We start from the raw sequence: 137,179 nt of genomic DNA on the forward strand, positions 1-137,179 counted from the left end.
CCCTCAGGCTTCCCTTCTGGAATATCCTGTTGATAAGGGCCCAGCATAGCTGCCCAGTCCTCCCAGGTCTCGGTAGCTGCCAACACCACCTTCTGAGGTAGAATGGTCTCAGGGGTTGAGGACTGGACTGTCTCAGGCTCAAAACACCTAGATAGAGCGTCTGCCTTGACGTTCTTGCTACCTGGTGTATACGTTATAATGAATCTGAACCTTGAAAAGAATAAAGACCAACGGGCCTGCCGAGGGCTAAGCCTCTTGGCCCCTTCGATGTACTCCAAGTTCTTATGATCTATATAAACTGTAATTGTATGTTCTGCCCCTTCCAGCCAATGGCGCCATTCTTCAAAGGCTAACTTGAAGGCCAAAAGCTCACGATTACCAATATCGTAGTGCCTATCGGCAGGAGAGAACCTACGTGAAAAGAAGGCACATGGATGCAGTTTGCCTTGAAGACCAGAGCGCAGAGACAGCACAGCACCAACCCCTATTTCAGACGCATCGACTTCCACAATAAAGGGGAAGGTGACGTCCACATGTCTCAGGATGGGAGCGGAACAAAACAACCTTTTCAATGTGGCAAAGGCTGATTGGGCCTCCTCCGACCAGTAATATGTGTCAGCCCCTTTTTTTGTAAGACTGGTGAGGGGTGACACTACAGAAGAGAAGCCCTTGATTATCTTTCTGTAGTAGTTGGCAAAGCCAAGAAACCTTTGGAGTGCCTTCAATGCCACAGGTTGAGGCCACTCCAAAACAGCATAGACTTTCTCGGGATCCATCGAGAGTCCAGAAGTGGAAATGATGTATCCCATGAATGGTACTTCTGTGACCTTGAAGAGGCACTTCTCCAACTTCGCATAAAGTGAATTCTGTCTTAATTTCCGTAGAACAAATTTAACATGCTTACGATGCTCTGTCAAGTTAGGTGAGAAAATTAGTATATCATCAAGATAAACAAGTACGAATTTTCCCAAGACCTCCCGGAAAACCTCATTAATTAGCTCCTGGAAGACGGCAGGAGCGTTGCACAACCCGAAGGGCATAACCAGATAATGCCCGTCGGGCGTGTTGAACGCCGTCTTCCATTCGTCACCGTCTCTAATGTGTACCAGGTTGTATGCCCCTCGCAGGTCTAATTTGGAGAAGATACTGGCATTTGTCACTTGTGCGAACAAATCGTCTATCAAAGGCAACGGGTACCGATTTTTCACAGTGATCTTATTTAAACCTCTGTAGTCAATACAGGGCCTAAGCCCTCCGTCCTTCTTCTGTACAAAAAAGAACCCAGCCCCAGCTGGCGACCGGGAAGGACGGATGAAGCCCTTGGCCAAGTTTTCCTTAATGTATTCTTGCATTGCCAGTTTCTCAGGCCCAGACAGATTATAAAGATGGCCTCTAGGGGGCATACAACCAGCTCTTAAGTCTTTGCGTTGCCAGACCTTCTGCTTCCTCTGACTATTCTTCTGTTTGTCAATTCTGTGCCTCTGCCCATCTGATTCACGTTGCCGACCCTGCCTGTCCCTGACGTTGAATCAGTCTTCCGCTTCTGTACTGTATCTGTCCGCTCGTTGCCAACTCTGCCTGTCTGACCTCGCCACCCGCACCAGTGGGCTCTGCCACTGGTGAGGGAATCCAGTTTCTTTCACCAACGTCTCAGGTGAAGGATACTGCTACATAGTTTATGATACCTGCTCCTCAGGTATCCATAGGCTGCAGTACTATCTGTGTCACTCGCTCCTAGGCTGCAGTACTATCTGTGTCACTTGCTCCTAGGCTGCAGTACTGTCTGTGTCACTTAGGCTGCAGCACCAACTGTACCAACTACGCCTAGGCTGCAATACAGTCTGTTCCACCTGCTCCACAGGGGATCATTAGTTCAGTATTACCGTGGTTACTCCTCCTTGTACTGTGCACCAAACATTACCCGGCTGCAGTACAGTCTGTATCACTTGCTCTGCAGGTGATCAGTTGTTCAGCACTATTGTATTCCTTCTCTATTGTTGTTGTACATATTACACCCCTTGGCTGCAGCACGGTCTGTCTCACCCGCCCATTAGGTGAGCACCGGCTGCAGTACAGTCTGGGTCACCCACTCCTCGGGTGAACTCTCTCCTCCGTATTACTGTTACACCAAACACGATCTTCCATTGGTTGTCCAGTGTCGGGCTATACTAGTATTATTGGTGATTATGCAGATCACCATATAATCAGGTATAGCATCTGTATTATTGGTGATACTGCAGATCACCAATAATCAGAAAATTATGTGTGCTGACACCAATCGTTACACATTTCTTATATTTTACCGTTTCAGTTGCTAGTTACCGTTCTGTTACTGATGTTATTTTTGACCCATGTTTCCCGGTTTCACCCACTTCTTGTCATTGAGTCGTAGTGGCCTGACCTCTCTTATAAACATAATAGCCCACAATTTCTAGACCATGGTTAAACTTCTTACCTTAACCACGAAGGGCCTCAATATACCCCAGAATAGACTCTCCCTTTTTGAGGGATCTCAAAAAATTGGATATAGATATTGCTATGCTACAGGAAACCCACATATGTAAAAAAGATCCAGTACGATTGAACAACAGACACTATTCTGGGGTATATTTAGCTTCTGGGTTGACCAAACGAGCTGGAGTTGCCATTATTCATAAATCTAACCTTCCCTTACAAATTACCAAATCCATACAAGATAAAAACGGCCACAACATAATACTAATTGGCTCATTAGCGGGTAAACCAATAACTCTTGCAAATGTCTATGTCCTAGTGTTGGGCGAACACCTGGATGTTCGGGTTCGGGCCGAACAGGCCGAACATGGGCCAGATGTTCGGCATGTTCGGCCCGAACGCCGAACTCAATGGAAGTCAATGGGACCCCTGAACATGCCCATTTTGGGGGCCCTATGGGGTCGCAGGCATAAGGGGGGAGCATGCCCCGATCGCGGGGGGGGGGGGGTCGGAAATTCCCCCCACCCCCTCCGCTAGCGCTCCCCCCTCTGCCCGCTTCCCCATAAAAAAGTTTAAGGCAAGTTAAATAGTACCTGGTGGCTGGCACTGGCAGTGGAGTGAGGAGGAATTTCCGACCCCCCCGCGATCGGGGCATGCTCCCCCCTTATGCCTGCGACCCCATAGGGGGGCCGTATTGAGGCATGTTCGGGTGAACAGGGCCCTGTTCGGCCGAACAGGGGCCCTGTTCGGCCCTGTTCGGCGGGCATTGAATAGTTCGGGCGACCCCGAACTAAAAAGGCCGAACACCATCAGGTGTTCGGCCGAACTCGAACATCACCCGAACAGTGGCGAACACTGTTCGCCCAACACTACAGTATGTCCCTAACAAACAGCAAATTTCCTTTCTGACCGCTTTCCTATCTAAACTTCATAAGGAAACAATAGGATCCCCCATACTGGCTGGAGACTTCAACCTAGCTTTCTCCTCAATTAAAGATAGAAGCATCTGTCCCTCCACCCAGTCGACCGCAACACATGACCGTAACTCATGAAAATTTAGAGCATTAATGAGAAAACACAACCTCCTGGATTTATGGAGAATTTGTAACCCAACCTCAATAGAATACACCTTTTTCTCCCCTCCTCACGCATCTCACTCCCGCATTGATTACTTCTTTGCTAACCCTTCCTTGCTACCCCTACTAGAAAACTCGGACATATCCCCCATGGCATGGTCTGATCATCAATGTGTCACCTTAGATCTTAACTGGCTTCACAGACCCCACAAACCATACAACTGGAGATTAAATGAATCATTACTACATAACAAACCTCTAGTTTCCAAACACATAGAGGAACTCCAATCATTTTTTACTACCAATATACACTCTATCTCCTCATACGGTATGGTTTGGGAGGCCCATAAAGCCTTTATACGAGGTCTCTTTAAAGCTGAAGTAACCATACGAAAACGTGCATCCTCACAAAAACTCCTCTCTCTACAAAGCTTACTCACCAAGGCCCAACAAACCTACAAATCTAATCCCTCACAAGCCCACTTTTCTGACATACAACATCTCAAACAAGAAATTCAGTCCCTTCAGATGGTCCAACTGAAGAAGAGTCTGAGGTGGTCCAAACAACTCTTTTTTGAAAGAGGCAACAAGCCCCACACCCTCTTAGCCCATAAATTAAACCCTAAATCCTCCCAACAATCAATCTACTACCTATCTCTACCTTTTACGACCCACAGAAAATTGCCCACATTTTTACAGAATATTATGCACAACTATATGACTTACCTAACCAATCCAGCAACCCCCTCTTCCCTGCTTGCAATAGACGCCTTCCTGGCACCACTTAACCTACCTAAACTCACAGAGGATCAACCCAAAATACTCAATTCCCCTTTCACAAGCACTGAAATCACTGAAGTCCTCAAATCACTCCCTTCTTCCAGGAGCCTAGGACCAGATGGTCTCCCTTACTCATATTATAAAAAATTTGAATCCGTTCTAACACCCTATCTAGTTACCCTGGCCAATAAAATTATGAAAGGCGAACCCCCCCCCCCCACACACACACACACTCATCTATGCTTAATTCTCTCCTAACTATGATCCCCAAAGAGGGGAAAGACCCACAACTCCCCCAAAGCTATCAACCTATATCTCTCTTAACCTTCTTAGCGGTAACCCCCAGCTGAGCTCGGGGTAAGCCACCACAGAGGATATCTCAGCCCCTGGTGGGGCGATTCGCCCCATTTAAAGTGCTGTACGAGCAGCTAGCACTTTGCTAGCCGTGCGTACAACTTGATCGCCGCCGCACGCAGCGGTGGAAGAGCTCCCGCCAGAGCCATGCGCTGCCCTGACCAATGACTTCCAGGCAGCGCTAAGGGCTGGATCGGAGACGCCTGACGTCAGGACGTCGGCTGACGTCCATAACGTCATTCCGATAGTCGCCATGGCAACAGGAAAAGCCAAAAATGGGAACGCGTTATATACGCTTTCCCCTGTTTGCTATTGATGCCGGCGACAATCGCACTAGAGGGACACATGCGCCCTCTAGTGTTGTTTCATGTAGCTACCACTGTGGTAGCTTACATGAAACAAACAAAAAAAACTGTATTTATGCCTATTTGGCAGAATTAATTAACCGCCAGGAGGGTTAAACTCAGACTTAAAAATTATTACTAAGACAATAGCCAACCGTCTTAATCCTATACTAACCACATTAATCAACAACGACCAAGTAGGCTTTATCCTCGGCCGTCAAGCTGGCGATAACACCAGGAAAGCAATTCATCTAATTTCCCTTATGAATAGATCTGGAGGACCTTCTCTGCTTCTGAGTCTAGACGCAGAGAAGGCCTTCGACAGACTATCATGGCCCTTCCTATTTAGAGTTCTAGAACACCAAGGTTTTGATGGTTCCTTTATCCAACTCTTACGCTTCCTCTATTCCTCACCAACCTCTACAATTAAACTCCCCTATGCTTCTCCTAGCCCCTTCCACGTTCACAACGGCACCCGCCAAGGTTGCCCCCTTTCTCCCCTCCTCTTTGCTATCAGTATAGAGCCCCTCGCTTCAGCTATTAGATTAAACCCAAACATACATGGAGTCCGACAAAAGGACCATGATTATAAAATTTCATTATTTGCAGACGACATATTACTTACCATCACACAACCTTTAACCTCCTTACCAAACCTGCATAAGACCATCTCCAATTATGAATCTCTTTCTAACTTTAAACTAAACCAGGACAAAACCGAAGCCCTGCCAATCAAAATTCCCCCTGAATTACTACTCACTCTAAAATCTCAAAATACTTAGGGATCTTCCTCACTCCCACATATTTCACCATCTACAAACAAAATTTTCCCTCCCTAATCCACACCATACTCCAAGACCTGCATAAATGAACGGCATACAAAATTTCTTGGTTAGGAAGAATATACGCATTAAAGATGAATATTTTACCTCGTCTATTATATCTCTTTGAGACCCTCCCAGTTCAGGTCCCCTTAACCCAACTCTCCCCTCTGCAATACGAGTTCCTCAAATTCATTTTGAATCACAAGATACCTAGAGTCCTTAAATCAATACTCCATTCCCCGAGGGAATTAGGCGGATTGAGCCTTCCACACCTAAAATACTACTACCTGGCCTCACACTTAAGACAACGAACAGAGTGGACGAGCTTCAGGGTTTTCTCCAAATTGGCTCTATTAGAGGCTACTGATGTACTGCCTCTATCTCTAGCTTCTTTTATATGGGCAACACCTCCCCCTAAAATACCTCATATTAATCTCCTCCCCACAATTACCTTTACACTACACATATGGAAAACCTCTGTCCACATGGCACACCTACGATCTGATCCCTCACCACTCTATCCAATACTAGGCAATCCCTCTTTTCCTCCCGGAACCTCAAAGAACTTCATGGACAGGTGGTTCTCATTAGGTTACTTCAACCTACATAATTGGACAGACCCACTTACTAAAAAATGACTATCCAGGTCAACCTTGGAGGAAAAGATAACTTTTACCCCTCAAACACTTTTAGAATTTAACCAGATTAGCCACTTCTTACATAAATATACTCATAACTCTACTTCCATCTCGACATATACCCCTTTTGAAAGACTATGCGATCACAGAGGACGTCAGAAAGGCCTAATTTCACAGATCTACTGGATTTTACATAATAAATCAGGCTCCCTGGTCCTCTCACACCCATACATGTCAAAATGGGAACGCTCTCTCTCCTCAGCCATCTCCATTCAGGATTGGGAAGATATCTGGGAGAATGCTAAACACTCCTCAATGTGCACCCACATAAAAGAAAATATCTATAAAATTTTATTCTGATGGTACCTGACCCCTGAGATGTTGTCAAAAATATACCCAGGCACCTCTGATCTGTGCTGGAGGGGTTGCGGAGAGAAAGGTACCTTAGAACACATTTTCTGGTCCTGCCCTCTGATAATCCCATTATGGCAACATGTACAATCTCTAATCCTAAATGTAACTGGTACTCAAGTTCCCCTAGACCGCCTCTTAATGCTACTAGGCAAGCCCATACCAGACCTAAACAGACACACTATGCGCCTTATTACTCACATACTCACTGCTACCAGATTATCTATTGCAACATCGTAGAAAAATATTGCTCCACCGAGCATCCTAGATGTTAAGATCAAAATTTCATGGACTAAATCTATGGAACGAATGACCGCATCACTAAGAGACACAGAGGATAAATTTCACAAAGTATGGGACCCATGGACTCAAACTATCCCAGACTATAGACCCCCCTGACTCTACTACCCCAGTGCCCTAGGGCATACTGACTGTTCACACTCCCCCAAGCCTCCCAATACTCCACCTATATCCCAGGACATCCCACTATACACCCTATCCTGAATAAGCCCTTCGTCTCTCTCCCTTACTGCCCCAACCTAAATAAATTGTAAGAAGTCTGTAACCACTGCGACTCATGACAAACCCCAGTGCCTTTATCTCTACCCTCTTTTCTTTCTTTCTTTTTCCACTCCTCTTCTATCCAGCTATACTTCTCATCTCTCCCTATCCTTTTGCCCTCCACACTTCATTCTTCACCACTACTTAAACTTTTTATAATCCAACCTTCAAGCATCTTATAATATGTTTCTTATGGACAATCAAAACTTCTCTCATCTAGTTAACTATCAGAGTCTGGGACTGCAGACTGAAGATCCTGTTAAATCTTAACAAGGTGACACAGTCCCCTCTACCATTAGCTCTCCTTATCACACTTCCCAAAGAAACTCTAGACTTCTTTAACATTTTATAATCTTGTACTATGTTTTTGTTTTATTATCTTTAATAAAAATCAGTGTTGAAAAAAAAGAAAATATATGTGGGTGTAGTTTACTATTTGGTCACATGATGGCCACAGTCAAAAAAGTCCTGTAAGCGTACGATGACGCTTCCAGGGAACTTTTTTTTTGCCGAAATACTGCGGTCTCTGATGAGAGACCATCGTTTTTTCTGCAGGGGACTTAGGCTTCAATTCATCAAGCATTACCGCATTCGGTAATGCTGAAAACAGCTGACTTAACGAAGCACTTTAGAAAATGTTAATTCATCAAAGCTGTTACCGAATGAGAAGCTGAAATGACACAGCAATGAGATAAATTACCGACATGTGCTCAACAAATGTTAATTCATCAAGGTTCCCACATTCGCTAACACATTCGGTGTTTATCTCAAGCTCTCCCCTGTCGTTACAGGCTTCGAAAGCCTTCTGTGTGAATGTTTTCATGATTAGCAGGAGCAGGCAGCCAATAGAAACAGCCCCTGTTCTCCTGCAAGTGCCGCTGATAGGTCACACAGGCTTCTCCACACAAGCTTTCAGACCCCCCAAGCAGTGAGCAGAGAGAACGGGTCAAAATATATCCCCAGATTCCCTTCGGTGGTGTAACCCTTTCAGGCCCTGTTTGATAATGCAAAGATGCTGGTGGTGAAATCACCAAGCATGGCATTTGTAATGTCTCCAGGAAGTTCATCTACGTTGTGGCAAATAAATAAAATGTTAAGAAAGACTGATCGACAGATTCAGAGCAGCAGAGGCAGTATAAATAACAGTAACTATAACACCTTTACATGTAAAGGGATGTCTGGATGCCTTCTATTGTTATCAGCTTGTAACAACACACGGACATTCCAAGCTGCTCTGCACCACTCTGCTGTTATCGAACAGCCTTTGATGAATTGAAGCCTAGTAGTTCGGTAACTTAACGAACCTCTACCACACATGGGAAAATATTGATGAATTAGCACAGTGAAGTGTAAAATACTGAATGCGGTATTTTAAGGACTGGGGTTTTGTTATCGAACACCCTTTGATGAATTGAAGCCTTAGACCGATGAATGGGAAGTATATTCCCATTCACTGGTCGGGGGGCTAACGGCGGGCGGCGGGCGATCGCGTGCACCGCACACTGCAAGGTGCACATCCTATCTGGACGAACATATTCATCCAGATAGGCTTAAGTGGTCAAATGTTACAATAACTGGGACAAATAGGCAAATAAAATGTGTGGCTTTTATCCACAGTTTTACGTTTTATTTTAAAACTATAATGGCCGAAAACTGAAAAATAATGATTTTTTTTTTCAATTTTTTTCTTATTATTCCCATTAAAATGCATTTAGATCAAAATAATTCTTAGCGTAATGTACCACCCATAGAAAGCCCAATTAGTGGCAAAAAAAAGATGTATATCGGTTTGTTGTGATAAGTAGTGATAAAGTTATTGGGGAATGAATGGGAGAAGTGCTGAAATATGAAAATTCCTCTCGTCCGTAAGGGAAAAACAAACCATGGGCTGGAGTGGTTAAAGGAAACCAGATATTAGAAAAAACTAAAAGATTTATACATACCCGGGCTTCCTCCATCCCCATGTGCTTGGATCACTCCCACACTGCCATCCTCAGTCTTCTCCTTCTTTAGTACCAGGTCCCGTAACTTCAGCCAGTCATGGCCAGTCTGCACAAGAGAAGTGCTCCCTCTACATATCTGACCACGACTGTTATGGGACCCGGTACCGAAGAGGGAGAAGACTGAGGACGGTGGCATGGGAGCTATCCGTGCAATGGGGCTGGAGGAAGCCCCAGGTATATATAAAACTTTTAGTTTATCTCATCTCTGGTACACTTTAAACAATCATTTTGCCCCCCCTCCCCCCCCCCCCCCAAAAAAAAGAGTACATCAATTACAGGTAATTAGTACTATTGTTTATACAATCTTAACCAACCATCCATGTTGTAAAGTAGGAATAGGAACCTTTCCTCTAAATACTAAAACAAAAAAAAATAATTGTGGTAGTCATGTTGTCTAAACATTCCTTCAAAAGTAGGGTTAAATGCAAATCTCTGCCCCAGAGTCATGTGAAATTGGCAGCTAAAATGGTATTGTACCATACAGTTGATAGAGAGAACCCTTTCCCATTTCTATTTTAATAAGGTGTGAGATCATATAACCACTTCACAATTCATTTGCAAGTTTCTATAAGCTTCTGCTGAGTTTTATCCAGGTGGCTGGAAGTATTGTGTACTGTACAACCTTGCAGTCCACTTATTGGAAATGAAGGAATGGATCAGTTGGCCACAGACATGTCTGAATGGATCCTATGCTTAATAGATCGAAACTAGATCATTAATTTAATTTAACTGTAGCAGTCCTTGTCCCAAATCAAATGAACTGTACAAAAATGGTGTAGATGTCCCTAGGGTTGAGTCGAAATTTCGCGTTACTATAATTACGCATGCGAAATTTGCTATTACGGCGCGAAATTATGGTAGCGTAATTGCCATTAAAATCGTAATTGATAATACCGTAAGCGTAATTTTCAACGTGTAATTTCGCGTTTCGTTCATAACGTAATTTCACGTACAACTATACCGTAATTTCACGTTAAACCATAGCGTAATTTCGCATTTCTTCATAATTTCGCGAATTTCGTAATTACTTGTTAGCTATAAAAAGAAATACATTTTAATTTTGAAAAAAGTAATTTCGTTTATAATAGTAATTACTAGACACAGGAAAGTGTCTGGGTATTGGAGATTGTCCAATCATATTACAGGCTTCTTTTGAGATACATCCTAAACAACCAATTGTAGTTGTTAGAATCAGCGGTAGTCAGACGAACGCTAACAAATTTTCGCATATGAACGCTTTTTCGCGTTAAATAATGTAAAAACTAAGCATGCGCAGTTCAAGGGTGTATTGAAAAGAATGTTTCTACGCATAGAGCAAGCTTTTTCGCAATAATTACACTGTGATCAATGAGAGTAATATGAACTATCGCGAAATTACGTTACGTAACTACGCTTACAAACGTTTGCATGCAAGGCAAACGTAATTTCGCGATACCCACCGTAACGCGAAAACTACGCGAAAATTAACGCTTACAGTAATATGAACTATAGCGAAATTACGATATGTAACTACGCTTACAAACGGTTGCATGCAAGGCAAACGTAATTTCACGATACCCACTGTAATGCGAAAGCTACGCGAAAATTACGCTTACGCAGAATTTCGCGAAATCCTTCTTCATTACGATTATGTACTTACGGCGATAATCATACTTACACTAATAACGCGAAATTTCGCGAAATCGTAATTAAGTCATTACGCTCACCACTAGATGTCCTACATAAATCAGTACTTTAAGTTATCTTAGGCTTTGGAAGTTCTTGACAGCTCTTTTTGATAGCTGTCAGCTTTCTTACAGTCTTGGTGTAAGCTTACATAAAGTCAACATTGTTTCACAGAATGAGAATTGCAAAGCACAATCGCTGTACAATTGCTGCAAAATTGCAACACAAAATTATGTTTTGTAGTCACAAGTGTAAATGGGCACACTAGGCATTGCAGAAAACCTTGAGGTTTTTTTAGGTGTTTTTTGTGGGTTAGCATTTTTTTCAGAATTTTCCCTTTTTCAATGGAGTAAAATAAAGGGTCATATTTATTTTATAAAAAAATGCATCAAATACACATTTAAAAATTCAGTAAAATGCATATCCCCTGCGTCTCGATTGAAATACATTATGTGCGTTTTAGAGAAATATGCAGCAAATTGTGCGTTTTGAAAAACGTATATTGTAAAACACAGACATATGCACTTTCTGTGTGGCCCAAAGACTTTCTTTATGGGCAAAAATGTATGCGTTTTCTGCAAAGCTTGCGACTCTGCCTAGTAGTGTGCTCCTAGCCAAACTGTTGTTCTCAATCATCAGAAGGTGTGGAGTGTTGATTTCCACTAGCTCAATTCTTACAGTATTGGTTCTACCACTAGAGGGTACTGTGCCACTTTAAAATTTGAACATATTGTATTATGTACTGCAATTTAGGTTAATAAATTGTGAAACTGAATGCAAGTTGGGTTATACTTTGAAAGGTGGAGTGGAAAGAGGAGATGGCATTAACACGGCTACTGTTCTGCTGTATTTTGTTCCTTCGAAATTTAGGTAATGTATGTAATGCATAACTTTTATTTTTTTTCTAAATGTTGTTTATGTTGTTAATATTACGTTACAGAAATGTTGATTTGATGGTTTTAAATGGAGACAGGAAGCAAGTCATCTCTCAGGCTAGGATCACAGTGGTCATTTGCATAACACATGTATTATAATGTGTTATAAAGACTGTATACTGCAATGGGTGCATCAGTTACAATGCAGTACTGTGAAAAGCCCCATAGAATTGTATGGGCAGTGAGTTGACATGCAGAATTATTATATTATGGGCAAGCAGGGGTTAGTGTAATGTGCAGCATAGCTGGTGGGGCAGCAGGAGGTAGTGTAGTATGCAGTGTACCTTAGCTGGTGGGCTAGCAGGGGTAAGTACACTTGCACAGTTTAACAGGTGGGGGCAGCAGTGTTCAGTTTAGTATAGCTGGGCAGTGTTGCTTAGACAGAGTAGCTTAAAGGAATCATCAGGCTAAAAATAAAAAAAAATCAGTATTACTCACCTAGGGCTTTCTCCAGCCCCTTGCAGTTGCAGCCGACTGTCCCACGCCAACTGCTCATCAGGATTCCGGATATCCTGGTAACCCCGGATATCCAAACTTTTTAGGCCTATCCGACCGGATCCGGATTCCGGATAGCTGGGCCAAAATCCGGATAGCTATCTGCAGATAGTTGGGCGCATACCGCGGATATCTGCGGATATTCCGAAATACTGTAACTAAGGTGATGACGTCCTGGCTCCCAGCAGAAGCCCTAGCAACCAATAACAGAGGGGAGCCCTGGCCGGCACCACCTGACCTCATTGAGCCAGTCAGAGGCCTCCCAGCCTAAGCCCTGGCACCCAATCACAGAAAGGAACAATGGCCAGCCCCCCTGTATAATAAGAAGGGTTGCCATGATGAGACAGATCCTGGCTTGCTGAATACACACTGAGAGACATGCTTCAGTGCTGGTGCCCTATAAAGGGCTGTACACAGTTATAAACCTAAAGCTGTTCATTGATTAACCCCTTCACTACTATCACTACTCTATAGTTAAATCGTTAATTAGCTTAATTGATGTCTCATAGTGTGACAGTTAGAGTGGGTGCTGCAGTGCTGCTGAGCGAAGGGCTGTACACACAGTGATAAGCTGTTCAGTGATTAACCCCTTCACTATCACTACACTATAGTTAAATCGTTCATTAGCTTGATTGATGTCAAAGTGTGACATTTAGAGTGTGTGCTGCAGTGCTGTTGCAGCTGCTATATGTGTGTGTGTGTGTGTTGTGCACACACCAGGCCAGCTGCTGCCTGCCACATGCAAACACGTGTAAAGTGCAAACACGTGCAAAGTGCCATGTGCAAACATGTGCAAAGTGCAAAGTGCCACGTGCAAAGTGCCACGTGCAAGTACGTGCAAAGTGCCACGTGCAGACATGTGCCAAGTGCAAAGTGCCACATGCAAACACGTGCAAAGTGTCACGTGCAAACACATGCAAAGTGCCATGTGCAAAGTGCCAAGTGCAAAGTGCCACGTGCAAAGTGACACATGCAAACACGTGCAAAGTGCCCTGTGCAAAGTGCATACACGTGCAAAGTGCAAACACATGCAAAGTGCCACGTGCCACTTTGTATGTGGCACTTTGCACTTTGCACGTGTTTGCATGTGGCACTTTGCACGTGTTTGCACGTGGCAGTTTGCACTTTGCACACCACGTGCAAAGTGCAAAGTGCCACGTGCAAACACGTGCAAAGTGCAAAGTGCCACATTGCACTTGGCACTTTGCATGTGGCACTTTGCACGTGTTTGCACGTCGCACGTGGCACTTTGCACTTTGCACGTGTATGCACATGGCACTTTGCACTTTGCACGTGTTTGCCCGTGGCACTTTGCACTTTGCACGTGTATGCACATGGCACTTTGCACGAGTTTGCATGTGGCACTTTGCAACGGCACTTTGCACGTGTTTACACGTGGCACTTTGCACGTGGCACTTTGCACTTTGCTCGTGTTTGCACTTTGCACGTGGCATTTTGCACTTTGCACGTGGCACTTTGCACTTTGCATGTGTTTGCATGTGGGATTTTGCACTTTGCACGTGTTTGCACGTGGCACTTTGCACTTTGCACGTGTTTGCACTTTCGACGTGTTTGCACTTTGCAGTTGGCACTTAGCACGTGGCACTTTGCACGTTTTTGCACTTTGTACGTGTTTGCACTTTGCACTTAGCACGTGGCACTTTGCACTTTGCACGTGGCACTTTGCACATGGAACTTTGCACTTTGCATTTTGGACTTTGGACACAATGTGGGCTGCACGACCGCTGTCTGGAACCTAGTCCGGATGTTAATTGACAGCCATTTTTTTGGGGGGGGCGGGGATTTTAAGTCCCCAGATCATCAATTAGGGTTCCCCTTTGCAAAATAATGATGATACATGCCTCATTGGCCCTAAAAACCCTTTTTAAAGCAATGTAAAGGGCACTTCCGTTTTTTCTATCCAGATATCCAAATCTGGCCCGGATACCCCGGATACTGGGGTCCGACCCGGATACGGATTGGAAAATTTTTGATCCAGATATCCGACCCGGATCAGATAGAGGGGTATCCGGATCCGAATTAGTTCCAGATAGTGAAAAATGGTATCCGAGCAGCACTGCGCTCCGCTCTCCGCAACCGTCCTGGGCTCCCTGCACAGTACAGAGGACGACCTCGAGCTCATCCTTACTGCACCTTCGCGAAGAGTCGCTGTCAATCATGGCCACGTTGTCCGCAGTGCACTACGCATTCATAGTAGTCCTGCGGCGCACTAAGCCAACGCAGTAGTTCTGCGCCTGTGCAGTGCGCCATGGACAACGTGGCCATGATTGACAGCGGCACTTCTTGCAGGCGCAGTACTCCACTGTGCAGGGAGCCCAGGAGAGAGCGGAGAGTTCGGCGTGGGACAATCGGCTGCAAGGGGCTGGAGAAACCTCCAGGTGAGTAACGCTGATTTTTTATTTTTAGCCTGATGATTCCTTTAAAGACAGCGTGGGGGGGGGGGGGGGAAAGGTCTACATGCCCATGCACTATAGATGCATCAAGTTTAGTATTTTTTCCCCCTGATTTTTGACCTCTACACCTTGGTGTGTCTTATAGTCCGAAGTGTATTATAGTCTAAAAAATATGATACTTTTACTTGTTGCTAAGTTAAAAGACATTGGTTATCAATGTATGAATATTGATGAAAGCACACTTGACAGCAGACTCTGCCATGGGGAATACATGCTGACTACAGTGGCACAGAGGAGTTACATAATGAACTGTGCAGCCATTGGGAACATTCAGGGGAGAAAGTACAGGACCTTTAACTCAGAAAGAACAAACTTTTTGGTTAGTCATTTTCCAACTTGATTTGACAAACAGATTACACATCTGGTAAATAAATGTCCTTAGTGCTAAAATTAAAAGTAATACCACTTTTATTGCTTGCAATCTATAGCAAAAATCACAGACCTTAAACTAATAATGATATTAGCACCAGTCCCCTTTAAAACCACAAATCACCTCCATGAATACAAACACATGCAACCACACATGCAATCTCACTGCAGTGAGTTGAAAGGGCAAAACATTGTTAGAATGTATGGGATCCCAGAAAAAGTTAAAGTAAACTTCACTGTGAAAAATATTGCTGTGAAAAAAATTGAATCTCCTGATTAGAAGGAATCATGAGACCATCAAATATATGCAAATCTGTAATTTGCAAATGCAATGCACAATAGATGTATTCTAATGTTCAATTCCTTGAAAATAAATGTGATGCCAATAATTGGATGCACTGGAGCGTAGATATTGGTACACTGGTATAATCACAGAGGCATTTACATTACCCTCTGCTGTCTGGTGAAAGTGTCTGCAGCCACCACCACCTCAATCCACCGCTAGTGTGCCCAGTGACAAAGCGGGGATAAGCTGTAAGCCACAAGCGGTGTGGGATGCTGGAATAGCAGGTTGGATCCTTAAGGCTTCTTTACCACTAAGACGTTGCATTAGGTGACACGTTAAGGTCGCATAACATGCCCCTAACGCAACGCCTGGTGGTGTTGGAGCAGGAGGCTACCAAGAGCCGCGGTAAAAGCAGCTCTTGGTGCGCCTGCTCTGTCGGATGCGCTGCGGAGACCATGTGAGTGGAGCTCTCCGCATCACATGGTCCCGCCAGCCAATCAGCGGCCGCTCCTGGAAGTAAAAACTGCAAGTGCAGTGAATATAAAGTAGCCATGTGCCTGGCTAAGTAGCGGCCTCTCCCGCCTCCTCTCCGCCCACAAAATGAAAAAAAAAAAAACATACTGAGCATGTGCAAACAGTCTAACGCGGCTTAAGCCGCTAGAACGCACAGTATGCTGAACTTCAAACATATGTGCAGCGTTACTGTGTAACGCAACGTGGGCACTGTGAACAGCCCATTGATTTTTCATTGCTGTGCGGTGGAGTAATGTCCCACGTGCGCCTGTAACCTCCCACTGTGAAAGCAGCCTAACAGCCTCTTCCACCCCCACAGCTGTCAGACAGGAGTTCTGTGCTGCAAGCTGGTTTAGGATATCCTGCAGTGATTACACATGCAATTATTTGGCCACTGGCTGCTGACAGTGAAATATGAAATGCATGCATATTACCTAGTAACTAAGGAAGATAAGCAGCCATTTCTAAATTTGGGAGAAGGACATTGTAGGCAAGGATGCTCATCCGGATTCCGGATATCAGGGTAACCCGGATATCCGACCATTTTTACGCTATCCGGCCGGATTCCAGATAGTTAGGCCCAAATCTGGATAGCTGTCTGCGGATAGTTTGACGCATGACCCGGATATCCGCGGATATCCACGGATATCCGGATCCGAAATACTGTAACTAAGGTGATGACGTCCTGGAGCCCATCAGAGGGCTCCCAGCAGAAGCCATAGCAACCAATCACAGAGGGGAACCCTGGCCAGCCCCACCTGACCTCATTGAGCCAATCAGAGGCCTCCCAGCCTAAGCTCTGGCACCCAATCACAGAAAGGAACACTGGCCAGCACCCCTTGAATAATAAGGAGGGCTGCCATGACGAGACAGATCGTTCTGGCTTGCTGAATGCTTCCTGAGACACATGCTCCAGTGCTGGTGGCCTGCAAAGGGCTGTACACACTACACAGTTATAAACCTAAAACTGTTCATTGATTAACCCCTTCACTACTCTATAGTAATCGTTAATTAGCTTGATTGATGTCTCATAGTGTGACAGTTAGAGTGTGTGCTACACAGCTGCAGTGCTGCTGGGCCAAGGGCTGTACACAGTGATAAGCTCAGTGATTAACCCCTTCACTATCACTACACTATTGTTAAATAATTAATGTGTTAGTGTGCACTAGTGTCTTCTCCTCTGCTGTCTGACTGTCACTCGGTACTTGCCACATGTCTTGTGGCACTTGGCACAAGTCACGTGGCACTTGGCAAGTGCCACGTGACACTTGACAAGTGCCACGTGACACATGCCAAGTGCCAAGTGACACTTGGCAAGTGCCACGTACCACGTGACATGTGCCACGTGCCAAGTGCCACGTGATACGTGCCAAGTGCCACGTGACACTTGGCAAGTGCCATGTGACAAGTGGCAAGTGCCACGTGACACTTGGCATGTGGCAAGTGCCATGTGACACTTGGCAACTGCCAAATGCCATGTGACACTTGGCAAGTGCCACGTGCCAGTCCGGCATGCTCCTGGCACACGTTACACCTGCTGCTGCTGCATTGCCCTGCTCCTGCAGCCTGTGCAGCTCCCACTGCCAGGCCAGTGTGCCACAGGCCACTGATACCACCTATATTTAACCCAAAACACAATTGCTGCATAATTTTTTGGAGGTGTCTTGGCTGAAAACTGTCATGTCCCAGTTGTGCGGTTGGACCTTGGACACAATGTGGGCTGCACGACCGCTGTCTGGAACCTAGGCCTAATGTTAATTGACAGTCATTTTATTTGGGGGGGGGGGGGGGGATTTGAAGTCCCCACATCATGCAAAATAATGATGATATATGCCTCATTTACCCTAAAAACCCTTTTTAAAGCTCTTTAAAGGGCACTTACGGTTTTTCTATCCAGATATCCGAATAGGTCGGATATCCGCGGATAATGCATCCAGATATCCGCGTTCACGTGGATATCTAAAAGGCGAGATTCGGATATCCGAACCGGATCTGGATATCTGGGTATCCGGATCTGGATCAATTTGGATTTTAAAAAGCACTATCCGAGCATCCCTGATTGTAGGTCTACTCTAGGACAGGGCTTTTCAATCCTGTCCTCAAGTACCACCAACAGTGCATGTTTTGTGGAAATCCACAGAGGCGGTTAATCAGCTCTGCTGAGACACTAATTACCTCACCTGTGCATGTTTGTGGTTTTCTGCAAAACATGCACTGTTGGTGGTACTTGAGGACAGGCTTGAAAAGCCCTGCTCTAGGAGACACTCTTATACAACTTTTATGGAACCCATGTACATACATAATCATACACCTTTTCCTGCAGGTTGTGTAGCGTCTCAAGTATTAAACACAGCAAATGGATTATTGGGAGGATCTGTTACTTTTTATGAGTCCATTTCAAGTCAAGACAATCCAATAATATCATGGAGTTTTAATAGCGTTGCAGCAGTGGCACAATGGAAAGATGGAAATACTGAATGTTTTGATCAATATAAAGGAAGATGCACAATGTTTATGAATGGAACTCTGAGACTGGACAGCCTAACAGGCGCTGATGTTGGACCTTATAGTATGACTGTACAGCGTCCTCCAGCATTTATTCCTATAATAACTTCGAACTATGTGCTCAGTGTCCACCGTAAGTAACACCTTTATATTCTATAATGCAGGGGAATGAGCAGCACAAACCAAATAGTATGCAATTTTTTGCTATGTATGCATATAGCAATGGAGATGCCCAATCTCTGCATGAAAAAAACATATATCGTAAATACAAAGGGCTGCAGCACTCAACAGGAAAAAACAGCAGGGAGGCTCTTGGTCATGCTTTACAGCATTAGTACAAGTGATTAAGCTCAGTGACTGTGCCAAAGTGCCTCCAATATGGTGAGTCCTACTCTAACCAGGCTAGTTGTTTGTTCATCTTTTTAATGGGACCAATGCCAAAAGCCCAAAAGTCAACTAAATAGGAGTGAAAAGGAAATTAAAAACACCTCACCTTCCCACTAGCTACTGACTAATAGTTACTGACTAAACTCTCTGAATATATATAATCTGCTTACTTATATGAGTTCAGTCAGTAGCTACACTAGCGTCGTGACGGGGGTGCGGGGGGTGCAACCCACACCAGGTGTGGTGACCCCAACCACCCTAGAGGGGGTGCGCTGTAATGGGGGGGGCGCAGCCGTGGGGAGGGCAGCCCGACCTCTCCCTCCCTTCCTCTCCCAGGGCTGCCCTCCGTGCTGTTTAGCTAACAGGAAGCAGCGTGTATATCAGCGTATGCAGAAAGAGAGGAGAAGACCAGCGGCGACTGAGCAGCGATTGGAACCAGGTAGGTGAGTAGTTTAGTACAGGCTTCCCTGCGCATTGCTCTCTGCAGTCTGGAGGGGGGAGCACGGAGGGCAGCCCTGGAAGAGGAAGGGAGGGAGAGGTCGGGCTGCCCTCCCCACGGCTGCGGCTCTCCCCTCCATTAGGGGGGGGGGACACCTACCTAATACTGGGGGGCAGCTACCTATCTAACCAATACTGGGGGGCAGCTACCTATCTAACCTACACTGGGGGAACCTACCTAATCTAACCTATACTGGGGGGCAGCTACCTATCTAACCTATACTGGGGGAACCTACCTAATCTAATCTATACTGGGGGGCACCTACCTATCTAACCTTTGCTGGGGGGCACCTACCTAATTTAACCTATACTGGGGCACCTACCTAATTTAACCTATACTGGGGGGCAGGGCCGGCCTTAGGTTTCACAGCGCCCTGAGCGTAACCAGATTTTGGTGCCCCCCTCCCCCATCCTCTTCTCGCGTACACACACCACACACACACTACACACTACACACCACACACACACCACACACACCGCACACCACACACCACACACACACACACACACACACACACACACACACACACACACACACACACACACACACACACACACACACACACACACACACACACACTTTTACAAGTTTCCAAAAATGCTTACCAAAACCACTCAACTCACAAATTGCTGGCAAGGGGATAAAAGCTTTAAAAAAATGCCCAATGCAAACGCACCTGGAACGCAATGTGAACGAGGCCTAACTGCATGTTTTTTAAAGGAAAGCCAAGGCTTTCTAACTACAAGCATTTATACTTACCTGGGTCTTTTCTCCTGCCCTCTGTAGGCTGCGAGCTCCCTCAAATCCTCCTGGTCCTTTCCGCTTCTTCCCTGTCCAGCCTGGTAGTTTGGGATTACTGCGCATGCACAGCGAAGCGGAACTAAGCCTAATTGCAGCTTTAATCAGGCCAGATGGGAGGAACGGACGAGCCCAGGAGGACAACAAGGAAGCCCCAGGTAAGTATAAATGCTTGTACTTAGAAAGTTTTCGTTAAAGGGAAACTTAAGTGAAAGAAAAAAAAAAGGATTTCAACCTACCTGGGGCTTCTTTCAGCCCCCTGGACACATACTGTGCCCACGACATCCTGCTAACCCCCTCTGGCCAGCAGCAGTAACCCCCGCAAAGCTGGTCTGTCGCCGCCAGTCGGTGGCTACTGCGCATGTGTGGCCCTAAGCTGTATGCACCCTGGTCGCACTACCGCCGGCAGAAGCACTCTGTGCAGTATGTGAAAATTGCTACTGTGCATGCGCAGAACGCTTCTGATAGTGGGAGTGCGACCAGGGTGCACGCGGTCGCACATGCGCAGTACCTTGCAACTGGCCAACTTCGTAGGGATTGACGGTGCTTGCCACAGGGGATCAGGAGGATGTCGTGGCCACAGTAAGAGTCTAGTGGGCTGGAAGGAACCCCAGGTAAGTTAAAATCTTTAATCTATTTTTCTTAAGCTATTCGGCAGTAAAATGAAAAAAAAAGTTTTACTCACCTGGGGCTTCATCCAGCTCCTAGAACAGTGTAAGGTCCCACGCTGCCGTTCCGCTGTCAGCCAGGCTCTGGTCTCCCCTCCAGTAAATGATGCCCTGCGGCCAGGATTGAGATTGAGATTGCGGGCGCAATGTTTGTCTCTCATCATCGATTGCGCAAAATAGTCGCCAGTCACGGGGGGGGGGGGGGGGTGAAAATCACTGCAAATCACTACACAAACAGACCCTTCCCACCAATAAGCCCACACTGAAAACACATACATACTCTTCTCTCCCTCCCCTCCCCCCTCCAAAAAAAACCCCTCACCTCCCCCCCAAAAAACCCACTTCACTAACATACACACTTACTCTTCCTCCCCTCACTACAGCCAAATCACCTACACATGCAGACCCTTCCCTCCCCAATAAACCTACTCCAGTAACACACACTGACCCATCCTCCCCCCCACCCCCTATAAAGGTCACATCATCAATTCCCCAGTGCTAGACATTTATAAAGAAATTAAAAGGAAAAAAAATCACCTCAGACCTCTGTTGTATGTGCAACACACTCTGGCAGTCTGGCTGGAGCCGTAGCACATTGTTGAGGAGCCTGATCCAGTCTGCCGAACCGAGGGAGAAGGTGGCAGCAGCATAAGCTGCTCTTTTCATGCCTACACTCCATGGTCTCCCCGATTGCCGTGCTGGCTCTGTTCTCTTCTCCCCACCTCTTCCCTGCTCACATGGCAGGGCAGGCACTGTCAGGGGCTGCGGTATGACTATGAAGAAAGAGGCTGAGCGAGGACTGGGGAAGCAGGCAGCGGTATGAACGTGCCGCCGCCGAGTCAAACATGAGCTTCCTCCAATGACTTTGCACGCTGCATGCATCTGACGTGCAATGCGCGCTGCGTGCAGGAGGAGAAAGTGATCGATTGCGCTGAGAGGGGCCGGGTGGGGGTTTAAGTGAGGGTGCGCTCCCTGGTTTGCTGTACATACAGGGGAGCTGTATGTACGTACAGCCGCCGGCCGCTGCAGCAGTGAGCACAAATGAACAAAATGCGGCCAGGGCGGAGGGAGCGCAGCGCCCCCCTGGAAGCTGGCGGACCGGCGCCCTGAGCGATCGCTCCGGTCGCTCAGGTCAAAGGCCGGCCATGCTGGGGGGCACCTACCTAATCTAAACTATACTGGGCAGCAGCTACCTATCTAACCTATCCTGGGGGCAGCTACCTATCTAACCTATACTGGGGGCACCTACCTAATCTAATCTATACTGGGGGGCAGCTACCTATCTAACCTTTGCTGGGGGGCACCTACCTAATCTAACCTATACTGGGTGGCAGCTACCTAACCTATCTAACCTACACTGGAGGCACCTACCAATCTAACCTATACTGGGGGCAGCTACCTGTAATCTATACTGGGGCACCTACCTATCTAACCTGTATTGGGGGCACCTACCTACCTACCTAGCTAGCCTATACTGGTGGTGGCAATTATACTGGCTACCTATATTGGAGGCACCTACCTAACTAACCTATACTGGGGGCACCTACCTATCTAACCTATGCTTCGGGAAACTATTCTGGCTACCTATATTAGCCCACTGCCTTACTATTACAGTTACCCCCACCCATGTGATGTCATGTCCACACCCTAGCTACACCACTGAGTAGCTACTGTATTTTTCAGACTATAAGATGCTCCTGACCATAAGACATTCCTAAGTTTTGAGGACAAAAACGGGAAAAAAATAAGCTAAAGCTGGTACATCCATGGTGCAGGGGCTTTCTCTCCCACCATTCATTGTGTCCCCCTTGTACCTCTTGTGTCCCCATGTCCTCCTTTGTTTCCCATTTTTCTGCCATGTTCCCCTCAATGTGTAATCTGTCCCCCTTGCGTCGGCCTCTGTACCCCATATGTCCGCCTCTGTCCCCCTTGTGACCAGTGTGACCACCTCTATGCCTCTTGTCTCCACCTCTATCCCTCCTGTGTCCTACTCTGTCCCTCTTGTGTCTGCCTCTGTACCCCATGCTTCCTCCTCTGCCGCTGTACCCCATGCTTCCTCCTCTTTCACCATGTAACTGCCTCTGTCCCCCTTGTGTCATCTTCTGTCCCTCATACATCCTCCTCTACCCTTCTTGTGTCCTCCTCTGTCCCCCTTTTGTTTGCCTCTGTCTCCTATGCATCCTCCTCTGTCTCCCATGCATCTTCCTCTGTTCTCCATGTGTCCGCCTCTGCTTACCATGTGTCCTTTTCTGTCCCCATGGGTCCTCCTCTATCCCTCTTGTACCCTCCTCTGTCTCCCTTGTGTCCTCCTCTATCTCTCCTGTATCCTCCTCTGTCCCTCTTTTTCTGCTGTTATGGTTTGGAGTTATTACATACTTTAGGAGCACTGGCCCTTTGATAGCCATTGCCATTCAGTTGCATGCTGGGGGTTCTTTTTATCTATAATATATTCCTCCTCTTCCCTTTATTTCCCTGCTTAGCTGCTTATCAGAAACACCCTCTGATCACTTGTGTTTACAAGCAAGGCTGAGGTGACTCAGCGATTGGTGGAGTAAATAAAAAAAAATGACAGTGCAGTTTCTAGTATATACCTCAGTGGGAGTTTCTGAAGACTCTGGGAGGAGGGCAGCTAATGAATACACAGTGAGCAAGAGAAGGGAGGGGGAAAACCAAGAGTCAGGCCTGGTGCACACCAAAACCCGCTAGCAGATCCGCAAAATGCTAGCAGATTTTTATTTTTTATTTTTCTGTAGCATTTCACCTAGCATTTTGCTGATTTGGGAAACGTTTTTGGTGTAGTAGATTTCATATATTGTTACAGTAAAGCTGTTACTGAACAGCTTCTGTAACAAAAACGCCTGCAAAACCGCTCTGAACTGCCGTTTTTCAGAGCGGTTTGCGTTTTTCCTATACTTAACATTGGAGGCAGAAACGCCTCCGCAATCCAAAAAATGCCTCACCCCGGGAGTATGCGTTTCAGCAAAATGCCTCCCGCTCTGGTGTGAACCACCCCATTGAGATACATTGACCAAGCGTATCCGCAGCCGCAAGCGGCTGCAAAAACGTCAAAAAACCCGCTCGGTGTGCCCCAGCCCTCAGGGAGGATATGATGTCTTTGTTAGCTTAGATGGCCACTGCCTAGAATAGGATTTTCTGCTTTTCCTTTATAAAATTCACAGAAATCATTACGTGGATAGCACAATACATCTGTTATGTAAGTAGAAGTAGTATTTATCTACTTATATACGTGTTTTTTATTTCTAGGTTAGCATGGGTGTCGCTTGTTCTTTAATGGGGAGATGGGTTGTGCAGTTGTCGCTACCTAATGCTAAGAGTTTCTCAGGGAAATAAATTCCAATCGGGTGAAGAAGTAAAGACCATAAAACCTCTTTTTGCTGGGGAAGCTGAGGCCAGTTGGTCTTGGGATGTGTGCTGATTTAAATGCAAAGCTACAGATTTACAGTATGAGCAATAATTTAAAGTCTTTATAATCTAACTAATATTATAAATGCAAAAGTTTGGATGTTTGGGTGTTTGTTACTCAATCACGCAACAATGGCTGAACGGATTTGAATGAAATTTGGCACACACATAGTACATTACCTGGAATAACATATAGGATACATTTTATCACCATAACCAAAAAGTGGGAGGAGACAAATACAAATTTCGCTGGGGAAAATGTAAACTGCAGCTATTCTTACATTGTTAATGGCAGGGTCCTCAAACTTTACACAGTTGGTCACTGGGATTAATATAGATAGAAAAGTGGGTGGAGCCTAAAAAAGCCAATAAAAATTCACCTATTGATTTTCAAGGGAATTATTTAATTGCTGCCATTCTGACACTGTAAAACCTGCTACAGTTGGCCATTGGGTGACTGGGGTTCAAATTCAGAAAAAGGGGGTGGAGCCACAAACAGCCAATCAGATTTGTTTCATTTCAATGCAATGTATTGATGCCAAAGACTGCAAAGCTCACAAACTTGATCATTGAGTAATTGAGTAATTGAGTGTTAGGAATAGAAAAAGTGGGTGCAGCCAACATCAGCTAAATACATACCCGGGCAACTCCGGGTCATCAGTGGGCAAAGACAAATACAAATTTAACTTAGAAAATGTAAACTGCAGCCATTCTTACACTGTTTATGGCAGGGTTCTCAAACTTTGCATAGTTGGTCCCTGGGATTAATATTCAGAAAAGTGGGTGGAGCCTGCAAAAGCCAAAATATTTAATTGCTGCCATTCTTCCACTGTTAATGGCACAAGCCTTAAACCTGTTACAATTGGTCATTGGGTGACTGGGGTTCAAATTCAGAAAAGGGGGTGGAGCCACAGCTAATCAGATTTGTTTCATTTCAGTACAAATTATTGATGCAAAAAAACGCAAAGCTCACAAACTAGGTCATTGAGTAATTGAGTAATTGTGTGTTAGGGTTAGAAAAAGTGGGCAGCGCCAACACCTACCAAGCCAAATACATACTCAGGCAACACCAGGTCATCAGCTAGTTAAGATATATTTTGAATTTACATATAATGTATTTTCATATCTGCAATATTGTTCTCTATACTGTGTTTCCAATGTTATTTATCTGATACAGTCAGTAATATGTAGTTGTTTAACATCCCATTATTCCGTTTCAGCTCCTCTCAGTGCCCCTGTCCTCAGTAGTAATTCCACTAACAATAATAAACTTGTCAGTGGTACCTATGTATCTCTCCACTGTGATGGGGGTGGCCAGTCTATAACTCGTTACATCTTTTACCAAGGCGGGAAGGATATTTGTTCTGAGCCTCATGTGACCTGCAGGGAATCCAGCCTCTACTTCCTGCCAATCACAGCGAGTGACAGTGGGAACTACACCTGTGTCATCCAGAACCCTGTCACCTCCAACACCAGCAACGGCCTGCAGCTGACTGTATCAGGTGAGTCTCAATAATGCTTCTTCCACCAGTTGTTGAGTGTTAAAAATTCTCGGGTAAATAATTCTAATGAGTAAGGAGAAAAATAAAGATTTCTTCACTTTCTTCACTATTTCTTGCAGATGAAAGGGCTTGATTCACAAAGCAGTGCTACGTGTTAACACACTTGTGAAAAGCCCTGTATCACACCTAAACTCAGTTTCGGCGTGATACAAATCACCCCTCGTGCAAAGTCCCGCGCGCAAAGTGCGGGTGCGCGCGTAACCTCGCATCACGGTGCGGCGTTTTTGCGCATTGCGCGTGCAAAACTTTGCATGCGGGACTTTGCGCGCGGGGTGATTTTAGAAAATGGTGCCAGCCTACTCAGCAGCCTATTCAGCACCCTGCTTATCGCGCCCAAAGGTGCTAAGTAGGTTAGCACGGCTTTGTGAATCAAGCTTCAAGTCTTTTATTTCTTTTTATGTCTTTTAAGGTACCTTTAGCAGCTCTCTGTCCACTCTTCTCTGGCTACCAGGAAGCCAAACCTGGTACAAGAAAGGGTTTCACTTCCACAAGCCTCATGGAGGCTTGCCCATTTATTCGACCAAAATGATTGAATGCAGTAAAATTTGAAAATAATCTTTTTTTCGATCAAGAAAAAACTAATGATTATTCAGTTTTTTCAATAAAAACCTCATCGGACATGTTCGAAAAATGTTGGTGATTTGTAAAATTACAGTAATGTTTTGTAGGTTGTATAAGAAAACACTTAGATAAACCAACTTTTTCTTCATATTTGATCTTTTTTTTCCTCAGATTTTCAGAAAAATCGAGCGTTTTGTATATGGTATCTTGAAAAGAATTTTGCAATAATATTCAATTAAATGCAATAATTTGATTGACTTTTTCTGATAAAAAAAAAGAACAACTTGTACTGTGTATGGGCACCATAAGGCAAAGCTTTTCGTTACTTTTGTTGTTATTCATCTTGTCAATTTCATTAGTTTTTCACTGCAATTTTACCATTACTAGCGCAGGGCGAGCACCGGTCGTTGACCCATTAGCACCACATGCGTCACCACGGTAACGTACAAGGTGCGTATGGATTAATGGCAGTTGTTCCCCTACACTACTAACGATAAAATTGCCATGCACTCCCCCGTGTGTCAGAAACTTTACCATCATTTAGTGCATTACAATCAAAGACACATATAAAACATTTGCATACTTAGAAAATGAAAGAGTTAGTATTCAGAGTACATAGCCATAGTACAAGGAAGGCAAAAGCAGGAAGAGACAACTGATATTCTTTTGTAATTAGCATACATACATATCTGAAGGAAAGGAAACAGTTTTTCTGTTGTCATTTCACTATGTGTTTTCTGTGGCAGTCACACATTTCTCTTTGGTTTGGCAGCTCCAGTCTCTGATGTGAGGCTAACCAGTAATGCATCCGGATATCTCTGGCCAGGAATAAATTCATCATCTCTGACTTGCTCAGCTCGTGGCACAGATGTCAGCTACGCCTGGAGCCTGAAGGGGGCGCCACTACCCCAGGACCCCCGGTACCAGCTCACACAGGGTAACTCAATGCTTACAATCAGCCCTGTCTCTGCTAATGATGATGGACCTTTCACTTGTACAGCTTCAAACTGGATAAACAATGCAACAAGCAATAATCTAACCTTCAATCTGGCAGGTGAGCAAAATAAGAACCTTACTCAATTATTTATTTAGACTGGAGATTGTTGTTTTTAAAAAATTGCAGTTGTTTTTGTATAAAAATGGAGGTGTCATTGCTGGGAGTAATTAGAGCAGGTAATCAGACTGTACTGCAGCCAGTGGATCTCTAAGAGGTAGAGACCACTGACTGCGCTGCAAGATGGCCTCCTGAGGAGCAGGTGACCATAAACCTGTGCTTGCAGCTAATGAACACCTGAAGAGCAAGTGTCACGGACAGTACAGTAAAGCTGATCACCTAAGGGTTAGGTGACAGCCAGAAAGGTCAGACAAGCAAGGTCAGTAGCATTCAGACAGATAAGGTACAGAGAGGGAAGACTGATTCGGTATCCGGGTACAGGCAGTGTCGGCAACAGGATATCAGATAGGCAGAGGTACCGAATCAGTAAGCAGGAGAATAGTCAGGAAAGCCAGAGATCATAACAGGTAACAGTAATGTATCAATCCTAATATAGGTGTGAAGTCCTTGATTTCAACACCCAGGAACTAGTCTAACACATAAACAGTAGCAATGTAGCAATCTCCTAGTCTTAGGTGTGAAGTCCTTGGTTTCAACACCTGGGAACTAGACTAATGAATGGTACACAAGTCTCACAATACAATAGTGCAATAAGCTATCAACGGAATCTGACTAAGTGTGAATTCCCAGCTCCGGCTGGTTCTAACACACTGTAAGATCTGACTAGGGTCTGAGTGCTCACACGTAAGCATTCGCAACAGCAGACAACTTGCAACTGACATGCAAGTCCTATATATACCCAGAGCGCTCCACAGCGCCGCCCCAGTCACTCAGCCAATCCGGAGCATAGCTGGAGTCAGCTGATCGGCTTGATCAGCTGACTCCCCTTCTACTACTATAAAGGTCCTGTCGCATGGCGCGCGCGTAGCTCTCAAGCTGTGTGCACTAGAAGGACCAGGCGAACCAGCAGCATGTTGCTGTGCGGCAGAAGCCGCCTGCTGAAACGCGGAGATAGCCGCCATGCCGCTTGCCCATGTGGCGGCATCTCCGCTATTCCTTACACACGGCCTTTATTCTTTATAAAAACATTCCTTGAAAATGCTGGCCAGCCTTCCTGCTTACTTTCGCGACAGTTCCTCTTTCATGTAGTTTTCCACTATATATATATATATATATATATATATATATATATATATATATATATATATATATATATATATATATACATACACACACACACACACACACACACACATACACACACACACGTACACACACACACGCACACGCACACACACACACACACACGCTCACACACACACACACACACACACACACACACACACACACACACACACACACACACACACACACACACACACACACACACACACACACACACGCGCGCGCACACACACACACACACACACACACACACACACATACTCACACACACACACACACACACATACACACATACACACATACACACACACACACATATATATGAGGCAGACTGACTACTCAGGCACTCGGGCATGGACTGAAGGCCTGTTGTCAGTAGGGGGCCCACCCCAGGGAGGCAGCGCAGTAAAGGGGAAGCAGGGTACAGCGGCAGGGAAGGGGGGGCGTCTCCCCCCCCCCTTCTCTCACCTTGGGGCTCCCCCTTCCTCGCTCTGCCCTCCAGAATTCAGCGATGTGGCAGCGAGAGGCAAGGTAACGCTTCCAATCCAGGTGCGAGTGAGCTCCGTGCGGCGCTGCTGTTGTCTGGTCTGTGCACCTATAGGCCTAGCTACCTATCCTGGGGACACCTATACATGTGGATACTTATACTGGGGACACCTATAGACTTGGCTACCTATTCTGGAGACGCCTATAGACCTGGTTACTTCCACTGGGGATACCTATAGAGCTGGTTACCTATACTGAGGGCACCTACTTTTGGGGAACTGTTGCCAGATTGTATTTTTGGGGACCTGCTGCTGCCAGATTAAATGTATTTTGGGGAACCACTGCCAGATTATGTGTATATTGGGGAACCGCTGCTTCTAGATTGTGTATTTTGGGGGAACCACTGCTGCCAGATTAAATGTATTTTGGGTGATCCGCTGCCGCTGTATGCATATTTTTCCAAATTGTGTGTATGTTGGGGGAATAGCTACTGCCATATTATCTGTATTTTGGAGGAATCTCTGACAAATTACGTTTATTTTTGGTGAAATGCTGTCAGATTACATGTATTTTGGGGGGAAACACTATGGCGTTATGGCCACTGCTAAGGTCATGTATATTTGGCTCCACCCACACCCACATCATGTTGCATGACCACACCCATTTTTCAGCGTGCCGCACATAGCCCGCTGAACATAGCGCCGCACAGGGTTTCTTTCATTCCACATATCCTTTGTCAATTGTCAGTAAATTTTTATATCTTTGTCAGTGAATAACGTGAATGGTTGGCAAAACTGGTATGGGCCCACATAATCTCCTATTGCCGGGGTGCCCCATGAGCTGTCAGTCCACCCCTGTATATACATACATACATACAGTATGTATGAATGTACTGTATGTGTGTGTGTATATATGTATATATATAAAATTGCGCGTGTGTGTGTGTGTGTGTGTGTGTGTGTGTGTGTGCGTGCGTGCGTGCGTGCGTGCGTGCGTGCGTGCGTGTGTGTGTGTGTATGTGCCGCGATCACTCGAAAATGGCTTGACCGATTTGAACAAAACTTGGTATACAGATCCATTACTACCTGGGATGATAAGTTCTGGGGGTCTCGCAGCCCCCCTGCACACGTGGGCGGAGCTACAAACAGCAAATCAGATTTCAACCATTCAGGTCAATGGAAAAAATGTAAAAGGCTGCCATTCTCACAATAATCAAGCCACAGTCCCCACACTTGGCACAGGTGGTCACTTGGTGACCGAGGTTACGAATCCAGGAAAAGTGGGCGGAGCATAAAACAGCCAATCAAATTTCAGTCATTCATTTTAACCACTTGAGGACCGCCCCCAGCCGATGGGCGGCGGCAAAGTCCGGGCCCAAACGACCGCAATACGCCCATCGGCAGGGGCGGCTGCGGGAGTGGCTATGCGGCGATCGCGTCATTCGTGACGCGATCAGCCGCCGGGGACTCGCTCCGCCCACCGCTCGTAGTAACCCGCCGGCCGTTCGGAAGTGCCGGCGGGTTACTAGCACCCGGATCGCCGCTGCACGTATGTATAATAGGCTTTGTAATGTATACAAAGCCTATTATACTGGCTGCCTCCTGCCCTGGTGGTCCCAGTGTCCGAGGGACCACCAGGGCAAGCTGCAGCCACCCTAGTCTGCACCCAAGCACACTGATTTCCCCCCCCCCTGCCCCCTGATCGCCCACAGCACCCCTCAGACCCCCCCCTACCCACCCCCCAGACCACTGTTTGCACCCAGTCACCCCCTAATCACCCATCAATCACTCCCTGTCACTATCTGTCAACGCTATTTTTTTTTATCCCCCCCCCTGCCCACTGCCCCCTCCTGATCACCCCCCCCACCCCTCAGATTCTCCCCAGACCCCCCCCCCCAGACCCCCCCCCCCCGTGTACTGTATGCATCTATCCCCCCTGCTCACCTGTCAATCACCTGTCAATCACCTGCCAATCACCCGTCAATCACCCGTCAATCACCCCCTGTCACTGCTACCCATCAATCAGCCCCTAACCTGCCCCTTGCGGGCAATCTGATCACCCACCCACACCAATAGATCGCCCGCAGATCCGACATCAGATCACCTCCCAAGTGCAGTGTTTACATCTCTTCTCTCCTCTAAACACCCACTAATTATCCATCAATCACCCATCAATCACCCCCTATCACCACCTGTCACTGTTACCCATCAGATTAGACCCTAATCTACCCCTTGCAGGCACCCAATCACCCGCCCACACGCTCAGATTGCCCTCAGACCCCCCCTTATCAATTCGCCAGTGCAATATTTACATCTGTTATTCCCTGTAATAACCCACTGATCACCTGTCAATCACCTATCAATCACCCCCTGTCACTGCCACCCATCAATCACCCCCTGTCACTGCCACCAATCAATCAGCCCCTAACCTGCCCCTTGCGGGCAATATGATCACCCACCCACACCAATAGATCGCCCGCAGATCCGACATCAGATCACCTCCCAAGTGCAGTGTATACATCTCTTCTCTCCTCTAAACACCCACTAATTACCCATCAATCACCCCCTATCACCACCTGTCACTGTTACCCATCAGATTAGACCCTAATCTGCCCCTTGCGGGCACCCAATCACCCGCCCACACGCTCAGATTGCCCTCAGACCCCCCCTTATCAATTCGCCAGTGCAATATTTACATCTGTTATTCCCTGTAATAACCCACTGATCACCTGTCAATCACCTATCAATCACCCCCTGTCACTGCCACCCATCAATCACCCCCTGTCACTGCCACCAATCAATCAGCCCCTAACCTGCCCCTTGCGGGCAATCTGATCACCCACCCACACCAATAGATCGCCCGCAGATCCGACATCAGATCACCTCCCAAGTGCAGTGTATACATCTCTTCTCTCCTCTAAACACCCACTAATTACCCATCAATCACCCACTATCACCACCTGTCACTGTTACCCATCAGATTAGACCCTAATCTGCCCCTTGCGGGCACCCAATCACCCGCCCACACGCTCAGATTGCCCTCAGACCCCCCTTTATCAATTCGCCAGTGCAATATTTACATCTGTTATTCCCTGTAATAACCCACTGATCACCTGTCAATCACCTATCAATCACCCCCTGTCACTGCCACCCATCAATCACCCCCTGTCACTGCCACCCATCAATCAGCCCCTAACCTGCCCCTTGCGGGCAATCTGATCACCCACCCACACCAATAGATCGCCCGCAGATCCGAAATCAGATCACCTCCCAAGTGCAGTGTTTACATCTCTTCTCTCCTCTAAACACCCACTAATTACCCATCAATCACCCCCTATCACCACCTGTCACTGTTACACATCAGATTAGACCCTAATCTGCCCCTTGCGGGCACCCAATCACCCGCCCACACGCTCAGATTGCCCTCAGACCCCCCTTATCAGTTCGCCAGTGCAATATTTACATCTGTTATTCCCTGTAATAACCCACTGATCACCTGTCAATCACCTATCAATCACCCCCTGTCACTGCCACCCATCAATCACCCCCTGTCACTGCCACCGATCAATCAGCCCCTAACCTGCCCCTTGCGGGCAATCTGATCACCCACCCACATCAATAGATCGCCCGCAGATCCGACATCAGATTACCTCCCAAGTGCAGTGTTTACATCTCTTCTCTCCTCTAAACACCCACTAATTACCCATCAATCACCCCCTATCACCACCTGTCACGGTTACCCATCAGATTAGACCCTAATCTGCCCCTTGCGGGCACCCAATCACCCGCCCACACCTCAGAACGTCCTCAAACCCCAGCCCTGATCACCTTGCTAGTGCATTGCTTGCATCTATTTCCCCCATCTAATCACACCTTGAGACACCCATCAATCACCTCCTGTCACCCCCTAGCACACCTACCCATCAGATCAGGCCCTAATTTGCCCTGTGTGGGCTCCTGATCACTCGGCCAAACCCTCAGATCCCCCTCAGACCCCCTTCCGATCACCTCCCCAGTGCATTGATTGCATCTATTTTCCCCTCTAACCGCCCCCTGAGACACCCATCAATCACCTCCTGTCACCCCCCTAGCACTCCTATCCATCAGATCAGGCCCAAAACATCCTGTCTTCTAAGAGGCCACCCTGCTTATGACCGGTTCCACAAAATTTGCCCCCTCATAGACCACCTGTCATCAAAATTTGCAGATGCTTATACCCCTGAACAGTCATTTTGAGAAATTTGGTTTCCAGACTACTCACAGTTTTGGGCCCGTAAAATGCCAGGGCAGTATAGGAACCCCACAAGTGACCCCATTTTAGAAAGAAGACACCCCAAGGTATTCTGTTAGGTGTATGATGAGTTCATAGAAGATTTTATGTTTTGTCAAAAGTTAGCGGAAATTGGATTTTTATTGTTTTTCTCACAAAGTGTCATTTTTCACTAACTCGTGACAAAACATAAAATCTTCTATGAACTCACCATACCCCTAACGGAATACCTTGGGGTGTCTTCTTTCTAAAATGGGGTCACTTGTGGGGTTCCTATACTGCCCTGGCATTTTAGGGGCCCTAAACCGTGAGGAGTAGTCTAGAAAACAAATGCCTCAAAATGACCTGTGAATAGGACGTTGGGCCCCTTAGCGCACCTAGGCTGCAAAAAAGTGTCACACATGTGGTATCGCCATACTCAGCAGAAGTAGTATAATGTGTTTTGTGGTGTATTTTTACACATACCCATGCGGGGTGGGAGAAATCTCTCTGTAAATGGACAATTATGTGTAAAAAAAATCAATAATGTTTCATTTACAGAGATATTTCTCCCACCCAGCATGGTTATATGTAAAAATACACCACAAAACACATTATACTACTTCTTCTGAGTACGGCGATACCACATGTGTGACACTTTTTTGCAGCCTAAGGCCCGGTTCACACTTGCGGTTTTGCAAAAACCGCACCGGATGTCCGGACCGCACCGGAGCCGGATCGGACCTGAACCGTACGGTTCCTGTCCGGATCCGGTCCGGTTGCATACGGTTTCCGTGCGGTATGAACACGGTTGCGGTCCGGATCCGGATTCTTAAAGAGATAACAACCTGTATAAAAACAAAAAAAAATGTTGGGGTCTGGGAGGTCAGCAGAAGGGGGACCTGTGGAATCAGGCCCTCCGCTGTTTAGCACTCACCTCCACCTCCAACATGCTGCCAACATCTCCAGCTCGTGCTGCTCCACTCCAAAATGGTTGCCCATGTGTCCCCGATACAATATCGCCGCAACAATCCTCATAGGAAGTGGGGTAGAACATCCGGATTTTTTGCCAGTGTGTTGTGCGCTCTCCGGTTCTCATTGGTTTCCATTGGCCGGATGGTGCAGTCCGGCTCCGCCCCGGATACGGCTGCCGGAGGAGCCGGACCAAAAAATAGCGCATGTGGCTCCGGTCCGGACGAAACGGACACATGTGAACCCTGGCATAGACTTACATTGCTATGCCGTGCGTCCGTTTCGTCCGGTCAGCATGCGGTGCGGCTCCGGCACGGCTATTCCGGATAGCCACCGCTAATGTGAACCGGGCCTAACTGTGCTAAGGGGCCCAAAGTCCAATGAGTACCTTTAGGATTTCACAGGTCATTTTGAGACATTTGGGTTTAAGACTACTCCTCACGGTTTAGGGCCCCTAAAATGCCAGGGCAGTATAGGAACCCCACAAGTGACCCCATTTTAGAAAGAAGACACCCCAAGGTATTCTGTTAGGTGTATGATGAGTTCATAGAAGATTTTATTTTTTCACATGTGGTATCGCCATACTCAGCAGAAGTAGTATAATGTGTTTTGTGGTGTATTTTTACACATACCCATGCGGGGTGGGAGAAATCTCTCTGTAAATGGACAATTGTGTGTAAAAAAAATCAAACAATTGTCATTTACAGAGATATTTCTCCCACCCAGCATGGATATGTGTAAAAATACACCCCAAAACACATTATACTACTTCTCCTGAGTACAACGGTACCACATGTGTGGCACTTTTTTGCACCCTAAGTGCGCTAAGAGGCCCAAAGTCCAATGAGTACCTTTAGGATTTCACAGGTCATTTTGCGACATTTGGTTTCAAGACTACTCCTCACGGTTTAGGGCCCCTAAAATGCCAGGGCAGTATAGGAACCCCACAAATGACCCCATTTTAGAAAGAAGACACCCCAAGGTATTCCGTTAAGAGTATGGTGAGTTCATAGAAGATTTTATTTTTTGTCACAAGTTAGCGGAAAATGACACTTTGTGAAAAAAAAACAATTAAAATCAATTTCCGCTAACTTGTGACAAAAAAAAAAAATCTTCTATGAACTCACCATCCTCCTAACGGAATACCTTGGGGTGTATTCTTTCTAAAATGGGGTAATTTGTGGGGTTCCTATACTGTCCTGGCATTTTAGGGGCCCTAAACCGTGAGGAGTAGTCTTGAAACGAAATTTCTCAAAATGACCTGTGAAATCCTAAAGGTACTCATTGAACTTTGGGCCCCTTAGCGCAGTTAGGGTGCAAAAAAGTGCCACACATGTGGTATCGCCGTACTCAGGAGAAGTAGTATAATGTGTTTTGGGGTGTATTTTTCCACATACCCATGCTGAGTGGGAGAAATATCTCTATAAATAGACAATTGTGTGTAAAAAAAATAAAACAATTGTCATTTACGGAGATATTTCTCCCACCCAGCATGGGTATGTGTAAAAATACACCCCAAAACACATTATACTACTTCTCCCGAGTACGGCAATACCACATGTGTGGCACTTTTTTGCAGCCTAACTGAGCTAAGGGGCCAAAAGTCCAATGAGCATCTTTAGGCTTTACAGGGGTGCTTACAATTAGGCACCCCCCAAAATGCCAGGACAGTGAACACACCCCACAAATGACCTCATTTTGGAAAGTAGACACTTCAAGGTATTCAGAGAGGAGCATAGTGAGTCCGTGGCAGATTTCATTTTTTTTTGTCGCAAGTTAGAAGAAATGGAAACTTTTTTTTTTCCTTTTTTTTGTCAGAAAGTGTCATTTTCCGCTAACTTGTGACAAAAAAATAAAATCTTCTATGAACTCACCATGCCTCTCACTGAATACTTTGGGATGTCTTCTTTCCAAAATGGGGTCATTTGGGGGGTATTTGTACTATCCTGGAATTTTAGCCCCTCATGAAACCTGACAGGTGCGCAGAAAAGTCAGAGATGCTTGAAAATGGGAAAATTCACTTTTGGCACCATAGTTTATAAACGCTATAACTTTTACCCAATCCAATAAATATACACTGAATGTTTTTTTTTTATCAAAGACATGTAGCAGAATAACTTTCGCGCTCAAATGTATAGGAAATTTTACTTTATTTGAAAAATGTCAGCACAGCAAGTTAAAAAAGTCATTTTTTTGCCAAAATTCATGTCTTTTTTGATGAATATAATAAAAACTAAAACTCGCAGCAGCAATCAAATAGCAGCAAAAGAAAGCTGTATTAGTGACAAGAAAAGGAGGTAAAATTCCTTTAGGTTGTAGGTTGTTTGACCGAGCAATAAACCGTGAAAGCTGCAGTGGTCTGAATGGAGAAAAAGGCTCTGGTCCTTAACCTGCCTGGCGTTCTATTAAGATCGCCAGGCAGGCTGCGGGAGGGTTTTTTTTTAATAAAAAAAAAACTATTTCATGCAGCCAACTGAAAGTTGGCTGCATGAAAGCCCACTAGAGGGCGCTCCGGAGGCGATCTTCCGATCGCCTCCGGCGCCCAGAATAAACAAGGAAGGCCGCAATGAGCGGCCTTCCTTGTTTTGCTTATATCGTCGCCATAGCGACGAGCGGAGTGACGTCATCGACGTCAGCCGACGTCGTGACGTCAGCCGCCTCCGATCCAGCCCTTAGCGCTGGCCGGAACTTTTTGTTCCGGCTGCGCAGGGCTCAGGCGGCTAGGGGGGCCCTCTTTCGCCGCTGCTCGCGGCGAATCGCCGCAGAGCGGCGGCGATCAGGCAGCACACGCGGCTGGCAAAGTGCCGGCTGCGTGTGCTGCTTTTTATTTCAGCCAAATCGGCCCAGCAGGGCCTGAGCGGCAGCCTCCGGCGGTACTGGACGAGCTGTGCTCGTCCAGACCGCCCAGCAGGTTAAGGGGCGAAAAGACTGTGGTCCTCAAGTAGTTAAATGCGAAAATGTAAACTGCCGCCATTCTTAGACTGTTAATGGCAGAGGCTCTCAAACTTGCCACAGTTGGTCACTGGGTGAATGTGATTAAGATTCAAGAAAGTGGGTGAAGCCTACAACAGCCAATCAAAATTCACCTATTGATTTTCAAGGGGAATATTTAAACTGCTGCCATTCTTACACTGTTAATGGCAGAGGCTTCAAACTTGCTACAGTTGGTCATTGGGTGACTGGGGTCCAAATTCACTAAAGGGGCGGTCCACCTACAGCCAATTTCCTTGGTTGCTAAACTGCTTCCAGTCACACATTTTTGATGCCAGGAACCTGAAAGCTCACAAAAAGGTTACAAAAAATGGGTGAAGCTCAAAACAAATTTCACTGGAAAATATAAACTGCAGCCATTCTTACACTGTTAATGGCAGGGCTCTCAAACTTTTGGTCACAGTTGGTCACTGGGTGAATGAGATTTAGATTTTGGAAGGTGGGTGGAGCCTACAACAGCCAATAAAAAATCACCTTTTGATTTTCAAAGGGAATATTTAAGTTGCTACCATTCTTATACTGATAATAGCAGATGCCTCAAACCTGATACAATCAGTCATTGGGTGATTAGGGTTCAAATTCAAAAAGGGGGCGGAGCCACAAACAGCCATATTTGTTTATTTTTCAATGGGAATATACAAATTATCAATATCAAGGACCCCAAAGCTGATAAACTTGATAACTGTGTGACTGTATGTCAAGGTTAGAAAAAGTGGGCGGTGCCAACAACTAAATTTTTAACATGGCAGGGTTCCCAAACTGTACACAATTAGCCACTGGTTGACTCGAATGAATATTCAGAAATGTGGGTGGAGCCTACAACAGCCAATCAAAATGTACCTATTGATTTTCAAGGGGAATATTCACATTGCCACCATTCTTACACTGTTAATGACAGAGGCCTCAAACCTGATACAGTCAGTCATTGGGTGACTGAGGTCCAAATTCACTAAAGGGGTGGAGCCACAAACAGCCAATCAGATTTGTTAGATTGATTTCAGCCGTTCTGTTATTGGCAGGGTTCTCAAACGTGACACAGTTGGCCACTGGGTGACTGGGACTAATATTCAGGAAAGTGGGTGGAGCCTACAGCAGCCAATCAAAATTCACCTTTTGATTTTCAAGGGGAATATTTACATTGCTGCCATTCATACACTCTTAATGGCAGAGGCCTCAAATCTGGTACAGCTAACTAGTCACTGGGAGACTGGGGTTTAAATTCTGAAGGGAGCGGGTCAAAAACAGCCAATCAGATTTGTTTAATTTCAATGGTAAAATGCTATTTATTTATGCCAAGGACCCCAAAGCTCATAAACTTGGTCATTGAGTGACTGTATGTTAAAGCGGAATATAACCCTGCATTTCAACTTTGCTCTAAAGCATTATTTACAGTATATTATATGCAACCAGCATTTTTTTTTTACTAGACCAGCATTGGAAGGGTTACACAAGGCTTTAAAGTCCCTAGAGATTTCTGCAGACGAATCCGAACTTGAGTTAGATACTTTTTGTTTACAAATATGTGTTTATTGTGACTCATCTCTCTCACTGAGAAGGAGCTTGGAGGACAGCCAAAGAGATGTATCTATTGATAAACAGTTACACACTAACTAAATAGAATGTAACTATCTGAATGTCTGCACAGAACTTAAAACCTCTGTGTTTAACCCTTCCAATGCTGGTCTAGTAAAAAAAAAAATGCTTTTTGCATATAATATGCTGTAAATAATGTTTTAGAGCAAAGTTGAAATGCAGGGTTATATTCCGCTTTAAGGTTAGAAATAGTGGGCGGAGCCAAAAACAACTAACTTTTTACATTGGAAAATATAAACTGCAGCTTTTCTTACACTGTTAATGGCAGGGTTCTCAAACTTCTCACAGTTGGTCACTGGGTGACTGGGATTAATATTCGGTAAAGTAGGTGGAGCCTACAAGAGCCAATCAAAATTCACCTATTGATTTTCAAGGGGAATATTGAAACTGCAGCCATTCTTACACTGTTAATGGCAGAGGCCTCAAACCTGCTACAGTCGTCGTTAAGTGTCTGGGGTTCAAATTCAGTAAAGGGGCGGAGCCAAACACAGCCAATCAGATTTCTTTGCTGGATAAACTGCTTCCATTAGCACAATTTTGATGCCAGGAACCCAAAAGCTCACAAACTTGATCATTGAGTGACTGTGTGTCAAGGTTACATAAACTGGGTGGAGTCAAAAACTGATTTTTCTGGGAAATTGTAAACAGCAGCCTTTCTTTACTGTTAATGGCAGGGTTCTCAAACTTAGCATAGCTGGTTACTGGGTGATTGGGATTAATATTCAGAAAAGTGGGTGGAGCCTAAAAATGGCAATCAAAAATCACATATCGCTTTTCAAGGAGAATATTAAAATTGCTACCATTCTTGCACTGTTAATGGCACAAGCCTCAAACCTGGTACAGTTGGTCATTGGGTCACTGGGGTTCAAATTCGGAAAAGGGGACAGAGCCACAAACAGTCAATCAGATTTGTTTCATTTCATTGGAAAGTACAAATTATTTATGCCAAGGACCCCAAAGCTTACAAAATTGGTCATTGAGTGACCGTGTTCAGGTTACAAAAAGTGGGCAAAACCAAAAACAAATTTCACTGGGAAAATATAAACTGCAGCCATTCTTACACTGTTAATGGCAGGGTTCTCAAACTTTTCCCAGATGGTCACTGGGTGACTGAAAGTAATATTCAGGGAAATGGGTGGAGCCTATAATAGCCAATTAAAATTCACCTGTTGATTTTCAAGGGGAATATTTAAATTGCTGCCACTTTTACACTGTTAATAGCAGATGCTTCAAATCTGCTACAGTTGATCATTGGGTGACTGGGGTTCAAATGCTGGAGAGGGGTGAAGCCACAAACAGCCAATCTGATTTGTTTCATTTTATGGGGATATACGAATTATGGACCCCAAAGCTCACAAACTTAGGGTTAGAAAGCGGGCGGAGCCAACTCCAGTGAAATACATACACTGGCAATGCTAGGTCATCAGTGGGTGGAGACAAATACAAATTTCCCTGGGAAAATGTAAACTACAGCCATTCTTACACTGTTATTGGCAGGGTTCTCAAACTTTGCACAGTTGGTCCCTGGGTGACTGAGATTAATATTCAGAAAAGTGGGTGGAGCCTACAAGAGTTAATCAAACTTCACCTATTGCTTTTCAAGGGGAATATTTAATTGCTACCATTCTTGTACTGTGAATAGCACAGGCCTCAAACCTGGTACAGTTGGTCATTGGGTGACTGGGGTTTAAATTCAGAAAAGGGTGTGGAGCCACAAACAGCCAATCAGATTTTTTAATTTCAATGCAAATTATTGATACCAAAGACCGCAAAGCTCACAAACTTGGTCATTGAGTAATTGTGTGTTAGGGCTAGTGTTGGGCGAACATCTAGATATTCGGGTTCGGGCCGAACAGGCCGAACATGGCCGCGATGTTCGGCTGTTCGAGCCGAACTCCGAACATAATGGAAGTCAATGGGGACCCGAACTTTTGTGCTTTGTAAAGCCTCCTTACATGCTACATACCCCAAATTTACAGGGTATGTGCACCTTGGGAGTGGGTACAAGAGGGAAATTTTTTTTTGCAAAAAGAGCTTATAGTTTTTGAGAAAATTGATTGTAAAGTTTCAAAGGAAAAACTGTCTTTTAAATGTGGAAAATGTCATGTTTCTTTGCACAGGTAACATGCTTTTTTTCGCCATGCAGTCATAAATGTAATACAGAGAAGAGGTTCCACGAAAAGGGACCGGTAACGCTAACCCAGCACCAGCAACAGCACACGTGATGGAACAGGAGGAGGCGCCGGAGGAGAAGGCCACGCTTTGAGACACAACAACCCAGGCCTTGCATGAGGACAAGAAGCGTGCGGATAGCATGCTTTGTACCGCCATGCAGTCATAAATGTAATAAAGATAAGTGGTTCAATAAACAGGGACCACGCGGCAACGCTAACCCAGCAGCAGCAGACGTGATGGAACAGGAGGAGGCGCAGGAGGAGAAGGCCACGCTTTGTGAGACACAACAACCCAGGCCTTGCATGAGGACAAAAAGCGTGCGGATAGCATGCTTTGTACCGCCATGCATGCAGTCATAAATGTAATAAAGATAAGAGGTTCAATAAACAGGGACCGGGCGGCAACGCTAACCCAGCAGCAGCAGACGTGATGGAACAGGAGGAGGCGCAGGAGGAGAAGGCCACGCTTTGAGACACAACAACCCAGGCCTTGCATGAGGACAAGAAGCGTGCGGATAGCATGCTTTTTACTGCCATGCAGTCATAAATGTAATAAAGATAAGAGGTTCAATAAACAGGGACCGGGCGGCAACGCTAACCCAGCAGCAGCAGACGTGATGGAACAGGAGGAGGCGCAGGAGGAGAAGGCCACGCTTTGTGAGACACAACAACCCAGGCCTTGCATGAGGACAAAAAGCGTGCGGATAGCATGCTTTGTACCGCCATGCATGCAGTCATAAATGTAATAAAGATAAGAGGTTCAATAAACAGGGACCGGGCAACGCTAACCCAGCAGCAGCAGCAACAGCACATGTGATGGAACAGGAGGAGGTGCAGGAGGAGAAGGCCACGCTTTGTGAGACACAACAACCCAGGCCTTGCATGAGGACAAAAAGCGTGCAGATAGCATGCTTTGTACCGCCATGCATGCAGTCATAAATGTAATAAAGATAAGAGGTTCAATAAACAGGGACCGGCAACGCTAACCCAGCAGCAGCAGCAGCAGCATACGTGATGGAACAGGAGGAGGCGCAGGAGGAGAAGGCCACGCTTTGTGAGACACAACAACCCAGGCCTTGCATGAGGACAAAAAGCGTGCGGATAGCATGCTTTGTACCGCCATGCATGCAGTCATAAATGTAATAAAGATAAGAGGTTCAATAAACAGGGACCGGGCGGCAACGCTAACCCAGCAGCAGCAGACGTGATGGAACAGGAGGAGGCGCAGGAGGAGAAGGCCACGCTTTGAGACACAACAACCCAGGCCTTGCATGAGGACAAGAAGCGTGCGGATAGCATGCTTTTTACTGCCATGCAGTCATAAATGTAATAAAGATGAGAGGTTCCATAAACAGGGACTGGCAACGCTAACCCAGCAGCAGCAGCAGCAGCACACGTGATGGAACAGGAGGAGGCGCAGGAGGAGAAGGCCACGCTTTGTGAGACACAACAACCCAGGCCTTGCATGAGGACAAAAAGCGTGCGGATAGCATGCTTTGTACCGCCATGCATGCAGTCATAAATGTAATAAAGATAAGAGGTTCAATAAACAGGGACCGGCAACGCTAACCCAGCAGCAGCAGCACACGTGATGGGACAGGAGGAGGCGCAGGAGGAGAAGGCCACGCTTTGTGAGACACAACAACCCAGGCCTTGCATGAGGACAAAAAGCGTGCGGATAGCATGCTTTGTACCGCCATGCATGCAGTCATAAATGTAATAAAGATAAGAGGTTCAATAAACGGGGACCGGCAACGCTAACCCAGCAGCAGCAGCAGCAGCAGCACACGTGATGGAACAGGAGGAGGCGCAGGAGGAGAAGGCCACGCTTTGTGAGACACAACAACCCAGGCCTTACATGAGGACAAAAAGCGTGCGGATAGCATGCTTTGTACCGCCATGCATGCAGTCATAAATGTAATAAAGATAAGAGGTTCAATAAACAGGGACCGGCAACGCTAACCCAGCAGCAGCAGCACACGTGATGGAACAGGAGGAGGCGCAGGAGGAGAAGGCCACGCTTTGTGAGACACAACAACCCAGGCCTTGCATGAGGACAAAAAGCGTTCGGATAGCATGCTTTTTACCGCCATGCATGCAGTCATAAATGTAATAAAGATAAGAGGTTCAATAAACAGGGACCGGCAACGCTAACCCAGCAGCAGCAGCACACGTGATGGAACAGGAGGAGGCGCAGGAGGAGAAGGCCACGCTTTGTGAGACACAACAACCCAGGCCTTGCATGAGGACAAAAAGCGTGCGGATATAGCAGCAATGCTTTTTGCCGCCATGCAGTCATAAATGTAATACAGATGAGAGGTTCAATAAACAGGGACCGGAAACGCTAAACCATCCCAGATGTTCATTGGTCATGTTACTTGGTTGGGGTCCTGGAGTGTTGCGTAGTCGTTTCCAATCCAGGATTGATTCATTTTAATTTGAGTCAGACGGTCTGCATTTTCTGTGGAGAGGCGGATACGCCGATCTGTGACGATGCCTCCGGCAGCAGTGAAACAGCGTTCCGACATAACGCTGGCTGCCGGGCAAGCCAGCACCTCTATTGCGTACATTGCCAGTTCATGCCAGGTGTCTAGCTTCATGCCCGGTTTCAGGTCCAGCGGTGCCAGCCACAAATCCGTCTGTTCCTTTATTCCCCTCCAAATTTCCTCCCCTGTGTGCTGCTTATCCCCAAAGCAGATCAGCTTCAGCAACGCTTGCTGACGCATGCCAACAGCTGTGCTGCACTGCTTCCACGATCCTACTGCTGCTGGTGCTGGGTTAGCGTTTCCGGATGAGGTACAGCTTTGAGATGCGTTGGAGGAGAAGGAGTCAGAGAGGTAGGTGCTGCTGTTGTTATCCAGTGGGAGGGACGGCGGTGCAGCTGTTTGCGGCGTGGGCAACACCCGCGCCGTAGCAGGTGAGGAATCGCTGCCAGGCTCCACAAGGTTCACCCAGTGCGCGGTAAGGGAGATGTATAGACCCTGGCCGAACGCACTCGTCCAGGTGTCAGTGGTGAGGTGAACCTTGCAGGCAACGGCATTCTTCAAGCTTCGGGTTATTTTGCTGACCACGTGCTCATGCAACTCAGGCACTGCAGAGCGCGCAAAGTGGTAGCGGCTGGGAACCACGTAATGTGGGATGGCCACTGACATCATGCCCTTGAAGCTGTTTGTCTCCACCACTCGATATGGCAGCATTTCGCAGGCCAGAAGCTTGGCTATGCTGGCTGGCTGTTACTGCCACGGCCCGGGGGTCATTTGCTGGCAATTTCCTCTTGCGCTCAAACATCTCAGAGACAGACAACTCAACCGTAGGGCTGCACACTGAAGGGCTGTTGGTTGTTGTGTTTGATGAACACTGGGAGACCTCAAGAGCACTAGTCCGGAAAGTGACAGTGTCAGCATCGTCTGATGTTTGTGAATGTTGTGAACCACGCAATGGCTGGGCTACTGCTGCTGCTGAGGCGGGTCTGGTGGTGAGTCTGGTGAACCCAAGGGAGGCAGTGTTGCTGGTGGTACCCTGTCCTGCCGCATTTGCCCACAGAGTGGGATGTTTGGATAGAATGTGGCGGCTCATGCTGGTGGTGGAGAGGTTGTTAATACTTTTCCCCCTGCTCAGGCGGGTCTTGCACACCTTGCAAATCGCCATGGTAACATCCTCAGTGCAGTCTTCAAAGAAAGTCCAGACTTTGGAGCACCTGCCTTGCTGGCGATTTCTGTTTGCGCCTCTTTTGCCTCTCACTTGAACTTCCATGCTTGCGGTGCCTGAAATTGCGCGCCGCCTACCTTGTGGCACAAGGCGAACTCGTGCAGCAGTGGGTTCCTCAACAGACTCATCTGTGCTGCTGCTACGACGGCGATGTTCTCGTTCACAAACAAAATCTGGGTCTATGTCCACATTGTCCATACCCTCCTCTTCCATCTCCTCAAACTCGTCATATGTCATTGTGGGGGGCCGCCGCCGTGGAGTAGAGCTCCCCAGAACAAACTCTGCGCAGCTCACTCCAACGTCGTCTGGTTATCTGGCAGTTGTGTGCGTGGTGTCGCTGCCGGTTGTGTCAGCTTTGTGCCCACTGGCTCCTTGTAACTGGCTGAGGACTCGGACCTCGTGCGTGATGTGCTGGTGCTGCTTAACCCACTGCTGGACGCTTGAGAGGTCATCCAAGTAATTATCTGGTCCTGTTCTTTTGGATCTGTGAGGGTTGTTGTCCTGGACAACATGGGCGGTATTGAGCGGGTTTTCTTGGGTGCTCCCCTGTGGCCTGTACGTGAACCGTCAGGGGAAACACCTCCTCCCTTGCCCCTCCCTCTTTCACCGGATTTCTTCCTCATTTCACTTATCCTTAAAGTACACGCTGACTGGCAGCAGTACAGTGGCAGTACAGAAATGCTATACAGTGGTGGGTGAGCGGTGTACCACTATTGCCAGCAGCGACACAGAGCACAATGCTATACAGTGGCGGGTGAGCGGTGTACTACTGTTCCCAGCAGACACAGAGTGGAAGTAAACACAATGCTATATAGTGTGGCTGAGCCGTGTACACAGAGTGGCATTAAACACAATGCTATATAGTCTGCTATATAGTCACCCCGAACAGGGTGATGTTCTGCAGAACCCGAACAGTGGCAAACACTGTTCGCCCAACACTACTGGGAACGCAGATTTTAGTACCTAAACACACGATACAACATGTTTTCCGGGGTCGGACTCTGAGGCACATACAGATGGTCCCGATCATCATCCTCATCATACAACTCTTCTCCTGAGTCTGACCCACCCACCACCTCTGCCACCCCAACATCCCCAGACACAGACCCCTCATCGTCCTTAACATTAACTTGGGATGCTGGCCTGAGCCAGACCTCCTCCTCCACATCAGGCTCCATCATCTCCTCAATGGCAGCCCTCATTAATCGCTCTGGCGACGGACCGATGGACACAACGTTCTCCTCCGGGGAGGGCTGTTGCTGACCACTGGCTGCTGGGGTGGATGTTATAGCTTGCGTGGGGCGTTGGCTGTTGCTGTTGTTGGGAGTGCTGCTCGGGACTAGTAAAAAAGGGCGCACAGGGATAGTGGACAAAAAGGGCGCCGCCATAGACTGCAATGCAAAATATCGGCTATTCGGCGCCCGACAGGAAAAAAGGGCGCACGAGAAATAGCGGTTACAGGGATCGTGTTAACAAAGGTTTTCGTTTACAGGATAAAGTTTATAACAAATATCGTTTACAAGTTCGTTTAGACTTTGTATTATACTTATTTTTTCGTTTGTAAATTTCGCTTATATGGGTTTTAACTAGTTTTTTCGTTTTAAAAATGCGCTTATAAAACTATAACAACTAAAATTTCGTTTACACTTCTTTTATCATTTAAATTCGTTTTCATATGTATAATGCTTAAATAACGTTTCTAAAGCTGATTGTATTAGAAATACATTGCTTATGGTATTAACTTTGTTTTTACACTTCTAATGCGTTGATTATAGTTACTAAAATATCGCTTTAAATATTACTGTTATTTTAAGATTTCTACGTGATTTTAAGGCTAGTTATTCTATTACAAATTACTGTTATTTTAAGATTTCTACGTGATTTTAAGGCTAGTTATTCTATTACAAATATATAAATTATTTTATTCATGTTATTTGGAGTGAAGTATTTTAAGGATTAAATATATTATTGTTTATATGTGTTTAACGTGTTTTGTGCAGTGGGGATGGTTAGGTTTAGGCATTACTAGGGGGTCTAGGGGTTAGGGATAGGTACAGGGAGGGTTAGGACCATGGTGGTGGTTAGTTTTAGGCACCACCAGGGGGGTCTTAGGTTTAGGCACCAGAAGGAGGGTCTTAGGTTTAGGCACCACCAGGGGAGTCTTAGGTTTAGGCACCACCAGGGGGGTCTTAGGTTTAGGCACCACCAGGGGGGTCTAGGGGTTAGGGATAGGTACAGGGAGGGTTAGGTATACATACAGTGCAATATACACCACCAGGCGGGTGGTTAGTTTTAGGCACCAACAGGGGAGTCTTAGGTTTAGGCACCACCAGGGGGTCTTAGGTTTAGGCACCACCAGGGGGGTCTTAGGTTTAGGCACCAGAAGGGGAGTCTTAGGTTTAGGCACCAACAGGGGGGTCTTAGGTTTAGGCACCACCAGGGGAGTCTTAGGTTTAGGCACCAACAGGGGGGTCTTAGGTTTAGGCACCACCAGGGGAGTCTTAGGTTTAGGCACCAACAGGGGGGTCTTAGGTTTAGGCACCACCAGGGGGGTCTTAGGTTTAGGCACCAACAGGGGGGTCTTAGGTTTAGGCACCACCAGGGGAGTCTTAGGTTTAGGCACCAACAGGGGGGTCTTAGGTTTAGGCACCACCAGGGGAGTCTTAGGTTTAGGCACCACCAGGGGGGTCTAGGGGTTAGGGATAGGTACAGGGAGGGCTCTGTATGAGAGTAAGGTTAGGTATAGTTATAGTACAATATATGTAATATATACAATTTATTACATTATGTGTATTTACACAAAGGGGGGTCTAGGTGTGAGGGATAGGGATAAGGAGAGATATCTGTGACCCTAAAGTTAGGTATAATTGTAGTAAAATACCTGTAAAACCTACCATTCTAGTACTATGCTTAATACAAGTGTAAATATCGTTTTTGCTATAGACGCTATTTGACGTTTCATTTCAGAATTCGTTTACTGTTATAGACGGTATTTTGCCATTTCATTTCCATTTATTTAACGTATTTAGCACTAAATTATCGTTTATAACCTCTTAAATGAAAAATACGGTTTTGCATTCAAACTTATAATTTCGGCTACACCCCGCGCCCTTTTTTCCAGGCGCCCTTTTTTGATATACGCGTGCTGCTCACAGCGGAGGACTCTGGGGAACTCATGTTGAGCTCATATAGTGGTTGACGGTGAGTGGAGTATTACTGATCCCAGCAATATACACAGAGCCGGGACAAGGTCCTCTAGCACCCAAGGCTGAGACACCAAAGTGCGCCCCTCCATCCCTGCCTCCCCATCCGTCACACACTGATTGCTATTAGACTAAGAGGCGCCACAGGGCCCACAACCTCCCCAACACCTTAATATCTAGTTGTCTGGCTTGCAGTCACTGCTATGTATCCCCTTTTATTATTTCTTTCTGCTTCAAACACAATTTGGAATGACAGCTGAATGAATTCTGCGCCCTCTCCTACACTGCGCCCTGAGGCTGGAGCCTCTCCAGCCTATGCCTCGGCCCGGCCCTGAATATACACACTGACTGGCAGAGTACGCAATGCTATATAGTGTGGCTGAGCGGTGTACACAGAGTGGCAGTAAACACAATGCTATATAGTCTGGCTGAGCAAGCGGTGTACTACTGTTCCCAGCAGAATCAGAGTGGCAGTAAACAATGGTATATAGTCTGGCTGAGCAGTGTACACAGAGTGTCAGTAAACAATGCTATATAGTCTGGCTGAGCCGTGTACACAGAGTGTCAGTAAACAATGCAATATAGTCTGGCTGAGCGGTGTACACAGAGTGTCAGTAAACAATGCTATATAGTCTGGCTGAGCGGTGTACACAGAGTGGCAGTAAACAATGGTATATAGTCTGGCTGAGCGGTGTACACAGAGTGTCAGTAACCAATGGTATATAGTCTGGCTGAGCGGTGTACACAGAGTGTCAGTAAACAATGGTATATAGTCTGGCTGAGCGGTGTACACAGAGTGGCAGTAAACAATGGTATATAGTCTGGCTGAGCGGTGTACACAGAGTGTCAGTAAACAATGGTATATAGTCTGGCTGAGCGGTGTACACAGAGTGGCAGTAAACAATGGTATATAGTCTGGCTGAGCGGTGTACACAGAGTGTCAGTAAACAATGGTATATAGTCTGGCTGAGCGGTGTACACAGAGTGTCAGTAAACAATGGTATATAGTCTGGCTGAGCGGTGTACACAGAGTGTCAGTAAACAATGGTATATAGTCTGGCTGAGCGGTGTACACAGAGTGGCAGTAAACACAATGCTATATATAGCGTGGCTGAGCGAGGTGCACAGTGGCAGTACACACAATGCTATATTAGTCAGGCTAAGCCGTGTACACAGAGTGTCAGAAAACACAATGCTATATATAGCGTGGCTGAGCGAGGTGCACAGTGGCAGTACACACAATGCTATATTAGTCAGGCTAAGCCGTGTACACAGAGTGTCAGAAAACACAATGCTATATATAGCGTGGCTGAGCGAGGTGCACAGTGGCAGTACACACAATGCTATATTAGTCAGGCTAAGCCGTGTACACAGAGTGTCAGAAAACACAATGCTATATATAGCGTGGCTGAGCGAGGTGCACAGTGGCAGTACACACAATGCTATATTAGTCAGGCTAAGCCGTGTACACAGAGTGTCAGAAAACACAATGCTATATATAGCGTGGCTGAGCGAGGTGCACAGTGGCAGTACACACAATGCTATATTAGTCAGGCTAAGCCGTGTACACAGAGTGTCAGAAAACACAATGCTATATATAGCGTGGCTGAGCGAGGTACACAGTGGCAGTAAACAATGCTATATATAGTGTGGCTGAGCGAGCGGTGTACTACTGTTCCCAGCAGCGACACACAATGACTGGGGGGGACCCTGGCTAGCGTGGCTGGAGAGCGAACTACCCTGCCTGCCTACCCAAAGCTAAACCCACAGAGAAATGGCGGAGATATGACGTGGTTCGGGTATTTATTTACCCGAACCACGTGACCGTTCGGCCAATCAGGGCGCGTTCGGGCCCGAACCACGTGACCCGTTCGGCCAATCACAGCGCTAGCCGAACGCTCGGGGAACGTTCGGCCATGCGCTCTTAGTTCGGCCATGTGGCCGAACGGTTTGGCCGAGCACCGTCAGGTGTTCGGCCTAACTCGAACATCACCCGAACAGGGTGATGTTCTGCAGAACCCGAACAGTGGCGAACACTGTTCGCCCAACACTAGTTAGGGCTAGAAAAAATGGGCGGAGCCAACACCAGCCAAATACATACCCGGGCAACGCCGGGCAATCAGCTAGTACACACGCACTCCTCCTACCCACATTTCTCTGCTTTCCTGCTTCTCACATGGAAAAATGCTTACCAAATTCAGGATTACCGCATAACTATTGCATAACTACTGAACATTTACCAAACAAAATACCGGATGCTTTACACCTACTATCGAACACTCCTCTCAATCATATAAAAAAATAATGAATTGCTCTAAAAATATAAAAATACTGCATTCTGTAAAATACCTCCTTTTTTTTTTTCTACTAACACACTTCATTTTGTGAATTAAAGCCATAATCAGTTGCATAATGTATGCATTATAATGACTGTGAACTGCGATGGAGTCTGGACTGGGGACAATACTGCAGACACATCTTATTATCTATAGGGCGGTAATACTGGGGGCACATATAGCTACTTATACTGGGGGAACCTACCCAAAACTGGAGGCACGTCTGCTACCTACACTGAGGGGGGTGCACACACTTGAAATCACTGGTGTTGGAGAATGACAGCTCTGACTGGGGAGGATACAGGGATGCCACTAAACTACTAGGAAAATATGTATAAGAAAGGGGGGCCACAGTTCAATGGGGGAAATGCATTAGGATAAAATGTAATAATGAGGATGCAGTAAGAACTATTACAATAAAATATACTGTTTAGCCCGATCCACTTTTAAAACCATGCCCATGTTTAAGACCACACCTTCTACATAATTAAATTATTAATTACCCTTCCTGTTAACTTTTTCTCCCTATTTTTTGTAACATTAAAAGTACCTTTTATTTCAAAATAAAATATTATCATCACCATAGATTTTGATAGGAATAAAATATAAGTTTTGCGATAAAATTTGTATCTGAAATGGCACTTTTGGAATTGTTAATTTGGAACTGGAATTGTTACTCTCTCTCTCTCTCTCTCTCCCCCTCTCTTCTCTCTCTCTCTCTCTCTCTCTCTCTCTCTCTCTCTCTCTCTCTCTCTCTCTATATATATATATATATATATATATATAAATATATATATATATATATATCTTTTTCTCTCTCTCTCTCTCTCTCTCTCTCTCCCTCTCTTTCTCTCTCTCTTTCTCTCTCTCTATCTCTCTCTATCTCTCTCTCTCTGTCTTTCTCTCTCTATGGCCCAGTGCACACCAAAACCGCTAGAAGATCGTCAAAACTCTAGCGGTTTTGGGAGCAGAGAGACGATATTTGCCATGTGCACACCGAGCGGATTTTGTAAGCGATCCGCCAGCCGCATCGGCATCAGCATCCGCGTGGCTAATGTATCTCTATGGGCTGGTGCACACCGGCGGTTTGAGGTTTTAAGCAAAACGCAAACGTGCAGCAAGAGGCACGTTTGCGGCTTGCTAAAAACCTCAAACCGCCGGTGTGCACCAGCCCATAGAGATACATTAGCCACACGGATTTTCAAATGGATGCGGCCGGCGGATCCGCCCAGTGTGCACTGGGCCTATCTCTCTATGTCATAAGTAGGAATACAGTTATTGCTGGTTAAATAGGGACATAGCTCTAAATCGTCAAAACTGCTCTTGTCCATAAGGAGGACATGAGGTCTAGATGCAAAGTGGTTAATGGACAATAACTTTTGCTATAAAAGTGAAAATATATAGTTTTTAAAGCAACTTCTTTTTCCAATTACAGCTAATGTAAGTACTGTGGCATTGACCAGTAACATTTCAGAGACAGTGTTGGTAGGACAGGACTCAGTGTCTCTGTATTGCTCAGCTGATGGAACAGAAGTTCAATTCTTTTGGCGTCTGAAAGGAGAGCCAGTGCTCGGAGGACCTAATTATCACATTACAACGAGTCTCTCTCCTCCATCCTCTACACTCACCATCAGCCCTGTCTCCAGGAATGATGATGGACCTTTCACCTGTGAAGCATCAAATCTCATCAACAAAAGGACAAGCAATGCCGAGAACTTCACTTTGACCTGTAAGTACATACAATGAGTATGCTGATAAAAGTAGCCCATGCCAAAATATTTACTTATTTGTACAGGAAAATATAATCAGAATCAGAATCAGAATCATATTTATTTCGCGGTGGCTGCCACACCCGGAATTGTTTGTGGTACACAACGGCATATAGCATAATGCAAGTGCATAGTGCAAAAGAGAAAATAAAAAGAGAAAGGCATTGACGATAGTAGTGCAAAAAATCACATGCAATGAACAGACATATAATAAGATTATACAGGCTATACAAGCTATTTAGGCCTGGGTGACAGTCATCCTAAGGGGTTTAGCTGTGCGCTGTGCTCGAGTTCAGCTGGAGTTCAGAAGAAACACTGCTTGGGGGAAAAAGGAGTTCCTGTGTCTGGAGGTTTTGGCGGGAATAGTTCTGTAGCAGCGGCCTGAGCGCATGCGGTTGAAGAAGTGACTGTCAGGATGGTGAGGTTTGCCCTGGTTCTCATCCTGGATTCATGGATGAGGTCCAGTGGTGGTAGGGGTGTACCAATAATTGTTTCCGCAGCATTTATGACCCTTTGCAGTCTGTACTTGTCACTAGAGGTGGCTCCACCATACCAAATGATGATGGAGGAGCAAAGGATAGACTCAATGGTTGCAGTGTAGAGACTTGACAGCAGCTTCTGCGACATACCAAACTTCCTTAGTTGTCTTAGGAAGAACAGCCATTGCTGAGCCTTTTCACTCCATCTCAAGTCATTGATGATGATAGTGCCCAAAAAACGGACACGTGATACTCTTGTGACTTTGGTGCCTTCGATGGAGACCGGATTTAGAGGGGGAGGATGCTTTCTGAAGTCTGCAACCAATTCGACAGTCTTTGCTGCATTTATGATGAGTTTGTTGTCCTTACACCAGTTGTAGATACGCTCGATCTTGCTGCGGTAGGCACGTTTTTCATCTCTGTCGATGAGGCCAAGGATGGTAGTGTTGTCTGCGAATTTGATGACCTTAACACGGTCGGCAGTTGAGGCAGAGGTGCTCGGATAGTACTTTTTAAAATCCGAATTGATCTGGATCCGGATACCCAGATATCCGGATCTGGATTGGATATCCGAATCCAACCGTTTAGATATCCACGTTCATGCGGATATCCGAACGCATTATCTGCGGATATCCGACCTATTTGGATATGTGGATAGAAGCAACAGAAGTGCCCTTTAAATAGCTTTAAAAAAGGGTTTTTAGGGAAAATGAGGCATGCATCATCATTATTTTGCAAAGGGGAACAATAATTGATGATGTGGGGACTTCAAATCCCCCCCCCCCAAAAAAAAAATGGCTCTCAATTAACATTAGGCCTAGGTTCCAGACAGCGGTCGTGCAGCCCACATTGTGTCCAAAGTCCAACCGCACAACTGGGACATGACAGTTTTCAGCCAAGACACCTCCAAAAAATTATGCAGCAATTGTGTTTTAGGTTAAATATAGGTGTTATCAGTGGCCTGTGGCACCCTGACCTGGCGGTGGGAGCTTCACAGGCAGCAGGAGCAGGGCAATGCAGCAGCAGCAGGTGTAACGTCTGCCAGGAGCATGCCGGATGTGGCACGTGGCACTTGCCAAGTGTCATGTGGCACTTGCCACTTGTCACATGGCACTTGCCAAGTGTCACGGGGCACTTGCCACTTGTCACGTGGCACTTGCCAAGTGTCACGTTGCACTTGGCACGTGTCACGTGGAACTTGCCATGTGAAACGTGGCAAGTGACACGTGGCAAGTGCCACGTGACATGTGCCACATGCCAAGTGCCATGTGACACATGCTAAGTGCCACATGACACATGGCAAGTGCCACGTGACACGTGCCACGTGACACATGGCAAGTGACACGTGCCACGTGCCAAGTGCCACATGACACGTGCCAAGTGCCACGTGGAAAGTTCTACGTGACACTTAACAAGTGCCACGTGACATGTGCCAAGTGCCACGTGACACTTGGCAAGTGACACGTGCCAAGTGCTATGTGATACTTGGCGAGTGCCACGTGACACTTGGCAAGTGCCAAGTGCCACATGAGAAGTGCCACGTGACATGTGGCAAATGCTGAGTGACAGTCAGACAGCAGAGTAGAAGACACTAGTGCACACTAACACATTAATGATTTAACAATAGTGTAGTGATAGGGAAGGGGTTAATCACTGAACAGCTTATCACTGAGTGTGTACAGCCCTTGGCCCAGCAGCAGCACTGCAGCACACACTCTAACTGTCACACTATGAGGCATCAATCAAGCTAATTAACGATTTAACTATAGGGTAATGAAGGGGTTAATGAATGAACTGCTTTACGTTTATCACTGTGTACACACTTGGTATGTCAGCAGCAGCAGCACTGGAACATGTATCTCAGGAAGCATTCAGCAAGCCAGGACAATCTGTCTCATCATGGCAGCCCTCATTATTATACAGGGGGTCCTGGCCAGTGTTCCTTTCTGTGATTGGGTGCCAGGGTTTAGGCTGGGAGGCCTCTGATTGGCTCAATGAGGTCAGGTGGGGCTGGCTAGGGTTCCCCTCTGTGGTTGGTTTCTAGGGCTTCTGCTGGGAGCCCTCTGATTGGCTCCAGGACGTCATCACCTTAGTTAGTTACAGTATTTTCGGATCCAGATATCCCCGGATATCCGGGTTATGTGGCCAAATAGCTGCAGATAGCTATCCGGATTTCTTTAGAAATCCGGAATCTTGAATCTGATCCGGATAGCATAAAAATGGTCGGTCAGAATCCGGATGAGCAGCACTGAGTTGAGGTGCAGCTGTTTGTATACAGGGAGAAAAGGATCTGAGACAGTACACATCCTTGGGGGGGGGGGCTCATTTGGGAGAAGCAGCTGCTGAATTTGACTTGTTGTGTCCTATTTGCTGCTTCAAGATTTACGTCCAGTTTTCGAAAAAATATCTGTTGAGGTACAACCCCTATCAATGACACAATAGTGCAAACAATTGCTGCAGCATACCAGTATAGAAAGATAAAGCATATGCTTCTTCAAATGCACAACTGTGTATTTCATTTATTTATTTATTTTTTTGTGGACTGATAAAAGTGACAGAAATCACTGTGGACAAATGAAACCCAAATCCCATAAAAACTGGAATTGAGGATCCCAGAAACCTAAGCTCTTGCTAGATTGACTAACCCCATGCATAACCTCCACACAGCCACACACACAAACATACATACTAACTGGCCAGCATCACCAAAACTCCAACTGAGAACCCAGTAGTGAAAGGGTGCCGAAATACAGTGTTAATGCGTATGGCTGCAGGAAACAGAGATCAGATTTTACCACTCCTCCTCAACAGGGTTGCCAATCTACCCAGATTTTTTTGCCTTATAAGACACACTTATTCGCCCCCAAAAGTGGGGGGGGGGAAGACCCTGTGATTTTCAGATCGATTGCAAAAAAAATTGCATACACTTTCGTGTTTGTGATCGTGTACGCAAAAATGCATAGAAAAGGGTCATTTTTTGGTGTGTCTTATAAGGCAAAAAATACAGTAATTTCTCACAGACAAAAGGCCCAAAAAATCTGGACACTTGTACCCTTGGACGGACGGGGCAGGGTCAGCAGTGCATTTTTAAAGTGTGTTGTAGGTGAGGCTAAACTGTGGCTGTGGTCTTTTTTGACACTTTTTTAAAGCTAAATTAATGGCTGCAGTAGGCTATTTCATGCCTATCTCGTAATTAGCAATCTCTCTGAATAGTCTGTGTATGCATCATGCTACTTTTATTTGAACGTCATGAAAAGCTTCATGTGTGAAGTGACACATGGGCTTGTATCGGGACAGCATGAGGTCAGACCTTAAGCACAGCAGTTAAATGCTTAAAAAACGCATACGTACAAAAAGGGTGTCGGCGAAAAAAGGGAGCAGGGTGTAAACGATAAATGGTAATAACGTTTATAAAAAATAATGTGCTGTATTTCGTTTACAATAATGTTTTACAAATTAAAAAACAGATAATGTGTATGAGTTCGCAAATTGTAAAAACGATAATCTTCCCTATTTTGAAAGTGAAACTTAAATATAATTTGTATATATATTTAAGTAAAATATTGTTTGCAACAATGAAAAATAACTGTAGTAAAACATTACTAAATATAACTAACATTTTAGTACAAGTAAACCTAACCCTACTCTCACACAGAGAACTCCCTGTACCTATCCCTAACCCCTAGACCCCTGATGGTGCCTAACCCTAACCACCCCCTTCGTGGTGCCTAACCCTAACAACCCCCCTGGTGGTGCCTAACCCTAATCAACCCTCTGGTGGTGCCTAACCCTAAGACCCCCTGGTGATGCCTAACCCTAAGACCCCCCTGGTGGTGCCTAATCTTAAGACCCACCTGGTGGTGCCTAACCCTAACCACTCCCTGGTGGTGCCTAACCCTAAGACCCACCTGGTGATGCCTAACCCTAAGACCCCCCCTGGTGGTGCCTAGTCCTAAATCCTCCCTGGTGGTGCTTAACCCTAAGAATCCTCTTAGTGATCACTTTATTGTGTGGATAATAATGTTTTACAAATAGTGACTGTAAAAACAATTACGATTTACTTACTGATTGCTTTATTATGTGAATAATAATGTTTTACAAACAGTAAGTCATAAAATTGTAATAACGTTTTAGTTACATACAATAGATATGTTTAATATGTTTGTAAACGTGATTTGTCATGGGAGCACTTATAAAACGTTAATAATCTCCAGGTGCAGTTATAAAACATTAATAATCTCTGGGCGCCCTTTTTTCCTGTTTCGGCGCCCATTAAACAATATTTATTATGGGAGTGAATGGCGGCGCCCTTTTTGTCCACTAGCTGCCGGCGCCCTTTTTTCCTGCTCCCTTAAAAAACATCCTGGCAAGCAAGTCTAGCAAGCATCACGGAGGAACTGTAACCACACTAAACACACTTGGGCACTAGAGGTTCTGGACTGAGCCTAAGTTTATTTAAAATAATGAATATTCAAACAGAAAGTACAGACAAGTACAGACAGACCATGTGTGCCTTGTTTTGTACAGTATGTCCTTCTAAAGTCAGGTGGTTGGCAACCCTGCTCTTCGGATATGCAGCAAAACAGATAGTACTAGGTATCCAAAGATGCAGCCGTTAAGCCGGGATCACACTGGGTAAGAGTGTTATGCAGCCACCCATACACACAGACATGATGACTCCATGTTGCGCACATGTGAGTCTAGAGATTCAACCTTTTCCTGGCCTACGTGTTTCGTCCAATCACTGGGCTTTGTCAAAGCAGCCGAGAGCTATTTTTGTATCCATCCTGGCGTTTTCACCCCAGGCCATTGAGTCACAGTTTCAGATGGAATTTCCATTGGTATAAGTGATTTACCTAACTCTCAACCACAACCCATGAAATGTAAGAACGTCTATAATATCAGTAGTGTTGCTCGGGTAGTGCTTTTTAAAATCCGAATTGATCCGGATCCGGATACCTAGATATCCAGATCCGGTTCGGATATCCGAATCCAGCCTTTTAGATATCTGCGTGAACGCGGATATCCGGTTGCATTATCCGCGGATATCCGGGCTATTCAGATATCTGGATAGAAAAACCAGAAGTGCCCTTTAAATAGCTTTAAAGGGTGTTTTTAGGGTAAATGAGGCATGTATCATCATTATTTTGCAAAGGGGAACACTATTTGATGATGTGGGGACTTAAACAAAAATGGCTGTCAATTAACATCAGGCCTAGGTTCCAGTCAGCGGTCGTGCAGCCCACATTGTGTCCAAAGTCCAACCGCACAACTGGGACATGACAGTTTTCAGCCAAGACACCTCCCAAAAATTATGCAGCAATTGTGTTTTGGATTAAATATAGGTGGTATCAGTGGCCTGTGGCACCCTAGCCTGGTGGTGGGAGCTGCACAGGCAGCAGGAGCAGGGCAATGCAGCAGCAGCAGGTGTAACGTATGCCAGGAGCCTGCCGGACGTGGCACGTGGCACTTGGCACGTGTCACTTGCCAAGTGTCACGTGGCACTTGTCACGTGTCACTTGCCAAGTGTCACGTGGCACTTGGCGCGTGTCACGTGTCACTTTCCAAGTGGCACGTGTCACGTGCCATGTGACACGTGCCAAGTGCCATGTGCCAAGTGACATGTGCCAAGTGCCACGTGCCACGTGCCAAGTGACACGTGCCACGTGCGAAGAGACACGTGCCAAGTGACAGTCAGACAGCAGAGGAGAAGACACTAGTGCACACTAACACATTAATGAATTAACAATAGTGGAGTGATAGTGAAGGGGTTAATCACTGAGCTTATCACTGTGTAGAGCCCTTGGCCCAGCAACAGCACTGCAGCTGTGCAGCACACTAACTGTCACACTATGAGACATCAATCAAGCTAATGAACGATTTAACTATAGTGTAGTAATAGTGAAGGGGTTAATCACTGAGCTTATCACTGTGTAAAGCCCTCGCCCCAGCAACAGCACTGCAGCTGTGCAGCACACACTCTAACTGTCACACTATGAGATAATCAATCAAGCTAAATAACGATTACTATAGAGTAGTGAGGGGGTTAATCAATGAACAGCTTTAGGTTTATAACTGTATACAGGCAGCCCTCGCTAGGCCACCAGCACTGCAGCATGTCTCTCAGGAAGCATTCAGCAAGCCAGAACGATCTGTCTCATCATGGCAGCCCTCCTTATTATACAGTGGGGCTGGGCAGTGTTCCTTTCTGTGATTGGTTGCTAGGGCTTCTGCTGGGAGCCCTCTGATTGGCTCCAGGACGTCATCACCTTAGTTACAGTATTTCGGATTCGGATATCCGCGGATATCCGGGTCATGCATCAAACTATCTGCAGATACCTATGCGGATTTCTATAGCTATCCGGGATCCGGAATCTGATCCGGATAGCGTAAAAATGGTCGGATATCCGGGTTAACCGGATGCCGGTGCCACTAATCTTAGCAATGGAGGGGGGAACACAGAGAGGGGCCTGAGGAGAGAGAGGGAGGAGTCGGGCCACCTCCCTGCAGCTGAGTCCCTGTGTGCCCGCTGCTCTAACCTCCATCACTGCGCCCCCCCCTCACTGCGCCAGGGCAGACACACGCCTTGCCTGTCCTTAAGAAACGGGGCTGAACGGGGTGATGATGAGACAGTGAAACAGGAATCATAAACACAGTCTTTAGCATTGAGCTTTATCTAGAATCACCAACCCTCTTGAATTATACTAACTTTCATTTGTTATCAGTGCTTTAGGTAGAGTAAGTGGATAAACATATGTGTAAGACATTTCTAATATGCCATAAATGCTTCTCTGCATGTTTAAGGAATAAAAAATTACAACACATCATAAATGTCATATTTTAGATTGCTGCAGGCCATAAATAAGAATCATAGTTTACAGACTATAAGATAAGAGCTATATAAAAAAGGAAGTAGAGAAAGATCAGGAACAATGTGGATGAAACACTTAGTTTATTATGAAATGTCCCACCCTCCCGGACTTTGCTCCTTCTTTATTTTATGACTGTTTGCAATGTTACATTTTACAGAGTGTCATAACTGCCACCTCTACAAAAAGATCTGGATCAATTGATTTTAGTGAAGATGGTTTTGGACACCTGGTCTGCATAAAGAAAGCCATAGGTGACTTGGCGGGCGACCATCCAATTCGATTATTATAAACGAATTGGATGAAAATCGGTACTGCCAAGAGCATGCCCGACCGACAGTGTGACCAATTTCGCGACAAAAAATGTGTTCTATATATAACCTGAGTCCACCCTTGGTGGAGGGGTATTGCCTCTTTTTTCTGATCTATAGAAAGTGACTTCTTAATTCTGAGTGAGGACAGCTCTAATCTCCTAACCTGCCTTCACAGTGATTACCTGGATGGTAACCCTGGTTTGTGAGTATTATTACTTACTTACTCTTTCAAATCCAATTGCCAGTACATACTACACTATACTGGGGTCCTGGTGTCTCCTTTAATGATACACATGGGAGCAGGAGACATCGGGGGAGTGGTCACAAAAGGGGGGAAGTGACAGTAAGCAGACACAAAGGGGGAGCTGGGGAGACACATGAGGAACACACCGGAGACATAAGGGGACACACAGGGACAGAAGGGGACACGCTGGAGACTGAAGGGGATGCACTGAGGACAGAAGGGAACGAGGACATAAGGGAACATATTGGGGACAGAAAGGAACACACTCAAGACAGAAGGGGACACAGGAGGACATAGATTGGGGGAGAACATCTACACAGGGCCGGCATTTGACCTGTGCGACCGGAGCGGTCGCACAGGGCGCCGGCTTCCAGGTAGGCGCCATACGCACAGGTCAACTGGCCGCATCTACCTGTTTTGCGGCCGGGCGCCGGGTCTGTGACGTCACGTAACGTCCACGATCTAGATGCGGCTTGCGGGCGGGTACGCGTAGCCAAGCTACGCCCCCTGGTGCCGCTGGGGGTGATGGGGGCGAAGACCAGGAAGCGACTGGCGGCTGCTACTGCCTCTATCTTGAAGTGAGACAGTAGCGCCGCCCCTCCCATCACAGGCTACGCTGGTCCTGGACCGGAGCTGCGCATAGGTAGCCAGCACATCTGCATTTCACATTCAGTGACGGAGCGAGAGACACTGTGTGACACTCCTCCTGGGCCTGGACTGGCCATCTTCTTCTGGAACACTGTGACTGCACAGTAAGTGAAGGGGGAATGTGCCTATATACAGGGGGAGGGGGGGAGATGATAAGGGAATCTGCTCTTATCTACACTAAGGATCTATACAGGGATGGGGAACTGCTCTTATCTACACTAAAGGGGATCTACCAATGCTAAAAGGGGGATATGTCTATATGGGGGGGGGGGAGAGGGCGAGGAATCTGCTTATCTACACTAAAAAGGGATCTACCCAATGCTAAAGGGGGGTATACTATACACGCTAAAGAGGGGGGGGGGTGCAATCAGCCTACATACACTTAAAGCAATTATCAAGTTTAAAAAGCTGCCCCCTAATATACTTACCCGGGGGCTTCCTCCAGCCCCTTGCAGCCGACATGTCACATGCCGCATCTTCGCTCGCAGCTGCCAGCCAGGGGTCCCGCTGTCTCCTCTAGTGCGCTTGCGGAAGCTCCACCATCAATCAAGCCACTTTTTCAACAACTATTAAGTACTTTTTAAATTATAAAATGCTGAAAAGTTATTTTAAAGCGAAGATGAAAATTTACTAGGAGATAATTTTAGAGAAAAGGTGAATTGCATATGGATGGGTGTGTTTGTGTGTGTATGTGTGTGTGTGTGCTCGCATGCGTGCGTGCGTGCGTGCATGGGTGTGTGTGTGGAGAGGATGAATGGGGGTGGGGGGGGGCGCCAAAATCTGGCTTCGCTCAGGGCGCTGTGAAGCCTAAGGCCGGCCCTGCATCTACATGATGCTCCTGGAACATGGACGCACCAGGTTTAGTATATATATATTTTCCCCTGGTATTTGCTCTCTAAACCTAGTTGTGTCCTATATTCCAGGGTGTCTTATTAGGCAGCAGATACGGTAACTTAAGCCAGTGTTTCTCAACATTTTATTAGCAAGTAGCCTTTTGAAAACCCTGTACTCACCAAGTACCCCTAGTAAACATTATCATAAGCAGGGCCGGTTTAACCAACAATGGGGCCCCAGGGCAAAATAAACCTGCCTCCCCCCCCCCCCCCCAACAGATACCCCGGAGCAAAAATCGGCATTAAGGGACCTTTCTTGCAGCTGGTATAGTCAGGGTGTGAAGCTCCAATCGGTCGGAGCTCCACATTCTGGCTACCCCAGCCTGCATGGGGGACAAGGGGTTAAAAAGATTCAGGAGGTGGGACCCCACATAATTTTTTTTAAAAAAAAATTCCCGCACTCTAAACATAAAAAAAAAATTGGGAAAATAGGAAAAAATGCCAGGGATCTTCATACAGCCATATTGCGGCTGTATAGCGATCCCTGGCCAAAGCGCTGTGGCTGCGTATGGACCCCCTGGAAACCCCGTCAGGAAATGTATTGCTCTTTCTTTTGATGCATGTAAAATTACACTACCGTTGGGTTTGCTACTAAAAGTGACATTTACCGCATTTAAAAGTATACTTTTTTCCTTCGAAACTTTAAAATCGATTTTCTCAAAAACTATAAGGTCTTTTTTGAAAAAATGTTTTTACCTCTTATTCCCAATTATCTACATAACATATCCTGCAAATGTAGGGTTTCTAGCATTTAAGGTGGATTTGCTATTAACCATTAAAGTTGGCGGGTTTTTAAATGTATATTTGTTTTCCTTTGACACTTTAAAATCAGTTTTCTCAAAAACTAAAAGGTCGATTTGAATTTTTTTTCCTCTTGTAGCCACTGGGGGCCCCTACAAGCTCTGGTGCACTGGGGCATTTGCCCCCTTTGCCTCTATGGTAGCGCCGGCCCTGATCACAAGTACCCCTTGACAGATGTATATTTAACTTCCGTAGGACCACTCCACGCCAATCGATGTAAGGTACTGGGTGTGTGTTTTGCAGGAGACTGTTAGATGGTGAAACCACCATCTATTTACATAGTACAGTGCTGCAATCTAAGGCAGCGCTGTACTGGGGACAGCCATGTGACACGCCTGTGCCCCTAGTGACAGGGAAGCGATCTGCTGTCATAGGCCGAAGCGCTGATTGGCTGGTGGGGGAAGGGAGGTAGGGACTGTACCAAAAATTAAAAAACAAGCAAATTTAACAGAAAATAAAAGAGATAAATATTTACTAAAACAAATAAACACTGGGGAACGATCAGACCCCACCAACAGAAAGCTCTGTTGGTGGGGAGAAAAAGAGGAGGGGGGAATCACTTGTGTGCTGAGTTGTACGGCCCTGCAGCGAGGTCTTAAAGCTGCAGTGGCCCATTTTGTAAAAAATTACCTGGTCTTTAGGGGGTTTAAGCCCATGGTCCTTAAGTAGTTAATCATTGTACATGATAATTGATTATAAACAATTTCCAAGCATTTACTATTGCTTCTAATTAGCTAAAATACTCATTTGATGTTGTTTAAATAATATTTATCATTTTCTAAAACTCTAAATCTGTTGTTCTTGGTTAAGTATTTCAAGCCCGAGTACCCCCTGTAACCATTAGAAGTACCCCCTGGGGTACGCGTACCTCACATTAAGAACCTAGGACTTAAGCAATGGAAATTGTGCATCAGAAACTAGAGAAAGCAAGATGAGTTCAAACTTTTAGGTCAATCACTGGAATTCAACATTTGTTGTTATTTTGTTTGTAAGTCATGTTGTTCCATTTTATCAGTCCATCTTGGGAAATTGGCTGTTACCTCTTTATAGATAGAAGGACCCTTGTGACCATATTGTTTCATCTTACTGACTTCTCTCATCTTTCAGGGCATCCAGAAGAAGATATGTTTTGTTTAGTAGACTCCTCCAATCCTCAGTATGTGCAGCTCACTTGTTCTTGGTCGGGAGGACAACCACCGGCTAATGTCACCATGGTATTTAATGGGGTAACAGAGACTGGATCTAACCAAGTAACCAGGAATGTTCCTACTAACAGTACTGTTCAAAACTCAACCATGATGTGTTATGGAAATCATATGGGAAAACAATCAAACTGTGGTTTGATATTTGGTGAGCAAGGACAATACTATATAGGTGATTCTATGAAGCAGATAAAAATGGCGCCGCCAATAGTAAAAGCCATCATCAACTGCAAGGAGGTTCAATTATGGTGGCACTCGCTATTTATCGGGTACCATGCTTTAACCTCCTTGCCATTAATTGTGACTTTTACTATTGCCGCCTATGGTGGCAGGTAGTAGGTTTAATTAGGTAGGGGATTAGAGTTAGGCATAAGGGTAGAGTGGTTAGGGTACAGTGGCGGTGGAGTGGTTAGAGTTAGGCAGCTGGGGTGGAGTGGCAAGGGTCAGGCAGTGGGAGTGGAGTTGTTAGGGTTAGGCAACCAGGGTGGCGTGGCTATTGGCTAGGGAGCGGTGGTGGAATGGCTAGGGTTAGGCAATGGGGGCTGAGTGGTTAGTGTTAGGCAGCGGATGTGGAGTGGTTAGGGTTAGGCATGGAGTGGAGTGGTTAGGGTTAGACAGCAGGGCTGGATTGGCTAAGTTTAGGCACCTGGGCAGGCTTAAGTTTAGGCATAGGTAGAAGGAGGGTTCAGTGTAAGAGTAGGCTGGGTTGAAGGGATACATTAGCTGGTCCCGGGCTATCATGTCTCCTCCACTTTCTAGTTAGTTTATAGCTGTCCTGCAGCCAGCCAATCATTATGCGGCTTCAGTGTCCACATGGTGAATGGCTGGCTGCAGGACTCCTGCACACCAACCAGGAAGTGGAGGAAGAGATGCAATTGCCGGGACCAAGTAATGTATGCAGATGCCAATAATGACATCTTGTTACTAAAGTTATTTAACATTTTAGGACATTTCTGAAATGTTAAATAACCGTAAAAGCAAAATTATCAGCATCACCCTGGGCCATTTTTTTGCGTGGCTATTTTTTAATGTACACTAAGTACTAATCTCCTTCCATACCTAACATAACTCTCCCCTCTGGTGCCAACTGACTAGTATTATGAAAAACTAGCAGTAATTTCCCTTCCAAATACCTTTATAAGTCTCATATGTCTTCATAAGTAACAATACAGCTGAGAAGAAGTGCCAGAACAGATCTGTGCTGAAGGAAAAAAGGGAAAATAAGAAAATGGCATTGGTGGAAATCGGAATTTCCACGGAATCGGAAACAGGCATTTCCGACCATCCCTAGTGCTGGTCTTCCCACAACGAATTCCCTGGTGACATAGGATAAAAATGGATTTTGAACTGTCAGCAGCACGCACACAGAAGTATTTCCATATGAATGAGCCTGGGGGAAATAACTCCTGTGAGCAATCCGTTTTATTTGGAGGCTGTTGTGGTGGTGGAGGTAGTGTTTCTTCTGGTAGCTTTTTTGCATAAGATCACATATGCCACAGCCACAGGATGGCGCACCACCATGACCCCTAGGACCTCTGCGCTTTGGCCTGTCTCGGCCTTTCATGTTTGTTGGAGTAAATTACCAACCAAAGGGTATTGGCACAAATCTAACCTCTGCAACCTCTGCCAAATGTTCTTATTAGACTGCGTTAAAGACTCTGTTCATGAGTTTGTAAACACTGTCTTTTGCATATGTATGAAAAACCTGGAAATTTGGATGCAGGGAGAAGCCAAAACTTGGCGCTTTCTGCTTGAGCTATGCTTGGGGCTATATAACAAAAATATACCCCAACTGACAACCTAAACTGTTCTTCGGGTTCTGGCTATTGCTAGCATTTAAATTACGCCATTTTTATCGTACTTCAGGCTCTGGCTGTTGCTGGCCAAAAAATTACAAAATGGGCACCACTATAATCATAATTAACATTACTGCCTGTAGCGGAACCCAAATCCTTGGTACAATGTGGCATCCATTTTAGCTGTCTAGTTGTCTTTCACCCAGCTGGTTGTGTGACAATATTATGTCCATCCATTGAGGAGGTTTTTAGCACTGTAGTAGTCATAGTCATTTTCAGTAAAAGAACTCTCACCATCACTATGGTTAGCTACGGATTGATTATTTGGAGATGGAAGATGTAGCAAAGATTTTTGTTGCTGTTCCACTATTAATATAGAGAGGTCCTCTTCAGGTAACTTCAAATGAACTTGTTATTAAATATAGAAGACACATGAGGTGACTAAGCTTATGATTTTTTTCTTTTTATTACACCAGAACCTCCACAGTCTCCAGAGCATAATAACAGTAAAATAACTTCAGTAACAGATGGACAAGCTGCAGTACTGACAGTGACTCTACAATCTGGTTTAAATGCTGACTTCACATGGTACCATTTTAGTCCAGATCCTGTACCTATCCAAGAAGATACCGGCAAATTCACTGTAGTGTCCAGCAGCTTTAAGTCCAGTCTTGTGATAGCTGCTGTCACCTTGGAAGAGGCTGGTAGATATGAATGCAGAGCCAAGAATTTTATTGGAAGTCAAACTTTTCTCTTCACTGTCAGTGTGGAAGGTGAGTACATGAAATAGCGAACACATGAAGCATAGAAAAAAGTTATTTTTTGAGGTGGATATAAACTTATTACACAGTTAGTTGGCTTGAAAAAATGGCATATGCCCATAGAGTTTAACCATAACCATAAAAAAAGCAAAATAACCTAAGGCTGATTTAGGAAAAGCTTTAGGTACTAGAGATAACTAGAAATGTTGACCTCATGCACATGACTGCACTCTGACCTCTTCATTGATGCGGAAGACCAAAAATATCATCATAGGAGAAGTTAAAGTGTACCTGAAAGCTAAAATTCCCCAAATGCATGAAGCAGGTTGAAGCTGGGTGCCACTATCGCACTATTACTATACTTTATGCCTAGCCAATCGCCAGATGCCAAATTACATCTCCCTCTGAGCTGCTTTAACTCGAAGAGGGAATAGTTTTTAACGCCACCAGGAATTAGAGAAGCAGCAGGGTGAGCTGTAATTCGGCTCACCCTTCACCCAGCTCACTGGCAACATTACAATACATACACCAAATAGGAACTTACCTTAGTACAGGGAAGCCCTTGGATAGTCCAGAGGCTTCTTTTATCCTCCTTGCTTCCACAGGTCCAGTGCTGGGACCCCAGAACTTGCTCGACAAGGGCTTTGTTGAGCAGTGCATGCGGTTGTGCTCCCATCTATGAACAAGCGCTGCCGCACTGCACAGAAAGCTCATAACTTCATGGGCTCCATGCTACTACACAGGATTAAAGGGATTCTTTAACCTTTTTAAAAAAAAAAAGTTTCACTTACCTGGGGTTTCTACCGGCCCCCTGCAGACGTCCTGTCCCATGCCTGTAGTCAAGAATCCTAATGTCACCTGGAGCAGGTCACTTTACCATCAAACGCCACTGCGGCTGCACATGTACTCGCTCCCACTCGCGTCACCGGGAACATCCTGTGCAGGTGCAGTATGAGAAAACGTCATACTGCACCTGCGCAGGACACTCCCAGTGATGTGAGCGGGAGCAACGACGAGCGCGGCCATGGCCACGCAGGCGAATGGCATTGGACTAGTTAGACGAAGAATGGGAAAGTGACCCACTCCGGGGGATATGAGGATCCTTGAGGAACGGGGTGTTACAGGACATCTGCAGGGGGCTGGTTGAAGCCCCAGGCAAGTGAAACTTTTTTTAAAAAGGTTAAAGAACCCCTTTAAGGCATCCAGCATCTGGGCAAAGCAGCCGCACTTGGACATGGCTGCAAACATCTTAGGGTTCCAGCGCTAATTCGGTAAATGATACAAAGATGTGGAAGCCTCTGGAGGATCCAGAGGCTTCCATCTCCTTAGGTAAATATCTAATTCTTGCATAAATACTATAGGAGTATCTATGACATCACAACTGTGAAAGTCTGCTGATAGACGCAATGCATCACGTGTTGTGCTGACATCATGGAGGCGGTCCCTCCCCACCTCTGTTCTCTCCCTTGCGCCTCATGTTTGGCATTCTGTAAAGGAGAATAAACCTACGCTTACCTCCAGCCACCTGGCGAGTGTGGACCTCAGCACTGAGCAAACTGCCATACTGGCAGTACCCACCATCATCCCAAAGCAAGCACATGCCATTGCAGATACAGGAGGGTGCACATTAGTTTCGCTTTGTACCTCTCCTTTTCTCTTCTGTTTTTTTTCCCCTTTCTTTGAAAGATTTGCAGGCATTTCAGACTACCACCACTGGCAGTCTACAACAACACCAGAGTCAATAATGTTTTTTTTTTTTTTAAATATAATAATATAATAATTGAACCATATGGAAATAATTTGTTTTTTGTGGGGTGAGTTAGGTGGGGGAAAAAAGATGGCATCTTGACTCTTGACCTAAATGATTTAGACCCGCAATAGTGAGTATGTGGGTGGGGTGGGGGTTCACTGTGAGAGTAGTTGGGTTGTGGAATGTATAGTTAAAAAAAAATAATGAAATTGGGATTTAGTTTAAACCAGGCTATTTCCAAAGCTCAGTTGCACTACTTGACAACTTGCTTAAAGGGGAACTTCAGCCTAAACAAACATACTGTCATCAAGTTACATTAGTTATGTTAATTAGAATAGATAGGTAATATAATCTCTTACCCAGCCTGTTTTAAAAGAACAGGTAAATGTTTGTGATTCATGGGGGCTGCCATCTTTGTCATGGGGGCAGCCATCTTTTTGGTTGAAAGGAGGTGACAAGGAGCAGGAGACACAGTTCCAACTGTCCTGTGTCCTGATTACCCCTCCCAGCTAGCGTGTGCAGGCTTCAAATGTCAAATTCAAAATGTAAAAAAAAAAAAATTGCACCAAAACAGCAGAACGAGAACAACAACATCAGACATCCCATCATGCTTTGCACAGCATCAGGGGAAAAAAGCCCAGGCAGTTTTCTTCTGTGCAGCTAAAAATGAGGCTTGTATAAGAAAAAAAGTTCTGATGCTGTGAAACTGTTAAAGAAACACCAGGCCTTTTCAGTGCTGCTGAGTCGATTTTTAGTCCGGAGGTTCACTTTAAATATACAGTGGGATGCAAAAGTTTGGGCAACCTTGTTAATAGTCATGATTTTCCTGTATAAATCGTTGGTTGTTACAATAAAAAATGTCAGTTAACGATATCATATAGGAGACACACACAGTGATATTTGAGAAGTGAAATGAAATTTAGTACAAACTATGAGATAGAATAACGGAGGAGTGAGACCTGATTGAATACAAATCAGTCTTATTCAAAAATACAAAACTTTATTCAAACATATGCTCATTATTAAAAACTGCAAGATAAAATCCCACCATGTAGCCCATCCCCCACCCCATCCATGCACATACCCACCCAGGCGTCCCCTATACTCTCCCCCTCCTAAGCATAAATGTATCTTTGGATCGTGTGCACACGTATTAATGGCTGCGCAGCCCTGCAAAAATGGGTCAAAACCTTGTTATGAAAAAATGTTGCTGAATCTCTCACAAGCGGAGATTTATGGATATCATAAGCAGTTCATTTGAAAATGGATTCCAGAACATTCATCCAGTACACAATGATTTCTTCATATCATATAGCCTCCTATATTGTATGGGGACCGTGCACATAATCATCCAATAGATCAAAATAGAGTACTCAGCGTCCCATCAGGCTAGCAAGTCACCTCAGTGTAGTATGTTGATATGGCAGAGTGCAGTCCTATATTATAGCATAACATAGCACATACAGTATGATTCCTAAGGAACGTTTGGCAAACAAGCACATCAAGTGGCAGCATGTATCAAGTTGAAGCAGCAGCAAGGCACATCCAGTGCTAGCCAATTCATAAAGCAAAACAAGCAGACAAGGTGCATGGCAATGTTAACAATGTCTCTATGCAGGCAGCATGTGCAGTTGAGGTGCCCTGAGGGCTCTTACTGTATCCACCAGTCTGGGGTCTTGGTGTTGACCTGCTATGACGGAGCCTGGAAAGACTAGCCGAGTCTCTAGTGATGGAGGTATGGAGAGGAGGATGCATCACCCGGTTTAGGCAGCATGGAGGCATGGAGGGGAAGACCTCATGGTGGAGGACGGCGTCCTCGATCGATGTGCAGGCCGCTGTCCAATCCGACCGCAGGTACGGCATCTCCCGCCCCCACACCAGGGCCAATGCGAGAGGAGAGGCGGAGCAGGCAGACACGTTGGGCGCGCCGAATAGCTCACCCGGCGCGTCCGTCAAGCCCCGCCCCCCCGCACGCAGGCCCCGGGGAAGGGGCGGGAGACGCCAAAGCAGCCGGATCAGACGGCGGCAGCACAAACAGACACAAGTGCTCCACGTCTCATCCCAAAACAACATCACAAAAGCAAAATAACTATACAATAATGATTATTATTCGCAATTAGAAAACGCCTAACATACGTATATGTGGCTTTACAAAACAACACAAGATAAGTGAATAATTTAAATCACAGTGTATAAGATTCCGCTCACTCTTACGTTTAGACTACCCCCATCATGAAAAAGAAGAGATGTGCATACATGCACATCCCTGTCCAAATGGGGATCAAGCCAATTATGGCATAAACACAAATCAAGAAATTTTCTCCATAAACATCATGCGGAGAACTAGATATGAAATGCCCCAGCAGGGAGCCCCCAAAGCCCCTCCCACTGGAAGTGCAACGCAGACCCTTCAGGTGTGGGATGCTGCACCAGAAATCCCTAAGGTGGCAGAAAGGGAACATAACTTGTGTTTTCATTGAGGCCTGGTTCCTTAGTTGCCTCCAGATCAAATATCCACCTTGCTTCACGTTGTAGAAGCAAACGATCCATATTACCACCTCTTGCAGAGTTATGAATTCTGTCCAGACCAACAAAACGCACATGTTGAAACCTACCATCGTGAGCGGACTTAAAATGTTTCGCCACTGGAGTGAGGTTGTTATAATTTGGACTCTTAATACTTGCAATATGTTGCGAGATGCGTGTACGAAATTCATTCTTGGTCTTTCCCACATAAAAGGCCCTGCAAGTGCAGAGCAACACGTATACCACAAGAGTAGTACTACAATTTACATAGTGTGGGAAACACCAATCCCGGCCATCCGGAAGGCGGACCGATCTGCCCACCTGGATATAACGGCATACCGAACAACCACCACAGGTATATGTACCAGTCACCTTACAGTGCTTTTTGTTGGCCCGAGGATCGACAAAATGACTGTTAACCAAAAGATCCCGTAGGGACGGTGCCCTCCGGAATGAATAAAGGGGAGTTTGTGTTAACACCGTGCTCAATTTGGCATCGTTAGTGAGGATATGCCAATGCCTATCCAATATCCTCGAAACCTCTTGATGCTGTGCCGAGAATCTAGTGCAGAACCTAATTGCCTCTGACCTCTCACGGGCGGGACATCTACTTCTATCCAATAGGGCAGATCTGTTACTAGCATTAGCTCTCTTATAAGCCTTAATAAGAGTCTTATTCTTATATCCTCTTTGTCTGAATCTCGATCTCAGCTGCAGGGCCTCCCTCTGAAAAGCATCATCCTCTGAACAGTTGCGTCGAATCCGCAAATACTGTCCAGTAGGGATACCATTAATAGTATGTTTTGGATGGAAACTTTCTGCTCTCAGAAGTGCATTTGTTGCCGTTTCTTTTCTATATAAACTTGTAGAGACAAGGCCCGCAGTCGAGACCGAGATCAGAAGATCCAGAAATGGAACCTCCACATGACTCATGTGCATAGTGAACCTGAGATTCCAGATGTTCTTATTAATAGTTGTGATAAATTGTACAAATAATTTTTTGCCACCCGTCCAGAAAAGCAAGATGTCGTCAATGTACCTGTGCCAGGCCCAAAGCGTGGCACAGGTACATTGCCAGGCCCTCATCGGAAAACAGCTCCCTCTCCCACGCCCCCAGGTACAGGTTGGCATACGACGGAGCACACATGGTGCCCATCGCTGCCCCCTGCACCTGGAGGTAGTGGGTGTCCTCAAACAAAAAAATATTGTTTCTTAAAATGAAATCCAGAAGGGTCAACAGAAACATATTATGTGCAGTATTCTGTATGCCCAACTCCCCCAAAAAGATCCTAACAGCCTCCACACCTAAATCATGTGGTATACTTGAGTAGAGGGCCTCCATGTCCAGAGTCACAAGCAACAGACCAGGGGGAAGCTGAAGATTTTCCAAGATCTGCAATAAGTATGATGAATATCGAACATATGATGGTAATGCACAAATGTGCGGCTGAAGATGTCTATCTATATATGCGCTTGCCCGTTCAGTACGGGATCCCCTACCCGATGCAATCGGGCGCCCCGGGGTTTTTTTGAGGTCTTTGTGAACTTTGGGAAGTGAATAGAATGTTGGTAAAACCGGATTAAGTACTTTCAAAAACGTCACTATATCCAAATCAATTACCGTGCGGGAAAAAGCGTCCTCAATTATTGCAAATAGCTCCCCCTGGCAGCGTGCAGCTCTGGACGGGGAGACCCTCACATAACAATCCTGATTTTTCAAGATATCCAGGCACATCTCCCTGTAACGCTCAGCCCTCATCAGCACAATGTTTCCCCCTTTATCTGAGGGTTTGATAACCCATTTTTTGTTTAACATTAACTCTGCAAGTGTGTTACGTTCAGCCAAATCCAGATTGTCACCATCTGTCTTATGTCCTCTTAATTTAGAAATGTCCCTTTCAGTGGCGTAGCTACAAACCTCTGGGCCCCGATGCGGAATCTGGATGTGGCCCCCCCCCCCCCCCCTGAGCCAAAGAAGAAAACTCACACATAATGAGGCACTCAAAAAACAATCCCACATGATAAAGCACAAAAAACACACATAAGAAAGCAGCGTTTCCCCATGACGAAGCGGAGTAGGCATGGCCAAAAAACGTGAGCATCATCATTTAAAACTGCTATATTATGACCCATTTTGCCTACAAAAAAGCATGTTACTGTGCACTGTCAGCAAAATATTTAGGTATTTCAACCTTTATCATATGGCATGCATGATTCAGGTGACATACACTACCAGATTCCAGAAGATGCAGGGCACCAGTGTAGGAGTAACTGCACTGTGCTGCCTCCTCACTGGCGACAATCGTTAGAGATCCCAAAGCAGATCTATAATGTTCCATGAAAGGAGTGGGGCAAAACCACGAGGGATTTGGGAGACAAGCCACACACCATACAATTTTTACATTTCTTTTCAATCCAAGAATAACAACCATTTTTTTCTGACTGATTGTAACATTTGAAAAATCTGACCAATGTACCAACAAATACATTTTTTTTTATCTTTCTTGTACACCCAATCGTTTTTATCAAATTGCTGTATTGTATCGTGTGTACCTTTAGCATTAACTACACCACTGAATTCAGTTTAGGCATCAGGAAGTGGAGTTAGTGTTAAGCATTAAGGTAAAGTACCCCTGAACTGGGAAAAAAACCCTATTAAATGAAGTCCAAGTCCATTCTTATGAGTGTCCTGTGGTGCTCATTGTCCTTGGAGTCCCTCCTGTTCCCCATCCTCTTTCCTCCTAAGCCTTCCGGAAGTTTCTATGAGCGGTGCAGATCAATTCTAAATTGCGCTGGTGCAAGTTTTGAACTGCTCAAAGCAATTGTACACAAGTGCTTGCTTTGCTAATCACACACGTATTGGAGCTTCGTCTCAGCAGCTAAAAATTGTGTTTTGCCATTTTGGGGGAATTTCCTGATCAAAGGACTTCCGATGGGAAAAGCAAATCTATTTTTTACTCACCTGGAGCGTCTTCCAGCCCCTGGCAACTTTGTCAGTCCCTCACCGCAGCCCTGGTCCTCTGCGTTGTAACGCTGGCCACCCATAACGATGGAGACCCGCCGGCGGGTCGGTTCTTGTGCACCTGTGCGGGAACTTGTGCACACACGTCCATGTCATCTGGCACATACTGTGCTTTGTGCAGTAGTTGTGCGCAGGCACAGTATGTGCCAGATGACACGTGTGCACAAGTGCCTGCACAGATGCAGAAGGGCCAACCCCGCCAGCGGGTCGCCATAGTTAAGGGTGGCCAGCGGGACAACGCAAAGGACCAAAGCTGCGGCGAGGGACTGATAGCTGCTAGGGGCTGGAAAAATAGATTAGCTTTCTCCCATCGGAAGTCCTTTACGTATTCAGCTGGAGGATTCCATTGTATACTTCAAGGACCAGAAGGGACCACGAGCAGCATCTGGAAACTCATAAGACAGCAATTTAGCCCAATATGGGCTTCAGTCAATTGTTTTTTTCCTCAGTTCAAGGGTACTTTAAGCATTAGTTTTGTGTTGGAAATAATTGTTTTATTTTAATTCCCTCAAATCTGTAATAGATGCAGGCTCTGTGGAACCAAAGGCTCAGAATGTCCTATATTTCAGAACATGCTGAGGAGTTGCAGGTTTATTACTGGAATATATATTAATGTTCCATGTACTCAACTGCAATCCTTAGACTGGTGTTGTGAGAGGACATTCTGGCCCTTGTGATTCCAGGGGATTGGTGTATCCATAGCAGGTCTATGAAAGGGCTATAAAAGAAAGCAGGAGGAGGAGAGCTTGCTGTGCAAAGTAACAGACCTGAGGTCACTGCTTGGTTGGACTGAAATGATTCCAGAGGCAGATAACCAATCTTAGGTGGCTGAATTCTTTTGAGTTCCTGCTTGTGCACTCTGTGTCTCCAAGCGGCATCTCTCGGCAGCTAGCTTCCCCTCTCCCTCCTCTCTGCAGCTACTACTACTGATGATCACAGGACAGAAGTGATTAACGGCAATTTCACTCACTATTGCTGTAACTTGAGAAGAGGTGGAGGATTTATTTGCAGTGCTTAGCTCTAGGTTCCGCTGAATGCATTGAATCTGCTCCACTCCTCACTCCTACTCACTGCAGTGCACATGACCTGGCTGCCTGTCTCCCTCCCTGCCTTGTTGGCTCCTCCTCACACCCCCGTCACTCGGGCCGGCAGCAAATGGATAGGGCTGGCTCTCTGCCGCTCTGCGCAGCGTTCCACTGTTATGAATGCTGCGCGGTGGTGCGGCGACGACATGTGACGTCACTGGGGACATCACTGACTGGGAGACTCCAGCCCGGCGAGCAAGTAGTAGTGGCAGAAAAAATTAATAAAAAATGACACTGCACGGCTGGGTGCCCGCCCCTGGGCCCCCCCCGCCTATTCAGGAGCCGGGCCCGGTCGCGACGGCGACCTCTGCGACCACGGGCCCTACGCCCATGGTCCCTTTCTACCACCTCCATAAAAGTTTTCAGATTAGGGAAAAGAGAAAAAGGTGGAAACTTTTTTGAAGTGTTCCGCAATCCCACCTCCTCTAGAGTAGGGACAAAATAAGATACGTATACATTTGTATGTTCAATTTGAGAACAAGCCTCAGTATCTCCTTGTAACTCCTTTAAAGCTTGGAGGACAGCAAGATCCTCATCTGACCACGGCTTCTCTAAAATGCTTGAGGGGATTTTTTTAGGTTTATCACCGTAGAGGGCCTGTAATAAAATACGTCTTCCAAACAAATGCAGATCAACTATTGTATCAAACACATTTATATTGTGTGTGGGCAGGGCCGGGCCGAGGCAGAGGCTGGACAGGCACCGGCCTCTGAGCGCATCACCCTGAGGGCGCATTCAGCTCTCCTCACAACCGTGCCCGACTGCTCGGCCTTTTACAATTATTTTCCTTCTCCTTCCGGTTTCTCTTCAGTGTCAGCGGAGAAGTCACTTGCGACTTCGCCAGCGCTGAGCGTTGATTGATTTCCGCCCACCCGACTTCTCCCGCCAGACCAGAGCCCACTGTATCAAGCCGCGCTGTCATCACGGAGATGACAGGCTCGGAGGTGGTTGTTGTTACTGTTGCTAGGCAACAGCAAGAAGCAGTGCAGGAAATGGCACCAGCTTCCTGCAGCCTTGCCTGGATCTAGGAGTAGCGGCCCCGAGTAACATACAGAAACTTTGTGGGATGATGGAACTCCTGGAAGCCTGAGCCTGCCTATTGCCCGAGCAAGGCAGTAAAGAGCGAGTGCCTTGTGATCTTCGGCGGGACAGTGACATGAGTCATGGGTCCCTTGACAGCAGTGAACTTTTTCAATCCGGTGGACAGTGAACTGGATTAGATGGTGATATGGCCCCCACCCTGCTGCAAGATAAGGAAGGTATGGCGTGGGGGAGGTAGGCAATGGCAGTGAGAATGTGTGTGTGTGTGTGTGTGTACTGTTCCCCCTCCTCTCCCGAGAAAGAAAGAGAGAGAGATGTGTGCAATGTCAGGTATTCATTGTGAGTGTGTGTGTGTACTGTTCCTCTCCTCATGCATTCAATGTGTGCATATATATATATATATATATATATATATATATATATATGTATATATATATATATATATATATATATATATATACACATATATACACACAATATACTGTTCCCCCCACCTAACCTCAGGTATTCATTGTGGGTGCACTAGCTAACTGTTAGGTAGGCCAACTTTACTGGTGCTTTTTCCGCTGTCCATGTCACTACTAAGTGTAAAAGGGCCCTTAGGCTACAGAGTGTCAGAACTCCACTGGTGGTTTTGTGTTGTACCCACCAGTAGTAACTCAAGTGCACCTCCACTGCCTCTATTGTGCTCACAGCACTGATGCACCAGGCCGTGGACGATAACTTTATCATTCAACATGGACATCTATGCATTGTTCAATTTCTCGGCCACGGCGAGGGGGGGGCTCACTTTTGAATCTCTGCCTCTGTTGCTGGAGGACCTTGTCCCGCCCCTGTGTGTGGGACAAAACCCCAAACCCTTCGATAATAATGACAGGTATTCCTGAGGGATCTCCTCATCTGTCAAGTTGATAACTTCTAGATCTGCATTTGAGGCTTTGGCTCCTCTACTGTTAGTGTCTGTCACCTTCCCACCTTCTGCCCAGTGGCTAAAAAAGCCGAGGCAGAAGATGAGGAAGGTAACCCACTGTCTGAGTCCTCCTGACATGATGACTCCGTATCCTTACTGGTGTTATCCTGTTCTTTACTCTTTTTACTCCCTGTTTTGCTTGAGTTCTGCCCAAACTGTTTCTGTCTTAAATTGTATTGCTTTGGATTATCCTTCCCAGAGGCAGAGCTATCCGAGACGGGAATGCTGCTGCCTATGGAGGAGTCTGATTCATCTGCAGCCCGAGGCTGTTTTGGAGGTTCTTTCCTCGGAGATTTGGGTTTAATTGGGGGCCGCCTCCTCGGATTGCTCCACCTATATGCGGAGCCAATTTTATATGCCGTTCTATCGCGTAGGACCTTTTGGTCCCTATGTATGACCAAGTTTTTGTTAAATTGAGTAATATGTTTATCTAATTCTTCACTACGGGTTTTATATAGTGGATCTCTCTCAAAAGGTTTTAAAGAGTCAGAAACTTTCTGAATTTCCTCCTCAATTGATTTTAAATCCTCTGTATCCAATTCATTCATCAAAGTCAGGCAGATTTTTGCGCAGCACTCAAAATTCCTCTCCTATCGTTTCTTGAAATCTTCCGTCAGATTCCGACGATGGGGGAAGATCTGAAATTGTAGCCAGAGAGGAGCAAACTGATCATCCAAGTATATCTTGTTGTATTTCAAATTCCACCAGAGTTTGGATTTTCTTTCATATAATTTAGTTAGCTTTCTAAAGCCACCATTAGTTAATTGCTGTGCATCCCTAACACCCTGCGTCTGCATGCAATCCTTCTCCACCCGGGCCAGAAGGCTATCCCACTGGAGCATCTCACACCTCCGACTGTGAATGACACCCCCAGTGAAATCCCTGATCCTGAGGATCAAAATATCCCACGCTATGTGGGTATTAATCTCGCCGGGCACAAAGGGGTGTGATCAATTTGTGGTCACCCAGGCCCCCCACTCCAAAGTAGCAGTAGTACAAACTATGAGATAGACTAAAGGAGGAGTGAGACCTGATTGAATACAAATCAGTCTTATTCAAAAATACAAAACTTTATTCAAACATATGCTCATTATTAAAAACTGCAAGATAAAATCCCACCATGTAGCCCACCCCCACCCCATCCATGCACATACCCACCCCATCCATGCACATACCCACCCAGGCGTCCCCTATACTCTCCCCCTCCTAAGCATAAATGTATCTCTGGATCGTGTGCACACGTATTAATGGCTGCGCAGCCCTGCAAAAATGGGTCAAAACCTTGTTATGAAAAAATGTTGCTGAATCTCTCACAAGCGGAGATTTATGGATATCATAAGCAGTTCATTTGAAAATGGATTCCAGAACATTCATCCAGTACATAATGATTTCTTCATATCATATAGCCTCCTATATTGTATGGGGACCGTGCACATAATCATCCAATAGATCAAAATAGAGTACTCAGCGTCCCATCAGGCTAGCAAGTCACCTCAGTGTAGTATGTTGATATGGCAGAGTGCAGTCCTATATTATAGCATAACATAGCACATACAGTATGATTCCTAAGGAACTTTTGGCAAACAAGCACATCAAGTGAAATGAAATGTATTGGATTTGCAGAAAGTGCACAATAATTGTTTAAATAAAATTAGAAAAAATAAAATAGAATGTAGAAAATATCTATATTTGCAGCGACCAAAGAAAGGTGCAAAGCCCTGGTTAATAATATAATGAACAAAAAAACAAGAACAACCGACCAGTATATTGCTGCACACTATTAAGTATGGAAAAATACACTGCAATAAAGTTAGTTCAAAATTGTATAAATCTTTATTAAATATCGTATAATTGTGCTAAATTAGCACCTATCAGTGATGGCTAATGTCGGCCAAAGAACCACCTAAAAATCCTCACCCCTTCACACATAAAAACATCTATGAATATCTGACCATTCTGGAAACTCCTCAAAAACCCTCCAGTAAGGAACGTGAGGTAATCTAGCACACAACACAATTAGGTGTGGCCAAGCGATGTCAAAAAATGTATACACTCACAGAGGTTAGCAAACGGAGACCAACATGATCTAGATATAAACGCCATAATTAAGCCTAACCAATAGACTGCATGCTAATAGCAAGTTGATCAGACTATGATGAAATTAGCCCTTGACCAATAAACTGCAGATATCTATAGCCCCACTACGCTGTATAGAAATAGAAAACACTGTGGTACCACCAAAAATAGCATGCTTCAAAAGATGTAGACAAAAAATAGACCACATTTCAGTTCCAGAACACCAGCTAAGTAGCATTGGTATATGTTGTTATCTTTGATATAGCAGCAGTAATAGGCCATAGTTCTTCATAGTATAGGCACAGTCTGTGGTGTCCTCTTCATGCAATACACACAACAAGAGACCCTAACAGTTCACCATCAGCACCACAGCGCAGCCACACTCCTATGCAATAGGTGTCATTTCATCAAGAGTAATCTTGTTTCCCTGTCCAATCGCAACAGAGATTCCTCAGAGAACAAATGCTTCACATAGGATTTTTCACCACGTTATATATAGCTATACTTATCGTTCTTCTAAACAGTTTTCATGCTGGATTGTGCCTTGCTATGACAGTCACTGGGCCCAGGCTATTGTAGTCTTCAGCAGTGCATAAGCCATGCTGGCATGGCGGCTCAGCGTCCGGATGTATTGGTAAGCTGCGTTAATGCATTTCGCCCCGCCCCAAGAGCTTCATCAGAACGTATGTCACGTACATCCGCAATACATGCGTATTTATAGCCGGAACGTATGACGTAAGGATATTGTGCCATCTTGTGGCCATATTGAGTCTTTCAGGGATTTCCGCAATACATGCGTAATTAACTCCGGAATAGTTGTAGTCATGTTACTGCACCATCTTGTAGCCATGTTAATTCTTTCAGGGATTGCCGCAATACATGCGTAATTATCTCCGGAATGGCTGTGATCAAGTTATTGCACCACCTTGTGGTCATATTTATTCTTACACCAGTTATATACAATACAACTAGACCATAGCATTACATGCTGCTCATAATAATTATATCCATTTTTTCTATCCTTTACACATGATCCATTTACAATATAATCTTTAATTCATATCTTAATAGTTCCAGCCATAGTTAAGTGTATAAAGGGGAGAAAGTGTATCGAAACTATACCTAATAGTAATCATAATCCACCGGGGGAGCCGGCAGCCCACTCAGACCATTGTCAATTGCCCAACTATCTACAAGAACACCTTTACATTTAGATCTGTATTTAGACCTTTTGGGCTTAGTGTATCAAGGACATATGTCCAACAGCTCTCCTTCTTGTACAACTGTACATCAGTATTCATATATCTCGTTCCAGGATTGAGATGATATATGACCTTAACCCTTAAAGTAGAGGGATCAGCATTATGATGCTCTAAAAACAGGATAATAATGAGGATCTTATGGGACAAACAGATATTGATGACTTTGATCTTATAGAGGGGATGGAGGACGAGGAGATGGGTTTACTTGAACTACCATTACATACGGATATGCGTCCCAAATCCGTATACATGCCATCAATCCAACAAAATAAATATATATCAATCTTCAATGAATGTTTAATGAGTGAAATTACATCATAGGGTGAGATGGCATTAGAATATGATAACCTCACCTATAGGGAGAGACAGTCTTTAACCTCCCTGGTGGTCTATTAGGAACCGCCAGGGGGCAGCGCAACATTATTTTGTAATTTTTTTTTTATATCATGTAGCGAGCCTAGGGCTCGCTACATGATAGCCGCTGTACAGCTGCATCCCCCCGCCTGCTTTGATCGCCTCCGGCGATCAAGGGCTTCCCCCGGCGCCATGGCAATGGGGCGGGATGACATCACCGACGTCATGGACGTCATGACGTCTAAGGGAGTCCCGATCCACCCCTCAGCGCTGCCTGGCACTGATTGGTCAGGCAGCGCACGGGGTCTGGGGGGGGGGTGCGGCGCGGCGCGGCGAGGCGAACAGCGGCGATTGAACGCGGAGCGGCGGCGATCGGAATGCACACGCAGCTAGCAAAGTGCTAGCTGTGTGTTGCAAAAAAAAGGACGTAAATCGGCCCAGCAGGGCCTGAGAAATCCTCCTGCGCGGCATAGCCCGAGCTCAGCTCGGGCTTACCGCCAGGGAGGTTAAAAAAGTTACAGAATCAGAAAGATATAATTATTAAACGTAGCGACAAAGGGGGCAATATAGTCCTTTGGCCGCGGGAGATGTATCTAGATGAGGCTTTGCATCAGTTGAATGATAGCGAATGCTATGAACGTGTAACAATGAATCAGTTTATTCGGTTAAAAGAGGATCTAAATCGAAAATTACAGTGGGGATATTTGGATAATGTCCTCACAGAGCGTGAATACAAAGCGTTGTCTGTGGATTAATATGTGGTACCTATACTGTACATGCAACCAAAAATACATAAAAATTGCTAAACGACCCCCTGGTCGACCAATAATTGCTGCAATCAACGCACCAACTGAGAAGTCAGCACAATATGTTGACCAAAAACTTAAACCTATGGTTGAACGTTTACCATCATTTGTACTTGACACTATGCAATTACTGGAAAAATTACTGAATGTTGTGGTTCCAGAGGGAGCCTTATTAGTAGGCCTTGATGTAGAATCTTTGTTCACCTCTATCCCAAACCAAGTGGGTCTGAGGGCAGTAGAGAAATACCTTTATAAGTTCTATCCATGTGAAGATATTCATAATGAGTTTGTTGTGCAATTATTGAAATTTATTTTGAATAACAACTTTTTTTCTTTTGACGGTAGATACCACAGACAAAAAAGGGGTGTGGCCATGGGGGCGGCGTGCTCTCCGGCTTACGCATGTCTCCATTTGGGCGCATGGGAGGATAAGGTCGTCTATGGGGACCCGCGTTTCCGGGAGCACGTCCCCACGTGGCTCCGCTATGTGGACGACATATTTATGCTATGGACCGGCACCCAAACCAGTTTGGAACAGTTCATAAAATCTTTGAATGTTAATAATTATAATATCTTTTTGTCATACAAAGCACATGAACAAATAATTGAATTTTTAGATGTGACAATTAAAAAAGAAGGTAATACATTGGAGAAGGACTTAGGAGTACTCATTGACAACAAGTTAAATAATCGTACTCAATGCCAAGCAGCTGCAGCTAAAGCTAACAAAATTTTGGGATGCATTAAAAGGGAAATAAAAACTCGAGATGCTAGCATAATATTGCCCCTGTTTAACTCTCTAGTAAGGCCACGTCTGGAATATGGAATTCAGTTCTGGGCACCACATTACAAAAAAGATATTGCAGTTTTAGAGCAGGTGCAGAGACGAGCAACAAAATTGATGCGTGGGATGGAAGGTCTCACTTATCGAGAAAGGTTAGATAAACTGGGTTTATTTAGTCTAGAGAAAAGACGCCTTAGAGGGGATCTAATTAACATGTATAAATACATCAGAGGGCAATATAATACCTTGGCGGATGAGCTTTTTGTCCCTAGGCCTTCTCAAAGGACTAGAGGACATGATCTGCGCATGGAGGAAAAACGTTTTAACCATTAATTTAGGAAAGGGTTCTTTACAGTAAGAGTGATTAAGATGTGGAATGCATTGCCACAGGAAGTCGTTATGGCAAACTCTATACCTGCATTTAAAGGGAGCTTAGATGCTTTCCTTGCGTTGAAAGACATCCATGGCTACAATTACTAGGTAATGCCTAATGATGTTGATCCAGGGATTTTATCTGATTGCCATCTGGAGTCGGGAAGGAATTTTTCCCTTTAGGGGCTAATTGGACCATACCTTGTAAGGGTTTTTTCGCCTTCCTCTGGATCAACAGGGATATGTGAGGGAGCAGGCTGGTGTTGTACTTTATACTGGTTGAACTCGATGGACGTATGTCTTTTTTCAACCAAAATAACTATGTAACTATGACTTTGACATATAGAAAACCGACAGCTGGGAATTTATTGCTTCATTACGATAGTGCACATCTCCAGTCACAAAAAAGGGCAGTGCCAATTGGGAAATTTTTAAGACTACGTAGAAATTGCAGTGATGTAGCACAATATAAAATTGAGGCCTATGACCTTAAGGAGAGGCTTAGGGCCAGGGGATATCTTCATAAATTATTAAAATCGGCTCTATATAGAGCACTAAAAAACGATTGAAGTACACTTCTGACTAAGATAAATCGACAAAATTGCAATTCTTCCCCACAACTAATTACGACCTATGGACCACAATGGGGAAGACTTAAAGATACCCTATATAGATTCTGGCCTATATTGCAGAAGGATAGGAGACTTGCTAAAGTAGTAGGGCCCAGACCTGTTGTGACTGCGAGGCGCAATAAAAATTTAGCTGATTTATTGACTAACCATAGACAAGACTTTTTCAAACGTAAAAATGGGATGCATAGATGCAATGATTGCTCTATATGTCCATTAATACAGGTCACTGATAAATTTACGAATTCAGCAGGAACAAAAGAATATGATATTAGACATGCAATGACATGCAAAACTAAAAATGTGATATATCAGATGACCTGCCCATGTGGTAAATTCTACATAGGGAAAACTAAAAGAGAGATGAGATCACGTATTCAGGAACATGTAAGAAACATTATAGATGCAGGAAAAGAGGAAAATGCAGAAAAAGAAAAGACACCGGTGGCTCTCCATTTTTTTAGAGCATAATAATGCTGATCCCTCTACTTTAACCTGCCTAGCGTTCTGGACGAGCTGAGCTCGTCCAGAATAAACAAGCTGAAAGTGTTTCTGACGAGCTCAGCTCGTCATGCAGTGCTGTCACTCACCACTGCTGTTCTGTGCGCATCAGCTGCCTCCAGGCGGCTCAGCTGGCTGCCACGAGCTCCCTCCTTGTACTGCTGCTGCTGAGGGGGTCCCTCTGTCACCCTCCTGGGTTTGATGTGGCCTCCAGTCGGCTCAGCAGGCTGCTGCGGGCTCCCTCCTTCTGCTGCTGCTGCTGCTGCTGCTGGGGAGTCCCTCTGTCTCCCTCCCGGGCTCGATTTGGTCAGTTTGCTGCGCATCTGCCACCTCCAGGTGGCTCAGTGGGCTGCCGTGGGCTCCCTCCTTCTCCCTCCTTCTCCCTCCTTGTATTGCTGCTGCTGCTGGGGGGTCCCTCTGTCACCCTCCCGGGCTCCCATTTGCTCTCCTCTGTGATCGGCTGGGCAGGCAAGATGGCGCTGCCCAGCCACTTCCTCTGATGTCAGCAGACTCAGAACTTCCTCTGATGCTGAGCTGGCGCCCCCCGGTGGCCGTCTCATACATTGCATAATTGGATTACATCAGTACACAAAGCTGATTGTAATCCAATCATGCCAAAGTAATTCAAAGATGTTTAGTAAACACCTGTGCACACTAAATAAAAGCCCAGAACCGTTACACCTCTTCCTCTTTCAGAGTCCCAGTGTCCATAGCTTAGTCTGCTTGTCAGCTCTGCTTTGTGATTTCTGTGCTTTGAGTGATTTCTGCCTTTCCAGCCTTTTCCAGTCTTTGCTACATACATATTGCAGTTATATTAGTCTTTTTCAAGACGCTGTGGTCCCTGTGTGTTTGCATTTGCTGGATTTTTATTTGATTTTTTTTTCCTGTCGCTGACCTTTGACCCCCGTATCCTGCTTTGGGGACATGGCTTCGTCTTCCCGGAGGCGTTTGTGTGACCAGGAGCTGCTGGATGTCCTGGAGGGAAGCGACAGTGAGGAGGAGCTTGTTGAGGAGTCTACGGACAGCGAGGTTCCCGGTGACCTGTCTTCGGAGTCGGAGAGCAGTGACGGCGAAACCGAGGAGCCAGTGAGTGTCGCACGCACTTGGTGTGAACTAGAGAGCCCCACTCAAGCTCCGCCACCCAGGTTCCCCTTCACAGGGGCACCCGGGCAGAAGATCGCATGCGACCACAGTCCGCTGTCCTACCTGGAGCTATTCCTCACCGATGAGGTCATCCGTAAGATCGTAGAGGAGACCAATCGGTATGCAGCGCAGCAGCAGGAGGGTGCTTCTCTACCCAGGTTCTCTCGGAGCCGAAAGTGGGAACCTGTCACCTGTGATGATATCTGGGTGTTCCTGGGCCTCATCATCCTCCAGGGAGTTGTCGGTAAGCCGCTGCAGAAGTGGTACTGGACCACTAACAAGATCCTCAGTACCCCTTTCTTTGGATCCGTTATGTCCGAGCCCCGCTTCACCCTCATCATGAAGTACCTGCACTTCAGCAACAATGATGAGTTTGATGAGGCCACCCACCCCGCTCCCAAGCTGAAGAAAATTTGGGAGATCTATCAGCTGATTGTTGCCAATTTCAAGGCTGTGTACGTTCCGGACAGAGACATCACCGTGGACGAGAGCCTCATGGCGTACAAGGGGAGACTGAGCTGGGTGCAATTTATTGCATCCAAAAGGGCACGCTTTGGGGTGAAGTCCTTTATGCTGTGTGAGGCCAAGACCGGCTACATATGGAACTCTGTGATATACACAGGTAAAGGCACACAGTTTGCACCTCAGTACAGGGAGTTTGGGTGTGCTACCTCCTCTGTACTAACTCTTATTGAGCCTTTGCTGGATCAGGGGTACTGCCTTACGACAGACAATTTTTACAGCTCCCCGGAACTATTTGAGCACCTGATCCAGCATAAGACTGACGCATACGGCACGGTGAGGGCTAACCGTCGCCATATGCCATCGGTCTTTACTGCCAGGAAGCTGAAGAAGGGGGAGGTTGTTGCCTGGCAGAAGGGCAAAATGATGGCTCTGAGGTGGAGGGACAAGCGGGATGTGTGCGTCCTCAGCACTGTTCACAACGCAGAGACTGCCCGCACCACTACCAGGAGTCGACAGGAGGTTGAGAAGCCCAAAGCAGTGTTGGATTACAACAAAACGATGGGGAGTGTGGACAGGGCTGATGGAGCAATGTCGTTTTATCCGGCTGTCCGCAAACAGCAGCGGAAATACTACAAAAAGATTTTTCGCCACCTGCTGGAACAATGTATGTGGAACTCTTATGCCCTGTACAAACAAAATAGTGACAGTCCTGTACCCCACCACGACTTCATCTGGAAGCTCACAGAAGCCATCTGTGTCAAACACCCCCCACCGGAGTCAGCAGCTAGACCGGGGCGCAGGGCGTCATACGTCGTAAACCCGACACGGCTTTCTGGACGCCACTTTGCTGAACATTTACCGCCGACCGCCCTGAAACAAGCCCCTACAAGGAGGTGCGTAGTCTGCTGCAATAAAAAGGGCAAAGACGGCAAAAAAATTAGAAAGGAGAGCCGTTTTTATTGCCCAGACTGTGACGTGGCACTTTGTATAATACCTTGTTTCAAGGAGTACCACACTAAGGAGGTGTTTTAGGGGTAAACCTCTAGACTTGTGTGTACATTTTTCTGCCTTCATTTATTTATTTCTGTGTTTTCTTGATATTTCTGCATTGATTAAAAATGCAAGCTATTTATGTTTGTCATTAATAAATTTTATTTTATTTTTGACAAGAATTTGTGTTTGACACTTTTATTATACTCCTAATGTATACTAAACTCTTGCTTGACTCATTTTGGTAAGTTACAGGAAAAAGGTTCTGAAAATTAATTGTACCACTTTTTGCACGGAAATCCTGGGGAATCAGAACGCCGAGGTGGTTAAGGGTTAAAGCCATATATCATCTCAATCCTAGAACAAGATATATGAATACTGATGTACAGTTGTACAAGAAGGAGAGCTATTGGACATATGTCCTTGATACACTAAGCCCAAAAGGTCTAAATACAGATCTAAATGTAAAGGTGTTCTTGTAGATAGTTGGGCAATTGACAATGGTCTGAGTGGGCTGCCGGCTCCCCCGGTGGATTATGATTACTATTAGGTATAATTTCGATACACTTTCTCCCCCTTTATACACTTAACTATGGCTGGAACTATTAAGATATGAATTAAAGATTATACTGTAAATGGATCATGTGTAAAGGATAGAAAAAAATGGATATAATTATTATGAGCAGCATGTAATGCTATGGTCTAGTTGTATTGTATATAACTGGTGTAAGAATAAATATGACCACAAGGTGGTGCAATAACTTGATCACAGCCATTCCGGAGATAATTACGCATGTATTGCGGCAATCCCTGAAATAATTAACATGGCCAGAAGATGGTGCAATAACATGACTACAACTATTCGGAGTTATTTATGCATGTATTGCGGAAATCCCTGAAAGACTCAATATGGCCACAAGATGGCACAATATCCTTACATCATATGTTCCAGCTATAAATACGCATGTATTGCGGATGTACGTGACATACGTTCTGACGAAGCTCTGAGGGCGGGGCGAAATGCATTAACGCAGCTTACCAATACATCCGGACGTCGAGCCGCCATGCCAGCATGGCTTATGCACTGCTGAAGACTACAATAGCCTGGGCCCAGTGACTGTCATAGCAAGGCACAATCCAGCATGAAAACTGTTTAGAAGAACGATAAGTATAGCTATATATAACGTGATGAAAAATCCTATGTGAAGCATTTGTTCTCTGAGGAATCTCTGTTGCGATTGGACAGGGAAACAAGATTACTCTTGATGAAATGACACCTATTGCATAGGAGTGTGGCTGCGCTGTGGTGCTGATGGTGAACTGTTAGGGTCTCTTGTCGTGTGTATTGTATGAAGAGGACACCACAGACTGTGCCTATACTATGAAGAACTAAGGCCTATTACTGCTGCTATATCAAAGATAACAACATATACCAATGCTACTTAGCTGGTGTTCTGGAACTGAAATGTGGTCTATTTTTTGTCTACATCTTTTGAAGCATGCTATTTTTGGTGGTACCACAGTGTTTTCTATTTCTATACAGCGTAGTGGGGCTATAGATATCTGCAGTTTATTGGTCAAGGGCTAATTTCATCATAGTCTGATCAACTTGCTATTAGCATGCAGTCTATTGGTTAGGCTTAATTATGGCGTTTATATCTAGATCATGTTGGTCTCCGTTTTCTAACCTCTGTGAGTGTATACATTTTTGAAATCGCTTGGCCACACCTAATTGTGTTGTGTGCTAGATTACCTCACGTTCCTTACTGGAGGGTTTTTGAGGAGTTTCCAGAATGGTCAGATATTCATAGATGTTTTATGTGTGAAGGGGTGAGGATTTTTAGGTGGTTCTTTGGCCGACATTAGCCATCACTGATAGGTGCTAATTTAGCACAATTATACGATATTTAATAAAGATTTATACAATTTTGAACTAACTTTATTGCAGTGTATTTTTCCATACTTAATAGTGTGCAACAATATACTGGTCGGTTGTTCTTAAATAAAATTAGGCTGGTGCATCATTTTATTCATTCCAAAACCTTTAGAACTAATTATTGGAACTCAAATTGGCTTGGTAAGTTCAGTGACCTCTGACCTACATACACAGGTAAATCCAATTAGGAGAAAATGTATTTAAGGGGGTCAATTGTAAGTTTCCCTAATTTTCTCTGAATAGTAGCAACATGGGGGTCTTAAAACAACTCTCAAATGACCTGAAGACAAAGATTGTTCACCATCATGGTTTACGGGAAGGACACAGAAAGCTGTTTCAGAGATTTCAGCTGTCTGTTTCCACAGTTAGGAACATATGGAGGAAATGGAAGATCACAGGCTCAGTTCAAGTTAAGGCTCGAAATGGCAGATCAAGAAAAATCTTGGATAAACAGAAGCGAGTATTGGTGAGAACAGTCAGAGTCAACCTACAGACCAGCACCAAAGACCTACAACATCATCTTGCTGCAGATGGAGTCACTGTGCATCGTTCAACCATTCGGCACACTTTACACAAGGAGATGCTGTATGCGAGAGTGATGCAGAGGAAGCCTTTTCTCCGCCCACAGCACAAACAGAGCCGCTTGAGGTATGCTAAAGCACATTTGGACAAACCAGCTTCATTTTGGAATAAAGTGCTGTGGACTGATGAAATTAAAAATGAGTTATTTGTGCATAACAAGGGGCGTTATGCTTGGAGGAAAAACAACACAGCATTCCAGGAAAATCACCTGCTACCTACAGTAAAATATGGTGGTGGTTTCATCATGCTGTGAGGCTGTGTGGCCAGTGCAGGAACTGGGAATCTTGTCAAAGTTGAGGGACGCATGGATTCCACTCAGTATCAGCAGATTCTGGAGACCAATGTCCAGGAATCAGTGAAAAAGCTGAAGCTGCACCGGGGCTGGATCTTTCAACAAGACAACGACCCTAAACACTACTCAAAATCCACTAAGGCATTCATGCAGATGAACAAGTGCAACATTCTGGAATGGCCATCTCAGTCCCCAGACCTGAATATAATTAAAAAATCGGTGGTATGAGTTAACCACTTCAGGACCTCAGGCTTACACCCCCCTAGTGACCAGGCCATCTATATATATAAAATCGTGTGTGTGTGTGTGTGTGTGTGTGTGTGTGTGTGTGTGTGTGTGTGTGTGTGTGTGTGTGTGTGTGTGTGTGTGTGTGTGTGTGTGTGTGTGTGTGTGTATGTGCCGCGATCACGCGAAAATGCCTTGACCGATTTGAACGAAACTTGGTATACAGATCCCTTACTACCTGGGATGATATGTTCTGGGGGTCTCGCGGCCCCCCTGCACACGTGGGCAGAGCTACAAACAGCCAATCAGATTTCACCCATTCAAGTCAATAGAAAAAATGGAAAAGGCTGCCATTCTCACAGTAATCAAGCCAGAGTCCCCACACTTGGCACAATTGGTCACTTGGTGACCGAGGTTACGAATCCGGGAAAAGTGGGAGGAGCATAAAACTGCCAATCAAATTTCAGCCATTCATTTTAAATGGGAAAATGTAAACTGTAGGCCATTCTTAGACTGTTAATCGCAGGGTTCTCAAACTTGCCACAGTTGATCACAGGGTGATTGCGATTAAGTTTCAAGAAAATGGGAGGAGCCTACAACAGCCAATCAAAATTAACCTATTGATTTTCAAGGGGAATATTTAAACTGCTGCTATTCTTACACTGTTAATGGCAGAGGCTTCAAACTTGCTACAGTTGGTCATTGGGTGACTGGTGTCCAAATTCACTAAAAGGGCGGGGCCACCTACAGCCAATCAGATTTCCTTGGTGGATAAACTGCTTCCATTCACACATTTTTGATGCCAGGAACCTGAAAGCTCACAAACTTGGTCACTGGGTGACTGTGTGTCAAGGTTACAAAAAGTGCGCGGAGCTTAAAACTATTTTCACTGGAAAATATAAACTGCAGCCATTCTTACACTGTTAATGGCAGGGCTCTCAAACTTTGCACAGTTGGTCACTGGATGAATGAGATTACGATTTTGGAAGGTGGGTGGAGTCTACAACAGCCAATAAAAAATCACCTTTTGTTTTCAACGGAAATATTTAAGCTGCTACCATTCTTATACTGTTAATAAAACCTGATACAGTCAGTCATTGGGTGACTAGGGTTCAAATTCAGAAAGAGGGCGGAGCCACAAACAGCCATATTTGTTTATTTTTCAATGGAAATATACAAAGTATTGATACCAAGGACCGCAAAGCTGATAAATTTGATAACTGAGTGACTGTATGTCAAGGTTAGAAAAAGTGGCCGGTGCCAACAACTAAATTTTTCACATGGCAGGGTTCCCAAACTTTACACAATTAGCCACTGGGTGACTGGGATGAATATTCAGAAATGTGGGTGGAGCCTAGCTACAGCGCCAATCAAAATTGACCTATTGATTTTCAAGGGGAATATTTACATTGCTACCATTCTTACACTGTTAATGGCAGAAGCCTCAAACCTAATACAGTCAGTCACTGGGTGACTGGGGTCCAAATTCACTAGAGCCACAAACAGCCAATCCGATTTGTTAGATTGATTTCAGCCGGTCTCTTATTGGCAGGGTTCTCAAACGTGACACAGTTGGCCACTAGGTGACTGGGACTAATATTCAGGAAAGTGGGTGGAGCCTACAGCAGTCAATCAAAATTCACCTTTTGATTTTCAAGGGGAATATTTACATTGCTGCCATTCATACACTCTTAATGGCAGAGGCCTCAAATCTGGTACAGTCAGTCACTGGGAGACTGGGGTTTAAATCCTGAAGGGAGCGGGCCAAATACAGCCTATCAGATTTGTTTAATTTCAATGGTAAAATGCAACTTATTTATGCCAAGGACCCCAAAGCTCATAAACTTGGTCATTGAGTGACTGTATGTTAACCACTTGCCGACCGCGCACTCATAATGCGCGTCGGCAAATTGGTAGCTGCAGGACCAGCGACGCACATCTGCGTTGCTGGCTGCAGGCTAATTAATCAGGAAGCAGCCGCTCGCGCGAGCGGCTGCTTCCTGTCAATTCACGGCGGGGGACTCCGTGAATAGCCTGCGGGCCGCCGATCGCGGCTCGCAGGCTAAATGGAAACACAAGCGGAAATAATCTGCTTTGTTTACATTTGTACAACGCTGCTAACAGTAGCAGCGTTGTACCAGATCAGCAATCCCCGGCCAATCAGCGGCCGGGGATCGCTGTCACATGACAGGCAGGAACCTGTTAGAGGCTGCACAGGACAGATCCGTTCCTGTGCAGCCTCCGATCTCCGGGGCAGGGAGGGAGGAGAGGGAGAGGGGGAATCCTGCGGTGGAGGGGGCTTTGAGGTGCCCCCTCCACCAACCACACGCAGGCAGGAGCGATCAGACCCCCCCAGCACATCATCCCCCTAGTGGGGAAAAAAGGGGGACGATCTGGTCGCTCTGCCTAATGGTTGATCTGTGCTGGGGGCTGTAGAGCCCACCCAGCACAGATCTCTGTAAACACCGCTGGTCCTTAAGGGGGGGGTAAAGGCTGGGTCCTCAAGTGGTTAAGGTTAGAAATAGTGCGCGGAGCCAAAAACAACTAACTTTTTACATTGGAAAATATAAACTGCAACTTTTCTTACATTGTTAATGGCAGGGTTCTCAAACTTCATACAGTTGGTCACTGGGTGACCGGGATTAATATTCGGAAAAGTAGGTGGAGCCTACAAGAGCCAATCAAAATTCACCTATTGATTTTCAAGGGGAATATTGAAACTGCAGCCATTCTTACACTGTTAATGGCAGAGGCCTCAAACCTGCTACAGTCGGTCATTAAGTGTCTGGGGTTCAAATTCAGTAAAGGGGCGGAGCCAAACACTGCCAATCAGATTTCTTTGCTGGATAAACTGCTTCCATTAGCAGAATTTTGATGCCAGGAACCCAAAAGCTCACAAACTTAATCATTGAGTGACTGTGTGTCAAGGTTACAAAAACTGGGTGGAGTCAAAGACAGATTTTTCAGGGAAATTGTAAACTGCAGCCTTTCCTCACTGTCAATGGCAGGGTTCTCAAACTTTGCACAGCTGGTTACTGGGTGACTGGGATTAATATTCAGAAAAGTGGGTGGAGCCTAAAAATGCCAATCAAAAATCACTTATCACTTTTCAAGGAGAATATTAAAATTGCTGCCATTCTTGCACTGTTAATGGCACAGGCCTCAAACCTGGTACAGTTGGGCATTGGGTCACTGGGGTTCAAATTCAGAAAAGGGGACAGAGCCACAAACAGTCAATCAGATTTGTTTCATTTCATGGGAAAGTACACATTATCGATGCCAAGGACCCCAAAGCTCACAAAATTGGTCATTGAGTGACTGTGTGTCCAGGTTACAAAAAGTGGGCAGAACCAAAACCAAATTTCACTGGGAAAATATAAACTGCAGCCATTCTTACACTGTTAATGGCAGGGTTCTCAAACTTTGCCCAGATGGTCACTGGGTGACTGAGATTAATATTCAGGGAAGTGGGTGGAGCCTATAATAGCCAATAACATTTTTTTTAATAGGGTTTTCCCTTCCTCCCTCTCCCTCCCTCCCCCCTATGCCATCCTAATCACTATAGGATGGCGATCGTCACTTTTCCCCGCCTCTCATAGGTATCAGCCTATGAGAGGCCACGCAGATTGAGCCACTCTGAGGGACAGCCCAAAGTCCCTCAAAAAGCGCTGCAGGAGATAGCAGCGCTGTACAATTGTAAACAAAGAGGAATTCTTTCTCCTGTCGGCTCTTACCAGCGTGCTAGCCGGGTTTGCAGCTGGCAGGCTAATCGCGAACCAGAGCTCTGTGAACTGGCAGGGAACGATCACACATGCGTGTGTGTTCCCTGCAAAACTGCAGCTCCGGGACTTGACGCCAATCGGCGTTAGGTGGTCCTGGGGCTGCCGCCGCAGTTACACCCATCGGCAAGATGCGGTCGTTAAGTAGTTAAGAGAGTTGTCCATGCTCAAACCTGCCATCAAACCTGAATGAACTAGAGATGTTTTGTAAAGAGGAATGGTCCAAAATACCTTCAACCAGAATCCAGACTCTCATTGGAACCTACAGGAAGCATTTAGAGGCTGTAATTTCTGCTAAAGCAGGGTCTACTAAATATTGATTTAATTTATTTTTTGTGGTGCCCAAATTTATGAACCTGCCTAATTTTGTTTAAACAATTATTGCACACTTTCTATAAATCCAATAAACTTCATTTCACTCCTCATATATTACTGTGTGTCTCCTATATGATATATTTAACTTACATTTTTTATTGTAACAACCAATGATTTATACAGAAAGATCCTGACAATTAACAAGATTGCCCAAACCTTAGCATCCCACTGTATATTCTTTCAAGTATATGCTAACCATAACTTCTCAAAAACGTCCTGGGTGCAGTATAACTAGACTAATCAGATCATTTCTTATTTTTAAAACTTTTGCATTTTTCATCAAATATCTTTTCTATTTATGTTCACAGATCCAGTTTCATGCCCAGTGTGCAGTGGACTTGGCGGTGGAGAGGTGGCTGGTATTGTGATTGGAGTCATTGCTGGGATCATCATTATTATAGTCACAGTGTATTTTGTTCTAAAGGCAAAAAAAAGTATGTAATCTGTCTATGTAAGTTTTTTTACAATCCTCAAAATTTTTTAAGGATATATTGAATCATTTGGATTTGTTAAGATACTGGACAAAGAATCAGGAATCAGGGGATGACCACAGTTTGCAGCAAGTACTAAGACTGAGACCAGAAATATTGTGCAATAGTGAAAGACCCTGAGGGGAAGCAAGGGAAGGGTTGTGAACATTGTAGGGCCCCATCAAAGTTTTGCGGGGGGGGGGGGGGGGGGGCATGAATTGTAGTTACACCACTGTGAACCACAACACAATGCAAATGCAATATCAATAACATGTGCACATAAACCGCCAGGAAACCTGTTTATTGAGTGCGAGCTGTCAAACTGTAATCACAGCTATCAGCCTGCCAGCGGCTGATCAGCGCTGGCAGGCTGTGTTTTTTATTTATTAAATAGATATACATGTATTGTATATATCGCTGACATCTAATGCAGTGCTGTACAGAGTATTAACATGACTATTACTACTGACAGAGACAGAATCCAAGTCATTATAAACATTACACTTTTTAATTTAATTTATTTCTTCATTACAGAAACTCATGAAGCTTCATTATATGAAAATTATAATATCCCCCCATCACACATCTATTCAACTACTCTACCAGGAACTGAGGTAAGTTTTCAATGAGTCTCCATTCTGAATTACCCTCATCGTCTGTGTTGATGCGTTTACAGTGGCCGTTGCGCTCCTTGTGCCAGCAGGAACGCAATGCAATGGAACGGGAAATAGGCATTGAAAGTTATACTCACGGTACATCAGTTACAGTGAAGCATCAATGAAAAGTATGCTTCACTCTTACATGCAATGCTTTATGAAGAAGCAACCGGTTATAGGGCAATGCCCCTGGGGAGGGGGGGGGGGGTTGTGTTAATGCTGCTGAACAAACAGTTACCAGTGTCCTGCAGTTTTGTGACAAGTGGTTCAGGGAGAGGAGAGGTTAGCCTGACAGATGCAAGTTAAATTATGCAGAATACCTTGTGCGGCAGATAAAGACAAATGGCTGTTACTTTCTGGATGACCTTTATATCTACAGTAATCAATTATAATTACTGAGCTCAAGTCTGTTGCAAATACTCACAGTGCAGTGAAGGTCCATCCTTCATCTTACTTATTTGGCCACACTGTCATAAAATCAGATAGGCTGCTGCAAGCTAATGCACATTGTCCTTTGCACATACAGTAAACCTCGTTGTTTAAGCTGGTTTTCTTAATAATCCTGTTTATTTTTTATCTTAATTTTTTTTTAAATTTGTTTCCTCCTGTGTAGCTAAAGGCAGGACAAGAATCAAATTATGAAGTAAGTATTTATGGCTGACAATGATTCTATCTTGGCTTGCCTTATGGTAATAACATATTAAGTCACAGCTATTATTATTATTATTATTATTATTATTAATCCACTTGTTGACAAGTAAAACATTTTTAGAGGCCAATTTCCTACTTGATCAAAAATATAAAGTTATTGATTGGACATAGGAGAACTTTTTTTTACCATCAACTGTAATAAACAAAAGGAATGTTAAAGCTAATAAATATATTCTGATTTGTTTTTGTTTTGTTTTTAACAATTAGCACATCTACTCATAGAGAACCTTATGGTGCCCATACACGATACATTAAAAACGTTTTCCCGTTTATTCGATCTAAATGATCGAATTGAATGAGAGTTGAAAATATTTTTTTTTTCAATCAAGAAATTCAAACGATTATCCCGTTTTTTCTAGAAAAATCTGATCGGACATGCTGTAAAAATCTTTATATTCGATCTAACGGAATAATCAAACTAAATTATCTAATTGAAAAAAATGAAAAATTGTACCATGTATGGGAACCTTTAGAGAGAGAAACACATGGAGAATAAACAAGCCTCTAAAGGTGGCCATTTTTTCCGATTAGATAATTTAGTTTGATTATTCCATTAGATCGAATATAAAGATTTTTCCAGCATGTCCGATCAGATTTTTCTATTAAAAAACGGGATAATCGTTCGAATTTCTTGATAAAAAAAAAATATTTTCAACTTTCATTCGATTTGATCATTTAGATTGAATAAACGGGAAAATCTAACGTTTTTATTGTATTGTGTATGGGCACCATGTAGTATGAAATGATCACCAGTGGGGAAGGTAGAAGGGGAGGGGCCTGTGTTGGTAGAATGTACTCTCACAAGTAGTTTCCAATAGCAACCAAAACGCAGGCATTTGAGGGACTGCTATTTGGCCACATTTAGGTTTTCCTAAAATGGCTGTGGGCTGGTTATGGGTGAGATGGGGAAATAAAACAATTAGGAAAACTAGAGAACTATATAGCTATACAACTTTTTTGTCATGAGGGTATATCACTGTTATTTTTGCAAATAAGGGATTGTAATTATTGAAGAAACACAAACAGAAAAATGTAAATATTGTCGCCATACATTGTACTAGGGACATACCGTAATTGTTTAATTCAATTCCCAGCCATAAAGATTTTGCATATAATTTTAAAAAAATGATTTGCATTAATGCATGTTATTAATGTACCAATTGCGTCATTTCATCTCTCTCTTTATCCATACAGCAATTAATGCATAAGGACAAAGACATATACCACCACCTGGTGGCCACTACAGGGAAGTAGTAATGGAACTTTTTAAGCATAAATATTTTTGCACGATGAAGAATGTAGACCGTAAAGTCAGACTCCTTAGCATGGAAGATGCAATGAAGACACTGGCAGTGCTGAAGACATTGGAAGATTTATGATGCCACCTCAATCCATCCATGTTTGGATTTTTAGTTCCTTGATGGACTGACCTGCTAAGGAGGAAAAGAGCAGCTTTACAGCAGCTAATTGGAAAGGGTTTTTTTTCCTGTTTTTTTTTTTATTGGTAGTACTAAGGGCTGGTTCACACGGACGTTAAATTCGCGTTAAACAATGGCCGTTGTGCAAAACAATGTTCAACTCTTTTTAAACGTCAAAAACAATTGAACGTTGGGAAGCACCGCTGAAGGTTACAAAATGTTTTTTTCTTTTTTTTGCCTGCTTGCATTTGAAAGCATTTGAGCAAGACGCCACAGTGCTGGTTCTGACGCTAAAGTGAACTGCTAAATGTAACCTTATTTTTCAATCTTATTTGTTTTTTACATTGAACATTTTACTTTGTTCTTTGTAGGACTCGGCACAGCATCACATTTGCAGGTCTTTATTTAATAATGCCTCTTCTCTGAAACTGTACTTAATAAAGAATTCTTAACTAAAGTACAAAGTTGACAAAAGCAGGTATCTACACGGGTGTGGAGGGATCTGGGATGGTTTATCATAGCTATGTAATGTGTAAAGACTGAGATATAGTGCTAGGGTTTTTTTTTTTTTTTTTTGTAATTTCTCTAAGCATTGCGTGGTATCTTTTTAGGGTTAATTTGTTGCTATGTCCTAGGAAGATTGTCAACCGTCAATGATTGACAACGAATCATGTTTTGTGCTGTAGAATTATGGACTTTGAATTGTTTGGAAATGGCCTTATAATTAAAGATGCTACCTCTATGGGCATTCTGGCCGCATACTACTTCCGGGTTGCAATGTCCCACAGTAGTACGCATGTCCTTTAGTACGCATGCCCTGGCCCAGCGGTGTGCATCCCTGATTGCAACGACATGCACCGCCAGGCCAGGGCATGCGTACTAAAGGACGCGTGCAGACACGGGCATGCATACTACTCCGAGACATTGCAACCCGGAAGTAGTATGGGGGCCGCTATCTGCGGCGAGCAGTTCGCGAGCTTTTTGCCTACATCTCTACTTATAATCCTTCAGAGGTTGATGGGCAGCAGCAATTGTTCTCCAGAATCATTGCTGATGTCTTTCCTTCTAGGTATTGTGTTAACACACCTGAATGCTCCGGACTAGACGATTACAAAACACCTACACATCTTCCGATTAATTCATTAAGTGCTTGTAACTAGTCAGGGACGGATCTAGGGGGGAGCAAGCGGGTCTCTTGCCCCAGGCGCAAATTGTTGAATTCTTAAAAAGGCGGCAAAATTTGGATGGGGAATGGCAGTTTAGGCGCCAAAACCTGACCTTGCCCCAGGCGCAACTTGGGGCAACTTGGTCTAGATCCGTCCCTGTAACTAGTAACACTTGGCTTCTACTTACCCCCTTAACATCTATGGAAGTGGCAAGGTGTACCTAATTTTTTACATACTGCTTCTGCATTTTGATCAAGTCTTTATTAAAAAAAAAAATATAGGACATGTTCTAATATGTCTTGTGTCATTCATATGAGGTTGTGTTCACCTAATTTTGATTACTGGTTACCAAAGGATTTTTTGTTATGTCTTTCTATTCAATAATACTTCCTTCACCTCACAACGGTATATGAAAATATATGGATTTTCATTTTTTTTGCTGAACACTTCATCATTGTTTCCTGATCTATGTAGGATGTGGGTTTATAAACCTTTTGGAATGTTGGTTGTTTAAACAGGAACTATTTTGAAATTGACTTATCATCAAACCAGATTCAAGCTGCATATAATTTGTATGAAAACAGTGGGGGATCCAGCTTCAAATTTTTGGGGGGCACAAAGGGAGCGCAATGGCTGGCTGGTGGGTCCCATTTGGGTGATCAAAATCGATGTTTGTACGGCAAGCTTTAGATATTTTCTTTGCCTAACTCAGGTGATAAAACTAAAGCTAACTAGTTTAGCAATGATAGAAACCAAATGTAACAATTACAAACAGAACTCAGAGGCTTTTGAGCAGAACAGATGTCCAACTGATGGTGCTATTGATGAAAAAAATTCACCTACAGATATATTTGGCTAGTTGGCTGGCATGCTTTAATCCTTACTTGCTAGCAAGCTGCTCCTGTGTGGACAGATCACAGACAAATCATTCCTGCCCCCAGCCTGTGTCTGATGACTCTACAAGCAAAAGACACACATACATCCACATAAAATAATTTAGCAGCAACTGTGTGCACAGTCTCTGTGGCTTAATTGGTTAGTGCATTTGTCTGTTAAAAGGTTGGTGGTCCAAACCCACCCAGGGACGGCCTTGCCTTTTGTGTCCAAAGAGAACCCCAGATAGCCATGTAGATTCATCTCTCTCTCTCTAGTAGTGATGGTCATCGCTTGATGCAGAATTGTATTTTCCATGATTTCAGGCGGAAATTGGTCATTCCGTTCCGTCAGAACGGAATTGCTTTTTCAATATGGCGGAATACCGAAATTGCCTGTGAAATTCCGTCGGTATCCGTTGATGGTTTTAAGCTGAAAATTCAGGAGAGAGAGAGAGAGAGAGAGAGAGAGAGAGAGAGAGAGAGAGAGAGAGAGAGAGAGAGAGAGAGAGAGAGAGAGAGAGATCCCTTGGTGGGCTTGAATCACCAACCTTTCGGTTAACAGCCAAATGCACTAATCAATTGCGCAACAGAGACTGTGCAGGGAGTTGCTACTAAATGGCTATCTGGGGTTCTCTGCGGACAACTGATGAACACAAAAGGCAAGGCCGTCCCTGGGTGGGTTTGAACCACCAACCTTTCGGTCAACAGCCAAATGCGCTAACCAATTGCGCCACAGAGACTGTGCACGCAGTTGCTGCTAAATGGCTATCTGGGGTTCTCTTTGGACAACTGTTGAACACAAAAGGCAAGGCCGTCCCTGGGTGGGTTGAACCACCAACCTTGCGGTTAACAGACAAATGCGCTAACCAATTGTGCCACAGAGACTGTGCACACAGTTGCTGCTAAATGATTTTATGGGGATGTATGTGTGTCTGGGAGGATGGGGGGAGGAAGTAAGTCTGCTCCAAGAAGTTTAACACCACTTTTTCCTACAGCAAAGCAATCACTGTGTGGCAGTAAGGTGGTGAGCATAGCTGCCTTCCAAGCAGTTGACCTGGGTTTCATTCCTGGCCAATGTATGTGAGCTTGCTTTTGACATCCTACAAATCCCTGGAAGAAAAGATCCATGAACATGGAGGAGGAGGAGGTGGAGGGGGTGTTTTTCACCTTCCAAAACGGTTTGGAAGCATTTAAAAGGGCACTTCGGTTTTTTTACCCAGATATCCGAATAGGTCGGATATCCACGGATAATGCGTCCAGATATCCGCGTACACGCAGATATCTAAAAGGTCAGATTCGGAGGGCGCATGCGCGGCGCTTCCGAGATGGCCGCCTGAGACAGGAGCTCCCGCCCGCACTTCCCTAAGCAGAGCCGCCTTACGCTTCCCTGCAGCACTGGACACGCGGCTCCTATCGGGATCGTTCCCTGCACACTCCCCGCAGCAGATGCCAACCAAAGCCTCCGCCAAGACCTCTCCGCAGAGCGGCACGATGGATCGCTTCGTCCGCCCCACTGGCTCTCAAGATGGCGCCGATGCGCCCAACCACGCTGACTCAGCCTCCATCTCACAGGCCAGTATTGCAGCAGACACCACGCCGATCACAGCTTCACTCCTTGAAACAGCCCTAGACAGACACTATCGCTGCATGCATGATTCCCTCCAGCAGCTCATGCTCTCAGCGCTGCACGATCTTAAGGCAGACATAGCTGGGCTGGGAGACCGCACTAACACCTTGGAGGGGAAGGTAGATATTCTCTCTAAGAAACAAGCAGACCTAGAAGATGAACATCAGATTATGCTCTCAGACCTTAAGTCACTCCGCACAGCCCAGGAGGACTCGGAAAATAGAGAGCGGCGCCAAAACCTTAGAATCAAAGGGGTCTCCATGTCTATCAGACCTGACCAGATCGTTCCCCACCTTACCGAATTCTTCAAGTCGGTAGCCCCTGATGTTCCAGATGAACTCTGGCGTCTGGATAGAGCCCACAGATCTCTGGGCGAACGCTCCCCCTCAGCACAGAGACCCAAAGACATCATTACCAGGCTTCACTATTACGAAGCAAAGGAGGCCGTCCTGCAAGCCCTTAGAAAGACCCCTTCGATCACCTTTAAAGGGGATGAACTCCACGTTTACAACGACCTCTCCCTCATAACTTTGGCTAAAAGAAGGGCCTTCAAACCTGTCACCCAGCTCCTTAGGGATTCCCACATCCCTTACAAGTGGGGATTCCCCTTCCGTCTTATGGTGACCAGAAATGGAATGACCTTCACTGTCTCAGACATTGACAATGCCCCCTTGTTTCTACGCCAGATGGGCCTCAAAATGCCTCCACCACTGTCCACCTCACTCCTTCGCTCTCCTAGCACCTCCTCCCCACCAAGGAAACAACGCCATATCTCGGAATGGTCCACAGTCCCGATGAGAAGCCTTACTTTCCCGCAAAACTCAGAGGACATGGACGCTCTACCTAGTTGAACACCTTCAGCCTCCCTCACTTTGATTTAGTTAAATAGATTACCTGTACCAACATAATGTTTAACATCTACCCTCCTAGCTAGGTGTACGTGCTTACACAGGTCATAAGTATTATGCAGCTTTTTTCTTTTCTACAGTACTATAGCTCTCTCTTGGTTGGTAACCCTCATGTTATCTTCTATTTTGAATCCGATCCTGAGTGAAAAAATTTCATATGCTGATGCCGGGCCCTCAGGGAAAGGAGTAAGTCCGGGGGAATTTTGATTGGGAGGGCTTCGGTTTTATCTTTGTTTAGTTTGAACCCCGAGATTGCTTCATAGTTGGAGATGGTGGAGTGAAGGGCTGGGAGGGAGGTCAAAGGGCTAGAAAGGGAAAGTAGGATGTCATCCGCGAAGAGGGAAATTTTATGTTCATGGGCGCCTTGTTTTATACCTAGAATGTCTTTGTTAGTCCTAATAGCACTAGCCAGGGGTTCGATGCTAATAGCAAATAGTAGGGGGGATAGGGGGCAGCCCTGCATTGTGCCGTTCTTAATCTTGAATGGTTGTGGGGGGGGCGAAAGGAAGTTTGACAACCAGGCTCTCAATTGCTTCTGCCTGGAAAAACATTGCACCTCCCAATATCTCTGATGTTAAACTGAAATTAAACTGGGTCAAATCTATGGAACAGATGACGGCCTCTCTGAGAGACACCGAAGAATTGTTCCACAGAGTTTGGGACCCTTGGACCACTACCACCCCGGACCTTCTACCCCCCTGACCTTCTAGGGTCCCTGCCCTATAAACCTCAGGCCCTTTCCGTACCTGTAGTCCCACTTCAAGGAGTTGTCTGAACACTGTGTCTTACTAACCCCCCCCTTTCTTCCCTTTGCCCCCCCCCCCTTCCCCCCCCCCCCCCCTCTTCCTCCTCTCCAATTCGATGTCAATACCCAGAATTTTCTTTCTCGAACAGGAAACCCTCCTCAGCTCCTCCCACACACCCTCTATAGAACCTTTCATACGCCTTTCGGTTGCCCCCAGCGAATGTGTCTATATGGACCCAAGGATACCTCTACTCATCTCTTACCTCTGCTCCTGAACTCCACCCATAACATGGTCTCCAACTTCTCTGGTCCTTCCTTAACCTCAGAACATTCTTGCAGGGACATTTTCTGAGTCTGTCACTTCAGACTGAAGATTTTGTTAAAAGTTATATCTGTACTGTATATACCTATCGGGTTCTATAGTCCCAACTGCATTCTACGTCTTGTACACTTATTGTTATCTTGAATAAAATATAGTGTTACAAAAAAAAAGGTCAGATTCGGATATCTGAACCGGATCCGGATATCTGGATCCGGATCAATTTGGATTTTAAAAAGTACTATCCGAGCACCCCTGTCAGTGGGTAATCAGTTGTTTAATCAGTTGTGTAAGTCCTTGTGAATGCTTTATCTTAAGTTTCCTTTAACCTTCCTCACTTTGTCCAACACTAAAGTCAACAACTTGGGTGACGTTTCACTTTAATCTCATTACCTGAGGTAGTTTCCTTCTGGTTGACTTTGTTAGAGTAACCGTGATGGGGATTTTCTCAATTATTCCACATTTCCTTGTGACAATTTGTTCTCTGACTCCTCCTGGAATACTTGTCTCTGTGCATTATTAAAATAAATAAACTTATAAAAAAAATTACAAACCTTAAAGAGGAGCTGTTAGGTATAGGGTCTCAGAGAAAATAAACACATATATCAGTAGCTAAAGATTAGCTGTACTTACATTACATATGCATTTCACTGTCCATGTTTGTACTTCACATAATTTTTATATAGTATTTGCAGAGAATGATGCTCCTGACAGCTCATGGCAGGTTCCATGTTTGTCTGTCTCCTATGAAGCCAAATGTGTCGTCATGTCCTGCCTGCTTCCTGATGATTCACTCTCACAAACGCTGGTAATGATGAATAACACTACTGTGCAGTGAATATTAATTAGCCATGTGGCTAGGAACAATAGCGGACTCCTGCAGTGTACTCTGCCAGGAGATTTATTAGTGCTGTGAGCTAGACTGTTACATGCTGTTGTAACTTGAGCCTCACTAGCAGCCAGGGGAGGGCCCAAGAATGCTTTGCAGTATCTGTTATTCGGCTTGCGTCCTCCTTAGGAGCCTGGGAATACAGAGCCTTGCTGTCAGCAAACATCTAAAGTAAGAGAGATTTTTAACTGCAGTATTGCCTTTTTGGCTTCCTTCTAAACTGTTTAACACAGGAGAATAGAGGTTTAAATTAGCTTTTGCAGCCTGACAGTTACTCTTTAAAGAGGAACTTTAACATCTTTGAACTGTATTCCAATGAGTAGCTGATACCCCCTTTCCCACAAGAAATCTTTACCTCTTCTCTTACAGATCATTTGGAGTGGGGAAGGGGGTCTGTGTGGCTAATATTGTGGTGAAACCCCTCCCACAATCTGATGTTATGACCAAAGTCCTGACAGTTTGCTGTCTGTGAACCTCGTTGCATTGTGGGAAATAACAGCTTTTTCCAATTGCCAAGCAAGCAATTTCTCCCTCTGTTTAACAATCTTACCTCCGGGATCCAGCGATGCATCTGTCCCCGCCGGCAGGTCTCCGTCTCCTGGCTCTTCTGGCTTGGGGCAGCGCTCGTGTGTGCATCCCGTCTCCTGTCTCCATAGGAACAGGGGCAGGTGCACACAACCTATTGTGAGAGGATGGATGCGGGTGGTGAACCGTCCATCCTGTGTTGCTAGAAGTGTTGGGCGAACAGTGTTCGCCACTGTTCGGGTTCTGCAGAACATCACCCTGTTCGGGTGATGTTCGAGTTTGGCCGAACACCTGATGGTGCTCGGCCAAACCGTTCGGCCACATGGCCGAACTAAGAGCGCATGGCCGAACGTTCCCCGAACGTTCGGCTAGCGCTGTGATTGGCCGAACGGGTCACGTGGTTCGGACCCCGAACGCGCTCTGATTGGCCGAACGGGTCACGTGGTTCGGCCCCAACGCGCTCTGATTGGCCGAACGGTCACGTGGTTCGGGTTAATAAATACCCGAACCACGTCATATCTCCGCCATTTGTCTGTGAGTTTAGCTTTGGGTAGGCAGGCAGGGTAGTCCGCGCTCCAGCCACGCTAGCCAGGGTCCCCCCAGTCATTGTGTGTCGCTGCTGGGAACAGTAGTACACCGCTCGCTCAGCCACACTATATAACATTGTGTGTACTGCCACTGTGTACCTCGCTCAGCCACGCTATATATAGCATTGTTAACTGCCACTGTGTGTACACGGCTCAGCCAGACTATATAGCATTGTGTGTACTGCCACTCTGTGTACACCGCTCAGCCAGACTATGTAGCATTGCTTACTGCCACTCTGTGTACACCGCTCAGCCAGACTATATAGCATTGTGTGTACTGCCACTGTGTGTACACCGCTCAGCCAGACTATATAGCATTGTGTGTACTGCCACTGTGTGTACACCGCTCAGCCAGACTATATAGCATTGTGTGTACTGCCACTGTGTGTACACCGCTCAGCCAGACTATATAGCATTGTTTACTGCCACTGTGTGTACACGGCTCAGCCAGACTATATAGCATTGTGTGTACTGCCACTCTGTGTACACCGCTCAGCCAGACTATATAGCATTGTTTACTGCCACTCTGTGTACACCGCTCAGCCAGACTATATAGCATTGTGTGTACTGCCACTCTGTGTACACCGCTCAGCCAGACTATATAGCATTGTTTACTGCCACTCTGTGTACACCGCTCAGCCAGACTATATAGCATTGTGTGTACTGCCACTCTGTGTACACCTCTCAGCCAGACTATATAGCATTGTGTGTACTGCCACTGTGTGTACACCGCTCAGCCAGACTATATAGCATTGTTTACTGCCACTCTGTGTACACCGCTCAGCCAGACTATATAGCATTGTGTGTACTGCCACTCTGTGTACACCGCTCAGCCAGACTATATAGCATTGTTTACTGCCACTGTGTGTACACGGCTCAGCCAGACTATATAGCATTGTGTGTACTGCCACTCTGTGTACACCGCTCAGCCAGACTATATAGCATTGTTTACTGCCACTCTGTGTACACCGCTCAGCCAGACTATATAGCATTGTGTGTACTGCCACTCTGTGTACACCGCTCAGCCAGACTATATAGCATTGTTTACTGCCACTCTGTGTACACCGCTCAGCCAGACTATATAGCATTGTGTGTACTGCCACTCTGTGTACACCTCTCAGCCAGACTATATAGCATTGTGTGTACTGCCACTGTGTGTACACCGCTCAGCCAGACTATATAGCATTGTTTACTGCCACTCTGTGTACACCGCTCAGCCAGACTATATAGCATTGTGTGTACTGCCACTCTGTGTACACCGCTCAGCCAGACTATATAGCATTGTTTACTGCCACTCTGTGTACACCGCTCAGCCAGACTATATAGCATTGTGTGTACTGCCACTGTGTGTACACCGCTCAGCCAGACTATATAGCATTGTTTACTGCCACTCTGTGTACACCGCTCAGCCAGACTATATAGCATTGTGTGTACTGCCACTGTGTGTACACCGCTCAGCCAGACTATATAGCATTGTTTACTGCCACTCTGTGTACACCGCTCAGCCAGACTATATAGCATTGTTTACTGCCACTCTGTGTACACCGCTCAGCCAGACTATATAGCATTGTGTGTACTGCCACTCTGTGTACACCGCTCAGCCAGACTATATAGCATTGTTTACTGCCACTCTGTGTACACCGCTCAGCCAGACTATATAGCATTGTGTGTACTGCCACTCTGTGTACACCTCTCAGCCAGACTATATAGCATTGTGTGTACTGCCACTGTGTGTACACCGCTCAGCCAGACTATATAGCATTGTTTACTGCCACTCTGTGTACACCGCTCAGCCAGACTATATAGCATTGTGTGTACTGCCACTCTGTGTACACCGCTCAGCCAGACTATATAGCATTGTTTACTGCCACTCTGTGTACACCGCTCAGCCAGACTATATAGCATTGTGTGTACTGCCACTGTGTGTACACCGCTCAGCCAGACTATATAGCATTGTTTACTGCCACTCTGTGTACACCGCTCAGCCAGACTATATAGCATTGTGTGTACTGCCACTGTGTGTACACCGCTCAGCCAGACTATATAGCATTGTTTACTGCCACTCTGTGTACACCGCTCAGCCAGACTATATAGCATTGTTTACTGCCACTCTGTGTACACCGCTCAGCCAGACTATATAGCATTGTGTGTACTGCCACTCTGTGTACACCGCTCAGCCAGACTATATAGCATTGTGTGTACTGCCACTGTGTGTACACCGCTCAGCCAGACTATATAGCATTGTTTACTGCCACTCTGTGTACACCGCTCAGCCAGACTATATAGCATTGTGTGTACTGCCACTCTGTGTACACCACTCAGCCAGACTATATAGCATTGTTTACTGCCACTCTGTGTACACCACTCAGCCAGACTATATAGCATTGTGTGTACTGCCACTCTGTGTACACCGCTCAGCCAGACTATATAGCATTGTTTACTGCCACTGTGTGTACACGGCTCAGCCACACTATATAGCATTGTGTTTACTGCCACTCTGTGTCTGCTGGGAACAGTAGTACACCGCTCACCCGCCACTGTATAGCATTGTGCTCTGTGTCGCTGCTGGCAATAGTGGTACACCGCTCACCCACCACTGTATAGCATTTCTGTACTGCCACTGTACTGCTGCCAGTCAGCGTGTACTTTAAGGATAAGTGAAATGAGGAAGAAATCCGGTGAAAGAGGGAGGGGCAAGGGAAGAGGTGTTTCCCCTGACGGTTCACGTACAGGCCACAGGGGAGCACCCAAGATAACCCACTCAATACCACCCATGTTGTCCAGGACAACAACCCTCACAGATCCAAAAGAACAGGACCAGATAATTACTTGGATGACCTCTCAAGCGTCCAGCAGTGGGTTAAGCAGCATCAGCACATCACGCACGAGGACCGAGTCCTCAGCCAGTTACAAGGAGCCAGTGGGCACAAAGCTGACACAACCGGCAGCGACACCACGCACACAACTGCCAGATAACCAGTCCGATGAATTACCTCAGGACACAATGGGGTATTCGCAGGAGCTATTCCCAGGCCAACAAACTATCACCTTTTAAAGGTCAATGGAGGAACAGCCAGAAATGTAGTGCCCGGATTCACAACCATTAACTGTGGGAAATGCACCGGGCACTGAAATACAACAAGGCGAGTCCGAGGACTTTGAAACCCAAATCCCAGAGCAAGTTGGGCAGGAGGGGTTGCAATTGCAGGAGGTCGGCCGAGAAACTCTGGAAGACGACGTTGGAGTGAGCTGCGCAGAGGTTGTTCTGGGGAGCTCTACTCCACGGCGGCGGCCCCCCACAATGACATATGACGAGTTTGAGGAGATGGAAGAGGAGGGTATGGACAATGTGGACATAGACCCAGATTTTGTTTGTGAACGAGAACATCGCCGTCGTAGCAGCAGCACAGATGAGTCTGTTGAAGAACCCACTGCTGCACGAGTTCGCCTTGTGCCACAAGGTAGGCGGCGCGAAATTTCAGGCACCACAAGCGTGGATGTTCCTTTGAGAGGCAAAAGAGGCGCAAACAGAAATCGCCAGCAAGGCAGGTGCTCCAAAGTCTGGGCTTTCTTTGAAGACTGCACTGAGGATGTTACCATGGCGATTTGCAAGTTGTGCAAGACCCGCCTGAGCAGGGGGAAAAGTATTAACAACCTCTCCACCACCAGCATGAGCCGCCACATGCTATCCAAACATCCCACTCTGTGGGCAAACTCGACAGGACAGGGTACCAGCAACACTGCCTCCCTTGGGTTCACCAGACTCACCACCAGACCCGCCTCAGCAGCAGCAGTAGCCCAGCCATTGCGTGGTTCACAACATTCACAAACATCAGACGACGCTGACACTGTCACTTTCCGGAGTAGTGCTCTTGAGGTCTCCCAGTCTTCATCAAACACAACAACCAACAGCCCTTCAGTGTGCAGCCCTACGGTTCAGTTGTCTGTCTCGGAGATGTTTGAGCGCAAGAGGAAATTGCCAGCAAATGACCCCCGGGCCGTGGCAGTAACAGCCAGCATAGCCAAGCTTCTGGCCTGCGAAATGCTGCCATATCGAGTGGGGGAGACAAACAGCTTCAAGGGCATGATGTCAGTGGCCATCCCACGTTACATGGTTCCCAGCCGCTACCACTTTGCGCGCTCTGCAGTGCCTGAGTTGCATGAGCACGTGGTCAGCAAAATAACCCGAAGCTTGAAGAATGCCGTTGCCTGCAAGGTTCACCTCACCACTGACACCTGGACGAGTGCGTTCGGCCAGGGTCGATACATCTCCCTTACCGCGCACTGGGTGAACCTTGTGGAGCCTGGCAGCGATTCCTCACCTGCTACGGCGTGGGTGTTGCCTATGCCACAAACAGCTGCACCGCCGTCCCTCCCACTGGATAACAACAGCAGCAGCTACCTCTCTGACTCCTTCTCCTCCAACGCATCTCAAAGCTGTACCTCATCCGGAAACGCGAACCCAGCACCAGCAGCAGTAGGATCGTGGAAGCAGTGCAGCACAGCTGTTGGCATGCGTCAGCAAGCGTTGCTGAAGCTGATCTGCCTTGGGGATAAGCAGCACACAGGGGAGGAAATTTGGAGGGGAATAAAGGAACAGACGGATTTGTGGCTGGCACCGCTGGACCTGAAACCGGGCATGGTTGTGTGTGATAATGGGAGTAATCTCATTCGCGCTTTAAGGTTGGCTAAGCTGACACACATCCCTTGCCTGGCGCACGTGATGAACCTAGTAGTTCAGCGGTTCCTGAAGACATACCCAGGCGTGGCCGATCTTCTGTTGAAGGTGCGACGAGTGGCCAAACATTGTAGAAATTCAAGTACTGCTTCGGGGGCACTCGCCAAGATGCAGGAGCGCTTCAATCTCCCCCACCATCGCTTGCTGTGTGATGTCCCTACGCGCTGGAATTCTACGCTGCACATGCTAGCCCGCTTTTGAGAGCAGAAGAGTGCAGTGGTCCAGTACATGACGGCGCAGTACCGAGGCGCATCCGGCCAGCTGCCAAGCTTCTGTGGATCCGATTGGGCCAACATGTTGGACCTCTGCTAAGTCCTCCAAAATTTTGAGCAATCCACGTTGCTTGTGAGCAGTGACAACTCTTCAGTCAGCATTACCATACCACTGCTGTGTTTACTGAAGAGGTCAATGTTGAAAATCAAGGAAACAGCTGTCATGATGCAACTGGGGGAATCTGAAGGAGAAAACGATCAGCGTGATGGTACCAACATCAGGCCATCCGCCTCAGGAAATGCTGGCCCCAGCAGCTATGACGAAGAAGAGGAGGAGGAACAGCTGGAGTTGGAGCAGGAATTTCCTGCCACCACTGACGAGGGCCAGAGCGGTGCACGTTGGACTTCCACAATTCAGCGCGAATGGTCAGCAGAAGCAGACCAGGAAGAAGGTGACGACTATGATGCATCACAACAACTATCACAACGCTCACAAGAGGATGATGAGGATTCTGGTAGGACTCTGGCACACATGGCTCAATTCATGCTAGACTGCATTGAACGCGACCCACGCATTGTGCACATTCTGGACAACACCAATTACTGGGTTTATACCCTTCTGGATCCACGGTACAAACACAATGTTCCAAAACTGCTTGAAGAAAGAGTCAGACAGGTCAAAATGGAAGAATACCAGCAGGCCCTTGTGGAGACTTTAGAGAGGAGATTAACATCCTCCCCCTCCTCTAGCCAGTTGTACGCCGACAGACTGACTTCCGCAAACCCAGGACGACCAGGAGGGCAGCAAACAACACAAGCCGCAGCTAGTGCCCAAAAGGGAATGGTATCGGCAGTGTCCTTGGAGTGGGAAAATTTTCTGACACCCATGCAGCAGCAGCCCACTGAACAGCAAGCGCGCAGATCCACCTCCAACACCGATCGCCTGGAGAAGATGGTCAAGGACTACATGTCAGATGGCGTAGCTGTGTCTAACAATCCATCTGCACCCTTCAACTATTGGGTATCGAAGCTAGACACCTGGCACGAACTGGCAATGTACGCAATAGAGGTGCTGGCTTGCCCGGCAGCCAGCGTTATGTCGGTATGCTGTTTCAGTGCTGCCGGAGGCATCGTCACAGATCGGCATATCCGCCTCTCCACAGAAAATGCAGACCGTCTGACTCAAATTAAAATGAATCAATCCTGGATTGGAAACGACTACGCAACACTCCAGGACCCCAACCAAGTAACATGACCAATGAACATCTGGGATGGTTTAGCGTTTCCGGTCCCTGTTTATTGTACCTCTCATCTGTATTACATTTATGACTGCATGGCTGCATCATGTGTGCTGCTGCTGCTGCTGGGTTAGCATTACCGGTCCCTGTTTATGGAACTTCTTCTCTTTATTTCATTTATGACTGCATGGCGGTAAAAAGCATGCTATCCGCACGCTTCTTGTCCTCATGCAAGGCCTGGGTTGTTGTGTCTCAAAGCGTGGCCTTCTCCTCCTGCGCCTCCTCCTGTTCCATCACGTGTGCTGCTGCTGCTGCTGGGTTAGCGTTACCGGTCCCTGTTTATGGAACCTCTCATCTGTATTACATTTATGACTGCATGGCGGCAAAAAGCATTGCTATATCCGCACGCTTTTTGTCCTCATGCAAGGCCTGGGTTGTTGTGTCTCAAAGCGTGGCCTTCTCCTCCTGCGCCTCCTCCTGTTCCATCACGTGTGCTGCTGCTGCTGCTGCTGCTGGGTTAGCGTTACCGGTCCCTGTTTATGGAACCTCTTCTCTTTATTTCATTTATGACTGCATGGCGGTAAAAAGCATGCTATCCGCACGCTTCTTGTCCTCATGCAAGGCCTGGGTTGTTGTGTCTCAAAGCGTGGCCTTCTCCTCCTGCGCCTCCTCCTGTTCCATCACGTGTGCTGCTGCTGCTGCTGGGTTAGCGTTACCGGTCCCTGTTTATGGAACTTCTTCTCTTTATTTCATTTATGACTGCATGGCGGTAAAAAGCATGCTATCCGCACGCTTCTTGTCCTCATGCAAGGCCTGGGTTGTTGTGTCTCAAGGCGTGGCCTTCTCCTCCTGCGCCTCCTCCTGTTCCATCACGTGTGCTGCTGCTGCTGGGTTAGCGTTACCGATCCCTGTTTATGGAACCTCTTCTCTTTATTACATTTATGACTGCATGGCGGTAAAAAGCATGCTATCCGCACGCTTCTTGTCCTCATGCAAGGCCTGGGTTGTTGTGTCTCAAAGCGTGGCCTTCTCCTCCTGCGCCTCCTCCTGTTCCATCACGTGTGCTGCTGCTGCTGCTGGGTTAGCGTTACCGATCCCTGTTTATGGAACCTCTTCTCTTTATTACATTTATGACTGCATGGCGGTAAAAAGCATGCTATTCGCACGCTTCTTGTCCTCATGCAAGACCTGGGTTGTTGTGTCTCAAAGCGTGGCCTTCTCCTCCTGCGCCTCCTCCTGTTCCATCACGTGTGCTACTGCTGCTGCTGGGTTAGCGTTACCGGTCCCTGTTTATGGAACATCTTCTCTTTATTACATTTATGACTGCATGGCGGTAAAAAGCATGTTACCTATGCAAAGAAACATGACATTTTCCGCATTTAAAAGACAGTTTTTCCTTTGAAACTTTACAATCAATTTTCTCAAAAACTATAAGCTCTTTTTCAAATATTTTTTTTCCTCTTGTACCCACTCCCAAGGTGCACATACCCTGCTAATTTGGGGTATGTAGCATGTAAGGAAGCTTTACAAAGCACGAAAGTTCGGGTCCCCATTGACTTCCATTATGTTCGGAGTTCGGCGCGAACACCCGAACATCGCGGCGATGTTCGGCAAACGTTCTCGAACCCGAACATCTAGGTGTTCGCCCAACACTAGTTGCTAAGAGAAGGGTGCAGGCTTCCACACGGCCATCTTATGCATTGAGATGCCATTTTGTTAGTGTTAGCTGCCTGATACTACTAATCAGCTGACACTTAAGCAGGACCTTGCTGCTGTTTTTTGATTGGTGCATGATGTGTGTGGCCGGCCACTGATTGGAGGATGATTGCCTTATATACTTGCTGTGTCAGTTGTGCAAATTGCCCATGAGAGTGTTAGCTTGTCTAGCTGCTGGGTGTGTTATCCTACCTGAACCCTTGCTTACTGATTGATCTCTGGATTTTGACCTCAGCTTCTTTATTGACCATCTCTATTTGCTGCTTGGACTGACCTACTGCCTATTTACTTGTTGCCTGTTTGCTGCCTGGACTGATCTCGGATACTCTTGACCTTGCCTCTGCCTGATCCTTCTGTACTGCGACCCTCTGATACCTGTGTATGACAGTGCTGCTCATCCGGATTCCGGATATCCAGGTAACCTGGATATCCAAACTTTTTTCAGCTATCCGACAGGATTTAGATTCCGAATACCTGGTGTGAAGAAACGCGGAAAAGCCGCCGCTTCTCATGGTGAGGCAGCTGTTTCCGCGTCCAGCATGGCCACACAACGCGGAAAAACCGCCGCATAGGCAGAGCGGCGGAATCCGCATTGGGAGCGGCGGAATCCGCATTGGAGGCCGCGGACTTGTCGCATGGCAGTGTCCCTGACAATGGGGGTGAGCGTGGGGAAGCCGCCGCTGGTGTAGTGAGCGGTGCGGCGGCTCCCACGCTCGGTTTGCTGGATGCATTGCAAGGTATGACTGGTGTGGCTGGGACTGATAGTCCACACTGGTTCAGAGTAACGCGCGCGCGCGCTGAGAGGCAAGGCTTATATGACAGCCAGAGGTTAGTCAGCTGACCAGGCCGGTCAGCTGACAATTGCAGCACCATTCATTGGTCCAGCACTTAGGGAGGTGCTGGGCAGTCTTTCTGTATATATAGTGCTGACTGTTCAGATGCTGGTTGTCTGGCGTTGCGATCACTATGTGGTAGCACTCAGACCTGAGTCAGATCCTAAAGTGTGCCGGGACCAGCTGGAGCTGTAGTCCTACACTTAGCTAGATTCTGTTGATAGTTTAAAGTACTAGTTTGATTGTGATTATCTGTTATGACCCCTTGCTTGCCTGACTATCCTGCTAAACTCTGATCCTGTACCTTGCATTTCTGATACTCTGTTGCCGAACCTCGGCTCGTCCTTAGACCCTGCATCTGCCTCCTGATTTTGTACCTCGATATATCTGATACCCTGTTGCCGAACCCTGCCTGTACTTTAGACTCCACCTCTGCCTTCTGAATCTGTACTTTATCTGTCCGTGTGGTTACAACCTGGCTTGTCCGACCTCGAGAACCGACCTTACTGTTAGAGGCGGTTCCCAATCCTGGTAGTGACACTCTCTTCTAGTGTCACTCTTGGTTTGTCCTTCCTACGTCCAGCCTGACTCCTCCCTCCGGGAGATTTCAGGTTTTTGGAAGGAGTTTGTGCAGTACACCATACTGCTCAGAGGCCCATCCCTCTAAGTATTACAGTTGCACCAAACACTCTCACTCTCAGGTGTCCAGAGGTTAGCTTGTATATCTGATTATCGGTGATACTGCAGATCATCAATAATCGGGTATATATCTGTATTCCCAGTGATACTGCAGATCACCGGTAATCAGACCCTCTCTGTGTTACACCGATAGTTACACCTGGGCCCAAATCCAGATAGCAAACCGCAGATATTTGGTCACAGATATCCGTCGAATATCCGAAACCGGATACTGTAACCATGGAGATGACGTCCATGACTTCATTGAGCCAATCAGAGTGCTCCCAGCCTAAGGCCAAGCAACCAATCCCAGAGGGGAACCTTGGCCAGTCCCTCCTGTATATAAGGAGGGGGCCATGATAAGAATCTCATCCTTGCTTTGTGACTGCCACTGAGAGACACTCCAGTGCTGTTTGGCTAAGCAAGTGCATTATCACAATGTTAAACTCAGCGTATTTGAGTGGAAACACCTTCACTACACTACTGCTATATTATTTTATAGATAGCTAGCCTGTGTAATTTTAGTGTCAGTCAGTCAGACTTTGAGCTGCAGCATCTGCCTGCTAGTTAGGTCCTGTGTCTGTGTGTGCTGTTCACAGTCCAGGCCTCCTGCTGCTGGCTGGCCTGCTATTAGCCTTAGCTAGCTAGTAGTTACAGTATAGGTAGGATTACTGTGTTATTGTGTAGTTACTTCAGTGCTATTAGTTGTTAGAGAGTAGTACTGCGTTAGCTAGTAGCTACTACAGATTATTGCAGTGCTGCTGACTGAGCAGTGAGCAGTGTCAATGTGTCTTGTTCTACTCTGCTGTCTGTTACCCCGTGCTGATTCAAAGTCCAAGCCCCATATTAACCCTCCTGGCGGTTAATTTTTTTTGCCAAAATGGCAAAAATCCTTTTTTTTTAAATTTTTTTTTTGTGTTTTATGTAAAGCTACCAGAGTGGTAGCTACATGAAACACCACTAGAGGGCGCATGTGTCCCTCTAGTGCGATCGTCGCCGGCATCAATAGCAAACAGGGGAACGCGTATATAACGCGCTCCCCTGTTTGGCTTCTCCTGTCGCCATGGCGACGATCGGAATGACGTCATGGACGTCAGCCGACGTCCTGACGTCAGACACCTCCGATCCAGCCCATAGCGCTGCCCGGAACTCATTGGTCCGGGCAGTGCAGGGCTCTGGCGGGGGGGGGGCCCTCTTGCGCCGCTGCGTACGGGCGATCGCCGCAGAGCGGCGGCGATCAAGCTGTACGCGTGGCTAGCAAAGTGCTAGCTGCGCGTACAGCATTTTAAATGGAGCAAATCGCTCCACCAGGGGCTGAGATATCTTCCTGCGCGGCATATACCGCCAGGAAGGTTAATAAAGGACAAGTACCCCACACATCATCTGTGACATCACATTATCTTGTACTATGTCTGGCACTGGCAGCAAGGGGAGGGTCAGCAAGGCCAAGAAGATGAGAGGAAGCAACATCGAAGCCTCCATCAGCAGTTCTGCCGCATCAATCTCCATTCCGCCGCTACCCACTGGCCGTCCAGCTGTTAGGGGGAGTCACACTGGAGAGACGCAGCAGCGTGTAGCGGTCATTTTCAAGCAGGGTCAGTGGCGCAAATTGGAGGAGAAAGACGCCGCGCCTATAATGCAGCTGATGGTGGATGACGAGCAGGCCACCACCAGCCCTAAAAAACACATTCTGGACGTAATGGGCTTTGTGGAAGAGTCTGAGATGGTGACAGTTATTGTTGGGGGGGGGGGGGGGGATCTGTCCATGATGAGTCAACAGAAGAGGAGTTTAGGGCGGGCTCATCATCCCAGCAGGTGTTCGAGGAGGGGGAGTTTGATGTTGATGATGAGATGAAGGACCAGGACTACCATCCACAGGAGGGGGATCATGTCAGCTCTGACTCTGAGGAGGAGGATGATTCAGTGGGTCTGGCACGGAGGATCAGCATTGCAGGGATTGGCAGGAGCAGCAGTGGGCATGGAATGCGTGATCCACAGCCTGCTGCTCCATCTGCCACTACTACCACCAGCTGCACCACTCAATCCCAGGCCCCAACCACCACTGGGAGAAAATCAGCAGCAGCATCCCATTCTGGGCGACGTAAGGGGCTGGGCAAATTGCAATCCCCAATATGGCAGTTTTTATCTGCCCTCACTGGAAAGCAAGTTTGTGACTTGTAATGTTTGCCATATGAAGATGAGCATAGGGTCTAACCCCTCCAACTATGGCACCTCCAGCTTCATAAATCATCCGGCCAATAAGCACAAACCTGAGCATGAGGAATTCAAGAGGCTGAAGGAAGCTGGCGCTGGCCCTTGCAGTGGTCAGAGCACCATAACCCCTTTTGCCACTCCTGCCGACACTGAGGCCTGCTCAGGCAGCCAGTCCTCCTCAGTGGTCTCCTCTGCTCCCTCCTCAGCTTCCTGTGCAAGCACAAAACGCCACCACCAGACCCTGCTGAGTGAGTCGTTCGTGGTCATGACTCAGCCTCCCGGCAGCCGTCGCATACGCCAGCTGAACTTACTTACACGGGCCATGTCCTCCCAGATCCTCCCGTACTTGTTTGTGCAGGAGGGGAGCCAGATGCGTGCGCTCCTGCAGTGCGCAGCGCCGGATTGGCCAATCCCCAGCCAGCACTACTTCACATGCACGGCCATCCCAGCACTGCACCAGTTTGTGAAGGCCAACGTGGAACGTGGGCTTGACCATGCGGTGGGTGCACGCATCCATGTGACCATGGACTCATGGTCAAGCCGGTTCAGGACAGGCCTTTACCTCTCTTTCACTGTGCACTGGGTCAGTTTGGTGGAAGGGGGTGAGGAAAGGACAGCAGCATCATCACCCCAGTAGGTGGTGCCACCTCACAGCAGGGTCAGGGGAAGTGCAGCAGGTTCCAGCTCTGATCCGGTTCCATCCTCCGGCAAACCCGCCACCAAACACCCCTGCCTCAGCAGCAGCGTGAAGGCCTGCCACTGCAAAGCGCTGCTGCAGATGGTCACCCTGGGGAAGAACAAACTTACGGCAGACCACGTCCTGGCCAAACTCCAAGAGCAGGAGAGGAGTTGGCTGACCCCCAGAGTACTGAAAGTCGGAGAGGTGGTGGCTGACAATGGGGCCAACGTTGTTGCCGCCATCCACTGGGGAAACCTCACCCACATCCCCTGTCTGGCCCACGTCATGAACCTGGTGGTGTAGAAATTCCTGCGCACCTACCAGGGGATGGACACTCTTTTGGGAGTGGCAAGGCAAACCGTGGGTCATTTTCACCGCTCGGGTGGTGCCACAGCATCCCTGGGAGCCGTGCAGCTGGAGCTGAACCTCCCACGGCACCGGCTCATCATAGACATTCCAACATGTTGGAATTCCACCCTGGCAATGTTGGAACATCTGGTTGAACAAAAGCTGTCAACCACTACCTGGCCAAAGCCACCATGGAGGCCAACTTGTCCGGGATCGGCACTACCCAGTACCCACCTCCCGGACATCATCCGCCCTGCTGAGTGGTGAAAAATGCAGCTGGTGTGCTTGGTGCTGGCACCCTTCCTGGAGGCCACCAACATGGTCAGCCGGGACTGTGCGTCGATGTGTAAGTGGGTGACCATGGTGTGCATGCTGGACAAGGCCCTCGATGCTCTGCTGGAAGTGGGAGAGGCAGCATTGATCCAGCAGGAGCAGCAGCCACCTGCACAGTCCACTTCTGTGTGGCCGGAGGGGGAGGTTGAGGAGGACTTGTTGTTTGAGGAGTTGGAGGTCCCTGACCATGAAGAGGAGGGGGCACAGCGGAGTGCAGCTGTAGTGGTGGGGGGGTGGACAGAGCAGGAGGAGGATCAGGAATCAGAGGAGGAGAAGGACAGCACTGTCAGCGGTGCAGAAGATGATGTGTCAGCAGAGATGGCAGCCCTCTTCCCCATGGCAGCGCACATGCTACAGTGCCTGCGCAGTGACCCAAGGGTGAAGCAGATGCGTGCTCGGAAGGACACCATGGCTGAAGGGTAAGCTGCATCAGTTCCTGCCTGTAGGAGGAGACCCTGTGTGACGAATGAGGTACTTGCAGCGGATTCTGGTTCGGCGCTTGGAGGAAGCCTTCCCCCAGACTCCCACCCCCCTGCTGCCACAGTCCAGCAAGCACAGCAGCAGGTGCCTGCATCCAGCAGTAGCAGGCGCCCAACAAACCTGCTGTCTCTGACAAAGGCGCTCTATGCCACGCCAGTACCACTGCCTACAGAGGAGGTGCCTGCAGCAGCATCCGGCTCTCAAAGCCAGAACCAGCACCTGACCCGGATGGTGGCCGACTACATGGGGTCCTACAGCGGGCTTGACACCGACACCCCTGTGGACCCCTTGGATTACTGGGTCAAGCACCTGGGTATCTGGAGCGAACTGGCGCAGTACGCTCTGGATGTGCTGTCCTGCACGCCTCAGAAAGGTGCTTCAGTGCGGCAGGTGGCGTGGTCACCGAAAAGCACTCTTGTCTGTCCACCCATTCTGTGGACAGACTGACTTTTCTGAAAATGAACCAGGCTTGGGTGGTTGGTGAGTTCCTGGCCCCTGTTGTTGGCAAGAGGTGGAAATGAAGTGGCTGAGTGGGAATCACTATGCCTGCCTTACCACCACCCTTTACCACCACAACCTCCTAGCTAGATCTTCATTGATAAGCCAGGTTCAATTTTTTTTACAGCTGTGGTACTACAAACACTAGGTGCCATGGTGATTATCTGAACACAATTGATGTCACATTTTTTGGGAGGTGTCTGTGGCTGCTGTCCAAGTTGTTGGGAGGCCCCAACTGCGGCAGTACAACCGCTTCCTGAAACTTCTCCTTTTAAATGTTTTACCTGTGCCGTGGTACCAACACTAGGTGCCATAGTGATTATCTGAACACAATTGCTGTGTAATTTTTGGGAGGTGTCCGGCCTGAAAACTGTCATGTCCCAGTTGTGCGGTTGGACTTTGGACACAAAATGGGCTGCACGACCGCTGTCTGGAACCTAGTCCTGATGTTAATTGACAGCCATTTTTTTTGGGTGGGGGGGATTTTAAGTCCCCACATCATCAATTAGTGTTTCCCTTTAAAAAAACATGATGCTACATGCCTCATTTACCCTAAAAAAACAATTCAGAAGCAATTTAAAGGCCACTTCCGTTTTTTTTATCCGGATATCCGAATCCGCCCGGATACTGAGGTTGGATATTTGATTCGGATTCGGATAGCAAAAATTAGAACTCGTATATCTGACCCCGATCGGATATCTGGGTATCTGGATCCGAATCGGATCTGGATTTTGAAAAGGTGTATCCGAACAGCACTAGTGTATGCCCTCGGATTGTTACTGGACTTGCAAAATATTTCTGTTTGTTGTTGATGATCTATTTGTACCCACCCTGCATTCAGCCGAACCGAAGTCGGGTAGGTATTGTCTCTCACCTCCTGTTCAAGTGTGGACGCGCCACAAAAGGCGGACACGGCGGTGATATAGATTGGGGCATTGGAGCCAATTCGTGGGAGAATAGTTTGCCAGACCTTACCCTCTGTGCATAGAACTCTCAGTAACAAACGTTCAGTACAGATTGCATGGCAGAACTAAAGATGTCGCCACCACACCACATTTCAGAATGTAAATCAGGGAGAGGAACATTTTTATAATGGGCAAAGACTAAATAATCTATAAATGAATATTGTAAGAAATAAGCCATTTTATTATTATGTTATTTTCACTACAGTTTCTCTTTAATATAATAGGTATACATACTGTATACAACCTCTCTACACAGAGCAGAAAATACTTGATGTTACTCTGTGCATCAGGAGCAATCATTTATTAGCTCAGCCCAAGACAACAATGTTTTTTTTTGTTTCTTTCTCTGTGTGGTAGAGTAGTTGATGTTAAATAATTCACTTGAAAAAAATGTGGCCAGGAGCTCTGTTACCAGCAGTTTCCTGCAGCACAGACTTCAGAACTGCACTCCATCATAAAAAAGAGTCTATACAGCTTCCAGTCAGCAGTGGTCCCACCTACAGAGCCAGAAACTCTTTAAACAGAGCTAATGCCAGCCAGGTGCCAATTTTTATCATCGTAATTTTAGTTACAAGACTCTCACTTAACATCAACGGTTACATTTGGGCATTCCGCTTGTTTAGCTATAGGATAATATGTTTAGATCTGCGCTAGATATTGGATGTTTAAATATCACTAGTTTTCTTACCAAATTTACCAAACTAGTTACCCACTGAGGGTTCTTTTCCTCTTAGGCCCGGTTCACATTAGCGGTCGCCGTCCGGAATCGCCGTGCCGGAGCCGGACCGCATGCAGAACGGACGGAACGGACGCACGGCATAGCAATGAAAGCCTATGCGTCCGTTCACATGCGTCCGTTTCGTCCGGACCGGATCCGGACCGCATCCGGACTCCGGCATAAGACCCAACATGCGCTATTTTTTGGTCCGGCTCCTCCGGCAGCCGTATCCGGAGCGGAGCCGGACTGCACCATCTGGCCAATACAAACCAATGAGAGCCGGAGAGCGCACAACACACTGGCTAAAAATCCGGATGTTCTACCCCACTTCCTATGCGTATTGTAGCGGCGATTTTGGATGGGGACACATGGGCAAGCATTTTGGAGTGGAGCAGCAGTGACTTTAAACGTGCTGGAGATGTTGGCAGTATGTCGGAAGTGGAGGTGAGTGCTAAACAGCGGAGGGCCTGATTCCACAGGTCCACCTTCTGCTGACCTCCCAGACCCCAACATTTTTATTCGGTTTCTACTATCTTTTGCCAAACGGATCCGGATCGCATCCTGATAAACACCTGATGCAACCTGACCAGATCCGGATCCGGTCCGGATCCGGTCAGGTCATCCGGTCCGTTTGGCAGAGAACCGCAAGTGTGAACCGGGCCTTATGGACCAGAGCAATTTTCCCCTTTTAGCGCTCCTCCCTGCCAATAAGCAATAACTTCATCACTACTTATCACAATGAAATTATATATATCTTTTTTTTTTTTTCAACACCAATTAGGCTTTCTTTAGGTGGTACATTTTGCTAAGAATTTTTTTATTCTAACTGCATTTTAATGGGAATAATAAGAAAAACGTGAAAAAGAAATATTATTTTTCAGGTTTCAGCTATTATAGTTTAAAAAGAATACATGCTACTGTACTGTAATGCCCTCCTGATTTTTAGCCATAAACTCAGAACAAGTATGCAGCTCAGATGTTTGACTGCAATTTGGACTAGTACCTGCATGCTTGTTTCAGGCAAGTCATTCAGACACTACAGTCATAGAAATCATCAGGATGTTAAAAGGAAATAAATATGTCAGCCTCCATATCCCTCTCGTTTCAGATGCCCTTTAACTAATTACTGTACCACATGCAGTGTATCTATGCCCTGACAGACTACATCTGAAGACCCAGGGACGTAGATACTCACCTCCCGCTGTGATCGCCTACCCGTGTGCATTCTTGTCACCACCCATTAGCAGTGATGCTCAAATCCGAACTTTGGGTGAATCCGGATAGTTGTTATCTGGATTTTGCCCTGTTAATTGCAATCACCTGTGCGAGCTGGGCGGGGGGGGGGGGGGGTGGGGGTCAATCTTACCTCTCTGATGTCTTCTTCGGTGTGGCCCTCGACGCCTCCCACGATGCGTTCCACTCGGCGGTCACATGATTACAAACACTTCCTCCTTCCGGGTTGAAGGAGGAAGTGTTTGTACTCGCATGGAACGCATTGTGGGAGGCGCCAAGGGACACACCGAAGAAGACGTCAGATAGGTAAGATTATATCCAGTTCTGGATTAAAGAGGAACTGTAGTGAAAATAAGATAATGAGTAAAATTGCTTAATTTTTTACAATATTAATTTATAGATTATTTAGTCAGCGTTTGCCCATTGAAAAATCTTTCTTCTCTGATTTACATTCTGCAATTCTTCACTGGTCTTGGCATCTTTAGTTCTGCCAGGTGATCTGTATGGAATGTTTGTTTACTGCGAGTTTTATTTACAGAGATTTGCTTGGCAGTTTGGAAAAAGACATTATTTTCCACGATGCAATGAGGTTCACAGAGAGCAAACTGTCAGGATCATGGTCATGACATCACACTGTGGATTTCCCAGCTTTCATAATAGGAAATAAAAGAACCCTTTTGCAGTAGTCACTGGGACTTTGCAATAATAAAGCTCACCTGAACTGAGAGGGATATGAGGCTGATGTATTGATTTCCTTTTAACAATGCACATTGCTCACTGCCCTCCTGATTTTTAGCCATAAACTCAGAACAAGCATGCAGCTCAGATGTTTGACTGTAATTTGGACTAGTACCTGCATGCTTGTTTCAGGCAAGTCATTCAAACACTACAGTCATATAAATCATCAGGATGTTAAAAGGAAATAAATATGTCAGCCTCTATATCCCTCTCATTTCAGATGCCCTTTAACTAATTACTGTACCACATGCAGTGTATCTACGCCCTGACAGACTACATCTGAAGACCCAGGGACGTAGATACTCACCTCTCGCTGTGATCGCCTACCCGTGTGCATTCTTGTCACCACCCGTTAGCAGTGATGCTCAAATCCGAACTTTGGGCTTTGGGTGAATCCGGATAGTTGTTATCTGGATTTCACCCTGTTAATGGCAATCACCTGTGTGGGCTGCGCGGGGGGAGAGGTCAATCTTACCTCTCTGATGTCTTCTTCATTCCTTCCTATGTTAATTATGTATAATAATGCCATTATTCAGAGTCCCTCAACATCACCTCTAAACAACTATGACAGTAAGCACAATCTGAATATTGTCCTCGGGTAAAAGTAAATACACTACAGATATAAGAAATCATCACAGGAAATGAATTTTGTTCACAATGACCATTGTCATACTGTTTTGTTGTAAGCTTTCCCACTTAACAGGTCTGACAACAACAGAATAGTTATGCATTGAATGACTACACCCAGATGTGGCCTTAGAGTACGCGGGGCCTGGGGCGAGTGTCATATACGGGGCCTAGAGCCATATGCTGTGGATACACACACTCTGTATAGGTTAGATAGGTACTGTAGGTGCCCCACAGTATAGGTTAGATAGGTAGCTGCCCCGAAGTATAGATTAGATAGGTAGGTGCCTGCAGTATAGGTTAGACAGGTAGGTGCCCCAAGTAGTGTTGATCGAACAGTGTTCGACACTGTTTGTTATTCCCCGAATATCGGGGTGTTCGGGTCGAGCTCGGCCGAGCACCTCATGGTGCTCGGCCGCACTGCTCGGTCTCCTCCCCTCGCTTATTGGCGCCTTAACAGGCAGCCAATAAGCGGCGACGATGCTTTTTCCACAGCTATGGTCACATGGCCTAGCTGGCTGTGACCATAGCTGTGATTGGCTGAACGGGTCACGTGGTCGGGTATATAAATACACAATCGCGCAGCTGGCTCCGCCATTTGCACTGGGGTTTAGCTTGGGGTAGGTAGGGACTAGGAGCTAGCGGTTAGGTGCTAGCCAGCCAGGCCAGCCACAGGGCCCCAGCTTCACCACCACTGCCAGAAGCAGCCACAGTGTCCCAGCCTCACCACTGCCAGCAGCAGCCACAGAGCCCCTGCCTCACCACTGCCAACAGCAGCAGCAGTCAAAGAGCCCCTGCCTAACCACTGCCAGCAGCAGCCACATAGCCCCTGCCAGGCACTGGCAGCAGCCACAGGGCCCAGCCTCACCACTGCCAGCAGCAGCCACAGAGCCCTGCCTCACCACTGCCAGCAGCAGCCACAGAGCCCCTGCCTCACCACTGCCAGCAGCAGCAGCCACAGAGCCCCAGCCTCACCACTGCCAGCAGCAGCCACATAACCCCTGCCAGGCACTGACAGCAGCCACAGGGCCCCAGCCTCACACCACCACTGCCAGCAGCAGCCACAGTGCCTTAGCTTCACCACTGCCAGCAGCAGCCACAGTACCCCAGCCTCACCACTGCCAGGCATTGGCAGCAGCCACAGTGCCCCAGCCTCACCACTGCCAGGCATTGGCAGCAGCCACAGTGCCCCAGCCTCACCACTGGCAGCAGGCACAGTGCCCATAAAATAATCACACGGTAATGCATTTTACTGTTGCTTATTTAAAAACAAAAAAACAGATGGGATCAGTTGTGGCCATAAAAAACACAGTGTATTGCATTTTACTGTTGCATATTTTTTAAAAAAAACAGTACTTTTGGTGCCAGCTGCCCATAAAATAATCACACTGTACTGCATTTTACTGTTGCTTATTTTAAAAAAAAAACAGTACTTTCAGTGCCAGCTGGGATCAGTTGTGGCCATAAAAAAAAGAACACAGTTGATTGCATTTTACTGTTGCTTATAGTTGCCAAAAAAAATAGTACTTTGCGTGGCAGCTTGGATCAGTTGCGCCCATCCAAAAAACACAGTTGATTGCATTTTACTGTTGCTTATTTTTGATTAAAAAAACACTACTTTCAGTGCCAGCTGGGATAAGTTGTGCCCATAAAATAATCACACTGGATTGCATTTTACTGTTGCTTATTTTTTTTAAAAAACAGTACTTTTAGTGCCAGCTGGGATCAGTTGTGGCTATGAAAAAGAAGACAGTTGATTGCATTTTACTGTTACTTATAGTTGCCATCTTACTGTTGCTTATTTTTGATTAAAAAAAAGTACTTTCAGTGCCAGCTGGGAACAGGTGTGCCCAGAAAAAAACACACTTCATTGCATTTTACTCTTGCTTAGTGTTGTATAAAAAGCAGTAAGGCCTGGTGCACACCAAAAACCGCTAGCAGATCCGCAAAATGCTAGCAGATTTTGAAACGCTTTTTGTTATTTTTCTGCAGCGTTTCAGCTAGCGTTTTGCGGTTTTGTGTAGCGGTTTTGGTGTAGTAGATTTCATGTATTGTTACAGTAAAGCTGTTACTGAACAGCTACTGTAACAAAAAACGCCTGGCAAACCGCTCTGAAGTGCCGTTTTTCAGAGCGGTTTGCGGTTTTCCTATACTTAACATTGAGGCAGAAACGCATCCGCAATCCAAAATCTGCTGCAGCCCGGGAGTATGCGTTTCTGCAAAACGCCTCCCGCTCTGGTGTGCACCAGCCCATTGAAATACATTACCCAAGCGGATCAGCACCCGCAAGCGGATCGCAAACCGCAGCGGAAACGCTCCGGTGTGCACTAGGCCTAAGTGATTAGTGTGTTTAGTGCAGGCAGGCAGGTTCAGAGTGCTCACTTGTATTCAGCTAGCCAGTCATACACTTCAACTACTACTTACAGAAAGTCACACTGCCACTGTCAGTGCTGGTCATTCATTAAGTTTCATGAGTGACATTGTGTACTGTGCTCACTGCTCACTGGTATTATTCAGCTCATTAGCCAGTGATTCGCTTCAGTTACTATTTACAGACAGCAGCAACAGCCAATGCCCCACGCAAGTTATAACATCCACCTCAGCAGCAAGTGGTCACCAGCCCTCCCCGGACGAGAGCGTTGTGTCCCTCGGTCCGGCGTCTGGGCGATTATTGAGGGCTGCCATTGAGGAGATGATGGGGCCTGATGTGGAGGAGGAGGTTGGGCTCAGGCCAGCATCCCAAGTTAATGTTGAGGACGATGAAGGGTCTGTGTCTGGGGATGTTGGGGTGGCAGAGGTGGTGGGGGGGTCAGGAGAAGAGTTCTATGATAATGATGATGATCGGGACCATCTGTATGTGCCTCAGACCCCGGAAAACATGTTATATCGTATGTTTAGGTACTAAAATTTGCGTTCCCATTGCCCGGGTCCACAGATGCATATAATGTTTTGGGCAGCACTATCAAACTGTGGTACTATCAGTGAGTTGCCATGGTCCTTCTGTGCTGCCGCACTGGCCATCCGCTTTGTCCTCCTGACTCAGACGCTGCTAAAGTCTGCCTTCATGGACGGTCAGTTCGTGCAGTTACACCTCCAACACCGCTCGCCTGCAGAGGATGGTCAAGGACTACATGTCAGATGGCGTAGCCCTGTTCAACGATCCATCAGTCCCCTTTAATTATTGGGTCTCTAAGCTAGACACCTGGCACGAACTGGCACTGTACGCAATAGAGGTGCTGGCTTGCCCTGCCGCCAGCGTTATGTCCGAATGTTGTTTCAGTGCTGCCGGAGGCATCGTTACAGATAGGCGTATCCACTATCCGCCTCTCCACAGCAAATGCAGACCATCTGACACAAATAAAAATGAATAAATCGTGGATTGGAACCAACTTCGCAACACCCCCTGACCAACCACCATGAACATCTGTGCTGGGTTAGCGTTGTCGGTCCCAGATAGGAATAGGACTGCTTTTCAGGAATATCTCCATTGTATAATATTTATCAATGCATGGCGGCAAAATGCATTGGTTTAAAGTGAACCTGAGGTGAGAATGAGATGGAGGTTGCCATATTTATTTCCTTTTAAACTATACCAGTTACCTGGCAGCCATAATGATCTATTTGGATGCAGTGGTGTGTGAATTAAACCAGAAAGAAGTATGCAGGTAACTAATCTTGCCAGGTCGGACATTATTGTAAGAACCACCTGATCTGCTGCATGCTTGTTCAGGGTCTATGCCTGAACGTATTAGAGGCAGAGGATCTGCAGGACAACCAGGCAACTGTTGTTGCTTAAAAGGAAATAAATATGGCAGCCTCCATGTCACTTTCACCTCGGGTTCACTTTAAGCAAGCATTTTGTCCTCATGCAAGGTCTGGGTTGTGTCACAAAGCATGGCCATCTTCTCCTGTACCTCCTCTTCCAGCCTGTGTGCTGGGTTAGCATTGCCGGTCCCATTGGTAGGACTGCTTTTCAGGTATATCTCATTTCTATTATATATATATATATATATATATATATATATATATATATATATATATATATATCGATGCATGGCGACAAAATGCATCGCTTTAAGCATGCATTTTGTCCTCATGCAAGGCCTGGGTTGTGTCACGAAGTGTGGCCTTGTTCTCCTGTACCTCCTCTTCCATCATGTGTGCTGGTTTAGCGTTGCCGGTCCCATTGGTAGGACTGCTTTTCAGGAATATCTCATTTCTATTATATATATATCGATGCATGGCGACAAAGTGCATTGCTTTAAGCCTGCATTTTGTCCTCATGGAAGGCCTGGGTTGTGTCACAAAGTGGGGCCTTGTTCTCCTGTACCTCCTCTTCCAGCCTGTGTGCTGGGTTAGCGTTGCCGTTCCCATTGGTGGGACTGCTTTTCAGGGATATCTCATTTCTATTATATTTATCAATGCATGGCGATAAACTGCATTGGCCTTAAGCGTGCAGTTTTTCCCCATTCCCGTATGCCCTTTTTTGGGGAGTTTTATTTGTTTTTTTGGCAGTCAAGTATAATTATACAATACAATACAATACAATAACATTTTTATAGCGCTTTTCTCCCATTGGACTCAAAGCGCTTAGGCTCTCTCAGATTCAGTAATTAGTAGGATGAAGTATTCACACAACAAAAGTTATATTTCTGCAAATGCCAGACTGAACAGGTGGGTTTTCAGTCTGGATTTAAACACGTCCAGGGATGGGGCTGTCCTGATCTGTTGAGGTAAGGAGTTCCAAAACGTAGGGGCAGCATGACAGAAGGCTCTGGGACCAAAAGTTTCCAAGTGGACTCTGGGTATGACTAGATTATTAGAACCTGTGGATCTGAGAGTGCGGGGATTGCTACGCAGCTGTAACATATCTTTCATGTATCCAGGGCCTAGATTATTCAGGGATTTAAATGTCAGTAGGCCGATCTTGAATAGGACCCTCCATTCTATAGGTAGCCAGTGAAGGGAATGCAGGACTGGCGTTATGTGGCAGTGACGGGGTTGGTTGGTTAGCAGTCTGGCAGCAGTATTCTGTATCAGCTGTAGGCGGTACAAGGCCTTTTTTGGAAGGCCAGTGTAGAGAGCATTGCAGTAGTCCAGTCGGGATGTGATGAAGGCGTGGACTAAGGTTGGCAGATCTTCTGGGGGTATGAGGTGCTTGATTTTTGCAATGTTCTTCAGGTGAAAATAGGATGATTTCACCACAGCAGAGATTTGAGTTCTGAAGTTTAAATCCCCATCAATTAGAACTCCCAGGCTACGCACATGATCAGAGCTGCGTAGATCCGTGCCTCCTATTCCCAGTGGTGAAGACTGCAAGTTAAGTTGTTTTGTTATCATGCTCTGCCCTCCAATCAGAAGGACTTCAGTTTTGTCTGCATTTAGTTTCAGCCAGTTGTCATTCATCCATTGCTGTAGTTCGCGTAAGCAGGCGTTTATAGTTAGAGTTGGGTCTGTCACACCAGGCTTGAAGGAAAAATATAGTTGGGTGTCGTCTGCATAGCAGTGGTATGTCAGGCCATGTTTTTGGATTAGTTTTCCCAACGGTAGCATGTAAATCGTGAAAAGCAGGGGAGAGAGGATTGAGCCCTGGGGCACCCCATACTTAAGTGTTACAGGGGCGGACAGGAAGGGCCCCATAGACACTTTGTGGGTTCTGCCACTCAAGAAGGATTGGAACCACTGAAGTACTATGCCATCAATGCCGCAGTATTCCTGTAGCCTGTTTATCAAGATGTCATGGTCAACTGTGTCAAAGGCTGCAGAAAGGTCTAGCAGTATGAGGATCGAGCACTCTCCTCTGTCTCTTGCCATGAGCAGGTGGTTGCATATTTGGATGAGGGCAGTTTCAGTGCTGTGGTGTTTCCTGAAGCCAGACTGGAATGGGTCATAACTGTTATTTTGTAGGATTCTGGCTTCTAGCTGGAGGTATACAGCTTTTTCAATTAGCTTGCCCAGAAAGGGGAGGTTAGAGACAGGTCTGTAGCTGGTCATTGCATCTGGGTCCAGGGAGGGTTTTTTGAGGAGAGGCCTGATGATTGCTTCCTTCAGTAAAGCAGGAAATATCCCTGATTGTAAGGAACAGTTAACAATTTTGAGGAATACCGGTACGAACAGGTCGGGGCAGTTCAACATGAACTGCAAACATGCAATGCAATGCTCTGCAAACATGAGTCCCTGCTTTTATTCTGAGCATAAGATCTATGTGTAAATGCCCCCCCCCCCCCCCCCCCACACTATTTTCAACCCATTTTGCAGAAGTTTTCCTCATTTTTCAAATTTTTTTAGGCCTGAAAGACATGCTCGGGTCCCCATTGACTTCCATTAGGTTCGGTGTTCGGCCGAATATACCGAACATCTGGACCATGTTTGGCCGAGCCGACCCAAGCCCGAATATCTGGGTGTTCGATCAACACTAACCCCAAGGTGTAGATGCGATAGGTGCCTGCAGTATAGATTAGGTAGGTGCCTGCAGTATAGATTAGATAGGTAGGTGCCCCGCAGTATAGATTAATATTATAGGTACCTGCAGTACAGATTAGATAGGTAGGCGCCCTGCAATGTAGAGTAAATAGATAGGTGCCCCACAGTATAGATTAAGATTATAGGTGCCTGCAGTAAAGATTAGATAGGTAGGTGCCCCGCAATATAGATTAGATAGGTGCCTGCAGTACAGATTAGATAGGTAGGTGCCCCACAGTATAGATTAGATGGATAGGTGCCCCGCGGTATATATTAGATGGATAGGTGCCCCGCAGTATAGATTAGATAGGTAGGTGCCCTGCAGTATAGATAAGATAGGTATGTGCCCTGCAGTATCGATTAGATAGGTAGGTACCCTGTTGTATAGATTAGATAGGTAGGTAGGTACCCCGCAGTATAGATTATAGGTGCCTGCAGTACAGATTAGATAGGTAGGTGCCCCACAGTATAGATAAGATGGATAGGTGCCCTGCAGTACAGATAAGATAGGTAGGTGCTCCACAGTATATATTAGATAGGTAGGTGCCCCGCAGTACAGATTAGATAGGTAGGTGCCCTGCAGTATAGAATAGATAGGTAGGTGCCCTGCAGTATAGATTAGATAGGTAGGTGCCCTGCAGTATAGATTAGATAGGTAGGTGCCTTGCAGTACAGATTAGATAGGTGCCCCGCAGTACAGATTAGATAGGTAGGTGCCCTGCAGTATAGATTAGATAGGTAGGTAGGTGCCCCGCAGTATAGATTAGATAGGTGCCTGCAGTACAGATTATATAGGTGCCCCGCAGTACAGATTAGATAGGTAGGTGCCCTGCATTATAGATTAGATAGGTAGGTGCCCTGCAGTACAGATTAGATAGGTAGGTGCCCCGCAGTACAGATTAGATAGGTAGGTGCCCCGCAGTATAGATTAAATAGGTAGGTTCCTTGAGTAAAGGTGGCAAGTGGCTGCAGTGGGGGGGGGGAGCGGGCACTTAAAGTGAATGGGAACCGCATTTAAAAAAATAAGACAGGTACTTACCCAAGGAGACGGAAGGCTCTGGGTCCTATAGAGCCTACCCTCTCCTCTCCTGGTCCCCTCGTTCCAGTGCTGGCTCGCCCGGTAGCAGTATATGACTAATTTAGTCAAATACTGCTTTACCCGGCCGAGGGAGGCTTCATAAGTCTTCAGGGAGCCCGAGTGCTCCTGAAGAAGGGAGGCCCTGTACTGCACCTGCGCAAGCACGCTCTCTTGCACGCTCACACCTGTGCAGTATGGAGCTGCACGTCTTCGGGAGGACACGGCTCCTGAAGACTTCCAAATACCCTTTCGGTGGGGGATTGAAATGGGGGGGGGAGGGGGAGCCAGCACAGGATAGAGGGCACTGAGAGAGGAGACCCAGAGCCTTCCCTCTCCTTAGGTAAGTATTTGCTTCATTGTTTTTTAAAGGCGGTTCCCATTCACTTTAAGTTAAAACTCACATTTCTTCCACCGATCATCGCAGCTTCCATCTCCTTCTGTGTATTGATAACAGCGCCCCCTGTGGTGACATGCGGTCACGTCATCACAGGGGGCGCTGTTACCAATACACAGATGCTGGGAGATGAGGGAGATGGAAGCTGCGATGATCAGCAGAAGAAATGTGAGTTTTAACAACTATGCCCGCTCTCCCCAACGCCGCAGAGGGTGCGGGGTCCTCTTCAGGCGCGGGGCCTGGGGCGATTGCCCCACTTGCCACCCCCAAAGGCTGGCTCTGACTACACCCCCTATTGACAGCTGGCAGCATTACCATCTTTGAAGGTGCTCTGCAATTAATTCATGAACAGCACAAACAATACAAAGCAATTACAAGGACAAACAAAGATATAACCTATGACACAGAGTTAAAGAGAAACTCCAGTGAAAATAATGTAGTAAAAAAAGTGCTTCATTTTTTACCATAATTATGTATAAATGATTTAGTAAGTGTTTGCTCATTGTAAAATCTTTCCTCTGCCTAATTTACATTCTGACATTTATTGCATGGTGACATTTTTACTGTGGGCAGGTTATGTAGCTGCTCCTAGCTGTTTTGGCTGTTAGAGACAGCTGTAAACAGCTAATTCCTGTCTGTGAACCTTGTTACATTGTGGCAGTTTTCCCAGAGTACCGCGGTTCTCAGAGCTTCTTGTGGGAGGGGTTTCAGCACAAAATCAGTCATACAGCGCCCCCTGATGGTCTGTTTGTGAAAAGCATTATATTTTTCATGTAAAAGGGGGTATCAGCTACTGATTGGGATAAAGTTCAATTCTAGGTTGGAGTTTCTCTTTAAGGTGCCCATACATCAAACTATGTATAGGCAGATCAACCAAGAGAGAGAGACGGATCTCTCACTGATCAAATGTGATTGGAGAGAGATCTGTTGCCAGCCCATACACCACAGGCCGATCCCCGATCAATTTCATGCTGAACTCGATCCAGAATCGGCCTTGTGACACCACATCCACCACCTCGGGGGCTGATGCTGCCCCCCCAATTGTCAATGTGTCCCCCTGGGGTACAATGCACTATGCATTACCTAGGGCAGCTGCGTTTGACGATTCCATGTCCTCCATGGGTTCAGAATGTGACCTGATGACGAAACACTGGTATATGATGCCGAAAGTTGTCAAATGCTTTACTGCTCGGAAGCAGAAAAGCAGTTGGCATTGCTTAAAGAGGAACTCCAGTGAAAATAACATAATGAAAAACAGTGCTTATTTTTTACAATGATTATTTATAAATGATTTTGTCAGTGTTCACCCATTATAAAGTCTTTTCTCTCCCTGATTTACATTCTGAAATGTATCACATGGCGACATCCTGACTGCTGGCAGGTGATATCTGTGGAAGGAGATGCTGCTTTTTTGGCAGTTGGAAACTGCTGTTATTTCCGACAATGCAACAAGGCTCCCACAGTGTGATGTCAGAATCATGGTCCTGACATCACACTGTGGGAGGGACTTCACCACAATATCAGCCATACAGAGCCCCCTGATGATCCGTTTGAGAAAAGGTAAAGATTTCTCATGGGAAAGGGGGTATCAGCTACTGATTGGGATGAAGTTCAATCTTTGATTACAGTTCCTCTTTAATTGAGCCACCATCACTGTGGCGGGCCCACCTCAATTACACAGAAATGCCAGGAAAAATTGCTTGGTTTGGGGTATTGTGGGAATGAGCTAGGACTTCTTGGCTTTAATGTTTGCCTTCCTTCCCATCCAGATGAATTTCTTTCACTTTGTGCTCCACCAGCAATGTTTGAAAAGTTGAAAAAAAAAATTAGAACCGCTTTCAAAATTGTATTGACAAACAAAAAATGTAATTAAAAAAAAATCACTGACACTACAAATGCAATATATTTACACATGCAAGTAAAAACAAAATCAAGCAGAACGCTTTCGGCAGGAGTAAGTGGGCCTGGTACAATTTACTTTTTCTTCTAAGTTTTCTCTTAGGTGATATTTTCACATCTTATCGGTAAAATGCATTTTAAGCCACCAGCAATCAAGAAAATACTCAGAATAATGTATTAGTACTTTTTCAACCACTTCTTGGTACTTTCTCAATTACAGAGTGCTAAAAAGTTTTTTAACTACCTAAAGACCGCTCCACGCCCATGGGAGTGGCTGCGGTGGCAGCCCTAGGACCACCTAACGCCAATTGGCGTCAAGTCCTGGGGCCAGCTAATGCAGGAGATTGCGCACAGACTGCGTGCGCATCCCCTGCTGCGGGAGCGATTGCCGCTCGGGACCCTGTTAGACGGCGAAACAGCTGTCTTTACACATAGTGCAGCACTGCGATCAGCAGCAGCGCTGTACTGGGGACAGCCACCCATGTGACACGGCTGTCCCCCTGCCACCAAGGAGAGTGATCGGCTGAAGCCTATGACAGCCAATTGCATCATTGGCTGGCTGGGGGAGGAAGGGTTTTCAGGGGATGCCACAAATAAACAAATAATACATTTTATAAAAAAAAGCAACAAAAATATTTATAATAAAAAAATAAACACGGGGGGGGGGGGGGGGGGGGTCACTTGTGTGCTGTGTTGTGCGGCCCTGCAGCTTGGCCTTAAAGCTGCAGTGGCCAATTAACAGAAAAAAGGCCTGGTCTTCAGGGGGGTTTAACACTGTGGTCCTGAAGTGGTTAAACAGAAGATGAAAATGATCTCCTTGGAGAAAACTTAGGAGAATAAGAGAATTGGATCGCGCCCATTATCCGATCCGGACGTTTCCGAACATTATCTCTTCATATGATACAATTTATCAGTCTTTCAACACAATTTTTTCTAGGCACAGTTCAAATCAAAACAACACCATTGTGATCTTTTGTGGGATAGATGAACATGTTCCCTCACTGTAACAAAATGAGAACCTAATGATAATGACCCCAATTATAAAAAACTAAAATTGCATCCGTGTATATCTATGGTATCTCTTGAATAATGTCTGGGCAATCACTTCAAATCTAGCAGATTGACTCTCCCATTACCATCTAGTATAAGATGCCAAAGATCAGGTGTGCATAAAACATATTAAAAGCTTCCAAGTGTAAACAGTATTTTGCTTAAATCGAACCCAAACTTTTGCACAGCACACAATGAAAAGTCTTCATTCCACATATAGGTAGGGCTGGCCTTAGGTTTCACGGCGCCCGGAGCGAAACCTGATTTTTGTGCCCCCCCCCCCTTCATCCTCTTCCCGCGTGCGCACACACACAGGCCCATATGCAATTCACCTTTTCTCCTGAGATATCTCCTAGGACAGTGGTTCCCAACCTTTTTGCCGTTGTGACACATCACGCCAAATGCTCAGATCTCCGTGACTTGTCATATGTATAATAGAAAATATACTATTAATAACCATGAATGATGGAAAGAGTGCATTATCCTGAATACACTTAACCACTTGAGGACCTAGGGCTTTCTACCCCTTAACCACTTCGCCATATCTGGACGCATATATCCGTCCAGATAGGCAGTGGTGCTGCAGCCGTGTGGTGCGCGCGATCGGGCGCGCGCCCGCGCGCGCCCCCGCTGCCTCCCGCTGCCCCCTCGATCAGTGAATGGGAATATAATTCCCATTCACCGATCCAAGTCCCCGGCAGAAATACCGACGCTTTCTCATCAGAGAGCGTGGTATTTCTGCCCCCAGGAAACAACTTCTCTTCATTTTAGTTCCTAGATGCGACATCGTTCGCATCTAGGAACTTTTTGAATGTGGCCATCTTGTGGCCAAATAGTAAACTGCACCCACATACCTGAATTGAATAAAAAATACATTATTTTACATCTAAAATTGGCTATTTACCTCCCAAACTAAAATTACCCAAATACATTTTTGTATTAAACAAAATAATAAAAAAAATTACAATTAAAAAAAAAAAAACTACATAAATAGTTACCTAAGGGTCTGAACTTTTTAAATATACATGTCAAGAGAGTATCTTATTACATTTTTTAAAATTATAAGCTTGTAAATAGTGATCGACGCAAATTGAAAAAATGCACCTTTATTTCTAAATAAAATATCGGCGCCATAAATTGTGATAGGGACGTAATTTAAATGGTGTAATAAGCGGGACAAATGGGCACATAAAATACATGGGTTTTAATTACTGTAGCATGTATTAATTTTAAACTATAATGGCTAAAAACTGAGAAATAATGTTTTTTTTCCATTTCTATCTTAATCTTCCTGTTAAAATGTATTTACAGTAAAGTGGCTCTTAGCAAAATGTACTACCTAAAGAAAGCCTAATTAGTGGCGGAAAAAACGAGATATAGATCAATTAATTTTGATAAGTAGCGATAAAGTTATTAGCGAATGAATGGGAGGTGAACATTGCTTGGATGCATAAGATTTTCGAAGCTGTAGGCTGAAGTGGTTAAGGACCGGCCACTTTTTTTCCATTCAGACCACTGCAGCTTTCACGGTTTATTGCTCGCTCATACAACCTACCACCTAAATGAATTTTGGCTCCTTTTCTTGTCACTAATAAAGCTTTCTTTTGGTGCTATTTGATTGCTCCTGCGATTTTTACTTTTTATTATATTCATCAAAAAAGACATGAATTTTGGCAAAAAATGATTTTTTTTACTTTCTGTGCTGACATTTTTCAAATAAAGTAAAATTTCTGTATACATGCAGCGCGAAAAATGTGGACAAACATGTTTTGGATAAAAAAAAAACCATTCAGTGTATATTTATTGGTTTGTGTAAAAGTTATAGCGTTTACAAACTATGGTGCAAAAAGTGAATTTTCCCATTTTCAAGCATCTATGACTTTTCTGACCCCCTGTCATGTTTCATGAGGGGCTAGAATTCCAGGATAGTATAAATACCCCCCAAATGACCCCATTTTGGAAAGAAGACATCCCAAAGTATTCACTGAGAGGCATAGTGAGTTCATAGAAGATATTATTTTTTGTCACAAGTAAGCGGAAAATGACACTTTGTGAGGAAAAAAAAAAAAGTTTCCATTTCTTCTAACTTGCGACAAAAAAAAATGAAATCTGCCACGGACTCACCATGCCCCTCTCTGAATACCTTGAAGGGTCTACTTTCCAAAATGGGGTCATTTGTGGGGTGTGTTTACTGTCCTGGCATTTTGGGGGGTGCTAAATTGTAAGCACCCCTGTAAAGCCTAAAGGTGCTCATTGGACTTTGGACCCCTTAGCGCAGTTAGGCTGCAAAAAAGTGCCACACATGTAGTATAATGTGTTTTGGGGTGTATTTTTACACATACCCATGCTGGGTGGGAGAAATATCTCTGTAAATGACAATTTGTTAATTTTTTTTACACACAATTGTCCATTTACAGAGAGATTTCTCCCACTCAGCATGGGTATGTGTAAAAATACACCCCAAAACACATTATACTACTTCTCCTGAGTACGGCGATACCACATGTGTGGCACTTTTTTGCACCCTAACCGCACTAAGGGGCCCAAAGTTCAATGAGTACTTTTAGGATTTCACAGGTCATTTTGCGACATTTGCTTTCAAGACGACTCCTCGCGGTTTAGGGCCCCTAAAATGCCAGGGCAGTATAGGAACCCCACAAATGACCCCATTTTAGAAAGAAGACACCCCAAGGTATTCCGTTAGGAGTATGGTGAGTTCATAGAAGATTTTATTTTTTTTTCACAAGTTAGCGGAAATTGATTTGTATTGTTTTTTTTCACAAAGTGTCATTTTCCGCTAACTTGTGACAAAAAATAAAATCTTCTATGAACTCACCATAGTCCTAACAGAATACCTTGGGGTGTCTTCTTTCTAAAATGGGGTCATTTGTGGGGTTCCTATACTGCCCTGGCATTTTAGGGGCCCTAAACCGTGAGGAGTAGTCTTGAAAGCAAATGTCGCAAAATGACCTGTGAAATCCTAAAGGTACTCATTGGACATTGGGCCCCTTAGCGCACTTAGGGTGTAAAAAAGTGCCACACATGTGGTACCGCCGTACTCAGGAGAAGTAGTATAATGTGTTTTGGGGTGCATTTTTACACATACCCATGCTGGGTGGAAGAAATATCTCTGTAAATGACAATCTTTTGATTTTTTTTTTACACACAATTGTCCATTTACAGAGAGATTTCTCCCACCCAGCATGGGTATGTGTAAAAATACACCCCAAAACACATTATACTACTTCTCCTGAGTACGGCGATACCACATGTGTGACACTTTTTTACAGCCTAGGTGCGCTAAGGGGCCCAACGTCCTATTCACAGGTCATTTTGAGGCATTTGTTTTCTAGACTACTCCTCGCGGTTTAGGGCCCCTAAAATGCCAGGGCAGTATAGGAACCCCACAAGTGACCCCATTTTAGAAAGAAGACACCCCAAGGTATTCTGTTAGGTGTATGATGAGTTCATAGAAGATTTTATTTTTTGTCAAAAGTTAGCGGAAAGTGACACTTTGTGGAAAAAAACAATAAAAATCAATTTCCGCTAACTTTTGACAAAAAATAAAATCTTCTATGAACTCGTCATACACCTAACAGAATACCTTGGGGTGTCTTTTTTTCTAAATGGGGACACTTGTGGGGTTCCTATACCGCCCTGGCATTTTACGGGCCCAAAACCGTGAGTAGTCTGGAAACCAAATGTCTCAAAATGACTGTTCAGGGGTATAAGCATCTGCAAATTTTGATGACAGGTGGTCTATGAGGGGGCGAATTTTGTGGAACCGGTCATAAGCAGGGTGGCCTTTTAGATGACAGGGTGTATTGGGCCTGATCTGATGGATAGGTGTGCTAGGGGGGTGACAGGAGGTGATTG

At 45.9% G+C, this 137,179-nt stretch overlaps 1 protein-coding gene and 1 non-coding gene across 2 annotated transcripts; one reads left to right on the top strand and one right to left on the bottom strand.

The window, feature by feature from the left end:
- Positions 1-18,739: 18,739 nt before the first annotated feature.
- Positions 18,740-96,903, top strand: LOC137522898 (carcinoembryonic antigen-related cell adhesion molecule 1-like). Its single transcript, XM_068243033.1, has 10 exons — positions 18,740-18,820; positions 25,683-25,964; positions 27,358-27,639; positions 51,971-52,264; positions 63,660-63,902; positions 66,027-66,323; positions 93,585-93,727; positions 94,281-94,360; positions 95,016-95,045; positions 96,308-96,903. Exons 1-7 carry the CDS (start codon positions 18,754-18,756, stop codon positions 93,716-93,718), a joined length of 1,599 nt encoding a protein of 532 aa, XP_068099134.1. The 5' UTR covers positions 18,740-18,753; the 3' UTR covers positions 93,719-93,727; positions 94,281-94,360; positions 95,016-95,045; positions 96,308-96,903.
- A 2,335-nt stretch (positions 96,904-99,238) lies between these two features.
- On the bottom strand, positions 99,239-99,312 carry TRNAN-GUU (transfer RNA asparagine (anticodon GUU)). Its single transcript has one exon. It is a non-coding gene; the product is annotated as a tRNA-Asn (tRNA).
- Between the last annotated feature and the right edge of the window lie 37,867 nt (positions 99,313-137,179).

Source organism: Hyperolius riggenbachi, chromosome 6 (assembly GCF_040937935.1).
Source record: "Hyperolius riggenbachi isolate aHypRig1 chromosome 6, aHypRig1.pri, whole genome shotgun sequence".
In the NCBI taxonomy this organism is placed as follows: domain Eukaryota; kingdom Metazoa; phylum Chordata; class Amphibia; order Anura; family Hyperoliidae; genus Hyperolius; species Hyperolius riggenbachi.

Bases quoted from the DNA above. Each gene is read 5' to 3' on its own strand.
- LOC137522898 (XM_068243033.1), top strand. From the start codon at position 18,754: ATGACTGTACAGCGTCCTCCAGCATTTATTCCTATAATAACTTCGAAC. The intron at 18,821-25,682 runs GTAAGTAACACC...ATTCCGTTTCAG, and splicing joins CTATGTGCTCAGTGTCCACC to CTCCTCTCAGTGCCCCTGTC. The intron at 25,965-27,357 runs GTGAGTCTCAAT...TTGGTTTGGCAG, and splicing joins CCTGCAGCTGACTGTATCAG to CTCCAGTCTCTGATGTGAGG.